The sequence below is a fragment of the Lycorma delicatula genome, chromosome 3 (assembly GCF_047948215.1).
Source record: "Lycorma delicatula isolate Av1 chromosome 3, ASM4794821v1, whole genome shotgun sequence".
NCBI lineage: Eukaryota > Metazoa > Arthropoda > Insecta > Hemiptera > Fulgoridae > Lycorma > Lycorma delicatula.
This window is the reverse complement of record NC_134457.1, coordinates 174,629,823-174,774,001: the sequence shown is the minus strand read 5'-3', so window position 1 is coordinate 174,774,001 and position 144,179 is coordinate 174,629,823. Positions and strand designations below refer to the sequence as shown.

Here is a 144,179-nt window from a genome sequence, read left to right as displayed (position 1 = left end):
CGATCAGCGGGACATGGCTCGCTTCGCCCTCCCTTCCCGTTTTCCCCGTTACCTTTCCTTCTCCCGTTTCTCTTTCCCTTACTTCCCTTTCCCCTTCCTCTTCTCCCATTTCACTTTTCCCCTTCCTCTTTCCTCTTTTTCTTTTTTCTATTTTTCTTTTCCATTTCATTTTTCTTTTTTCCCCCTTTTTTCCATTTTGCCTTTTTACCCTCTTCCCTTTTCCTTTTTCGATTTTTCCCTACTCCCTTTTCCGATTTTTCCCTTTCTCCCTCTTCCCCAGTTGTTTTTCGATGAATTTCGGTATAGGTTCACTTTGCTGCTAAGCAGAAATCGGTAAACTTCTTTGTTATTCGTAATTTAAAAACAAAGCCTTTTCCGGGCACGTTTATTATGAACTTTTTTCATTATTTTAACAAAGAAATACAACTGTAAAATTTAACGGCATTCTTCTTGAGCACTCACACACTCATTCTATCGCTCTGCGCGCGCACACGATGTATTAATATTACTTATTTGACAGATGTTATGAATTACTTAATTTTTATGCTTTACCTACGCTTTTAATCAAAAACCAATTTTTTTGCATCTGAAATCTTCAATTGTTTCCTTTACATATTTTAATTTTTTAATTCCATTTTAATTATTTATTTATTTTAAATTTAATTTAATGTTATTTTCTTTAATTTTAATTAAATTTATTTAATCCCTTTCCTCTTCCCCCATTTCCCTTTCCCCTTCCTCTTTCCATTTTAAATTTCCCCGTTTTCCCCTTTTTTATTTTTTCCATTTTCCCACCTCTTCCCTTTTACCGTTTTCGATTTTTCCCTTTCTCCCTTTTTCCCCGCGCGTAAATTGGTACAGTAGTTTTTAAGTCTACAGCGGAGACACACATATCGGAAACACTGCAATGACATCGTAAAATAATTAGTAGAGAGTATGTTGCTTTTACGTCCAACAGATAGCGCTGTTAACACGAAATTTAGTTTTTATCGATTTGAACCCCTTAAAATCAAATTTTCACAAAATCCTTTCTTAGTGCACGCCTACTTAAAGATACGAAGGTACCCTGAACATTTAAATTCTCTATCTATAATAGTTTTGGTTGTACGTTGATTATGAGTCACTGAATCAATCAGGACATTCTCTTTTATATAAGAGATTATCTAGGTACAATTAATATTAATGTAAAATATTTCATTGTAAATTCAATCTCCATTTTGATTCGAGTAGTACTTTTATTAGTTCAATTTTCTCAAAGTTAAGCAATGTTTTCCATAATTATCTCCTCTCTTTCATAAACACTTCATTGAAAGGGATATTCATAGTACAATATTATTTGGTGTAAAGGGAAGATAATGTATGATCTGGGTTTTTAAATAAAAATAATTAAAATGCACTTTTAACAAAGTGTAAATATATATATATATATATATATATATATGTGTGTGTGTGTGTGTGTGTGTGTGTGTGTGTGTGTGTGTGTGTGTGTATGTGTGTAATAATTTTCTGAAAATTCAAATATTTCATTAACATACAACCGCGCTAGTTAATCTCCAAATAATAATAAGGCAAAAACAAACACCAAACATAGTAATAGAAAAGTCTTAAAAACTACCAAAAGTCGACTTAGGCGGGATCCCGCATTACCGCACTGTACATAATTATCTAATTAGATGAAAAACAATATCTTAAAAGAAAATTAAAAAATTAGCAATCATAAAACTTCAACAACACAATATCACTACCAGCTGGAATGATATAAATTTAAAATGTCACGTAGCTACGTTTGTAAATATTGTTGCCAACTGTTACAACTCACTGTGTCTTTAATTAAGGTGTAATTTTCAAAAATGGCAGTAAACAAATTTTTTTTTTGTCTTCAGTCATTTGACTGGTTTGATGCAGCTCTCCAAGATTCCCTATCTAGTGCTAGTCGTTTCATTTCAGTATACCCTCTACATCCTACATCCCTAACAATTTGTTTTACATATTCCAAACGTGGCCTGCCTACACAATTTTTCCCTTCTACCTGTCCTTCCAAAATTAAAGCGACTATTCCAGGATGCCTTAGTATGTGGCCTATAAGTCTGTCTCTTCTTTTAACTATATTTTTCCAAATGCTTCTTTCTTCATCTATTTGCCGCAATACCTCCTCATTTGTCACTTTATCCACCCATCTGATTTTTAACATTCTCCTATAGCACCACATTTCAAAAGCTTCTAACCTTTTCTTCTCAGATACTCCGATTGTCCAAGTTTCACTTCCATATAAAGCGACACTCCAAACATACACTTTCAAAAATCTTTTCCTGACATTTAAATTAATTTTTGATGTAAACAACTTATATTTCTTACTGAAGGCTCGTTTAGCTTGTGCTATTCGGCATTTTATATCGCTCCTGCTTCGTCCATCTTTAGTAATTCTACTTCCCAAATAACAAAATTCTTCTACCTCCATAATCTTTTCTCCTCCTATTTTCACATTCAGTGGTCCATCTTTGTTATTTCTGCTACATTTCATTACTTTTGTTTTGTTCTTGTTTATTTTCATGCGATAGTTCTTGCGTAGGACTTCATCTATGCCGTTCATTGTTTCTTCTAAATCCTTTTTATTCTCGGCTAGAATTACTATATCATCAGCAAATCGTAGCATCTTTATCTTTTCACCTTGTACTGTTACTCCGAATCTAAATTGTTCTTTAACATCATTAACTGCTAGTTCCATGTAAAGATTAAAAAGTAACGGAGATAGAGAACATCCTTGTCGGACTCCCTTTCTTATTATGGCTTCTTTCTTATGTTCTTCAATTGCTACTGTTGCTGTTTGGTTCCTGTACATGTTAGCAATTGTTCTTCTATCTCTGTATTTGAACCCTAATTTTTTTTAAAATGCTGAACATTTTATTCCAGTCTACGTTATCGAATGCCTTTTCTAGGTCTATAAACGCCAAGTAGGTTGGTTTGTTTTTCTTTAATCTTCCTTCTACTATTAATCTGAGGCCTAAAATTGCTTCCCTTGTCCCTATACTTTTCCTGAAACCAAATTGGTCTTCTCCTAACACTTCCTCCACTCTCCTCTCAATTCTTCTGTATAGAATTCTAGTTAAGATTTTTGATGCATGACTAGTTAAACTAATTGTTCTGTATTCTTCACATTTATCTGCCCCTGATTTCTTTGGTATCATTACTATAACACTTTTTTTGAAGTCTGACGGAAATTCCCCTTTTTCATAAATATTACACACCAGTTTGTATAATCTATCAATCGCCTCCGTCCCTGCACTGCGCAGTAATTCTACAGGTATTCCGTCTATTCCAGGAGCCTTTCTGCCATTTAAATCTTTTAATGCTCTCTTAAATTCAGATCTCAGTATTGTTTCTCCCATTTCATCCTCCTCAACTTCCTCTTCTTCCTCTATAAAACCATTTTCTAATTCATTTCCTCCGTATAACTCTTCAATATATTCCACCCATCTATCGACTTTACCTTTCGTATTATATATAGGTGTACCATCTTTGTTTAACACATTATTAGATTTTAATTTATGTACCCCAAAATTTTCCTTAACTTTCCTGTATGCTCCGTCTATTTTACCAATGTTCATTTCTCTTTCCACTTCTGAACACTTTTCTTTAATCCACTCTTCTTTCGCCAGTTTGCACTTCCTGTTTATAGCATTTCTTAATTGCCGATAGTTCCTTTTACTTTCTTCATTACTAGCATTCTTATATTTTCTACGTTCATCCATCAGCTGCAATATATCGTCTGAAACCCAAGGTTTTCTACCAGTTCTCTTTATTCCGCCTAAGTTCGCTTCTGCTGATTTAAGAATTTCCTTTTTAACATTCTCCCATTCTTCTTCTACATTTTCTATCTTATCTTTTTTACTCAGACCTCTAGCGATGTCCTCCTCAAAAATCTTCTTTACCTCCTCTTCCTCAAGCTTCTCTAAATTCCACCGATTCATCTGACACCTTTTCTTCAGGTTTTTAAACCCCAATCTACATTTCATTATCACCAAATTATGGTCGCTATCAATGTCTGCTCCAGGGTAAGTTTTGCAGTCCACGAGTTGATTTCTAAATCTTTGCTTAACCATGATATAATCTATCTGATACCTTGCAGTATCGCCTGGTTTTTTCCAAGTGTATATTCTTCTATTATGATTTTTAAATTGGGTGTTGGCAATTACTAAATTATACTTCGTGCAAAACTCTATAAGTCGGTCTCCTCTTTCATTCCTTTTGCCCAGCCCGTATTCACCCACTATATTTCCTTCCTTGCCTTTTCCAATGCTTGCATTCCAATCTCCAACTATTATTAAATTTTCATCTCCTTTTACGTGTTTAATTGCTTCATCAATCTCTTCGTATACACATTCTACCTCATCATCATCATGGGCGCTTGTAGGCATATAGACGTTAACAATCGTTGTCGGTTTAGGTTTTGAATTTATCCTTATTACAATGACTCTATCGCTATGCGTCTTGAAATACTCCACTCTCCTCCCTATTTTCTTGTTCATCACGAAACCTACTCCTGCCTGCCCATTATTTGACGCTGAGTTAAATACTCTAAAGTCACCCGACCAAAAGTCGTCTTCCTCTTCCCACCGAACCTCACTAATTCCTACTATATCCACGTTTAAACAAATAGCAGTATTTAATGGTTTTGATGTTGGAGTTAAATATTTTTAACAAGAAAATAACAAAGAGTTTATTAAATATAAAAAATTAAGCGTAATGAACGTAATAAAATTTATACTGGTTAAACTAACATCTTTAAAAAAAGATTAATGGAACATTATAACGCCTACAGTAACAAGAAAAGAATTACATCTAACACGGCCGATCATCTACTGCAGTACGAGTATTAACATAGTATCTGATTATAAAAATAATTAGAAATTTGTAACAAAAAAAATAATGAATTACTCCAAAAATATTACATATATAAATTAAAACAAAAACATGAATGATTAATCAACAGATTGTTTTTTAAAATGACACTAATTAAAGATACTGTAAGTTTTAGCGGTTGGCAACAATAATTACAAACGTAGTTGCGTGATATTTTAAATTTACATCATTCCAGCTGGTAATATTGTGTTGTTCAACTTGTTTGGTTGCTAGGTTTTACATTTTCTTTTAAGCTTTCTTTCTTTCATTTATTTATAGAATTATGGTACTTTTGGTACTTCTTTAAACTTTTTTATTAATGAATTTGATGTTTGTCTTTACCGTTATTATTTTTAGATATATATATATTAAATTAAAAAAGTAAGGAAAACAAAAACATTTTTCCAGTTCTGTTATCTCGACTTTAATACTAAATTAATAATTTGGTATTTGTTTTAATTTGATGCTGACATAAAAGTTGAAGTTTAATAAAGCATTTTAAAATTATTTTACATTTTAGAAGTTTTTATGTTAATTTATTTTAATAAAGTTTATTCTATTTACCAAAGTTTTATAATTAATTTCTTGAATTTTAACTCAAAAATGAACTGAATATCAGCATGACATTAATATTAGCATTACTTTCTTAAAGTAATCTAATGATTGCTACATAATTCATTTCTTTTATAAATAAAGTATTTTTTCCTACTACGTTTTCAATTTAGTTATCTTAATAGAAGTTGTCTGGAAAACGTAAAACGGTACCATCAAGACTAGTTATGCGTGAAAAGCTTTGATGTGATCAAAAATGTTTTTTTATCAATAACTTTCTCTCCACTGAAAGATTAATTTCGTGTTTAAAAATAGAAATTTATGGGAATGTTACTGTTATAAGCTATACTTTTTATTCTCATCTCACAAAATACGTTTGCCTAAAAAAAAAACTTTGGTGAATCTTTAATAATTTTGGATTAATAATTCCTGTTGCCATTAATCTATACGATCTAACAACCAGGCAGAACGTTCCAGTTTATGTATAAATATTTTATTGTACGGATTTTTTTTCCTTTTAAAGGCTTAAATCAGTTTTATTTTAATTTATCTATATTAATATTTAGAAAGCTTAACTAGAAAGCATATCAAATAGATTTCAGATCATACAGTAAAAAAAATTTTCATCAGCAGAAAAATGTTGGATGTCAGTGTAAAATATTTTATTTAAATTATAGGTATAAATACATTTTTTTATAACCCAATGCAATCTAAAGCCTAGTTAGAACTTAAAAAGTTTTATTTAAACATGAAATAACACGTTTATTGTCCAACTTCTTCGTCGTAAAAATGTTAAGTTACTGTATAGTAGTTACTGTATAGATAACCCACCCAAAACGGATTATTGTTTTAAGTTTGATTTCTATTTTCCTGTTTTTGTGTTTTATTAGGTTTACAATAAATATTAAAATTATTTCCCTACTTTGATCTTGAAAATATTTATTACTCTTAATTTTTATTATTTTAATAAGAAAAATATTACTTTATTATTCTATTTTTATTTTTTTTTTGTTAAATAAAATAGGAATATAATAAGGTTTTCAGTGAAGGTTAATGTGGTACTAGTATAAACAACATGACCCACCGGGTTGGTCTAGTGGTGAACGCGTCTTCCCAAATCAGCTGATTTGGAAGTCGAGAGTTACAGTGTTTAAGTCCTAGTAAAGCCAGATATTTTTACATGGATTTGAATACTAGATCGTGGATACCGGTGTTCTTTGGTGGTTGGGTTTCAATTAACCACACCTCTCAGGAATGGTCGAACTGAGAATGTACAAGACTACACTTCATTTACACTCATACATATCATCCTCATTCATCCTCTGAAGAATCATCTAAACGGTAGTTACCGGAGGCTAAACAGGAAAAAGAAAGAAAAGTTACTGTATAGATGCTTCACAAAACATCACATAACAGATTAAATTTAGGTTGTGTATAAATTTCAATAACACATCACATTGAATATAAATTCAAAGATTTCCGTTTTTAACATATTATATCACATTTGGAAATATACACCGCAGATTTTATTCCTTAAACAGTAAAATAGCTTTTGGACGTAGTTGAATAGAGATGCATGGTCAGTGGTAGAGCTGTCTTATTTTTTATTATTTATAAGTTTTTATTGATTTAGGACCCAACTGAAAAAAAATTTTAATAAACAAACATACATTTGAAAACTCTAATTCAATCTTTTTAAAATTGTGATGTACACTGTAGAAGTACCGAAATTCTGGAAGTCATAAACTGAGTGTGGTTTTAAATTAAAAATTGAAGCGTGGATCCTATTTTAAATGTAGATGAAATGGATCAACTGACATTTTACGTGAAATCTCATTGGCATATAGAGATTTACAGCAATTTCCATTGAAAAGCGAAGAGTAGTTTTCACTTCTTGGCTTCAAAAAGGCTAAAGTAGTAAACCAATATCAATTGAGGATTATTCTCGTCAAAAAGTTATTTTTGAATAATGAAAAATAAAATTTTTCAGTTGGTATATTTTTAACCTAGCTAATGGAATTTTATTTCATTTGTCTTTTTTCAGTTAAAACCGGTATTGTATTATTTTAACAATTTTCCCTCTTTTTGTTTTTGAACTTAATTTGTGGAATTCAGTATAACCGTTTAGGTTCCTCTCGATGTCAGATATACACTGGAAATTTTAAAACGGTCAAACATTTTTAAAATATATTTAATTCTGTAAATAAAAGTAAATTCAAATATTTTTACAAACAATATTCCAAATTTCCGTTCATTCATCTCAGAAGACATAATGTGCCGTTCTGAATTCTTTTTTGAATTACAGGCATTCAGAACCTGCTTTACTTGTTGAATAACTATAGTTAAGTCACACTGGGTAAAATAATTTATCCACTTTCGTATCATATTATAAAATCTAAAAGAATAAGTATGATTATTATCATTATCATTATCCAAAATAAGTATTGCTCAAGGCTTTTATGTATATGAGAATTAAATAATTTCTCAAGTACTCTTACCGTTTATTGTTAATTTAAAACTTTCGTCTAATTTTACTTATTTAAAGATTAACAAGTTGTCAATGAAATGAGGTTCAACAAGTTTATTTCAGTCAAGTTCTGCTGCGTTGATTAATTATCAGGTGCTAACGATATTTTAACAAAAATGTGGGCTTACCTACCGAAGAATTATTTAAGAAGATTTCAAATTTTTCGTATATTATTTTGGATACCATAGAAATAAAAGAGGTTTTACCGTCTTAAATTAAGTAAATAAACTTAGACCATTTATTATTTTGAAATAATTATATAATAAAAGTATACAAATTCTTATCCCTAAACCTATTTAAGGTAAAAATATATTGTATTATTCTAAAAAAAAAAGATTTCAAAATATAAATCTCATTGATCTGAGTGGATATTCTAATGACTGGTAGGACTGTTACTTTTAAGAGTACGTCAGCTAATGCAGATGATATTCACATAGTGAAGTGTGTTGCTTGCTAGTCGGAACAGAACACAAGTGTTTCGCGAGGTGAGTTTCCCCCTGTGCTTTTCGGTAACTGGACGTTAATTCTTTGTTGCTGGATATTTCTTATTAAATGACGGTTACGTTATTTTATAGGAGAGTATCGATTTTGTTTAGTTTAGTATCATGGAAGAAGAAATTAAAACCTGATCCTTTGACTAGATCAAAAATCATTGATTGTACTGGAAGGTATATAGGTAAATTCAGAAGTCGGTGGGACATTTATACCGTTCATAGACCCTACAGTATCTATATCGTACGTGCAGCAGTTGTCAAACTGTTTAAAGGCTGCTACGGTTCATGTTATCGCTTATTTCTATCTCTGCAGTTATTGTTACATCTGTTATTCGTTCTCAAAGATAACCACAAACAGAAATGTACATACTTACTACAAGCAAACACATTGCATTTCAATTCTTCAAAGCTCTGTAAAAGATGATTAATCACTTTGCAAAAAAAAAGAAGTATTTTTTAAAATAAATTTATAATAAAATATAATTATGTTTTAACTATAACAAAATATAATTAAAACAGTTAATAATATTTTGCTTATAGTCCACATTACAGAGCAAACACGAAGAAAGGAAGTAGAATATAGCAGTAACAAAATTACTAAATTGTTTTTTTGACAATTGCTTGTGGTTAGATATTGTCTAATGCTTCAATTTTTATCTTGCGATGTTACGCTTGCTAAAATAACCAGTACCATTTAGCAATAGCTATGATCAATACCCGTGAAGTATTTTCTATAACTCCTTAATTTATTGAATAATACCCATAATCATTAAAATGACAGTTTTAATACCAGGGGGTAATCTCATCAAATTAACATGAAACATCCTGGAAAAAGGATCAAATTAACATGAAACTAGGAATCCTTTTAAAACGAGTTTGTAAACCATTTTTCTTCACAATGAAAATGAGAAATCATCGATGTTTCTTGGTTATGGAGCACAAATGAAGGAGACGAATGAAAATATGTCATTTTTACTGACGACGAAATATGAAATATGTTTTGGCACATATGTGAAGATCTAAAGGACTGCAGTTCAAAAAATAAACAGTAACTATTATTGTTTCTTATAAGAGCGAGACAGTAGACATAGGTAAAACCACTACATTAAAAATGACTATCTGTAAAGAGATTCATAGCTGGGGAGAAAACGTGTTATTTGGGAAGTTCTTCTAAATTCGGTGAATGTCTAACTTCCGTCATCGCACACAAAACATGAATTTTTTTAAAGAAATAGATCGTAATAGCAATAGAAATTTCCCAGGATCAGTGGGGTAGAAATCAAGAATGGAATATTTGTTGGATTACAGATACTTCAGTTAATACAGGATTCCGATTTTTGAGAGAAGTTTGAATTAATTTGAGAAAGCAGCGTCGTCGTCATTTCAAAATATTTTTAAATCTTTCCTGTGCAGTAAGAAGTCCGAGAACAATGAAGAATTTATCAGTAAGCTTTTTGGAAATTATAAAAAACCGGAATGCAATATATCTGTGAAAATAAACATGTTGCATGTTTGGTCTTCTACTTAGGCAATGAAAATGTTTAGCGGTGAACTCTTTTCCCAGTATTTATCAGTGATGACAAAACCTATGAGGGAAAATGGAGCAGGAATATGTTTGCCAATAACTGTTGAAGACTGAAAGGGGATATTTCAGTGGCTGAATATAGGAAAGATTAAAGAAAAGCAAATATTAGGTAATACAATAGTGTAGTCTATATAATTCCTTAAAAAATCAGGTCTCTTTAAGCTACCTTACTAAAAAATCCAATTCCCCATTCAACAAGTTTAGTTGGCAAATTTAAAATCAGAGAAAACAAACTACAAGTATGTTTTCTACAAGTAAAACAAAACATTTACTAAATCCATTTAATAGAAAAACCATTTTTTTTCTAGACCAGTATAATACATTTCTCAGTGAAGAGAAATGTATTATTAGAAAAACTAAATGTTTAATGGAAGCTATATCTAACTAAATGGTGAAATCCCTTTTTCTATTCTGCGAGACATATTCATAAAGTAAGGGCTGTCGGCTTATATTTAAATATTAGCGGATCTGAACATGTTTCACGCTTACAGAGCCATCTATCAGCTATTTACGAAGCCACTGCAGTTATTTGCCTGCCGATGAATGCAAATCGCTATGTCCGCGACAATCGTATCTCCCGCCAGTTGTGAAGTGGGTGCTGTGATTCGATTTTTGTGAGCAAGAGGATCTTCAGCTGCTAAAATTAATCGACAGTTCAGTTCTGCCTAGTGTATGGAACTACAGTAATCAATGAAGGAAAGATTAGACAATGGTGTCGAGACTTTAAAAATGACCGCACAAATGTGCATGACAAAGAGCGGAGTGATAGGCCCAGTATTCAGACCGAAGAAATCGTTGAACAAGTGATCCGAAAACTGCGATGTGATCGGCGATTGAATATTACTGCTCTGGCTGATGAATTTCCGCATGCTGGACGCGCCTCTACCTACACGATTGTCAGAGAAAAGCTCGGATATCACAAATTATTGCAAGGTGGGTACCGAAAATACTTACCGACCAACACAAAGAGCAAAGAATATGCAGTAGACTAGCGTTTTTCGACCGCTATCGACAAGACGGAGATGATTTGTTTTTCCATATTTTTACGGGTGTGAAAAAGTGGCTTAGTGGACAACGGTTTGAAAACCACGAGGAACTCAAGACTGCCGTTGTCAACTGGTTCAATTCCCAAACGGCGAAATTTTATGAACAGGGACTAAAGAGATGGTGCAGTGTTGCGAAAAGTGCTTAGAATTGAGTGGCGATTATGTGGTAAAGCGAAGTAGATATGTAGTAACTAAAATTGTAACAACCTTATTTCACGAGTTAAACCATTTTTATTTTATTTTGTAAAATCTGTTTACCTTTAATGCAATTAAGGAAATATTCATCTGAATATATTTTTAAAGAAATAAGGAAAATTTATAAAACTAATTATATGTAAGAGAAATGACAAAAAAAGTCTACTTTTACGATACTATTATTGTAAATGAAATGTATTCTTTTGTAATTTATAGATATTTTTAACAGGTTAAGATGTTATAAAAAAATCATCTAAAAATGGTAAATTTTTTATATTAAAAATATAGTATACATTTTAAAACAGGATTGATTCATGATGCACGAAATATATTTACTATGGCTGGTTGTAATATGGGTATGTAACTATCTCGTAAAAGTAACACTCTCAACCAACTAGTTAAGCTAAAAAACAAGTAACTTAATGGCGTTTGTATAGCTGTGTTTAGGAAGAGATTAGTGATATGAGTTATGTGTATTTAGACTTAGCGAGGGAGAAGATTTGGGGTTGTGAAAGAATGGCAACGCAAACATTTCTGTCTCCTCTCACACCAAAACATACACCCATACACATACGCCCGCGCTGCATATGTATTTATATAAACCACATACAGTAAATCTAATATTATACTTCTACATACATTATATTTTATACAAACATAGATAAAAATTGCACGCATGGATCAAGTATTGGTTAAACACAGCCGCTTCGTTTGGTCTCTCACCCAGTTGCACATGCAGCTTTGAAGCATCGCACTCGACTCCATCTTACCTACACATAAATCCTCGTGTATTTCTTTTCAACTAATAGTAAAAAAAGAAACAGTAGGTCTAAACAGACTGCAAGAAGGGTTTTTTATTGTACTTTTTGTATAAGTTACTATCATAAATATTCAACATGTATACCATCATGTATCCCAAAATTTACCTTTAAACTTGAAAAAAGCCCATCGGATTGTTCTAGAGGAGGTTACCTCATGGTCATAAATCAGTTGTTTAGCAGTAGATTTTCGAGTCGAAGGTTCTGAGGTTCAAATCCCAGTTAAAGTTCGATGTTTTTATATGTATTTAAATTCTATACAGTGGATAACGGTGTAATTTGGTGGTTGGGGTTCAATTAAATACAAGTATCAGAAATGATCGGCCTGTGTCTGTAGAAGACTACATCTCATTTACATGTTATACATATCATCATCTTATTGGAACGTATGGAAGGGTTGCTTATTGTTCACTTGTTAAACAGATTTCATATTAAGAAAAATAAAAATTAAAAAACACTTGAATAAAAACTTAGATTTCATACCCCAACACTTTGTTGAATCTTTAAATAAAAGCATATTTTATAAATAAAAACATAAACAAGTTCGAGAATTAGATTTTTTTTCTATTTTTATTAGATTATATTTAATTATTTTTTTCTAATTATTTTTATTAGCTTATCTATTTTTTTTTTAGATTTTATTTTTCAATTAAAAATCCTTTCCTCAGTAAGTGGAATAATAAAGCGCAAATTAAAATTACATATTTGTAAATACATAAAATCTGATGAAATTTAAACTTTGTTCCTTTTCAGTATATTTTTATGTGTTTTTCTTATTTATTATATTTTTAAGAAATATTTAGATTATTATTTAAGTATTTAAAACTACAGATATGAACTCTTCATGACCATCAAGGATTTTAAACTTTTATTTATTTTTTGAAAGTATGGTCTTGTCTGAAACAAATCTATCTCAAAAATATTATGCACACTTACTTTAATTTAACTTATCTCTGAGATAATTAAGTAAAAACAATATCTAGTTGTTAGGATAAATTTGAGCAGCAGAATTGATGATCCAAAATTAATTAGTGCACTTCACAATTAAGAAGGAAAATCATATAAATATTATAGAAGAAATCTTCATTCTTTAGATCAACCAAAAAGCTCCTTCTTAGCGCTTTAATTATGATATGAATTCATCCTTTGCCCATGAAATATTTACTATGTATAATGGTGAAAAAATAGCGATGTTAATCTTAGATTAGATATTTAAAAATTTTCGTAATAGTAATCTGAGTAATGAAATCCTAATTATATATATATATATACATTTTAATTTAATTCTGCGAGAAAATGAATTGTTTATTTTATAATATAGAAATAATTTGCAATAGCTTGCAATGAAAAGAGCATTGTACATTTATGTACGTTACAAAACGAAATGTACACAATTTTTTATCTTTTAAAACGAATTCTCTGAAAAAATGAAAATGTAAATGTTTTGCCTCGTTCAAATGCGTATGCCCGATTATATGGAACGAATTGTTGTGATATTCAGAACATGAAATACAATTTTTATAATTTTTCAGCTGGCTGCACAAAAAAAGGTTTTATTGACTGCTTTTTTTTATAATTTTATACGGTTTTCCAATGCATGGTCGATTATAGATTATTGTTAACGAATTCTAATCAAACGTCTTGTTAATCATTCTTACCTTTTAACTTGTCTGAAAGAAAAGTATTTAATAAATCAGAGATCTTATTTTATTGAACACTTATTGAAAAATCATATCACTGAACTGCTAACATTTTACGATTTAAAAATTAAAATTAAGAAACTTAAATTATTATATCTCGTAATTTATTGTTGAAAAGGATTTCAACTTTAGAATCCAGTCCAAATGTTTCATTCGGTAAACAATATAAAGGCACAAATTAAATTTTTGTGTAATTTATAGTATTTTAGTAGTTTAATATTTTCCATATTATTTTTTCCTTAAACTAAGTATTATTCTGAAAAAAATATTACAGTGTAAATTAAAATAAAACTTTATTTTTATTTATTTATTTATTTTTTTATCAAATATCAGATCATCGTGATGCCACTCTTAGAACCAAACTGGTAAACTCGAACATTCAACATTAACTACATGAAACAGTTTAAAATGGATTTTAAAAATGAAATAATTAAACAAGATAAATTGTTTTAACTATCCAAAAAGAAATATATTCTTAATGTTTAGGCTTACTATAACAAATGTGAAAAGTCAATCACATATATGAAGCGGCTGGAAATTTTTAAGACTGATAATGGTTTAAAAAATCTGTAGCATTTATAAATAACACCTGTAGAATAAATTAATAAGTTTAACGTTTTTATTCATCTCAAACAGGATTCTTTAGTTGATAGATTTTACAGGATATTTTTAAAAATTTCGAAAATGATATTTAATCTTATTAACTAAGCAATAAATATCTATGCGAATTATTCGCCTTTTCGAAAGTTAATTTTTCAAATTCAATTTCTTAAGATCAGAAAATTTGACAATTTCAAGAGCTTTAATCTTATTTTTAAACTACCCAGGTCTTTACAGTCAAAAAAATATTAGATCTGTATCAAACAAAATAAATTTCTAAAGTTTAAAAAATTCTATAGTTTCCTACTTTCTTAGGAAAGTAGGAAATTCTCATTCGTTCCTTAGTTGTGCTCAGTTATGTAATTAATACCTTTTCCTTACACATTTAATTTTTCAAACATTGGTGCATTAAATGATTTAATGAGAATCAGACAGGATTAAACGGCTAGAACAATATTTAAATTTGTTACAGCATTCCATACCTTTTGATCATCTTGGTTTATGTTGTGTTAACAAATTCTGAATTTATAGGTGATAAAATCATGTTTAGGCGTACGATGGAAAATTATTTGGTCAATCCTGTCTAAAGAAAATCTTTATTAATTAATAATTAAAAAACCCACTTACCAACAATTCTTTTATGTATGCGTTCAAACGCTTTATCACAACGGTGGAGACATTCATAATGACAGGACGTTAAGTCGACACAATTTTAAACTATAACGAACACTGTTATATTATATTACGTTACATAAACAAATTTACATGACAAAGGAGTTTTAGTTTTAATAAGATCATAACATAAATTTTTTTTTTTCAATTTTTAGTTCCTGATGATGGAATTTTATTTTGAAAGCGCTTGAATCCACATATAAAAGAACTGTTGGTAAGTGGGTTTTTTTTTTTTAATTGTTAATTATATAATCATACCAACGGGCCATGTTTGATAAAATCATTAAAAATCTTTATTTATATGTATACGTTCAGGAACTTCTTTTCAATTTGCGAAAAAAATAGAACTTCTTTATTTATTTTTTTCCTCGTAACTGTTATCCCACTGCATGCATAATTTAAATTTATTTCATTTTCTCATTAAAATATTTTTCAGATTTTTCTATTACTACGAGAATCGTATTCTCTTATATCGATACATACATACAAAAAAAAGCTAAGCTAATGTTACCGTTAATTAATATAATTTAGCCTCCTTAAGGTGAGAGAAGCAAAATTTAATGACATACAATACAAATTCAGTCATCAATTCAAATTGTAAAATAGTGAAATGCATGTTCTAAACTAAAGTGAAATCTGTTTCCAATGTTGTTGCTGTTGTTTCCATTAATCTAGAGATTGAAAATTATAGAAAGCTTAGCAGCTTCAGTGGTGTCAGAATAGAAATGCGAATTGTGACTTGCATACCGAATACAACTTGAATCGCTTCCTCTATTAAATTATAATTTCATCAACAGTAACTGGACGAATAATTGACCTGCCAAATCGAACACGTCGCGTCGTAAGGAGTTGCCAGTTTTGGCTTTTGTTAGAATTGCTATTAAATTATACATAATTCAGAGTTTGAGCTCACTTACGCGTATTTTAACTTTGACATTTAATCATCATCGAGAAATATGAACTATTTATATATAAATCTGTACCTATAAAACAACATGTCCTGACTGATTTATAAACAATGTCCTGCAAAGATTACTGAAGATAAATTGATGAAAATTTGTGTACACTTTCTTCTTACGGTATAAGTGCACATAATGAAAGGATTTTTGAAAATCCGTGTTTAGAGGATTAAAATGAAGTAACATTGAATTTTTCTATGTTTTTAGTTTCTCGGTAACAAATGATGATATCAACTTAGTCTTTAGTATGTGTTATCTTCATATGAATATTTAAAAATTAATTTCTAGATTTTATTTAAAAATTGACCTTGAAATAGTTTAACAAAAGGTAGAAGAAAATTTTGAACAATGATTGCAAATGTTCCCCATTTTCGGGTATAGTAAACGAGGTATTCACTCGATCTGAACTTGCAAATAGTCTTCAGGAAAACATATAAAACATATTTGCGGGTTTTTTTTAATTTAGATTTTGTGAGAGTTGTGACGGTGTATTGTGCTGCAGCCCAACCAACTCAGTTACTGTTATTGGATGTGCGACCCGGATGGCCGCACCTGCCTCCGGTTACTTGGCCAAAAATCATAACATAAAAAAAAAAATTAAAAAATGAGAAACGAAGTACGGTCACCTTCTAGTGGTTATCGGGTAATACAAGTACCGGGCAAAATACATTTCTATCCGTATGAAGGATAAAATAAAATAGTAGTTATAACTATTATTTTTAAGATGGACTGTTTTGAAACCCACATTCCTAGATCACACAGTGCTAAGGCGTGTACCCAAACTATTGCCGTGAAGAAATTACAATACACTGATAATTTTTATAAATTGAAGAGGCTTTAATCTTCATAATTATTATTTTCACAAGCATGAGTTTAATGATCACAGGGGGAAGTCCCCTGGCTCTCACTCACTCATTCTCTCTTTCTCTCTCTCTCACTCTGTATAGATATATATATTGTGTGTGTGTGTGTGTATCGTTTTGGAAAAAGATGTACTGTAAAATAATAAATATTTATAGTTCGTAAAATGTAATAATTTTTGTTCGTTAACAGTTAAGGTGTTTTGTAATCTTTAATGCACACAGAAATATTTTAGATCTGGAGTCTTATTAGAACGGAAAATCAAGATTCAAATGCAGTTTTTTATATAGATGAAGAATTTGCAAACATAAAAATTGTCTTATATTTATATTTTTCATCTTTTTCTTTGTAAATTTTTTTACAGTAATAAAAATTGAACACAGATTAAAGAAAATTATTAATGTTTAAAACTGTTCGGGGCATTTATTTCAGATAACGGTATTTTTCCAAACATTTGGAAAAAACATCTTTGATATACTTTTACAATCTTCTAATTCTAATATTGAATAATATTTAACAAATGTTATATATATTTTACCTACTTTTCGAAGAAAAGTATGGTATTACTTTCGGTCCATGCTTGAAGTGGGGGATGAAATGAATTTTCTTTACGTTTTGAGCTATAAAGTGTACGAAAATAAATTCACTTAAATTATAGATTCACTATATGTATATATAATTCATTTATACGCCTTATAAACTATAAATTATGAATTAACTAATTTATTTATAGGACAAAGTATAAAGTTTGTGGTTCAAAAATTTCCAAAACTACTTGATCAGTTTCAATGAAATTTAGATATATTGAAGTATCGTATTTGATATTATGCATGTGAAAATTTTATATAAATTGGTTGAGTCGTTCTTGAGTTACGCTTGATTTAAAGTTAAAAAAATTAGAGCGGAACAAGTTAGAAGGGAGGTTCGTTATAATGTTGCAAGTTGGAACGTGGAAACAAAATAAAATAACGAAAAGTTGGTTTTGTTGTGCCGAACTGAATAAGATCTTTTTCTCGTTGTTAAGAATAAATTGGAATTTTATAACATATGTTAAAATTTCATTAAATTAATTCAATTTTATCTATCAATATAAATTGTTTCTCTAAAAACCATAATATTAATATAATTTTAGAATCAGAGATTTTTTTTTTTTTTTGTAATGGGAAGAAGCAATCTCATCTAACGTACCAATTACTCTAGGGAACAAAAAAAATTTTTTTGTCTCAGGAAGAAAAATATGTGATTCTGTTAGTATTTTTTCTCCTGAATTCAAATATGATATTGTTTTTTTCTAATCACGCAAGGTTTCCGAGAGACAGACATTTATAATTTCAAACATTTTAATACGTTCTGCATTCTTAACTACACGATATTCAAATATTTGATTCACCTAGAAAGTAAGAAATGACGATTTTCTGCTATATTTCGCCTGTGGAGCATCCCTCTTGATGGTCCAACAATAGTCGGCCAGCACATTAGGATTCCATTTGCCTTGATATCTCTTTATCATAACTGAAATATCCTGATGAAAGTCTTCCCAGTTCTCATCGCTAACTGTGCCAAGATTTTCAAGGAAGAAATATAGGTGTGCACGATTGCAGGAAGTATACTTTTAAGAACATAATACAACCTAAATTTTTATAAGATGTTATGAGATCTTGACAATATCACGGTAATTTTCCGCTTTTAGATTTCCCAAAAACTCTGAGTAAAGTTTTTGAATGTTTGCCAAGCAGCTTTCTCCAGTGGATTAAATAGTTCCTCAAACTTTTCATGCATTAGTGATCGTGTTTTTGGACCCACAAATATTCCTTCCATAATTTTTGCATCACTAATTTTAGGAAACATCTGCTTGAAGTACTTGAAACTAGGATTGTTGTCCATGGCCTTGAGGAAATTCTACATTAATCCCTGTCTAATACGTAACGGAAGTAGATACACACTTTTGGGATTACACAATGGGAAAGGTTTACATTTTTCTGTTCAGGAGTGAGTGATTCGCGTTTAGATCATTCTTTTCTAACGAAATGGTTTTTTTCTGTCCCTACTATCCCATTCACACAAAAAATAACAGTTATTTGTGTAACCAAGCTGCAGACCAAGAATAAGTGCAATACCTTCAAATCATCGCAAATTTTCCATGCATATTGAAGCTTTTCCACTATAAATTTAAATTTTTCAAATGTTTCTTTCATACTAGCAGAGTAAGTCACATGTACTGATGGGAATTTATTACCACTATGCAGAAGCACAGATTTTAAACTAACTTTAAAGGAATCAATTAACAAGCGCCATTCTATTGGGTTATGTTCATTACAAACTGTCTACGTAGGAGAAGAAATGTCATTACAAAACACTAAGCCATTTTCTTTAGAAAAATAGTCTTTAAATTCAGAATGACGATTACAATAAATACATATTTTTGTATCCTTTTGAAGAAATTCCATCCTTTTAGCCGGGAAGGAATCATTTCAGACTGTTTTTTGTTTTTTTTTGATAACTTTAAATATCGAATGAGATCGTTAAGATTTTCTTAAGTCAGTAAATGAGGCTCAGATAAACTGCTTTGTTCAAAAGTTGTATCATCAGAATCTGTTTCTTTTACTTTCTTACTTCCATCAGACTCTGAGTCCGGTCTTTGTAGTGCGAGTGGTAGCGTCTCGGCCTTTCATCCGGAGGTCCCGGTTCGAATCCTGGTCAGGCACGGCATTTTCACACACCCGCTACAAATCATTCATCTCAACCTCTGAAGCAATACATAACGATGGTCCCGGAGGTTAAACAAAAAGAAAATCAGATTGAACTCTCTTCATCTGATGTCACATGTTCTGGAGGCTTTGGTATGGGAAATTCTTCGCAGTGTGGAACTGGTCTCATTGCAGATTTCAAGTTAGGGTACACCATTGTATGTTTTGATTTTTACGTAATCCCTTTAATGTTTGTTAAAAAAGAAGAATGATCTTTCAGTTCTCTCCAAATCATTGATATAGCAAATGGCATGTGGCTTGCGCCATTTTTCCACACAGTGAGAAGCCTGGAAAGCGATAAAAAAAAATATGTAGGACTCTTGTTTGGTCCCCGACTTTACACCCAAAATAAAGTTCATAACACGTTTTTACTAATGAAGTAAGGGTTCGCCTTTGGGACTTGAGCGTCATTTCACCACATACATAACACCAAAAATGTTATGATTATTTAAACATACTGTAGGCATTTTAACGACTAATTAAAAGAAATAAATTTGTAAATATGTAATACACAATAATTCAGGTGTATAAAGCACTCACAAAGACGTTTTTACTGGTTCACTACTTTCTCACAACTGGCATCGTTCTGATGAATGTATGCTATACTAGATCACGTTTGTACATGTCTATACACGTCTGAACCTTCACAATAATGGCAACGTTACCCTTTCAGTTAACTCATTTGGTTTCATCACATTTACAATGCTCTAGGAGCTTTTACTTGACAATGGATAAATGGAGGAAAAAACGATTTAAAATATTAAAAAAAATTAAAATAACATAAAAACTGTGGGTGATGGAGAAATTCCGAATAAATATTTGAATACAGGATAAAAAACTATTGGTGTTGGTGAGACAAAATTCATGTTGACCAGTGTTATTTAGAAGACTTGTCCTTTTAAATTCTCATTACTTTAGAAAATCACATTATTAAAAGAGAAGTGAGAGGTGAAAAAATTACGAAGTATGATATAAATAAAACGCCATTTTTATTCTCTGGACATTTTGCCAATCACTTCAAAAGGAATACCATCTATAAAGCTGCTAAATGTAAAATGCATTGTAATGTTTTCTTCCTGGTTAACGTGCTAGAAATAACTATTAAAATAGGTAACCTGTTAAAGCGGAATACCTAAAATACGCTTCACATTTATGCAAAGGACTTCATATTTATTAAAAACTTTGGAAATATTAATATATTATGTCCTCTCTGAAGAACAAACGATAAGAAGTAAATTTTAAGGTCAAATTAACTTATTCAGAATTATATGAAGACAAAAATATTTAAATTGGAAATGTTAAAGTAAATGATACGAATTATGTAATTGCATGAGTATTTACGTAACCTCTAGTTATACAAATAGATTGAGTATTCACTTGCACTATATCATGAGGTGATAAATTTACAAAATTAGACAAGTAAATCTGCGTAATAGTAACTTCTACTGACTGACATATATCAGAAGCATCCTAGCCTCCAGATACAACTAATAAATTGATGTAACGTATATTGTACATGTGTCATGTCAACAGGTTGTAAATTCATAAAATAGACATTATTTTCCTCTAGTTTATAGCCATTATTCAATTTCTGTACATTCAATAGTTTTACTTACTTCTTTAATATTAGAGTTCAATTTAACACAACATTTGTTTCCCACAAGTTCTTCCTTTCACATGCAACTTATTAACGTAATAAATTTATTTGAGCTTCTTGAATAAAAAAATATTGACAAAAAAATTAAATTAATTAATCTAAAATTAAAATATTCAAGAAAAAATGGAATTCATTGTTGAGTTAAATGAACAATTTCGAATAAGATATTTTAATTGAATTTTCAACAAACAGTTCAATTATTTTTAGTGTCTGACTGGTATCTGATTGTTAACTTGATGACAGTTGTGTTTTCTCAAGCGATTTTATATTTATTGACGTACTTTAGTTATTATTTCATTATAAAAAAATATACACACCCATACACACACGCGAGCGCGCGTGTGAAAGAATTTATGAACTTTCCAAACTTCACTTTAGTTTAAATAGCTATAAATTTGATAAATGCAGCATACACTTTAGTTCTTTTTGCTGTCAACCTTCCACTGAATGCACTTTCCAAACTTGAAATCAATTTAGGCAAAAAGAAAGATAGATATTCAAAACAAGGAATCGTATGATGCAACCTCGTACGATTGGGAAAAAACATTTTTTCCTGATTGTAGGGTATAATATTAAAGAGAATAAATAACCACTGGCATTAAATTAAAGAAAAATAAATATTTATTTCGGTTTCATTTATTGAGTAATCATTTAAAACAAGTCAGTATTACCCTGATACATGAATAACATTCCTCAATCAAACATTCAAAAATCTATCAAACTCTATGCACATTATATAGAAAACTATCACAAAGAGATTTATGATATTCAACCACGGGTGGTCATAAAAAAATTAATATTTTAAAAATGTTTAGTGTAATTTGTTGACATATATTTATGACTGCATAAGGGAGAAATAGACATCTTAAAGAATAATATGAGGGCCAGTAGGATCTACCGGAGACTGCCACTGATGGGGCTCAGGCGTACCGTACTGTCTCGCTAGAGGCAGTGTTGTTTATTTCTGGGATGCCACCGGTGGATCTCTTGGCAGAGGAAAAATTTGAAAGGTACCAGGGTACAGACAGGTCTGTGGCTAGGGTCTCCCTAATGAGCCGTTGGCAGAAGAGATGGTATAGTGCCCTAACGAGCAGATGACGACCCTATATTGAGAAATGGATCTTTAGGAAGTATGCAAAATAGATTTTTTTACAGTCCAGTGGCTATCTGGTCACGAATCGTTCAACCCATCCTTATACAAAAGAGGGAGATGGGCATCACCGAGATGCCTGTATTGTGACCTTGAAGAAGAAGCAGAGCATATCATCCTACGGTGCACAAGAGGGGCTCCGAATAGACCATTTGCGGGAGAGATCTCCTCGGAGGAAATTAAGAGCATTATGCTTAGCTCCAACGACGGTTGGAATCGTTGTTCTCGCTGGTTCCATGAAGTACTATCCGAGAAAATGGAAGAAGAAGAACCAAGGTAGGGTGGTGTTTAGTCTGAGAGTAGTGTTGAAGGGCCAGCCCTCGGGGGTGGGTAGCGGGAGTCCTACAGGATCGTCGCTGCAAGGTGCCCTCGGGGGACACTTGAAGCAGCTGCTTGAGGACGACACAAGTAGAACCCGAGACTTTCGTGAAGATGATGTGTGCCTGCTTAGGCGATCCCATCCCCATGCTGTGTGAGGGGCAGGGTTTTAAGTCGGTCCCTGCTTCGGCGAGAAACTCCACACACCCAGTAGTACGACTGCTGGGAGTCTGGTTGCAGATTTTCTCTCCTTCGACTTAAAAAAAAAAGGCAGAAATAAAAACTAATAACTGAAATATGGAATCGTTTTTAGATAAAAATACAAAACGACGAGAATGGAGTTCCATTTTATTTACAAATTTAACTTGATTTAATATACCAAATGAACAACCTGTAACAGAATGCAACTTGTATCTAAATTAACTCAAAGCTCTTTTAGAGTATTTGTTGTAGCCGCGGTTAAGATGAAAATTTTTATCTAATGCTTGGTAGCAATTGTGTTTCTAATATATTTTTTACAAAAGTAATATGTATATGAGAAACGTATGTTTACTGATTCTACTACATCCTCTGTTTGCTACGTGTTTGTTAAATTCCAATTTAATTTTCGACTGATAGTGCCTATCCAATCTACACTTTCGTACAAAAGATTGTTTTTTTTCACGAATAAAATATTTCTAAATTTTATTTATTAATTTTTAATTTATTTAAAACTATATTTCCTTAATTATTTCTTCAAATTACTGTTACATAATTATTTCAAAAACAAATATTCTCAAAAACGCTGAGTAGATTTTGTTCAAAATTGAAATATTTTGAAAAATGCCTTCTTCGTTATTTTCACTGGGTAATTAATATTTAACATTTACATTTATCTATCCCAATCAAACTTATTTTGTTTTGTTTATGATATTAATAAATATGTTTACTTCGTAGTACAATGTGGTAATTTCCAGATTTTTCCTTGAGACAGGTATTCTCCTCTTGGTCGTAAGAGATCAAATTAGTTAATAAAACTAATATAGAATAATAATTTAATCTAGTTGATAAGATTAAATAATTTACAATAATAAATTTTTTTTTTGTCATCAATTAAAACTGAATATTAATTTAATTTAATAAGTAAAGATTAGTAAACGGAAAAGTAGATTCTGAATTTATTTAGATAAAAAATAATGTACATTTAGTCCCACACAAAGAAAATATGTAAAATAAAAGTTAACTAATAAAGCTTAAAAGCTTTATAAATACGTATTCTAAAAATTATTAATAACTGTGCTCTAATTAAAAAAAAAAAAAAAAAAAAATAGAGAACACTTTTATTAACAAACAGGAGATTTCGATTTAGAGAATATGTAGTCTCTAATTAATAAGATTTAACGTTAAATTAATATATTTTTTCCTTCAGTTGTTAAAAGTCTGGCTGTTTTGGCAGAGTATGCGTATTAATTGAATCACCTTCTCTTTTATTTTTTCATGGATTCTCCTGTTGTGCACAATTTTATAGTAATTCTCTCTTTCTCTTTCTCACTCTCTCTTATATATATATTTGTACAAGTAGTCATTCCTACATGTGAACTGATAAAGAATCGTTAACGAGCCACAGATATTCTAATTATCAACAGAGTTGTGTACTTTTTGATCAACCTCTAACATAATTTCAGTTTTGTATTTACTTTCTTATATTAATACAGAGTATCAAAAAACCTCTTTAAAATCCAGAATAAATAATTAAATTTCTTAAGTATATGCATAAAACCGACTAAAATAGCTTTGATTTTAGTTATTTATTATTGTTGTTTTTATTTAAAAAATTTAATGTTTTTTGTGTATATTAAACCTTATATACAAAAAAAAAAATATTGAGATAAATTTTTATCTTGATTTCAAATAATAACCGAGTGTATTGCTTTAGTATCTACTCTATTTTTCCCCTAGGCCTTCTTCTTTTTCCTGTTTAGCCTCCGGGAGTAACCGTTCATGTATTACTTCACAGAATGAATGAGGGTGATATGTATGAGTGTAAATGAACTGTAGTCTTGCACAGTCTCAGTTCGACCTTTCCTGAGATGTGTGGTTGATTATAACCCAACCACCAAAGAACACCGGTATCCACGGTCTAGTATTCAAATCCGTATAAAAGTATCTGCCTTTACTTGGACTTGAACGCTGGAACTCTCGGCTTCCAAATCAGTTGATTTGGGAAGATGCGTTCACCACTAGACCAATCTTGTGGGTTTTCCCCCTAGGCCGGGACCCACGTTTCTGTATAACTCAGCCTTGTGGTACCATTTACTTCAACCCAGACAGGTGGTCACGCCAGGCCCGGCTATGCCATTCCCAGCGCACCACCCGAATAGCCGGTACTAGGTCTTACGTCGCCCGGCCTCTAGTGGTAAGGGGACTCCCAAAGAGGTCCGCTCACCGGTACTGTGGTCTTTCTTTTGCCATGCCACTAGTTCGGGGATCCCCAACAGGGAGCCTCCTCACTGGCACTATGGTTTTTTCATGCCTGTTCTCTAGCAAGGGACCCAAAGGGGATCCCCCAACGGGACTGCGGTCTTTATCGACACCCACCCTATCTCCCCAGGAGTTCCAGTTGAATCATCAAAGGTGAAACACCGGAGCATTCCATCTCTCCTGAACGGGGCTCTCTGCCCGTCGCTACTCTTCAGGCGCAGATTTCTCTCAAACGATGTTTGCTCCTATCGGACGTCCTCATCCTCTACCTCGCCTTCGTCTTCATGATGTTCACAATCATGGTAGTAAGCATTGACCAGTTCCGGACTCCTACGAGCGTCCCCCCTACAACGTTCTCAGGCGTAATCCGGTCAAGTATGGCAGTTACCTCCCTCCTTTCATTAATTCAACTGATACAGCGGAAAACGGTATGTTCCACTGTGGCACATTCCCCACAATAGAGAACTCATTCGATCTCTTCCTCCTTCTTCTCCTCATCCTGTCATGCTAGTACTTGTAGCAGTCATGGCCTGATAAGAATTGGGTCAATTCAAACGGTGGTTCCCCACGTCGTCTTGTCAGCCATGGCTTCAGCACCGGAATCAACCCTCATCCACCGCCCAACCTGTGACCTTTCTCATCGAAACTGTCATTACCTATCCTAATTTAACATTAAACAATTTAACATTAGATACATTTCAAAACGTTTGACTCTTTTACAATTTTGCTCTTACCTAGATAGTTTATTTTCATGATATTTTACTTAATATTATTAAGTATATTTTGTATTGGTAGTTATGTTATTATTATCGTGATCTATTTTTTTGTAGAAATGTTTAATATTAAGAGGTTAATTATTTATGTTATTTATGCTAAGTATTATTAAGAGGTTAATTCATATTTGCTACAATTTTAAAGCTAGATTAACTGAAGCAATTAGTTAATTCTTTTAAAACAGTATTCTAATTTAGAATTATTGTCTAAATAATAAAAGTTATTCACTATTTAACAAGAATTTAAGAAAATTAAAAATAAACTTGAGTTGTTAAATCAAGATAATGATTACATTTAAATCGAATATATTTAATAATCAAAAACAACGATCTTGATGAAATTTTTTACAAATTCTTCACTTTATAATTGTTGGAATTAAACTCTTATCAATTAATAACTATTTCGAGTTTTTACGAGGGATAACACATGGTCTACGTAGAACTTAATATATATATTCCTGAATTACTAATTGACTTGTAATTTTACTTAAAGGGAATACATTACATCGTAATAATAATATTAAAGAAGTTTATTATGAACGAATTGAATATTGGAATAAAAAAAAAACTGTCAACACAGTTGTAGGACTTTCCCGTCACGCGGACGGAAAGCCGCCCTGATGCCCGGCTTACACATGCGCGCGCGCACACACACAAACACACAAATTCATTTAAGATATTTATTATTTTATTTAAATATAATATTTTTTGTTTATTTAATTCAATGATTCTAACTAAAGCGCGCGCGCATACCAAATTTCATTCGCGCTGGTATCGCGGTACTAGCGGTCATTTTAAATACTTTTTTACACTTTAAATATTATTCATTTATTTAATTGTATCGCTCACCTGTGATGTCACAACATAGCAGACGACTGTAACAGTGTACGTCAATTCACTAGCGCTCATTGTGGTGAGACGGGGTACTATTGACAACAGCTGATTAGCTAGTTTATTTCGATCATTTTTTGCGGAAAATTGAATGTCGAGATACTGAGTGTGACCCTGCTCTACAGCCTCATTCCCTTGATCTTTTAAGTTTAAAATTTAATGGCATCAATGCCCCATATATAGAACTAATCTGACCAAGTTTGGACATAATCGCTTCCGTAGTTATGTAGATATAAGGAGTGCAAGACTGAATGTGCACACGTAAATTTCCATCCGGTTTTTTGAGTTCCTTAGGTATCCTCATAACGTCAAGATCCTGTAAAAACCGCATATGCCCAACCTGGACCAATTATAATACCACTGGTCAACTATATGATTTTATTACATGGTCAATATTTGCTGAATGGCATGAAGTTTTAGGTGGTGATTCCGAATATGAAGTCATAACTTCCCTATCAGCCTCAGAATATTTGAAATTGGCCAAAGTACACGTGTGTAACAATCAAGACAATATATTATTTATTATTTTTTTATTGCAGCATTTAAGTTGATAAATAAACGGTAATTTATTTGGTTTGATAAGTAGCCACGAAAAATATGTATTATTATTTTTGTCATGGTTAATCCTTACACAGTAATTAAAACAATTACAAACAATGTACATATAATTCAAGTCATATTTCTTTTTAAATGTAACTATGTCATCGTTGCACAGCATATATGATTTTGTTTTGGTGATTCACTGCTGGAGGTAAAACTTTAAATAATAAAACAATATATCACACTAACTAAGAAAAATCTCAACAACAGTCAAGTGCAAAGCCTCATATGTATGATTGCATGAAGGTATAAGAGTTAAGACCAGACACATTGTTAAATATCCTGATATTCTCTCTGCTGTAAGACTAACCCTCACAATCCACAGTTTCCAATTCCAAGACCACCAACAATGTGGGAATTAGACGAAGATGAAGTTGTTTATATTGATGATTGCGCAGATTTATCAGATGACCAACAAAGGAAAGACCCATAGTTTTTAGAAAGTACAAGTAATGGACTGCAGTTAAATAATCAGTTGGAATTAAGTGATCTCATTCGTAATATAAACTTATCCAAGAGCAAGTAGAATTCTCATATCATGACTGAAAAGATGGAATCTTTTACAACATTATATTAAAATAAATGCTTTCTTTGCAGGCAGTGTGAATTTGAATATTTCTTCTTCCAGTGCCAAGTTCTTAGTTAACTGTAATGATGTGGAATCTTTACTAGAAGCTTTTGATATGTGCACCATGCTGATACCTTTTACTAGACACCTCAAAGTCTAATTTGAAATCAGTCCATCATGTTGGAAATAATATGCAATCAATATTATCTTATCAGTAATAATAATAATAATAATATCCCATCATAATTCCTTTAGCTCATGCAGCTCAAGTGAAGGAATCGTATAAAAATATGAAACTTGTGTTGGATGTGATTCAGTATGAGAAACATTTTTGGCATATTTGTAGAGACCGGAAACTGATAGCACTGTTAATGGATCTATAATATGTGTATACTAAATTTTCTTAATTCTTGTGTAAGCGGAACAGAAGAGATAGGAAGAATCATTATGTTACAAAAGAGTGGCCAAAAATAGAAACACTGAATGTAGGAAAGAAGAAGATTTTGAATCCACTGTGAATTTACCTTCCACCAGTACACATTAAGCTAGGTTTAAAGTAATGGATCATGATGGGATTGGATTTCATTTATTAAAGAATAAATTCCCTGAGTGATGCTAAGATTAAGGAAGGTATATTTTTTTGACCCCAAATAAGATAACTAATGAATGATATTGAATCTGAATGACTGTGAGGTTGCTGCATGGAAATCCTTTAAAAAGGTTGTAAACAACTTCCTTGGAAATCAGAGGCAAATTAAATGCAAAGATCTTATTACTGAGCTTCTTAAAATCTATAAAGCATTTACTTCTTTAGAATATCATCTTGATTTTTTCCTACCAATCTTGGAGTTGTGAGAGAATGCTTTCATCAGGAAATATCCACCATGGAACAAGCTACTAGGGAAAATGGAACTCATGAATGCTGACTAACTAGTGTTGGAATCTCAAGACTGATATAACTACAGCAAACTGCACCATAAAATTCAAAAGAAACAGACTTTAAGCATGTAGAAATTGCATATATAATATTGTTATAATACTGTCATAATGTTTTTTTCTTATATCAAAAAATGTTAATTACAAAAAACCTATACCTGATGGAAAGAAACCAATTACATATTTGAAATCAGCTCAAATATACTATAAGATTCAGCTGTTAACATTCTTGTAACAAACAAAAAAACACATTTTATTGTCCAGTGTACTTTCCCTTCTAAAGCTATAGCTTTGCTAAATCATTAGATGGGAAAGTAATATGCAAATTGTATACATTTATAAATATAATTTTTTATAAGACTAAAATAATCAATTACAATTCAAAGTCAAATAACGAACTAATGCACTAACCTTGCTTATTATTAATTACTACTGTTGCTTACATACCAGGAAATGTCATTTTTCCTGTAATATTTGATATCTACTAATAGTAGTGCCATGATCAAGGGAGGTTTCCAAGTTGTTACATGAAAAAAGAGTCTTCTACAAACATCTGGGGCGTATCCAATAAGTTTTACTTTTTCCATCAATTTTTTTGTCTCCCTGAGCAATTGTATCTTGTACACTGTTTATTTACCAATTAGAAAACTGTTGAAAGGTTTATTGTTTAGCAGATCCCACCCACCATTTTTATTGTACCCAATTACTATTCACCTATATCGTAAAGTCTTATTTGAAAAATACATATTTCCAAACAATTAAAAAAAAAAAAAAAAACAGAAAAGTAAAGTTTAGATTTACTATTCAAATTCATTGGTATGTATTTTATGTGTGAAATTTATCTATTTCTGTTATGTCATCGGTAATGTCATAGCTGAAAGAAACAGGGTGTAGAATAAAACAAAACATTAATATTGTAAAAAAGTAGCAACTACAGTAATATTTCTGCGGATTTTTTATAACTGCTGACTGAATATTTAACTGCTCAAATTTATTTAAATTTGTAAGTTGATTTCAAATAAATATTTACCTGTGTATAACAACAATATGCTAATAAATTGTAAAATGTTTCATAGTGCCGACACTAAATTATTGAATAAACAATTTATTGCTTGTGTATTTTACATCAGCAACTATTAAAATTATGTTATTCGATGTGAAGTGAAACAGAGAAGAAATTCTATACCATGTTTTCACTAGTACATTTATAAGCAGTTATTGCAATTTTTTAAATTTTTGTTGTGATATCTATCAAAAAAGATAGCTGTATAAAATATGTCTCACTGTAAATTTTCTTTCCATATTCTACATGAAAATCATAACTACTTACATAATCTTGGTAAGTTTTCTTTATATTCGGATTTATTATTGTATTTTTAAGGTAATTTCATTCTTTAAATTTTCTTATTATTTTAATTACAACTTCAATTACCCTTCAAAAATAGTTTCTTTATGAAGTACAGGCTGTCTGTAAAAAGGATTAAGGTCAAAAACCGTTATTCTCGATAACCATAATAAGAAATATAGAGAAACGAATATTTTAATGATTTTGAGCTCTAGTATTCACCGTTATACATGTTTTTAAGTTTTCAATTAATTATCTTGAACTTTTGAGTGAGTTTAATTTGAATGATACATGATTTATTCAATTATGTTATAATAATCTAATAATAAAAAAAGATACCTAAAAGAAAATGAAAAACATATTCTAATCGTCTATGTATGAAAAGCATTTATTTTAAAGTATTATTAAAGATCATTACAAATCGATATTAAATTGTAACACAAGAAAATGCTCAGAAAAGAAGACTTAAAATTTAATCTTCTAATTCTAAAATATAAATTTTAAATATTTTTTTTGAAAATCCTTTTTTTCTTCTTATTAGGATTTGGTTAATATAATAATTGGATTCTTTCATGTTTTGTTCAGCTGGCATGGGCCATTTATTAACCTTCCTCTCACTTAGTCGTTTCCAGTGTTAGTTCATTTCCCCTTACCCTATTTTGCTCCTGTCCTATATAACCTGAACGTTTTCTCCTTTGTATCTCCTTGATGTATCAGGGTACCATCTTTTTCTCTTAGTATATATAGTGAAGTAATTCTGGAGGGGAAGGCGTGCCCAACTACTTATTTTATTTCTTTTGTTCTGCACATTTTTTATCTTTTTTCTTTTGTATAGTCCAAATTTCCATATTTTAATTTAACACAGTGACATCTATTGTTTTTTTTCTTGTTCCTTGCATTTAAAAAAAAAAAAATTCTTTTTTAAAACTTTCCCTCGACTCCATAAAGGGATATATTTTGAAGGTAATTTTTGGGCTTCCTGCCTTAATCAAATGATTAATTTTGACATCTTTATCGTATAGTTGCATTTTAGGAAAGTTTAAACTTCTTTTAAATAGGGGTATCCGTATATTGAAATGTCAATTATCATGGCTCCTTAATTCTTTCTCCTTCTTAACTTTCTTTACTATCAGGTTTTCATTCATTTTTCTGATAATTTTTGAGTGTCTCCTGTTAGCTTTTGTGTATTAACTCTCTTTGGGATGAAAATCTGTATTTCTGTTTAATAATTATGCTCGTTCCTTTTTATTACTGTTTTGTTAAACTATTAGGTATTTTTCAAAAGCCACTTGTTAAGTATTACAATAGATTGCAAAAACAAGAATATTGTTATCCATTAATGCCTTTTTTATCATTTTTGGTTAATTATAATTTTACCTTTTCTAAATTGTATTGAGTGCCTTTATTCTTTACTGCATATTTCTCAAAATATATATATTTTTTTAATTTCTTTTGTATTTCTGTTTATTTTACTATTTTTTTTTAATTAGTATTGTTCTGTTATGAAGTATAATACTAATTATTTATTGCTTTACTCTGATTTTTTTCAAATGATTACTTGTTAAGGTTTAGTTACAAATAAGAATTTTTCATTATTCATTTATCAAAAATACTAATATATCACAGCTGAAAACTTATTTGTCTGAGGCCCCGGAATCAGAAAAAGAAGATCGGCCTGATTCTCCTTTATTAATGTAAATTTCCTTTGAATCGCTCTTGTTGAGCTTCACAGAAACTGATCTTCTGTTGAGAAAAGAAACAGTTGATTCTTTTCACACTGCATTGATTTTGACATAGTCCTTATAGCTATGTATACACAAGGAGTGTCCTTGAGAATTTTACATCTCATTCTGTAGGCTTAGATATAAGAAAAGTTTTCTGAGGTTCCATATTTGATGGGAAGAACTTATAGCAATTTTCTATTTAGATGAACCATGAGCTTTAGAATTTTATTTCATCCCACCATCTTTTACTTTCCACCAATCCAAGTGGTAAAATTTGTTTTCACTCTGCTTAAAAGAGGCTTGTTTTGATTATTTTTTTATATTTTTTTACTTCCTTGTATGAAGTTGAATTTGGAGTTTTTGTTAACTGCAGTAATAAACCCTCATTGGGAGCTTTTCAATGATATCTCATAAGTGGTACTTATTTTCATTGGTTCCAGAGTTATAGCCAAATAAAATTTTAATTTTTTTTAATATTAATTAATGAAATCTAAATTATTAGATCTTAGAAGGGAAACACCCATCAGTTCAAATCAGACTTCCATCTCCTTTTTTTTACTTTTCTTTTTTTTAATTTAAATATAGTGATTTATTAATAATTAACGTCTCAATGTAAAAAGTTTTAATGATAAATAATAATTCAATAAAAAATATATATATAAAAAAATTTCAGAAGTTATTAGTGAAATAAATTTTTTTGTATTTTTTATTTAAAAAAATGTATGTATGTAATTTAATATGTGTACAAGGAAGTCATCTGGTGCAGACATCAGATTTTTTAATTTTATTTCATTATGCGTTACTTTTTTTTTCTCCACAGTACGCCTTCAATAACCTTGTAAATATCATTTCATAAAGTTTCTTTTTTCTCCTCTTGAAATTCTTTCTTTTGGACTGTTTAACTCTTCCTTCTCATTCCATTTTACTCTGTTGAGTTCTTTTCACCCAGGAATCTATAAATCAAAAAATTTTTTTCTGTATTCATTTCAATCTAGGCACTTTTTCTGTAATGTTGAACTTTTTTCGGTTTTCTTTCATCTGTTTAATATAGATACCTTACAGTTTATAATTCCAGAATTTATTGAAAATCTGGATGTCTTTATTGAAGAAGGATATCTTTTGGCCTTGTGTTGTACTATTTTAATATCATTTTTAGGCTGAGGATTTGTTCTGTACAAGAACACTTCTTTTCTTCAATATCCACCTTGATATTCGCTAAACTTTGAGTTAATCTGTGGTTCAACTCTGTAAAGAAGTAGTTTAGAAAATATTTTACACATTACAGGTAATAGTGAGATTCCTCAAAGTTATTGACATCATTTTTTGAGCCTTTTTTATTAGGTGGTTGAATTAATGCGATAAGCCAATCATCTGAAATTTTTTGGAAGATTTTGGATATTTCTGTTATGAATTTCTCATCTGCAAGCATCCATAATTCTGCGATTATACCATTCTCATCTGATGCTTTATGTTTTTTGAGCAAACTGATTACATTTTTAATTTCTTCCTTCTCTGGTGGATTAGGGTCATGATTTTGTGTTGTGAACTTAAAAAAGTTTATGTATTACTTATTAAAAATAAAACTATTTTTGAACTATATAACTATGAAAGTGATAAATAAATTAAAACAGAATAAATAAGAAAATATATGTATAAAACTTATTAAATTTGATCGATATGCGTCGTAAACTTCGTAACTCGAAAAGTGATTAATTTAAAAAATCCTCCTAATTATTAGAGACCGGATTATATGCATTTACATATTAAGCCCATTCTCACTGGTTATTGCATATTTTCCTTTAGTAATGAAACATATTTTCGCTATATTTAATAGTTTTCGGTTGGGTACCTTGTTAATAAATGAAATATTACGTTGTAGTCTGCCAAACCTATTAGCAACACAGCTCTTAGAGCGCACTTATTAGCCGTGGAACAGTACTCACTCAAATAAAATATACTTACAGCTGCACAGAGCTTTGAAGAACACAGGAATCAGGTAGAGGAAAGAGGATATGAGTTAGTGTACAAGATATATTCTAATACATTTTAATTTTTTTTAATTTATTATATCTGAAACTTAAACTCCCACAAAATCTTTATCAGCTTAGGTCTCATACCCAAGTAGGACAAAACATATAATTGCAAATATTCAGTACTAAGAAAGTTATTCAGTTTTACTAATAAACTTATTGTTTATTATGAATATTTAAATAAAATATATACGTATTTGAAAAACATTTGTTTTCTTTTATGTAAAGAAGTTATCTCTAAACAAACAGCTCACGTTCACGAGTATATAGAAATTAATTAATACTTTTAATATAGGGTTCCAAAAGAAACGCAGGATTTAAATTTACAAAATGAACCTTTATTTATGCATAAATTGGTATAGATGTGACACCTTGAACGTGTAAATACTTAAATAAAATGTGGAAAATAATATCTGGCAAATTTCCTCCACGTCTCATATGACAGTAGCGCAATCTTTTGACAATGTTTTCAATCGAATTTACTTGGGGCATAATTGTTACGGTAATACGTGGAATTTCTTCTTTAAGTTTAGGATAGGTTGGTACGCGTTTACTGCAAACCTTGGACTTTACAAAGCCCCAGAAATAAAAGTCCCACGGTGTAAGATCGCATGACATTGGTGGCTAATTGTGATCACTGCTGTGCGAAATCAGCCGTGTATGAAATTTCTGCTGTAATAACTCAATAGTTCCGAGCACCGCATGACACGCGGTGCCATCCTGCGAGAAGAACATCTCATTAACATCAAAACTAAAGTCCATGGCTTCCAACTGAGGGCTCAAAATTGTTATTATCATCTCCCGATAACGCACACCATTGACAACCAGGTAGAAAATGGTCCTTTCTTTTGTTATCCATCACCTAATCTGTTTATTCAAACTTTTGAACCACTCATTTATAGTCATCTAATTTGGCACTTTTTCCGCCCAAACATACCACGTAATTTGTTCACAGTTAAAGTACAAAACTCGCCGTATTTATAATAATGCGTTCGTGCATCGTGTATTTCTTCATATCGACTAACTCACTACTAATCGGATTTATTACATGTGATTCAGAGGGCGTTGTCAAACAATTGAAAAAAAATAGCACGGAATTCAAAACTTGCGTTAATTTTGAGATAGTCTTTGTATATGATATACATTAATATCATTTAATAACTAAAAATAAAATTTGAAAACTACTCTATAATTAAGTAGTTCAATAACGCTCTAATCATTAGACTTATTAAAGTTCAGAGCTCTTTGCTTTATAAAAACTCTAATTTGGATTTTTATAATACATGTACGTGTTTGTGTGTTTTTTTAATAACAATACTATCATTATCTAAAAAGATCAGACTTAGGTGCACAAAAATTTAAATGATAAAGTACAAACCTTTTCAAGGCGATCGATAATTAATATTAATTTTAAAATTTGATTTCATTTTTTTAAATCTATTTTGTTTTAATGGGAAAATAATTTAATTTTTATTTAATGTTAAATGTATGAGAATTTCTGAAAAAAACAATATTTCAACAAAATTATCCCAATTCTTTTGTTGTAGTATATTTTCGTGTTTCGCTCTTTAGAGATTGAAGTAAACGAAAAAGGATTTCGTGTCACGTGGCTCAAGAGATTTATATGGGATACACCCACAAGAGGGGGAATATACAAAAAAAGGGGGAAATTGGAATGGGATTCTGTTGATGCACTTAAAGACTCTGATCCATGTAAAAGGAATTCTTTTTTTCTTTCTTTTTAACAATTTAGGAAGTTCTTCTGTTTGTCGATCAAAGACCTTTTATCCTTGTAGTAGGCGATTGATTGGAAAGCAAAAACACTTTGTCGGCAATGTTAAATCCGCAACAACTGTTTAGCCGCAAGACAAAAAACATGATTTTTCTGTGACTTTCCTTTGCGACTACATCAAAAGGGAATATAATTCTCGGTATATTGACTGCTTATCTTTGTAACTTTGTTTTTTATCTTTACATAAATATTTTTATTATGATGTTTATCGATACAGAAATAGGCTTAAAGTTTTTGTTAACAAATTTAGAAATATTAGCCTTTCAAACTCTTACCCAAACATCAGTATGGATTCATCAAATTTACATGCGACCGTTGGTAATGTATATATACACTGTTATATTTTAACACTCACACATTATTTGGACTGAACTTACTTTTTTTTACACAGGTATGAAAGCTAAAAAAATATAAGTTATAATTAATACTGGTTAACCAACCAGAAAGTTATTTACGAATAATATTAATATTTAAAACATTTGATTTTTTATATATCTTTCTCATTCTTTAAAACTTATACTATATTGTAAATAAATGAAATTTTAAGTAACTATTTCAATTTATCAAATCACAAAAAATGAATCGGCTATATTATAACTAACCACAAATACTTTTAAATAAATATTATTTGAATAATCTTAAGAAGAAAAAAAATGAAAATAATTTTATAAATCGGTTTTTACAGCATGTTCCAAGAAATTCTTGCTATATTTCACCCCTAGCTGGTATCAACTGTAGCATCTTGTTACATCTTACAACAATTAATAACAAGTTGTATATACTCGTATTTTCCTTAAAAGGAAAAATTTTAATAAATCTCGTGCCTTAATATGAAATCTTTGTTATTTGAAGAAACGTAATAAATATGGAATCAGGTATCACTTCATTTTCTTATCTGTATGGGTGTAGACTAGAAATTATGTAGCCGACAATTGTATGCCTGTTTTTATTCACATATTTTGTCCCTGTTTAGCCTCCGGGAAGCAGCGTTAGGAATTACTTCAGAGGATGAATGAGGATTAATATGCATGAGTGTAAATGAAATGAAGTTATAGTCTCAGATCGACCATTTCTGAGATGTATAGTTAATTGAAACCCAACCACCAATGAACACCAGTATACATGATCTAGTATTCAAATTCGTATAAAAGCCTTTACTATGATTTGAACGTTGAAACTCTGGACTTCGAAATCACCTGATTTGCGAAAACGCATTCACCATTAGACCAATCCTGTGGGTTTATTCATATATTTGTGTTACAATTTCACAACATCAATCAAATCGCAGATGTTAGTTAATCGATTACAAAAATTTATGTATAAATTTCTTCAAAAAAAAGGCATAACAATTTATTTAATAAAAGAATATTCGATAAAAACTAATTTTTATAGAGCTATTAATAAGAATTTAAAGAGTAACCATTTTGAAAATAATATTTTCAAAAATATTTATTTTGTAAATGTTGTTCATCCATAATGTATCATATGATTTACTTAAGGTTTCAATTGGGAAAACCGATAGTAAATAGTTACAATAAAAGAGAAAATTATTTTTCTTTTTGTTACAAAAAGTAAATAATTTTTTTTCTTTTGTTAATAGAACTACATTATTATTATTATTATTATTATTTATTTTTGTACTTATTTTTAATATATTTTCTTTTGTTACTTTGATGTTATAGTTTGTATGTTTTAGTGTTAAGAGTGAATGCTAACAACACGTATTGTTTCGTTATTAATTACATTAACAACGCATGCCGGGCTTCGAGGTGCGAGTTATAGCGTCTCGGTCTTTCATCCGGAGATCCTGGGTTCGAATTCCGGTCAGGTATGGCATTTTCACACGCTAAAAAAAATTGTCTTTCATCTCATCCTAACGGTGGTCCCGAATGTTAAAAAAAAAAATAAATAAAATAAACTTTATTTCTACCTTTTTTTACTTTTTTATGCATATATTTTTTTTATAATTGCATTTTAACAATTTAAAATACACGTTATTTGTTTTCTTTGATCATTTCTTCGTGTAATTTTATTTTTATTTTATGTTAATTAAACTGAATGATTTATCATTTATATTTTAATGACTTTGTAAATTTATTAACTTTCAACCTTATACATTTACATAAAGCTTTCCTTACAGTCATTAAAATTTTCAGTTATTCATTGAAAAGTCATTAAAAATCGTTAGCTTACTATAATAATTGTTTTATGACCTACATTTCTCTAATTTAACGCTATTTTTGTTACGTATAATTATAATAATTTCTTCTTTAAAATTGTAAATTTATTTAACTATTGTTAATTTGATTTTAATTGCTTTATTATTATGATTTATTCCATGTTTCCCGATGAATTTTGAAAACTTTATTTACAAACATTTTATATGTGGAGTGTGTATTTCAAGAAAGTTATTTATTACCCGAAATACACATTGTAGTAGATTTTTATTTAAAATAACTTAAAGCTTCGTTATTTTACCATATTTCCTTTTTAATTTTTTATATACTGAATCAGTAATTGGTTTAGTAAAAAAATTATTCAATTATTGAATCAATAACTGGAGATCCCAATTTTCCGTTCAGTTTATTGCAGAACTAACTTTGCTGCCAAGATTTTATCTCATCATGTTTCTAAAATAAGTTCCCTGTAGTTGTTTAGTGTACAAATAATATGAAAATGTATGCTTAATGTGAAAATGTTCTTACTAACATTTTTACAATGAAAAGTTCTAGTTGTTGTAAGACATGATGCAGTTGTTCACGTATTGTCCTAGTTCACCGATCACTATACAATTACTTTATTCTGATATCAGAGGTCTTTGATACCGTAGGAAAAAAGTAGGTACTTGTTTTTTCCCCCTTATTTCTGTTTGTATATCAACAGATGCTACACTACACTATCAATTAGGTATATGCATTTTGCGACTTTGTCTCTTAGAAAAAACAATATGGGTTGTTTGTGATTGGGGGTTTGATCAATTCACAGTTTCCGGTTCAATTAAACCTTCCATTGTTTGTTGTCATGTACAGCTTGTGGTTAGTATGTGACGTTGTTATTTAGACCTATTTGTTTGCACATCTGCTGATTGATCACATAGTATCAACAACGACATTGTCTGCTGACAATGCCAGTTGTTGTCAGCTGTGAATATTGTGGTGTCGTTGGAGGTACTCGGTAGGGACTAACATTGAGCAACCGCTGATGATGGGTTCAGTGTTTTCAGTATCATGCTTTGGCCTTCTTTCCATAATCTGTAGACGTCTGTGTACACATCCGGGTTTTTGAGGATGTATCTTTTATAGCTTTTGGTACCAACTACCTGAACTTGAATTTTTTTTTTGAATCCATCTTTCTCATAAAAGTGTTTCTGACTTACAGCTTATTACTCAGGCATTAAAGTCAATACCCACACTTTCCACATTCGAAAAATATCTTCCATGAAGTGCTTTACTGTTCCACCAATCAGCTTTTTCATTCGAGTATCGATGTTTTCTGTCTGATCAAATTTTTTCCCTGGGTTCATCGAGGTAATGTTGTTTGCATTATTAATGAAAATAAACTGCAGAGCAGTGGTGTCAGAAAGTTATAAGAAATATTTCCTTGATGCAATAATTTATTCGTGGGGGAGATTAGCAACGTCCATCATTCGTCTGCCTTCTTTCTACCTTAGCAAGTGGAAACTCTCCACAGAACTCCGATGTTGATATACTCTGTACCTCGTAAATATCATAAGAAGGTCACGATTAAAATCGGCGAGTACCTTGACCGTCCACTTGAGAGTTTCAAAAAAGTAGGTTAGTACCGGGGTGTCATCGGTGTTAATCGCATTAACCATATTTTTCGCATCCTTTAAAGATGTTACGGATTAGTTCTTAGGAGAATTTGTAGTTAATTGTATGGGTCTGTTGGTATCCCAGATATTTATGTGCTTCATCACTGTCCATGGCTTCAATTCGTCTCTCTCCATCTTTGACTGGGTGTTTCTGCCATCGTCAGTGTCAGTCTCCCATCGTCCTTTTTCATGACATTTGCTCTTCATTTGTACAATCCAAATTTCATACGGATGTACAAGTTTATCACCATCATCACTACCCATACCACCAATCATCATCACCACCATCATCATTATATAAAATATAATTAAAATATAATAGATTTCGTAGCAGGTGTATTATCCATGGTCAGCTGTCCGGCTGCAGGATTTGTGCTCAAAAAATGAACATACATCTACTTTTAATGAAAAAAATTCTTTAAGATAAGTGAAAAAATTATAAAAATGAAATTAAAAACAGACATGTATAAATATATACATATAAAAAGGAATAAACTCCTTTTTCGTTAAGATAACACAGTACTTTGAAGCATCTTACAATAATCAAAAATTTACCCATAAAACTTTTCCCATATACAACTATTATTCATATTAAATAGAACACATTAATACCTTACGCTTTGAATAATATACAACACTTATAAATAAATTATGAATTGAATTATGGATTCAGCACTTATAAATTATGACTTATGGATTTAAATTAATAAATCAAATAAAAATTATCAACAATTAAAATAAAATAAAAGAACAAAATAACACTTAAAATAAATAAAAGGAAAAAAATACAAAACAGAAAAAAATTATGTTCAGTATTATTAACGAACAAATGTATTTTTTTTGTTTTTCAGACTAGAACGTTACATATAAACTACTTAAAATAGTCCTTCATTTACACATACTACTTTAATAAAATAGAAAATAGAATTCATTCTTTATATGTTGAATGATATGCATCACACATTTGATTATAAAAACTTGATTTAAAGCAGAGGGAAAACTAAGGAAAAAAGAAAAAACCGTGCATAAAGAATGTGTTTCCTCTTTAGTAATTGAGTTGCAATCAGACTGTAACGGTACTTCCATGCATATTTACAACAGAAAGTTAAAGTCTTTCTTTGTTCTCTTTTTAAATACTACCTTAATTCATCTAGCGTCAAAATTTCTTTACGGAAATATCACCACTTCAGTTCTACTAGCACTGTGCATAACTATAGGGTGTGCATACCTATAAAAAGTGCACAATATTTTCTTCCTTTTTGGTGTTACAGAAGGAAAAAAGTTTTATATTACAGTAAAAACATATTTATTTAAATGAATTAATTTTTTTCTTGGTTTAAAAAAATTATTTTACTAAGCTGAAATTTTGATTATTCTATAAGTATTTCCTACCTTCTTTCATATTCGGCACCAATATTTGATTGTTTTTTAATTTCACTTTATAATCCGCCTTTAATTTATTTTCTATTATATCTAATAAATTATTGACTTCTACATTTCCAGTCATGAAACTCGTGAAGGTACGAGTATATCATATAGCCTTTCAACATCTTTCCACTTTTGGTTAAAACATCATTTTCTCTCAACTAATTCATTTAGAAGAAAATTCGAATAATTGTAAGCTGGTTGGCTCAGACATTTTTGAATAAATTTGAAGTGAAGTTTTAAAGTATGTATAAAATAAATCCCTTTCGACACGCCGGAAGGCGGCGATAGATTTCACCGGAGCTAAGTAGAGAATAAAAAAGACTTCCTCCTTAAAGTTAAGAAAAACTTCAAATATACTCAATACGAGAATGGTTGCATGTGAAAGAAGTTGCACGTTTACCATACGATAAGCCCCATCTTATAATTCCGGATAGTATTGGTCATTCCTTGCCGTAAGGGTTGGTCATATTAAATTTTTTTTCAGACAAAAGTTTTAGGTAATGTTCAGAGGATTAACGAACACTTTAAACCGATTCATACCTATTAAGGGAGGTATGAATTTTTTTGTCTTCAAAAGCCCATTTTTTCCACCCCGTGGGTCAATAGTTGGTGATACAAAAAAACTTTACTAAGATAATTTTTAGGCCCTTATCCAAAGAATAGTAGGAACTTTCAATGAATTCGATATTTTACTTAATAAGAAAATTATAGCGACATTTTGTTTTTTCGAAAAAGCCCCTCCCATTTCCACCCCAATGGTTTGATTTTGCTCATTAATGAAATCGACTAAGACTTTAGGTCGTTATATTTTATATATCAATTGAAAGTGATTGGCGCAATATTACGGCAGTTATCGTATCCACAAAAAAGTTAAATATATATATATATATATGTACGTATATATATTTCCATATAAACGTACATACAAACTTTTGAAATGACGGTGGTTTTTAGGGATCTGGAGGATATGAAACGCAAAGATATGTCGAAATTTTCCGGATGTCGAATCATGGTACCTGTTACAATAGGTAGCTTTCTTATAAAATCTACCTAAATAGGGGAAACACCAGTTACACGATACAAAATATAATGAGAAACATTCACTGGCAAATCAGAAATTTTTTAAGGAAAACCATTGGATTTTCTTTACCATTTCATTTATTCTAGCTCTCCATACTTGATATATATATATATAGTTACCTCTTAACGATGAATATATTTTTAAAGACCAATCTTTATTTTATAATACTTATGAAATTTGCACATATCAGAATTTTTCAATAATATTAAGTTGGATATACCTTCTAAATACAAGATTAATAAACAATGTTATACGTACATGCTAACAGAGTGAGTTCAAAACTTAAACTGAATAAAAACATTTGATAAAATTGCTGTATCTCCAGGAATACATTCCAGTAATACTGTCTACATATGCTAAATACTATATTCTAACTTATATGTACAAAAGGGCATTAAAAAATTCCACTTGCTTCTAAAGTACTGTTTACAATGCCAGGTTTGAAGTGTAACCAAATTTGAGATAAAAATAGATTATATTGAAAGTTGGACAGTTCAGTTGGTAAGAAGCAATTTTGATATTTAGTAAAGGTTGAGATACTAAGAATTAAATTGAAGCTTGTGATCTGACTTTGAGTGAAAAAGAAAGAATTATAAAAAAGATGAAGAAAATAATATACCTCTAGAACGCCTGTCGGGAGGGGGAGTGAAATGAAATAAACTTATTGAGATACTCAAATTCAAAGATGTATACTGAAAGGAAGGAAGACTCATAAAGAAACACTTACCTACCCACAAAAACTAAGAGTACAAATTGGGTTGAGTACAAATGATTGTTAAATGTGAATAGGTGGATAAGTACAGTAAGTATGCTTCTTGTACCTACGCTGTTCAATTAATCTTGCTAAAAAAATTGTCTCTGAATCTTGGATAAAGTAGAAAATCTTGATTGGCTGTGGTAGAAAAGGAATCCTGTTCCGTTTGATCAATGTCGTAGGCTACAAATAAACAATGAAGAGGAAGGAAATGAAATACTAAAAAATGGATAAGTAGTGTAAGGAATTTGGAATGAATATAAACTGAAAGCATAAACCATTAGAAAATAATAATTCAAGAACAAGAAGTTATTATGAGGTAAAACAGATAAAACCAGGGGTTTATTTCAAATATGTGGGCAGAAAGATTTATGAATATTTATTTTACATACCGAAAATTAAAATAAGAATCAAAATGGTAAAATAAGCTTTTAATATAATTGGAAGTTTTATAACAGAAAATTCTGTTTTAAACAGAATACATCTCCATGTAATTTCAGCGGTGGAACCAACATATTGGCCAACAGATCTTACAAAAGTTCCAGACTGTTGTACTTTTTTTATCAGTTGAGTTTATTCTTTTTACACTGAGTCAAAAACAACTATGATTCTACATCTGATAATTGAGCAGTTCTTACGGTTAGCACAATGATGATAAAAAAAATCTCCAGTTCTTCATAATAGTAGAACTGATTGGGAGTTATAGCAAAGCTGGATAGAAGACTAATTAAATTTAGTTGTGGGAATTTAGTTCTTAAATTCCCTAATGGTATCGATGATGCAACCCGCTGTTTAACATCCTTCTTGCAGGAAACATCCGAGCAAAGAAAAATATTAAGGAAAACACGGAGTACCCAAAGGAAGTTGTGGATCTAATAGTTACTAAAAGACAAATTAAAAGTATTTGACACTGTTACAGAAATCCTGCAGATAAAAGAATATGGAACAGGACTGCTCGTAGGTTGAAGAGACTATTGCAGACAATTAAAAATGAAAACGTTTAGAAATCATCCGGAAATTCTTTCTCTTTCAAGTAAGAATGATTATTCACTGTGAAAAGCTACAATAACGTTTAACGATCATCGCTATTAATTCCAACTATAAAGGCTCCATCTAAAAATTCAACGACCAAAAGTCACACTTATTTGCTGAAAATCCAAGTAACGTCTTTCAGCAACACTGCATAAAAGCTATCCAAATTTATCTTTCTCTTGCTAAAAAACCTTTTTCATAACTAGAAATTTCAGATGAAAATCAATAAAAACTTAAATTTTATAAAAAGCACCAGGTTCTGATATGGTTACACCTAAAATCTTAACTATGTACTATTTTAAGCCAATACCTGGTGCCTTAAATGGTAATTACCACTCCATTAAATAGGTTATGAATTCTTCGTCGTCAAAGATGTGTGTACTTTAGTTACCATAGTTAACTACTACTATTCTGTTTGCAATTTAGTTTCTTTTTCAGGTTTCTATAAAGCCTGAATACTTTATCAGTATTATTCTCACAACTATGAATGTAACGAACATGCGGGGGATCAGGGGGCGGTGCTCCTAATTTCCCGCTAATTACTCCTAATTTACCTAATACTCGTATGATTACAAAATAAACCTTTTTATATGCCTCAGACTTTAAATATAAAGACAATTTACATAAATCTATTAATAATAATATGCTTTAACTCAAGAAAGTATAAAAATTATAGAACTTGTATTGATCACAAAACATACTGACCAAGAAAATAACATTTTTTGAGTTAAATTATTAATAAACTTAACAAACAATTCCCATGTCCTTTCGAACATTTGGGGAGGACAATTTAAAAAAAAGAAATTAAAATTACGCACGTGAAATTCATTAACGTACATAATTATAGAGTACGAAAAAAATGAAACAAAAATTAAAATAATTTATTTCTTGATTATACTCTTTTCTTACTTTATTTACGCACTATTAAAATGACTCTTAAAGCGATAAATTTTGAGTCTTTATCTCATACTCATTAGAAACCACGTAAGAAAAGATTACATTACTGGGTGTAGAACTCAACTAATTATAATATTTATCAACTCGGTAATAAAATTACCAGAAAAAAAAAAATCAAATTAACCTATTAAAATAATTATAAAATAATAACTAAAATTAGTTTAAAAATGAAGCTATCTAAGATAGATATAATACAAATCTTATATATAAACCGAAATTTTGTTTGTGTTTCTGTCTGTATTTCATTGATTGTGTGTGTTGGTTTGTTTGCTAAAAAATTGCTTTCAAATTTGCAGGATACAGTTGTGTTATCCCAAGAAAGATTTTAAGCCATAGTTCGAGGCCCTAGCCCATTTGGAGGTAATGTTGTGAATTAAGGACATTCATTAAAGAAAATATTTATTAATCTTTTCACTTCATTGTTGTATTCTATCACCATGGCAACATAAATAAGTTATGAATTTTTCGTCGTCAAAGGTGTGTGTACATTAATTACCGTAGTTAACTATTACTATTCTGTCTGCAATTTAGTTTCTTTTCAAGTTTCTATAAAGCCTGAATACTTTATCAGTATTACTCATACAATCACAAGTGTAACGAACATGCGGGGGACCAGGGGGCCGATTCCTGTGGCTAGACGGGAATGGCGACTAAATGAGCTCGAGCTAAGTAGCGACCTAAAAGCGAAGCTCGTAATTTCCCGCAGAGCTCACTTCTTTTTATTCTTTCTTTGTTAAACTACAAAGCGAGTACACCACTTCTCCGGTGAAGTAAAGGAATATTTAATTAAATATTTTAACTCAATTCTCGCGTTGAGAAACTAGTTTAAAAATGAAGCCTTCTTCTTACTATATACTGGTATAAACTATAAGTTTAAATATTCGTACAAATTGAGAATTGGGCTTATAGAACGGTTCACTTAATTTATTCTCTTCATTCTGGGTAATGGAATATGATAAATAGAAAGCCTTTTAACAAAATCAGAAGTAATTCACCTAAAAACAAACTTTTACAATTATTTTTAAAATATCCATCCATACTAAAGAACAATTAATTTTTAGGTAGTTTTCAATTATTTTTTACGATAATTTAATTATTAAATTACACTTGTACAAGGAAGTATCTCAAAATAACTCAAAAGTATCTCATAACTCAAAAACGATTAGACGTAGGATATTGAAATTTTGGATTTAGGACTGTTATAACATCTAGTTAGCTACAACCTCCTCTTTTGATTGCAATCGACTTGACCAAAAATGTCCAAAAAAAGCCCAAAATCCAAAAAAATTTGAATTTTGTACTTTTTCTTAACTGCAGTAATAAGCCCTCATTGAGACATTTTCAATGATGTATCATCGTTAAAAATAAAGCCATGAACAATGAAAATAAGTGGTACTTATTTTCATTGGTTCTAGAGTTATAGCCAAATAGAATTTTAATTAATGAAATATTTGGATCTTACAAGGGGAAGGCACATGGGTTCGAATCGGACTTCGTTCTTTTTTTAACTTTTTTTTTTTAATTTAAATATATTGATTTATTAAAAATTATAACCTCTAAATGTAAAAAAAAAATTACAATAAATAATAATTGAATAATAGAAAAAAAAACAGAAGTTATTAGTGAAATAAATTTTTTTTGTAGTTTTCATTTAGTTAAAAAAAAATGTGTATATGTAATTTAATAGGCGTACAAGGAAGTCATGTAGTGTCCACATCAGATTTATAAATATATTTCACACTAATATATATATATAAAAGCTTGTTTAACAGAGAAAGTACTAAGTTATTTTTTATGTTTGTTTCGTGTTATCCATCCCAATTCTTTTATATAAAATATCTTTCTTATACCTTTAATATAAAGGGATGAAGTACAAGATGTACCAGTCGAATATGGTTTCTTGAAAAATAATGATGTTTACTGTTTATTACAATCAGTTTGTATGGATAAAATGGCACTTGAATTAAAACCACTAGCTCTCAAAGCTGTATCTTCATTATTAGCTTACAACTTTTTAAATTCAATAAAGAGCTCACAAAATAAGTTCCTTTTTGTACTTAGATTAACTTGAGCTTATTAAATGTCCAAAACGCCTAAAAACGTTTTTATAAAATAAGTGTATATTGTTGGAAAGATATGATTAAGTACCATTAAATATTTAATAATTTAAAAAAAAATCAATAAAATAATTATAAAAATAATTAAACTTTGTTGATATTTATAATATATATTTTACATACCTATAATTACTCTATATATAATAATTTAAAGTTGCGAATAATTTATTATAATTAATATTAATCAACAGTTTGTAGTACATTTAAATCAAGTTCAAATCAAAGGAAACTTTTTAACAATTAATTTCATTTCATTATACAGAAACTTATTAATAATTATTCATAACTAATAAGTCAGTTAATGCTATCGCGTTTTGTTCTACATAATTTCAATATTCAATTCCAATTTTAAAACAAAGAATATAAATATACAATTTTTTCCCCCATTTTTTGAAATGGAATTCCCAAAACAAAATAATTTTAGAGTAATTCTATACGAAGTGTTTATCTTCACTTAGACCAATTAAATGCACAAACTTCAAACATGTTTCTGTATATACTACAATGAGATATAATCCATAAATTAATAGATAAAAGAATGTCAGATCGTCAGATCTACACCAGAAATCAAATCAATATTAGCTGATCTAGAATTTGCACGCTAACAGCTATCCCAACTGGGGAACTACTTGATATTCCTGATGTATGTCATTTTCTCATGACATACTCTGCATAAAAATTCATTGTATAAGTTCTTTCTCTCTATATATATATATGACCTAGATAAACTATTGAGGATGTTAACTTTGGTAAAGAAAAACATATTAACTTTCAAAGAACATTTTGACAGGGTCAAAAACCAATCTTAAAATTAAAAAAGAAATATTCTTACTATCTGATGAAATGTTTCTGTACATCACTGAGCAGGGAAGGATTTAAAGGAACATAAAAAACGTCACTCCCGGAAGTCAATATGATTCAGAACAGTGATTTCCAAACTCTTAACCGGGGTGCAGCGAAATATAAAGCTTCAGTTCTGAAGCTTTTACAATATGTCTTTGAACCATGACATTTATAATTATTAATTTAACGTTAATAAAGTAAAAAAATAATGAAGATACACGAGTTTTATTTATTTCAAATAAACTTACGAGTAGTCATACTTTTGCTTAGGGTGGGGCGCCATTGAAAAAAAGCGCCGGAACTCGGAAAAGGTGCCTTGACTCGGAAAAGTTTAGGAACCACTGATTCAGAGGAAGATTCAATGCATGTTATGAAAGATTTAATCCCAGATCTGCCTCAAAGAAAACATCATTGCAATTTTCAATAACGACACAAAGCCGGGATTTCGGTCTCAGAAAATTCATATACAATCATTGAGCATTATTTATTTTCTTGAAAGAAAATTTGTTGTTTGTTCTTAGGTAAAACCAGTATCGATTATCGGGTAACCAACCATATTTTATAGTGAAATCTACCAATTGTTATGTGGTAATTATTATTGACCTCTTCTAAATGCAAACTGTATTTCTGATTTCCTCAATGGAAAAATTTTGAACGTTGTATTTGGAATATGTAGGTGGCTTCAATAAATAACCTCCCGAAAAGATTCTTACTTAGGTGATTTTGTGACATAAAATTTACGCTTTATTGATATCTACCACTTATAGCAGTTAATCAAGAACATAACTGTAACTTCCTACCTCATGTTTATTTTTTCAACAAGTATGGAAGAAGTTGGTTTACCCCCCAATAAGTTGCTTTATTCCAATCTGCAGAATTTTATTACTATTCGTTCCGATCATCCGGTCATCTTCAGAGAGATTTCCGTGCAAATTGTAGTTACTCTCTCTTTCTCTCTCTCACACTCTCTCTCTCTCTCTCTCTCTCTCTGTGTGTGTGTGTGTGTGTGTGCGCGCGCGTCTCTGTGTGTGTGTGTGTGTGTGATTTTTCTCAAATTCTAATTTTTCCACATTCATTTACGTAGAATTAATTTTTCAGTGAATAATTTATTTGTATTATAGCTATAGTGATAATGTATACAAGGATAAAGTTCTAAAAACATTTCATAGAACAACTTGCCTTCAATTATCCTTTACTGATCCAAATTAGCTACACACCCTTTTTAACACAATTATTTCTATTGATTATTTTTGGTTAGATACTGGTGTCTTAAAAAAAATCTTTTTTAATCTGAAAAATATATATAAACGTGATCTCTGGTACACAACAAGTCATATTTTACACAAACCTAAATTTATTAAATTGATTCATAAACTTTCCTTATTTAAATATCCTTCACATATATTAAAAGACTAAGGACATTCAAAACAGTTTTACAGTGAAACAGCTACATTCTTGTAACACCTGTTCAACCTGTTGACTTGTTGAAACGTTAAACGATACAACTATAATTGTTAAATTTCTCTCCTTTTGAAAATAAATCATCTATTAATACCGTCTTTCATTTTTCTTTTAAAACCAATGTAGTGGTAAATTTACATTAATATATAACTGACTATATATGGTGATTATTCATTTTTCAATATATGATCATTCCAAAACTCAACATATCGTAATAAAAACTTATATATCGCTGAAACTAGTTAAGACTAGCAAGTAGATAGGTTTTTATACCGAAAATGTTGTATTAATTTATGTAAATAAAAAAGTGCAATAATAATAAAATGAAGTGAAAGCAGGCTTATCCGATTTTATTATCTACAGGCTACCCATGATTCTAATTTACATAAAATATTACAAAAACGTGTTTATTACTTTGCACAATTTACTATAAAATTACATAAAAATTTTACTCACGTCATTTTACATAACAATATATATGCTTTAAGAATGTTACAGTATTTTCATTTACGACGTTTCTTTTTAATAATTAAATGTTCTGAAACTTTAAATTCCTTAAAATAAAATTTAAAAATCAAATGGTGATTACTGTTCTAAAGTCCTATTATTTAAATGTATTTGAAAAACTAGGAAAAGCCATGCTTTACCTGAACGTAATTATTACGAATGAAATCTAATGTAATAAAAATTAGATTGGGCCAAATAACTTAATGTCTGCTTCGTACTGCTCAGTACATATTATAAATATATAATTTTTTTTATACATTCACTGTAATGATATTTTCACGTCGTGCTATTAATTCTAAATCGAATTAATAATTTTTTTTTTTATTTAATCGGTTGAGATAAAGAAAAATATTAGATTTAATCGATAATGTAATAAACTGATTGTTATTGAAATAAACAGTATTTTAAATATAAAATTATTAAAATAGGATTAGATAAATCTTTAAAAAAATACCGATAGGTTTAACACAAAATGCTTTCAAATTAATAGGACAGTAGTATGGAGGGCAGACCACTTCTGTCCTACGAGAAGTCCATTTCGGTTTTATAAATGCATAGAAAAATGGTAATTCCTCATGTTAATTTTAGAAGGCAGAGTGAAAAAACGGCATTTGTAGATTTTGAAAAATAATTTTTGAATGTAAAACAAAAATGTAATGTTTAAAAATATTAAGCTTTAAGTTGATATTACAGAACAATCTTTCACTTTCTTATCTTTCAGGCATTATTTACTTTAAAAATCCTATGAATATAGTTTTATTAGCAGCATTTAATTATTACCTCAACGACGATTAGATGGGTGGACATAATCTATATACATATATATATATATATATATATATATATATGAAAATGTTAAGTTCGTTTGTGTACGGCTTCAAAAACTCAAAATTTTCTGCACCGATTGAGCTCAAATTTTAGCACGATATATAACCCGGATCAAAGATTGTTTTCATCTTTTTTTTTTGTCTTCAGTCATTTGACTGGTTTGATGCAGCTCTCCAAGATTCCCTATCTAGTGCTAGTCGTTTCATTTCAGTATACCCTCTACATCTTACATCCCTAACAATTTGTTATATTCCAAATACATATTCCAAACGTGGCCTGCCTACACAATTTTTTCCTTCTACCTGTCCTTCCAATATTAAAGCGACTATTCCAGGATGACGTTGTATGTGGCCTATAAGTCTGTCTCTTCTTTTAACTATATTTTTCCAAATGCTTCTTTCTTCATCTATTTGCCGCAATACCTCTTCATTTGTCACTTTATCCACCCATCTGAGTTTTAACATTCTCCTATAGCACCACATTTCAAAAGCTTCTAATCTTTTCTTCTCAGATACTCCGATTGTCCAAGTTTCACTTCCATATAAAGCGACACTCCAAACATATACTTTCAAAAATCTTTTCCTAACATTTAAATTCATTTTTGATGTAAACAAATTATATTTCTTACTGAAGGCTCGTTTCGCTTGTGCTATTCGGCATTTTATATCGCTCCTGCTTCGTCCATCTTTAGTAATTCTACTTCCCAAATAACAAAATTCTTCTACCTCCATAATCTTTTCTCCTCCTATTTTTACATTCAGTGGTCCATCTTTGTTATTTCTACTACATTTCATTACTTTTGTTTTGTTCTTGTTTATTTTCATGCGATAGTTATTGCGTAGGACTTCATCTGTGCAGTTCATGGTTACTTCTAAATCCTTTTTACTCTCGGCTAGAATTACTATATCATCAGCAAATCGTAGCATCTTTATCTTTTCACCTTGTACTGTTACTCAGAATCTAAATTGTTCTTTAACATCATTAACTGCTAGTTCCATGTAAAGATTAAAAAGTAACGGAGATAGGGAACATCCTTGTCGGACTCCCTTTCTTATTACGGCTTCTTTCTTATGTTCTTCGATTATTACTGTTGCTGTTTGGATCCTGTACATGTTAGCAATTGTTCTTCTATCTCTGTATTTGAACCCTAATTTTTTTTAAAATACTGAACATTTTATTCCAGTCTACGTTATCGAATGCCTTTTCTAGGTCTATAAACGCCAATTATGTTGGTTTATTTTTCTTTAATCTTCCTTCTACTATTAATCTGAGGCCTAAAATTGCTTCCCTTGTCCCTATACTTTTTCTGAAACCAAATTGGTCTTCTCCTAACTCTTTTTCCACTCTCCTCTGAATTCTTCTGTATAGAATTCTAGTTAAGATTTTCATCCATTTTTAATAAATCTATCTATCTATTTTTAATTTGGAAATGTAAACAAAGGAAAACCAATCAGATCAATGCTGTCAAACACAACGACCAATCACAAAGAGCCCGTATGGCCGTTGCCAATGTAAACAAAATCACAACTGATTATGTAACAAATTTCTTTGAATTATATTTAACAGCTAAAACATCTGTATTTTATTTTTAAAAAAACACCAAAACAAAAAGAAAAGCCACCAAGAAGGATGACTTACAGTAAATGAATTAAAACATCCAACTTTCTTATAGCCCAGATAGACTTAAGACTATGCAAACAAAAAAAGTCGAAATAACCAAACACACAGAAAATAATATCCCTACATAATGACCAAAAAATTCTTTGTTAGGTTATTTTTTTACATATATATGACCAAACAATCGTTTTTTTGGTCATTTAGCGTTCTTTGCTATGTAAAAGCAAAGAACAAAATTCACAAATAGTAACACTGAAACGACACAACTAAGTATTCGTTTTTTTTTTTGTTTTTTCTAGCCTCTGAAACCACCGGTATGCATTGCTTCAGATGATGATATAAATGATTTATAGCGTATGAAAATGCCATGCCTGACCAAGATTCCAACTTGGAACCATCGGATTAAAGTCCGAGACGTTACCACTTGCGCCACGGAGGCCGGCAAACATATTCGTTAGGAGCCGAATATAAACACGACTTACCAATATGGCGTTGTGTGTCAAACCAATTTTATACGGACTATAATTACTTTTAATACGCGAAACCCTTTGCAATGATTGAACATTAACTTAAACCTCTTCAAAAATTATTTCTTTTGAACTAAGCCACATTTTGATATCATTGTTTTTCTATAACACGGCTGGAATTCTTTTCGTTTAATGATAAGAAGCGTTGTCGAAGACAATAACCGAATTCTCTTCCAAAGAACATAATACACCGGTAAACTACTTCTAAATAATTCAAATTCCTGTAATTTTTTTTACGAATCGCGTTTTTATCAAAATCTCACTTTTTTCTCAATTGACCTGCGGGGTTTTGTTTTCTTTGGAGACCGTAATTCATTAGTAGATTCATACTCGAGAATCACGTTGTACACTGAAGCAGCATAACTTCTACTTACGTTAGCAGTTTATTAACATCTGAAATCAACGCCGTTTGATTATTCTGTAATTTGTAAGCATTACTCTGCTTTTGTAAGCATTTAAAATGATGTGTTTTTTCGCTCGACTTAAGGGCTTTTTTTCGCAGCCCACAATTCTTTATATATAAAAATGTTAAGTTCGTTTGTGTACGCTTCAAAAACTCAAAATAATCTGCACCGATTGAGCCAAATTTTAGGACGATATTTAACCCGCATCAAAGATTGTTTTTATCTAATTTTCGCATCAGTCACATACCCGCGACCGCGAGAAAACAGTTTTTTTAACGGTCAGCTGTGTACCAGTGACCAGTGACCGGCAGTGATCTGCCGGAAGCGAGGGGAACACTCGCCATACTAGCTAACGACAACCGCAGTCACATGTGAAACAATACCTGTTCCCAATTACATTGTTTATTAACAAAAAAAAAAACGTATCCACTTGCATCTGAATCAGATTATTATACAATCTGAATTAAATATTCACTTTAATCGAGGTACTTTTGTGTGATCGTGTCGTGATTGAGCTGCGCCTTTCACCAAGCGACCAACAGTGGAATATATGTATTAATGACGCATGCAACACTGCACATCCAAACCAAATTCGCGCAGATGGATTGGATGCGCCAGGAGGAACTGGGAAAGCATTCCTCATTAGATTGATTCTAGCAACGGTTCGATCAAAAAATTACAATTATCCTATTGCGGAATATTAATCAGCCAAAACTCTGCAACGGCACGCGACTTGCAGTTAAGAAATTGATGAATAACGTAGTGGAAGCAACGATTTTAACGGGGCCTTTCAAAGGTGAAGATGTCCTCATTCCTCGAATACCCATAATCCCGACCGATACACCATTTTAATTTAAAATATTGCAATTCCCAATTCGATTGGCATTTGCAATCACAATCAATAAAGCTCAAGGTCAACCTTTAGAATTATGTGGTTTAGATTTAGATGCGGATTGCTTCTCACATGGGCAACTGTATGTTGCGTGTTCCCGAGTCGGCAAACCAGATAGCCTTTATATCTACGCAGACAGTGGAAAAACAAAAAATATTGTATATCCACAAGTATTGCAAAATTAAACTTCTATGAAACGTATGCTTTGTTTTGTTTCTCATTTCTCATCCATGCAACCACAATGTGCTACAGCAAAGCGTGGTGGGTAGAGGTAGTTAATAAATAAATAAAAAAAAACGGTTTTAAAACTGATCTTCGTATTTTTTTATTTTTATTTTCTCTTCCTTAAAAACCACCCTGTTGAAAAAAAGGTAATTGATTTCTGCGTAATTATCTTCAAAAATTAACATTAATATTTAATATTCCTTAAAATATTAAAGTAACAAAATTTTACATTAGGCTTATTATTATTACATGGATATTATAGATATTTTTACATGGATTTGAATACTAGATCGTGGATACCGGTGTTCTTTGGTGGTTGGGTTTCAATTAACCACACTTCTCAGGAATGGTCGAACTGAGAATGTACAAGACTAAACACTTCATTTACACTCATACATATCATCCTCATTCATCCTCTGAAGAATTATCTAAACGGTAGTTACCGGAGGCTAAACAGGAAAAAGAAGAAGAAGGCTTATTATTATGCTATATCAGTTTATGTTAATCCATCAGATTATTCCTAATTCTTAAAAGAATAACTTTTAATGGTGTATTAAAAATTTTATTTAACTTTCCTTATAAGATAACAAGTGCGATGGTCGCCTATTGTATGTATATATATATATATATATATATATATATATATATATATATATATATGTAAGAATGTGTCTTTTTTTTAAAATTGTACATTCATTAGGTCAGTTTTTTTACTTAAAAAAAGTAAATATAGAAAATATTAAATTTAAAAAACATCTAATAGGAAGTTTGTCTGTTTATTTGCAACAGCATCACGCAAGAACAACTGACCAATTGTTTTAAAATTTTCAGGATACATTCGTGTTATCCCAGGAAAGATTTTAAGCCACATATCGCGGCCATAACCCCCTTGGGGGTGAAGTTGTGAATTAAAGAAATTCAATGAAGAAACAAAAATTAATCCTTTTTTTCATTGTATGTGGCACCACGGCAATAGAAATTTAATTAAGTAGAACGATTAATTGATTTTTGTTCATTAAATATCTGTAAAATATTTAATATTTACCCTGCTTTAGTTACTACCATTCGATATTTTGTAATTTAGTTTTTTTCAAGTACTTGTAAAGTATGTATACTTCCTTCATCATTTCTTCTTTTCTTTCCTTTTTTTGTACATAACGTCCGCTTACATTATTCATTTTTCTTCTTCTTCTTCTTTTCGTGTAGTTTTTCAGCCTTTTTACATTGCGCCCTTTAAACAGAGATCGAACGATAATCAAGCCGTGTTTCACGAGAACAAAAAACCAAAGAGAAAAGAGATCAGCGCCTGGAGATTGAACGTGCATATTAAAGTATGCAATAACAAATATTAAATTATCTACAGAAACTCAATCTTGACTGTTGACTTCCAACATAAATAAATTATTAATAAAAATTTTAAACAATACTGGACCAAACACAGAAGCTGTAGTATTTAATAATTAATCAAGCCGTAATTTCTTGCATAATTTTTTTCTTTATTGGTAAAAGAAGGAAGTTCATTCCTGCCTATCGTTCTAAAGTAGGAGTCCAATTCCATCTTCGAGGAGACCCGACCCTTTTACACTTGAATGTGGTTGGACCAGAACACCCTAGGTGTAGTTCTTTCTTATCTCCAGGTTTCCACATACATAACTCCTGATTTTATTTATTTCCTGCCCCTTAGATCGTGTGCAGATTCCTCGATGTTATTTCCGATACATTAGAAAGCAAGTTTTATTACCGTTTTATAAATTTTAAACTTTTGCGGAGTCGCTCTATTTTTGCTGTTCATATTTCTACCTGGTTCTATCGTCAGGTCACATAGAATTGTAACTTGAAGTTATATACAGCCAATCATAGTACTCTGTGTATTTAAATCTATTAGTTGAAATAAATTTATGCCAAAGTTTTTTCCTCCTAGTAAATTTATAAAACCGTTTGTTGAAGTTAACAACTGGTTAAACTACCAGCACTGTCGCCAAATACAAAATCACCATAGATTGTTCTTCTTATTCACTGAGAATCATAACACTAAGGAAATGTTAAGTAACATCTGTTAAATATGGCTGATTAGTTCCAAAATAAGATATATTTATTTACAATAATTATAACGGTCCATCATCGTTCACCGAGAACGATGATGCTCTTTGATCAAGATCAAAGAGCCGTTGCAAAATTTATAATGGTTAAAAGCTCAACAAATTTTTGTGAAAAATGTATCGGAAATAACATTGAGGAATCTGCACACGATCTAAGGGGCAGGAAATAAATAAAATCAGGAGTTATGTATGTGGAAACCTGGAGATAAGAAAGAACTACACCTAGGGTGTTCTGGTCCAACCACATTCAAGTGTAAAAGGGTCGGGTCTCCTCGAAGATGGAATTGGAGACCCTAGAAGTGTGTGAGAGCCGCGTGTAGTGAGGGGCATGTGAAACGCATGCGTGGAGCTGATAGGTTATGGCTGGGAAGGGTATAGCCTCCTAGTGGAAGGGAGTGCCAGCTACCCAGAAGAGGAAGTCGCCAATCCTTAATGGATCCCGATGGTAAGACCTCAATATGAGGCTAATCAGGAAGGGCAGTCTGCTGCCACGACACTCCGAGGTGACCGAGTTTTGCTTAACTGCGAGGACCGGGTCCTCGCAACGGGCTGTGAGGACCGGGGGTTACGAGGACTGCACCTCCCTTGTTGGAGGGTATATATTTATACCTCACGGCTTAAATATATATATGGCGGTTTAAAAACAGCCCAACTATATTACTTGTGTTTGATTTACACTTTCTTTAATGTTCGTTCCCCGTTTTTACCTTATATTGGTTGTAATCGATAGGAAGTTGTAAAAAATATCTTAAAGACAACTTATTAATGTCGCCAAGAAATATTTTACTACATCATTTATTCAAATGAATAAAGATCGAAAGTCATAAAAATATTAAAGGTTTCAATAACAAGAAGGACAAAAAATGTTCAGATTTTACCGTTTTAAATAATCAAATTTAAAAATAAATGTTTACTTTACGAGTAAATTAAATTTTTATGCGGTTCAATTAATTATAATTTAATGAGTTATATAATTATAATCTTTTACTTTGAAATAAATTTAATATTATTAATCTCTACGTGAAATATGCTAATGAAGTGGTTATTGAGTTATTTTTAGGTATTAATATTATTTTATGTATAGATTGTATTATAAATTAAATTTATATCGTATGTATTGAAATAGATCAATTAGCTGCTACCCAAGACGGTCATAAGCTTTTTTATGAGACACTTTTTCTTTCTTTTGGCTGGAGTATATTTTTTTCTAAGGTATGCTCTGTAAGTGTTGTGTTTTCTATTTATTGAATGGAAAAGCGGTAAGTTTGGCTGTAAGTTTGTCGTTAAAAGATTTTCATTAAAAATCTACCTTTCGTAAATCTACCTTTTCTTATTTTTGCATGATTGCGATAAAACGTGAGAAGTGACCTCTCTAATGTTTGACAGAATGTAAGTGGCACTTTTTGGGATCCAAAACTTTACGGATAAAACAGACTAAAATGATGCGATCATTTTATTTCATGATTATTTCATTTTATTTGGAATCATTTGATTTTATGATGGAATTGCTGATCTTCTTGGCAGAGCGGTAGTGTCTCGGCCTTTCATATGGAGACCCCTGGTTCAAATCATGGCCAGAGATGGCGTTTTCATACACTATAAATTTCCATTTCCATACCCCACACACAAGCTTCAAGGTAATGTGGCGATATCACCAAGAAAAAAATAAAACAAATTCGAATTCCAACATATATTACCAATATTATCAATAAAAAAATAAAAAATGAAAATAAAAAAAGAGATATTTTGCACTTTTACGAAATGAGAATATATTAATTAAAAGAATATGCTATTTTTAATATGAGTATTATTAGATAAGAAATTCTCTATAACTGTTACAAATTCTTCGTAAATTTACTTAATATTATTTTCGTCGCTTAAACCTAATCTGGTATCCATTAGTAACTTGCATCATTAACACCGGTTTGTTGTTTAAATCTTTGGAATTTTAAATCTGTTGACAGTTTAAATTTACGTAATACATATACAAGCATTATTTTTGTTTGTGTAGTTCCGTACCTTAACCGTGAAAGAAAAAACAAAAGGTTAAGAGTTGTAACAGGAAAAATAATTGTGAAATCATTTATAGTGACGAGCAACATCTTATTTAGCTGATGTATATAGTTTTACATACTCTCATTTTCTGTTTAGCCTCCGGAACCACCGTAAGGTATAACAATTCAGAGGATGAATAAAGATGATTTGTATGAATGTAAATGAACTGTAGTCTTGTACAGTCCCAGGTTGACCATTCCTGAGATATGTGCTTAATTGAAGGCCAACTACCAAATAACACCGGTACTCACGAGCTAATGTTCAAATCTGTATATTCGTAACTGCCTTTACTAGGATTTGAACCTTAGAACTCTCTAATTCGAAAGCAGCTGATTTGCGATGACGAGCTAACTACTGGATTAGCCCGGCGGACTTAGTTTTATACTCAAAACCGTATAAAAGCAACCGCCTTTACTAGGTCGTTGTATATACTTTTCTTCTTTCTTTTCCTGTCTAGCCTCCGGAAATTACCATTCAAGTATTACTTCAGAGAATGAATGAAGATATGTATGAGTGTAAATGAAGTGTAATCTTGTACAGTCTCCATTCAACCATCTTGAGATGACTCAATCACAAAAAAATACCGGTATCCACGATCTAGTATTAAAATCCGTATAAAAGTATCTGTCTTTACGCTGGAACTCTCGACTTCAAAATCAGCTAATTTGGGAAGACGCGTTCACCATCATACCGGTGGGGGTAGTTTTATAAACATTTTTTCTTTTTTTAGTTTTATATACTTTCTTTCTTTTCTTTATTTTTCCTGTTTAGCCTCCGGTAACTACCGTTTAGGTAATTCTTCAGAGGATGAATGAGCATGAGATGTATGAGTGTAAATAAAATGTAGTCTTGTACATTCTCAGTTCGACCGTTCCTGAGATGTGTGGTTAATTGAAACCCAACCACCAAAGAACACCGGTATCCACGATCTAGTATTCAAATTCGTGTAAAAATAACTGGCTTTACTAGGACTTGAACGCTGTAACTCTCGACTTTCCAAATCAGCTGATTTGGGAAGACGCGTTAACCACTAGACCAACCCGATGGGTTTAGTTTTATATACTAGAAATGTGTAACCACACGTAGAATGTGTGACCACATATGGAGAAAAAACGAAATAAATTCAAGACTGAAATTTGTAATTTAAACTTTAAATTTCGACAATACTAAAAAAGATAAAGTAGAAAAGGTGATGTACGGTTTTATATAACTATCCTTATTACAAATAATCTATCTGTGTTAGTATTAGTTTTTTTCAAACAGAATTAAAATATTCTGATACCCGCCTTACCTACTGTTAACCAACAGAAAGGTTATTCACTACTTAGCAGTCTTGAGTATTACAAAAAAGGAACGCGAGATATGAGACTAAAGAGATTGTCTTCTACAAAAGTAAATGAATTTGATTTTAATTCCACATTCATTTTTAAAAATACCGATTGTTGTTTATTTAAATAATTAGAACAAAAGAAAATTTCTTCATCAGTTAATTTAGTTCACAGCATATTAAAAATAGCCAATTTATGATGAAATAAGTGCGCAAAAACAAACTTTATTTTCAATGGTACGCATGAGATGACATGAAACAAAATTGATGCAAGTACAGAAAATGAATACTAAACTCAATATGAAGAGAGTAATAGTAAATATCCTATAAGCAACAGATATTATACTGGTATACACTAATATATGTAATACATACTTCCTTCAGAACGAAAAATACATTTCAACGAAAAGAGATAACACTTTAAAATTATTAAATATAAATTACTTGGCTCAAAATTAATGGAAATTTTTATTTTTAATAGTTAATGTTCAGTTCATTCTGCAGCAGAATGACGGTGAAATTATAATTATGAGGTATACTTTAAGTGCCCAGGAAATCTATTATTTAAACTATCTAATAATATATTCGACCCATGTTATATTTTTTCATTTAATATATAGACCAGAAATACTTATTTAAAATATGTGTAAAACCCTCACCCATGCCCACAGCATACTTAACCACCCATACAGTAAAGCATACAGCTTTTTAAAATATCTTATTTACTCAATAAATAAATATATCTTTGTCAACTGGCAATTAAACTTAACCACTCAATACGTTCTGGATTTGATTATTCCCACACTTTTTGTTAAGTTCCTACATAAAATATAGGAAAAAACACAAACTGACAAATTAAACATGACAGTAACATTAATCGATTAAATGTATTAAAGACTGCCAAAACTTTAAGAAAAGAACTTTATTATTAGCTTTTCAAATAATAATCAAGTAAATTAACAATAACAACAACTAAAAACAAAGCAACTCAGAAGTACATAGATTAATCTGAAGCGATTGTACTGTATATTACATAGGACAGTCTGGATACACATTCATTCACAAATAATCACCTCATGAAACCGGACACATTTACTACCAAACTAACCACAGAATTTCTCGTTTATTTAACCGCAAATATTACAATCTAAAACCTCAACAATCTTGAACAATTCAAAATTAATAAACATACTAAAATATTTGACAACAAAGATCGAACGTATTCTTTCAAAAGTAGATTTAATAAATTTATTAGCCACAAATAAAATAAGCGAGAGCCATTTATAACAGTACTTTAGCATACCGCATGTAAAAATCACTTAACAGAAATTTTTTTCATATAAAAAGGGTTTATTTAAATTTGAAAGACTTTTGTATTTAATAATTTTTTTTTAAATCTTATTTTTTCGATTTTACAGAGAACAAATGTCTGCATAAAAACAACTCCCAACGTCGCCAAATTATGTATGGCACTTTAACCATTAATATGTTAGAGAAATTTATAATCTTCTTTCATGACGTTATAACTGGATTAGCACGAAATACTTAGCTGACAGAAATCAGGAATAAAATTAATATTCCGTATTGTTTTTGTCGAAAAAATTTGAAGCAACCTGAATAGGAATACTATTTTTTTTGCTTAGAAATTCTAATTCACTTAGTAGAACTATGTTAATCTTCTTAAATTATAATTAAAGATCTCTAATGTTAATTAATATATGTGGCATATTTTTGTCTTTAGCCTATGGTGAAATACAGAAGATTTTAAAGTGGAGTTATTTTATTGGTACATTTTTAGGTAGATTTCATAAGAAAGCTACCTATTGTAACAGATACCATGATTCAACTTTCGAAAAATTTCGACATATTTTCGCGTTTCACCTCCTCCAGACCCCAAAACCACCATCAGTTCAAAAGTTTATATGTATATTTCACTTTCTTTGGACACGATAACTGCAATAATTTTGGACCAATCACTTTGAAATTGATACATAAAATATAACCCAAAATCTCGTTAGAGCTTGTTAATGGGAAAAATCGGCCATGGGAATGGAAATGGGGGGGGGGGGCTTTTACGAAAAAATAAAATTTCGCTATAAATTTTTTATTAAATAAAATATCGAATTCGTTTAGAGTTCCAGCTATTTTTTGAATAAGAGCATAAAACAAAGCATGGAATAAACAAAGTAAAGTTTTTTGTTATCACCAACCATCCGCCTAGGGGGTGAAAAATTGGGTTTCGAATACAAAAATCTACCTCTCTTAATAGGCACACTATCGAATCGGTTTAAAGTATCCTTTAATTCTTTAAACATTACCTAAAACTTTTGTTTGAAACAATTTTTGATATGACCAACCCTTACGGCAAGAGATGACCAAAGTTTGGCTGGAATTGTAAGAAAATAGGGCTTGTCGTACGCTAAACATGTGAAACTTTTTTCACATGCAACCATTGTCGTATTGAGTAAATTTGAGTTTTTCTTAACTTTAATGTGGAAATCTTTTTTATCCTCTACTTAGCACCGGTGAAATCTACCTCCGCCTTCCGGCGTGCCTTAAATATCTTATTAACCTTAATTTCTATAATTAATCTTAAAAAGTACATTATACGAAATATTTATTTGTGCTCAAAATTTAATTGACCCTCAAGTTCTGTTTTTTCAAGTCCTGAAATAATTAGACGTTTTACTAGCTCCTTCAAACGATTGGCTAATAATTCAACAATTTCGTTTACTGATGTATTATCTGATTTGACAATGAAAGCGTTGTTATTATCAGTTTTTTATGTTGTTATATATGCCGGATACCTTATTTATATTTATGCCGGATACATTTATATTTATAATGTAAATGTTTATTGTTTTTAATATTATCAATAACGTTGACGTATTCAATTCATAATTTTTTTATTTTCTCTATTATTAATTTTGAAAATACGATTTTCAACATCCATGATGGTTTGTTTGCTTATTTTTTTCAAGTCAAAGATTATCGAAAAGAATTTTCTCATTACTTACCAGGGCAATTTCTTGGTCCATAAATAAAAGGCATGTAAGAACATCTGGGTTTTTTTCTTTGTTTTCTGGTAAAAAATGTTCCGGATGAAATTCATCGGGGTGACTCCAGTATCGTAAATCATGATGCATGTTAAAAATTGGAATGTATACTAAACATCCAGGTGGTATTGTATATTTATCTGAAAAAATAGATAAGATAGATATTCAAGTGTAGAACTCCTCTTTTGCCTCAAAAAAAAAAAATAATTGAGTTCACTCAATGGTTTGGCTCAAGTCAAAGTTTCATTAAATATAATAAAACATGAACAATTATTGAAAGCTTATTTAAGGTTGAAAACATGATCAATTGATACACGAGTGTCGGTAGAAAACAGGAATATAAATACGCATTACTGAATGCAGACACGAACACCATGACTTCTTGTGTCAGGAAATTACGGTATAAAACTGAGTCTTTTGTGAGAAAACCTTAATTCAACAACTGTATAGGAATATGAGCAGTCGCATAAGATGAAAAGAGCAGTAGGAGGGACTCATGAAATAGTAACAAACTGCTCATAAATAAAAAATTATTTTCTTAATTTGGATGCAAATCGATTGAGCGTAAGCTGATTTTTCATGCGAGATGTTTCTAGTGCTAAACCTTTTCGTTTGAGTGAAATTTAAAAAATATCAATTTAAATTGCTGATAACTTTATTGATTTTAATATATTTACTCTTTATTCTTTAACAACTGTCGAAGAACTTGTAGAAATGTAGTATTAGAAATGTGGAGAATTGATATTTTTCAAATGCGACACTAAGCCGTTCCCAAATATTAATAGTTTTATGGAACGTAATAGTATCCATTGATAAGGTGGAAATGAAGCAACATTAAAAAGTTAATTTCTGAGAAAATATTAGTTAAATCAAACAATATTTGGTGGTTGGAGATGTCAGAAAGCTAACAAAAAATTAAGCCCAAAGTCAAATGACAATTCATTAGTTACTAAAATTAAAGTGCAGAGACTAAATGAAACAATTTTTCAATTTTACTGCTGATAAAATTACACTAGTTGATTATTGTCTGACAAATGTCAGACAATATTTTGTCTGACATTTGAAAAAAAGGATTTAATTTTTCGAAATGAAAGATTTAATTTCGACAAATGGCTGTAAAATTGTTACTTCAGTGAAAAAAGCACTATGAAAAAGTTTTAAATTCCGTGAAAAGATTTTTAAAAGAAAATCAAAGTTCAAGTATTTTTTTGTTTCTTAAGCAGAAATTTTCGAAGTTATTTGCAAACTCCATAACGTCTTAAAGGTTAGTAATTGTCATACGAATAGAATTCAATATCCACAGAAAAAAATATAAACTGTCAAATGTAGGGTAATTACTTACAACAGTAGGTCTGTTCTTGAGGATAAATTCTGAAGAGCATTTTGGAATTACGTTTTGTATAATAAATAACCATTCCTAAATCATCGTTCTTTTATACCAAAACAACTCAAATTATTGATGTAGCTCATTATTTTATGACATATGTAGGTGACTTAACTTCTAGTATGATACATACCTTACCTTATATTACTAAAATCAGTAAATAACATCTTCATTTAACTAACCAGATAACTCTGGAAAATTTTCCAGCAAAATCCATCTCTCATCCTTGTTCTTACCTCAGTCAGGATGCCACCGATGCGAATACATCCTGGCCTCCGTAGGGGAAGGCACCTTCCACCCCCCTCTCCTTACGAGTCCTTATGGACTTTACCGGAGGTCATCTTCGAAACCTCGGCTTTTGACATATTCCAGTCCACCTCGGCCAGAAGGCCATCGATGCGAATGCCACGAGTGACATTCCCTTCGGTGTATTACTATTTAATGAACTCAAAAACAGACACATCTCACTGATTCTTAAGCAAGACTATCTTTTTTCTGTTTAGCCTCCGAAACCACCGTAAGGTATTATTTCAGGGGATGAATTAGGATTGTATGTATGAATGTAAATGAAGTGCAGTTTTATACAGTTTCAGGTCGACGATTCCTGAGATGTTTAGTTAACTGAAACACAACCTCTAAAGAATACCGGCATCCACGATCTAGTATTCAAATTTTAAAAAATACTGACTACACAAAATATACTAAACACTAATAAATTTTCTGCTTTTTAAAAACCGGTGACATAATTTATAAAGAACTTAAAAATGATTACTATTGTTAAATTCTTTTTTTTTTTTGTTTAGCCTTCGGAACCACCGTAAGGTATTTATTATACCTTATAGATGTTGCAACAGTCCTAAATCCAAAATTTCAGCATTATACGCCTAGTCGTTTTTGAGTTATGCGAGATACATACACACATACGTATGTACAGAAGTCACGCCGAAAATAGTCAAAATGGTTTCAAGGATAGTCAAATTGAAATTTTCGTTGAAATCTGAAAACCGACATTTTTCGCACTCACAATACCTCCTTTACTTCGTACAAGGATGCAAAAACCGAGACTTATAAATAACAGTTAATTATTTTAATTGGTCCCAAATTATTTTTATTGGTAACTGGTCCCTGGTTACTGAATTCACTGCTGTAACAATTCAATTTCGCAAATCTGGAAAAGTAGCAGGCTTAATTAGTAAACCGACCGATTTATCTAGTGGTTAACTCGTCATCGCAAATCGAATTCGTAGTCGAGAGTTCTAAAGTTCAAATCCTAGCAAAGGCAAAAATTACTTTTTTTACAGATATGAATAGTAGATAGTGGATACCAGTGTTCTTTGGTGGTTGGGATTCAATTAACCACACTTCTTAGGAATGGTGGACCTGAGACTGTACACGACTACACTTCATTTACATTCATACATATCATCCTCATTTATCTTCTGATGTAATACCTTACGGTAGTTCCGGCAGCTAAACAGAAAAAAAAAATAATAACCCTGAAGTAAAAGGTTACATATATATATATATATTTTTATATTGTAATATCGACATATTACAAAATAGAATTATAAACGAGTGTTCGGGTATAAAGTAATAAAAAGATTATTACATTTGCTATTTAAAAATTAAATTATCTATTTAAAAATTAATGAGATAAAACATTTCATTTAGTAGAACGTAATAATATTAAAAATGCCTATCTTATAAAAACAAAATTTATAAAAATGTACGAATAATACACACACTTAATGACAAGCTTATAATAAATTATAATATGAAAAAACAAGTTTAAATTTAATATTATATTATAATACAATACGAATAGGTTAGGGCAGCTTACAATTTAATATGAACGCATCACTTTATTTTTAAATGACTTGAAAATAATGACGTGAAATTTAATAATTAAAGGTCGGATGTCTAATATTAACGAGATCATGGTTTTAAATGGATTTCATTCAAAAATCAGTAAAAATCTTTAATAATTAAAAGAAAATTATTTTTTTTATTTTTACGTAAAATACCTATTTTTCAAAGCGAATGAATTATCCAATTTTTTGGGGTTGTAAATGGGTAAAACCCCCAAATTATAAAATAGTTTATTTCATTATATTTTTGGACAATCTAATGTTTTAGTTTTCAAGAAACTATCATAAGATAAGCTATCATTGTATGGGTATCATGATTCGACTTCCAGAAAATTTGGACATATCTTTGCGTTTCACAAACCCAGATCCCAAAATCACCATCAGTTCAAAAGTTTATATATATATATAACTTTCTTGTGGACACGATAACTGCCGTAATTTTGCGCCAATTACTTTCAAATTGATACGTAAAACATAACGACCCAATATCTCGGTCGAATTCGTTAATGGGCAAATTCGGAACATGGGAGTGAAAATAGGGGGGCTTTTTTGAAAAAACAAAATACGCTGTAACTTTCTTGTTAAGTAGAATATCGAATTCGTTTAATGTTCCTACTATTCTTTGGATAAGGGCCTAAAACGTATTTTTGTAAAGTTTTTTCATATTATTGATTTCTCCAAGGGGTGAAAAAATGGGGTTTCGAAGACAAAAAAATCATACCTCCCTTAATAAGTAAAGTATCAAATCGGTTTAAAGTGGTCGTTAGTCCTCTAAACATTACTTAAAACTTTTGTCTGAAACAATTTTGAATATTACCAATCCTTACGGCAAGGTACGACCAAATTTTTGCTGGAATTGTAAGAATACGGGCTTCTCGAATGCTAAACATGTGAAACGTCTTTCACATATAACCATTGTATTGAACAAATTTTATGTTTTTCTTAACTTTAAGGTGGAAATCTTTTTTATCCTCTACTTGGCACCAGTGAAATCTACCTCCGCCTTCCGGCATGCTGAAAGGGATTTTTTTTTTAATTATAACGCATTTCTGAATTTTTCTTAGGGAAATAAAATTTGGGACACTATAAAAGTTATTTTTTTATACATTATTTTATAGTTTATATTAAATTTGTATTAAAAAGTGTTTAAATAAAAAGAGACGCCTGTATCGATGTTGAATTTCTTAAATTTTTCAACTTCGATAACGTTGAGCAAGTTCAAATATCATATTTAACTTTACTTCACTTTTCTTATTGATATTTTTATGCAAAAATAACTTACCAACTTTAGTAAATTCATCAATCTGGCGAAGAGTATGAGGTACTCCACATAATCTCAATGTTTCTTTAAAAATAAGACTTATAGTTTTCAAGTTAGCAACATCATTCGCAGTTAGATCACAGTCACTATTTCCAAAATGTTCATGAATTTCTTTGTAAACTCTTTCCTGCCAATCCTGATGAATAGCCAACATCAACAAAGCAAAAGACATAGCAAACGCTGAGGTATCCGCGCCCTAAAATATAGCGAAAAAAATGTAATTATTTATTTTATTTTAAGACAACAAACTTGTAAAGTTTTCAATTATATTTTCCAACAAATAAATTAAAATTATTAAAGTGTTAGTATTTAAATTTATAACTAACATCTATACAAGTTTATACTATTAAATAGGCACAGAAACCGTTTGTTTATTATTCTGTATAATATAAAATGAATGAAAAATCTTTTTGTAAATCGTTTTGTAGCAACGTACTTCTACGTAGACATTCGGTCGAATACTTTAATTCACAGTATACGTTTAAACTAAGGATCCCTTCCATATCGCCTTTTTATTTTGATACGATCCCCGACTTAATTTCCTTTTCACCAATCGAGTAGTTAGAATTTTTTTCATTTCTTCATCAGATCGCAAAATTAAAATATTATTTTCTGAAATCTCGTTTTTTTTTTTGAATTCCTTTCTTCATGGATTGAATGTTTTTTTAAATAAATATATTCATAGAAAATAATAAATCGATTAGGGATTAATAAACTAATTTTTCTTTTTTGTTATGAAAATGCTGATATTAACAGCTATAGTCATTAGCGCGGTAGAAATTGGTAACGTATGAAAAGATGCCATACTTGACCGGGAATCGTTCTCTGAACGCCGCACAAAATGCAGGGACACTACCTACTCAGCTATGGAGGGCGGAGAACTAATTTTATTGAGTTATTTTGTTTAAAAAATATAGCTATCTCGTAATAATTTATTTACCTGGTGAAATGATTTATAATTATTAATTTCTCTTTCTTTCCTATTTTTGCCTCCTATCTTGGAAATCGTCTTAAAATTATTTACAAAAAATTGTAAACCAATGGCGGATAACTTTTTTAAATTTTTTTTCGATTTCTGTGTATGTACGTATGTATGACTTTACGTAAATTCTTCTTAGGAAACTTTTTTACGTAGCTTATCATTTTGTTAAACAATGATAATTTAAAATTGTTTTTTACTATTGCTTATTTTAATAAGACCTTAGTCCTTTGGTATCTTTCCTTTAAACTGAGAATGAGCAGACAAATTTCATACATGAATTTGCATTTTATAATTGGTAATATTAAAACATAGTTTAATAACATAATTATAGCAAAATATTTATTTCAATATTCAAAATATTATTTTGTACAATATTTTTGTACTTAATCTAACAAGATTTACTGTAACACATGTGACAACTTCATGTTATTAACTACAGGGATTGAACAAAAAATTTACGTAAATTATATTCAGAGTTATCAGCTGTTATAAATAGCTCTTGAAAAAAGGTGCTATTTCTGTGCCATAATCATTATCAGCTACGTGATGCCGGCTTCCGTGGCGCGAGTGGTAGCGTCTCGGCTTTTATCCGGAGGTCCCGGATTCGAATCCCGATCAGGCACAGCTTTTTCACATACGTTACAAATCAATCATTCATCCTCTGAAGCAATACCTAACTGAGGTTCCGGAGGATAAACAAACAAAAAGAAAGAAAAGAAAATCATTATCAGCTGGACCGGTTCATGTAAATCTGTTTGTTAAACTGTAAAATTACTTTGTTACTAGAAAATTCAGATTCAAAATTTAAAAAACACTCTAAAATATAACAAATAACATTTCACCCGACATCAAATTTTTAAAAAATTATTGCTTAACTTACACCTATTACGATATCACTCAGTTCTCGTAGAAGCTGTTCGTCGTCTGTATTGATTTCTTTTGCATGATCAAGCTTCATATCCAAATAGGTATAAATTTGTTCTTTTCCTGTAATAAGAAATATTAACTTTAACAGATATTTTTTATAAATGTTGTTCATTTCATATGAGGTGATTGTAAAAATTTCCTCCTTATTAACATTCTTTAGTATTGATTTTATTATTTTAAGGACGTTTTGCTTTGTATCTTTTATATACATTCTTGGTACCTTAATTTAATCTTCCGTAGCTATTTTAAGACGAAAATATTTAATTTCATCCGTAACTTAGAAATTGTATAGGAAGAAAACAAAAATATCTTCGAAAGCTTAAGTGTCTGACAATAAATTTTCTTTTAAAAAGTATTTTCAAAGTAAAATTGGAAAAAATATAAATAATACAAACAAAGAATAACTCGATTGACTGATTTTTAAGTAAGAAATCTAAAAGACCTTATTATTATTTTAAAAAGTATGTAATTGGTAAATAGGATGATTTGATTTGGCTATGTTTATTAATTAAATTTTCTTATACAACACAGTTTTAGATAAAATCATGAAAATATCTGGAAAAATAATGACAAAAAACACCTGTCTTGCTTTAGCAGATAATATAGCACTTCTCGTAAAATCCTAAGAAAACACAGTTTCCCAAATTAATGATCTAAAGAAACAGCAGAAAAATCTGGCTGGCAAATTTCCTTCTTAGAAACAGAAATCATGATTAATCTCAAAGATTATCTCAAAATACTTAATAGATGCATGTTTTTATATTGGTATGTAAAAATAAATGCCACAATCCAATTTAAAGAGAAATAAACAGTAAAAAGAAAAAATATAAAAATAATCAGGATAGAAAAGGTAGCTGAGGAAATCGGAAAATCGAAATTAAAGAATTTAATTTCATAGATAAAGAAATTTACAATAAAATATTTTTAAAAACAAAATTCAGTCTTTATAACACTACAGCCAGACCAGTGATTTATGTGGATTTGAAACAGCAAATTTGATTGGCCGAAAAAATTTCCTCTAAACGAAAAGATATTTTCTAATAAGAATCTACTGTCCTAGAAGAAGCAGAAGAAATATACAGACTAAAATCAAATAAAGAAATTTATAAAACCCAAGAGGATTTGGAAACAACAATTTATAAAAGAAAATTAAAATCTCGAATGACCAACCAAATGTATCAAAAAGACTAAATAAACAACTTTTCGAAAAGCTTTGAAATCTAAAAAGCCAAACAGAATATATAAAGTAGGTGAAAGAGGTACTTCAAAACCTAACAATGTAAGAGGAAAACTGTTTGGATATAATAAAGTTTAAAAAAATAATTTAAAATAAAAGGATTCTTGTGGAAAAGAAAGAAAGAACCAGAGTTAAATGAAGTGAGAGACAAAAAGGAAAAAACGAGCACTCCAAGAAACTGAAGAAACCAAGGAAAACAAGAAAAGAAATGTTGTTGGTGTGGTCCCTAGTAGACTGCTTCGAATTAAAAAAATAAATTAAAATTATTACATTTACAACATTTTTCAATGTTTGTATATTTATATAGTTTTAAGTATATATTAACAAAATTATATTAATTAAATTCTTTTATTTAATTTTTACGTATTTAAAATATGAGAGCTGCCTTGAATAGTATGCTGTGTTGATGAAAAAATCGTTCAAATGAAATCCAATGAAAAGAAACATGCGTCATGGTAAAAATAAAGAAAGAAATGCAGGTAATTATTGTAAAGAAACTACTAAAAGCCAGACGTTTTCCCCCTTCTACCTTTTCTATATTCGCATGAAAATCCTTATTAAATGTCATAACGATATCTTAATGTATTTCAACATGCAATAAAAATATTCTAACGGTTATCTTGATATACTGTTAATCAACATGCTAAGGCTAACCGAAATCCAGGATTTAAGTAGCTCTGTAAACAACGGCTTTGTTTTGTTCACCACAGGAATTCGCTAACATCACTACTCTATTTTACATTTTAAAATTCAAGTTAGATTGTTTTATATTATTGCTTAAAACTTCTTAGTCTACCTTCTTTAATAATATTTTATGGTTTTACAACTATCAAATTTCCTTTTTCATATGAAAATTCCAAAAAACCTAAGTTCTGGTAAATTTATTTTGTAACCGGTTTTCTAGTAAAATTTAAACACGACTAATTCACCGCGTCAGAGAAAAAAAGTTTTAGTTTCAGTTTTGAAGTTTTTTAAGTTCGTTAAGTCATCCTTATCACCTTGTTTCGAAACCGTTGGATGATTTCAACTTTATCTTTACAAGTAGTCCTCCATCCCAGTACATTCGTGCAATGTTAATAATAAATTTGTCTCCTCTTCTCTTTGACGTGATTCTTCAAGGTCAATCAAAGATATAAATATAACTGTAGGTACCGTACCACGGTATCAACTGGACGATACTCTCCTCCAGTTGAACCGGAGGGCAATTATTTCTCATTACGGTAACTCGATTTTGCGGAATTGACTTTCACTCTACACCTACCCAATCATTCGTTGATAAGGTCAAGTGCAGCTTGCGTTTTGCCCGAGGCAAAGTCGGGATCTCCATCTACCGCCAAAATCGCTGTGTAGTCTGCGAAGGACAAAACTGTGATATCTTCAACACAGAAAGTATATATCAAATTTAGAATCGGACCTAAAATAGAACCCCGCGAAATCCTGAAGATTGTGTATACAGATAATTCCTGGTTATATGTGACTTGAGAAAACCACCCATCTAGATACCTACGTAACAAGATTGAAAAGAAAACTGGGAAGTCAAATTTTATGAAATGCTTGTTGAACGTCTGGGAAGGCTGCCAAACACCCAAACAGTAATCCTTTCTTTCTAGGCACCCATTGATCACACTTACAATTCTTTGAGTCTACTTGATGGACAAATAGCCGACTCTGAAGCTAAACTGTTGATTAAAATGTAGTTTAATCATTTACAATGTGAAAATTTTGATGGTAGATTCTGTTAATAGCGTTGGCTAAAGTAGTACTAGATTAATTAAGACAAGGTTTATGAACTTATAAATTTATAATAATTCGTCTATAAGAGTTAATGTACTTAAGGTAATTTTGAGCTCTTTACTTTAATCACACATGCCCCAAAATTGGCCCTAATCACGACTATCTCCAGTAGCTCATACAGTTTCATTATATCCGTAATACTATACAAAACTAAGGAAGATGGCTTTACACCCTCTCTCTGTTCAGATTGCTCCAGCGGTCTTATTCACGGGAAGATGTTCAAACTGGATAGGAAGTGGCAACCCGTTATAAGAAAACTGAGAAAAAGCATGTCACGCTCTAGGTGTTCGCAACCGTTTGCCATGGTATGTTGTGTAGTTGAGAGTTCATCACTTCGCATTCCCCTTCACTGCCCGAGATGTCGTTAAAATCATTAACAGATTCGTTCTCATTAACTTGCGACACTAAGGCGACTAAGCCTTCCGGAGGTCCCTGATCAAATTATTCATCGGGCCTTGCTTCCTGTGGTTTTGAGAGACGTTGTTTACAAGCGCGTTACCATCGTCGTCATGAATAGCAATCAGCTGGTTCTATAACAACTTTAGAAAATAAGTTATCACTGCTCTCTTTGCCAATCAGTAAAAACTCACTATATTGAAAAATGTAAAAAAAAGCTATCCGTACCATAACAATGAAGATTGCTCCACATTCTTACTTTTGTTTGATATACCATTCCAAATTATTTATTAAAAAAATATGGCATCAATAAATAAATTGCAATTTATTCTCTCACAAACAATTATTTTATAACTGAACAGATACAACTGAGTAAACCCACCGGGTTGGTCTAGTGGTTAACGCGTCTTCCCAAATCAGCTGATTTGGAAGTCGAGAGTTACAGCGTTCAAGTCCTAGTAAAGACAGTTATTTTTACACGGATTTGAATACTAGATCGTGGATACCGGTATTCTCTGGTGGTTGGGTTTCAATTAACCACACATCTCAGGAGTGGTTAAACTGAGAATGTACAAGACTACACTTCATTTACATTCATACATATCATCCTCATTCATCCTCTGAAGAATTATCTAAACGGTAGTTACCGGAGGCTAAACAGGAAAAAGAAGAAGATACAACTGAGTAACAAATTATGCATAAAGTTAAATATACAATTTAATAGGAACCATTTATTATCCCACCTTCTTTATTATTTGCAGTTTCTTCGTTTTCTTTTAATCTGATTCGTCTTCTTTCATTTACTATCTGTAGACAAAAAAAAACAGCATTTTAGTCAAAAATGGAATTGAGTATAAAAAAAAGTTTTGAGGCTCATACTCATAGTTTCGTGATAAGAACAAAATTATGCTTAAGTGGAGGTAAATGACATAATTTTAATCTTAAGTGTAGTTTCTGTAACGAAATAGAAATAATTTTTGCTGTAATTGCAAACATTTATTCAATTTCTTAAAAGGATTTTTTTGTGTAAAACTTGCATTTGTAATATAAAGAAGAATTTATACATTGTGCAAATTTTAATGGTAGATTTTAATGACGGCGGCTGTAACTGTAAGAAATAAATTAAAGCAAGGTTTATGAACATATAAAACACTGTTAATATAATTGAATGACAATTAAATGATGATTTTCATAACAATTTTTAATTATATATATTTACGTATATATAATATCTATTTATTTATAGTTTATTATATTTTTGTTTAAGTTATTTTAGTGTTGTATACTAATAAAAATGTTTTGTTTATATTACAACTAAACACATGAGTAATAATATCAGACAAGAAGGATGTCAGAATGTAATAACGAAAATAAAAAAAAAATTACGTTACGCAAATAAAAAGAAAAATCACCACTTAGCAATGCAATAAATAGCAAAACCAATCGGAAATATCAAAAGAATGGTTAACAACTGTATGTACAATCTAATATTTAAATATTCAAACATTTTTATTTCCCACCAAATATTTTTTCCATGCACGAGTCCAATAATAAGTATCATATGAGACTTTTTCTTTCCTCCAAATAAACTTATGAATATACTAAATTTAATTCTTACACTGCTGACCTGCAGAACATACAACTCTGTAAACAGAATCTTAACACATTCAGTAGTGAGCACTTGCAGGCGCGTGGTCTATGCATACAGGAAACCTGCTGGCCACGCACATACGCGCGATAGTACAGCGGTTTTTTTATCCCTACTGGTAGGGTCAGCGTGTTAATGTTGACTTAGTATCGTATGTTAGCACATCAAAAATATTACATTTTGTTACCGCGTAGTTTGTTCGTAGTTAAAATAAACCAGTTTTCTTTTTGCGCGAACTTACTGCACTTATGAAAGAGAATAGATTTATTTTATAAATTATTTGTATTTCAGTTATTGCGGATTATAAAAATTATGTTTTACTTTTATTTTATAACTATATACTGCTAGTATTATTTTTTCATTGCAAATTAATGCTTGCTTTTTGGTGATTATTCATATCCTTTAAAATAAAATGTGGGTTACATAAATATTTTTAATTTTATTATTATTATTCTTTTAAAATAAAAGCATTAAAATATATAATATATAATTTGATTATGTGTTTAAAACATAAATAATATAGTTATTTGTTTGTCAGATCTCTCTAAAACGTTCAAAGTTATTTAAGTAAAAACTAATTTTCAGGTCGTAAATAAGTCAGATGATAGATGAAATCAGATAAAGATAATCTGTAAATTAATTTAACTAACGCAAAAGTAAACTAAAAACTTTAAAATCAGTTACTGACATATGGAATGAATTGTAGATTTGTTGCACGTAAATTTAACACCGATTTTTTATAAGTAAAATCCACAACTAAGGTCTTTATTTTTTTCATAAAGGAAGAAATAAATTATTTCTATTTAATTAAAAAACTAGAAGATTAGTTAACATAAATTACCAGCATGAATAAGTAATAAATTTACGAATACGCTCAACCACGCTCGAGTGAGTAGTATATCACGCACGGATGATGTAAATCCAAAGCTTTTTCGTCTCTCGTGCGCACCACCCACTAGCGCGGTGTCGTATTTTTCGAGTTTTTAAAACGTTTTATTTTCCAAGACATATATAAATGTTGATAACCATATACTTAAGTCAATTAAAAACAAAAATCTAATTCAGCACAGAAGGTTATTACATCGATGAAAAGCAAGCAGTGAGTGTGTTTTAAGCATGGACTTAAATGTGCTCCACAGAATATATCAGGGATCCTACTTTCCAAAGTCGATTATACACCCTCAACTGCTTGGTAAAATGCAAAGCATAATTGGTTTTCCTGGGCTTTAACTATGAATGTTTTTAAAGGGATTAAAAAAGAGCGACTTTGTATATCGCTTTGTATTGATACAAAACTCTTTGTATAAGATTTGTTTAGGAATATTGCTGTCGAATACCGGTCTTTTACTAATTATGCCAATACATAAAAACGGGAATCTCTTTTAGCCTGAAGGAAAAAACTCGATAACTGAATTTAGTGCTCATCGAAACAATATATATGTAAGCTTTACAATAAGAATTTTTTTCAAAAAAACTTACGTGAGTATTTTCAAGATACTAAACAAAAATATTACAAAACGGAATCCGGTTTACGAATCCTTAATTCACTTTTGAACTCTCAGTGAAAAATAAACTAATTTAACATAGTTGGTATTTATAAAATAATCTGAACTTCTTGTTGTTACCCAGAAAGTTGGTATTCCGTAAATCCCCAATTTCATTTACGTTTATTTGGAATTTGGTTGTCAAATACTATAAGTAAAGTTAATAATGTTTACAAATGTGAAACTAAAACTTTTATATACTTAGAAGAAGAACTTCTTAGTTTCAGACATTGATTTTACAACGACACAACATCACTATTGTTTGTAAATCTTCGGCTCAAATTCGAAATTAGGTTATCTCCTACTTTTCAAACAATAGATTCTGTTGAATAATCCCCATAAATAGACCCCTCATCAACTGAAATAAAAAACAAAAAATCTGAAGCGTTTAGAAAATTTTTATTTATTTTTTTTTAAATTTATTTGATTAGTTCATGATCATTCATATGAAAAGCTTTAGCGAAGACGATGTTAACAGTATCAATCTTCTGTTTCTGCAAGATCAAAACGAATCCTCTAAAGGAAATTCAGGGTATTTGAACGAGAGTCTGAAAGGAGTATTTCAGAAAAGAATTTATGTCGTTAAACTGTCCCTCTGAGTTTATATTCATGAAATTCCGATCTTTCAACATAAATAAGGTTCTTAAATGTTTTCACAAAGTTCAATATTACCGTTAGACGTAATTAAGTTTACTCATTTTAACAGCTTTTTAAAATATATATTTATCTTTAAATATTCTTCAGCCTAAGGAAAAAATTAGACTTCAAGCATAAACTTAAAATATAGTTAAGAGTTTAATGGAATATTGAGAGCAGAACTTTGCATTGCAGCATGAAATTAAATTTTTGTTAAAATATCTACGAAAACGTAAATTATTTTTTGTAAAACTAAAAACCTGAATTTATTTTTCAGTAAAAGATTGGATATGAAAAATATGTGTACGTACTTTACTGTTGAATTTTGTCAAAAACAAAAACTTGACCGCATCTTCGATATCGTTACTAAAGTAATCACGGAACGTACAAAAAATAATAATGTAATCGTACGAAAAAGGCCACTATTCTTTCTAATAGCAAAGCCCAACGATCGAACTCTTTTTGTTTTTAAAAATGAAAATTCTGTTTTGTCTTTTTTTAATAGATACCTCTAATTTTACACTGCTTTTTAACTTTTTTGTATTATTACCTTTTCAACTAAAAAAAAAGAAATTCTTGTTACCATCTGATAAGATAGAGAAGATTTAGTAGTTAGTAGTGTAAATCTGTAAATTAACGTCACTCACTATCTACTAACAGGAGAATCAACAAAAACAACATTATCACTACCCGTATTAAAATCATTAGCTACGAAATAATTCTTTCATAATACAAACTGTAATGTTCTGCAGAAGTGGTCATATATAAATCCTGTAATACTCCACATAAAATAACAATAATTTTAATAATAGTAATAATTTTAATTTTTTTTTTCATAATAATTTTTTAATTGTATATTTTTTTAATTGTAATATGTAGTTATAATAATAAATTATATACAATATTATTCTATAATAGTGTAGAATAACATTTTATATTCTATAATATAACATAATTTATTAATAAATTGTTTTATTCTGTTTTTACCCTTTTTTTTTTTTTTTTGATTGAATATTTTATAAATTTCGTTTCATCTAATATCTATTTAAAATCTATCACATTATGGTATTTTTTTTTTATTTTAGTAAACTAACTTCAAAACTCTTATTTGTAATTAGTTTCTGTAAACGTTATTCATACCAGTTTATTCCGAATCAAATTCTCTATAAAGCTGTTTTTTAAACTTTTATATGTTTATTACCCATTTAACAAAGTTATTTTATTCCAAATATAAAATAGTTCGTCTTTTGATCTCCTTCTTTTATATTTTACCCAGATTTCTCAAAAGTAACGTTGTAGGATTATTTTTCACTCTCTAACGAAACGTTTCCGAACCTATATTTGTATGAACTTTCTTCTTTATTTTCACGAGTACAACATGTCCTGAAACTTTATTACATTCTTCATAATCACAAGGTGATTATTGAGAATGTAACAAAGTTTGTGTGTGACACGTGGGCACACGCACACCTCAATTACTGTAATAATAAAAGTAATGTTGTATTAAGAAAACTTTGGAGTATAGAAATTACTATCTATATATATATATTGTTATTCTTCATATTTTAAAGATAAAGATGACAGACATCTATGTTCCACGTCCAGGGCGGCAACAGCTGTACCTTTGTACATCACGTATAGCTGGCTAACGGGGTTCCGAGTAAATTCCTCGGTTATGCTTTGCTAAGTTTGACCTGGTTCCAACTTCAGGTCACTAAACTGACTGGATTTTTGGCTACCTGCAGGAAATGGAATAACAAACGATTTTGGAAATGGATTTATACCACTCTTAGAGCTGGCGATGTGGCGGCCAGGGTCAATGTTATTGCAGGTGTAACGGAGACCCTTCCGTTATCCACATGCCCCCTGCGATGGCAAGCATGTAGCAATGGTGCCCATGTATGTCGGTGCATGGGAGGTCTGAAAGCTTCGGTGAGTAGGAGCCTGGAGTCAGTGCAGAGACTGCGCATCCGCTCTCTGCCAGGACATATGCCGGTTCCACCGGAGTACCGGATCGGACCTCCAAGGTTAGTAGCCCTGGAGTGGGGGTATACCCCGGCGGCTAGCCTTGCTACAGAAGGGATCAATGTTCATGAATTTTCCTGAACAAACCAACGTGGCAGAGGGTGCACGTAAACACCCTCGTTTAGAACCAGCCGTTTCGCCTGAGGCAAAACGGAGAAAAAGTGCGGAAAATAGAAGGATAGAGATTGAGGCTAGAAAAAGCTTACAAAAAGCTTTTTTCAAGAGCAGTAATACACCGAAACCTAAATATTTGGTCATTACAAAGGAGGATGGAAATTTTTCGAGGGTGAGTCCTTTTCTCATCGCTCGGGAGATAACCAAATGCGCTGGTGGACCTGTAAAAGAAATAAGGAAGACCTTCATGGGACTACATGTTGAGACTGTAAATGAAGTACAGTCTCAAAAGATTTTGGGGCTTTAAAAGATTGGAGAACTGGCTGTACATGTCGATCCCCACAGTACGCTCAACACCTCAAGAGGTGTGGTCGTCTGTCGGGATATTCTAAATTGCACGGAGCAAGAAATTGTTGAGGAGTTGTCATCACAGGGAGTAATTGAGTGTCGCCGATTGAACATGAGGAGGAATGGCGAAGTCCTACCTTCAGCCTCTCATGTTCTCACATTTAACCGGCCTACCTTGCCGGAGAAGATTAGAGCGGGGATACATCGATTGGATGTGCGGGCATTTATCCCGCAACCAATGCGATGCTTCAAGTGCCAACGTTTTGGCCACACCGCTATCAAATGTGAGAGAACGCAAATATGCGTGTGCGGCGAAGAGGTGCATGAGGGAGAGCCGTGTAAAGAGCCCCCTGCATGCATCAATTGCAAGGGACAGCATTCATGTAGATCCAGGAATTGTCCTGTCTACAAAGAAGAAGTAGCTGTGCAGGAAGTTAAAACCCTGCAGAAAGTCAGCTACATCGAAGCCAAAAAGATTGTTAACGCCCGCAAACCTAGAGCAACAACATCTTATGCTCAGGCTGCGGCTACTGTTCCTGCTCCTGCTCCGATTGCTGTAGATGAGGCTCAAATTATAAATAAACTTGCGCCTACTTTGGCTAACATGATTGAGAGGATCATCGAAAACAAGATGAAACCTTTTGGCAATAAAGAATTTGTTAAGCCAAAGATAGTGGTACAGCCTGCTGAAGATAAGTCGATAAAAGTGAAAGTTGCTCCTCCAGAAAAGAAAACGGACACCAAACCAGACTGTCAAGTCCGTCTCAGCGAGATTCTTGATGAAAAGAAAAAGGTGATACCTACAGAGTCTGTTATGGAGGCTCCCAAGCCTCCTGTAACTGAAGTGGCCTCTAAGCCTCAGAGGCCACAAAAAATCACACAGGGGGGGGGGGGGCGAGTGTCCCCCCCTCCCACAGGCGGTGACCGGTGCGACCCCCGTGTTGGGGAGCGGCCAGGTTGCCGCCTCTCAATCGGCGCCTGAAACCGGAGCCGATCCATGCCCGTCGTCGTCGGCGGCTTCGGTGGTCTCCGATACGGAGACCGGAAGCCTTACAGGCGACGACCTTCTCCGCGAACACGATGCTGTTCGTAGGATGGAGAAGAAAAGGAAAAAGGGATGGCCGAAAGGAAAACCCAGACAATAATTTAATTAAAAATTAGCGAGTCGATTGTACAATGGAACATCAATGGATGTTTTTCAAACATCCATGAGCTCCAACGCTTGGTACATGACGTAGACCCGATTTGTATATGTCTGCAAGAAACGCATTTCCGCCGAAATGAAAATTTTAAATTAAAAGGATTCGATATATTTCGGCGAGATCAACCGCCAAATGTAAGAGTTAGAGGTGGAGTAGCTATATTAACATCGACTAGAGCTACCACCGAAGCGGTTGTTCTAAACACAAACCTACAAGCGGTCGCCGTTAGAATGAAGCGTCCGCTCCAGGTCACTGTCTGCAGCATATACTTGCCGTATTTTGATTGGAATAAGGATGACATAGCAAGACTAATTTCCGAGCTTCCCCCACCTGTTTTACTGGTGGGTGACTTTAATGCTCATAATTCTCTTTGGGGATCAGATCGAGTAGATCCCCGTGGAAGAGAACTGGAAGGGTTCCTGATGAATTCAGAACTTATTATTTTAAACGACGGATCAGAAACCTTTTTCAATGCCAGAGATGGATCGACGTCCTGTATAGATCTTGCACTTATAAGCGGATCGATAGCACCAAGGTACAGCTTCCATGTTATAGATGATCTGCATGGAAGCGATCATTTTCCGGTACAAATTGTAACTGATGTTACAAGAACAATATATCCCATCCCTAAAAGATGGTTATTTGAGAAGGCAGACTGGACGAGCTTCACAACTAGAACGATACTCCCAGAAACAACTGGAGTTATCGGAGACGATGTCGACGCCATAACAAATGCAATAATTGAGTCGGCATCGAGATATATTCCCAAAACATCTGGGAAACTTACGAAAAAACCCGTTCCATGGTGGAACGATGAAATAAGTGAAGCTATAAAAAGAAAGAAAAGGGCGTATAACGCCTTTAAGAAGCGTCCTAGTATAGAAAATCTTGTTGCCTTTAAGAAATACAGGGCGTATGCAAAACGTCTTATGATAGACTCGAAAGAACGATCCTGGCAGCAATACGTGTCATCCATCGACAAAACTACTACTGCATCAGATGTTTGGAGGAAAGTGAAGGCGATTTGTGGGCGTAATGATTTTGCTCCCATAACTAGCCTTCAAGATGAAGATGAAATAAAAGACACTCCATATGAAATTGCAGAGCTGTTATCCAATCACTTCGAAAAGGCCAGCAGAACGGCCAACTACGAGGAAGGTTTTCGAACCAAAAAAGAAGAACTCGAAGGTCTACTAAATTTTAGAACTGAGTATAATTACTCATATAATGTACCATTTAAAATGGAAGAACTCGCGAAAGCGTTGGAAAAAGTAGGTAACACAGCTGCTGGTCCGGATGAAATCCATTATAATATGATCAGGCAGCTGAATACCACTGCAAAACGCAGATTATTAGAACTTTATAATAAAATTTGGCGGGATGGAACGTACCCGCAGCAGTGGAAAAAAGCTCATGTTGTTCCAGTACCAAAGAAAAATAAAAATTTAACAGACCCCCAATAGCTATCGTCCTATTTCTTTGACGTGTGCTATGGGAAAAATACTGGAAAAAATGATTAATAATCGACTCGTCTGGGTTTTGGAAAAAGAAAACCTGATATCACCGTATCAAGCAGGTTTTCGGCAATACCATTCTACCACTGATCAAATGATCAGCTTAGAGGACATTATATATAACAGCTTTATTAAAAGGAAACATTGTGTCGGAGTCTTCTTTGATCTTCAGAAGGCTTTCGATATGACCTGGCGTCATGGTATAATGCTCCAGATACATGAATGGGGCATTCGTGGCAATCTGCCTATACTGCTCAGCAACTACATGAATGACCGTACCTTCCAAGTACGCGTCAACAATGAATATTCATGTGAAAGAATCTTGGAAAATGGCATACCGCAGGGTTCGCCGTTGAGCGATACCTTGTTTACCATTGCCATTAATAAATTGATACTAGCCATTCCAGTAGAAATCAGCAAAAGCTGGAATAACGGATTCCAATTCTCACCAGAGAAAACGTGCTGTGTACACTTTTGTAGGAAGAGAATTCCTCATCAAAGTCCTGCGTTGACAATTGACGATAATCCAATACAATATAAAGATAGCGTAAGATATTTAGGACTAGTATTGGATAAATCCCTTACATGGGGATTACACATACAGGACTTGAGTGATAGATGCAAAAGAGCCCTAAACATTATAAAATGTTTATCGAATTTAAATTGGGGCTCAGACAAAGAGACATTATTGAGATTGTATAAAGCATTGGTTCAATCTAAACTAGACTACGGATGTATCGTATATTCATCCGCTAGAAAGTCGCACTTAAGAAAGTTAGACGTAGTTCATAATAGCGGAATAAGATATGCAACAGGCGCTTTCCGCACAAGTCCGGCGGTTAGTCTAATGTCTGAAGCCGGAATAATGCCACTACATTATAGAAGAGAGATCCTTTTGTTAAGATATGCAGCAAATGTATGGGCTTTCCCTGCTCATATAAATAATAAATTGTTCACGAATCATCCTATGGCTGCAGTATATGAACATCGTGCTACCTATTCCAGACCAACCGGAATTAGGTATCACGAATTAAGAAGAAAATATGAAATTGCCATACCAGAGACACTAACAATTTCTACGAGAGAAATACCGCCATGGCTCTTGCCAGCGGTAAATACAAATTTGGATCTCTCTCAAGGAGAAATAAAAAAGAAACCAGCAGTGATCATCCAGCAGGAATTTTTAGCAACCGTCAGTAGTTACGAAGAACATATTAGAATTTATACTGACGGTTCTAAAACCGAACATGGTGTTGGATGCTCGATATATGTAAATGAAGAAGCCCACTCTTGGAGACTGCCAGATGTGGCCAGTGTCTACACGGCAGAACTCACTGCAATTCAGCAAGCTCTTCGCTACACTGAACACTATTGCGAAGAGAGAGTGCTAATATGTTCCGATTCATTAAGTGCACTCGTCGCAATTCGGAACAAGAACATTAAGGATGTCCTAATTGCAAACATCCTGTCCATTTTATACGTACTAAAACAACGAGGACAGCGATGCGTATTTGTATGGACTCCAGGGCATGCTGGTATTACAGGTAATGAAATCGCAGATGAAGCTGCCAGAAAGGCAACAGTCTGCGATGACTTGGATGCATTTCCTGTAAGAGTGGCAGATGTTAAAAACCGTCTAACCAACATAGTAAGAAACAAGTGGAACGCTGAATGGAGGAGTTTAAATACAAAATTAAACTCGGTTAAAACTTCTCCTTATAAATGGAAAAGCGACTTTAAGTTGACTCGCCGTGAACAAGTAGCGGTGACCAGACTTAGAATCGGTCACACGCGATTAACAAATTTATATTTGTTAACCGGCGAAGTGAGACCAATGTGCGGTGTTTGTAATAAAACACTGACAATCAAGCATCTAATAGAAGAGTGTACCATATATGAGGACCTCAGAAAGAGGTTCCGTCTTACAAATAATATTAGTGCTGATCTGGATAATGGAAATGAAGAAAATATAGTTGCATTTTTACACGCCAGTGGACTTCTTAAAAGTCTATAAAATGGAAGTTTAAAGCTGTGGTAAGAGATACTCTAAGCGGTAGTTTTATATATACATATAAGGGAGTCTCGAAGCGTGGCACGTATAGTGACGGGAGGTAGCCCTCTTGCCTAGGCCATTTTGGCTCACCTGCATTCAAGAGCAGTGAGTCGGGGTGTGTCCGATGATGGCATGGGGGACCCTCAAGGGTGGATTGAGGGCGGGAGGCTATGGGTGTGCGCTGTGCATGCCTATGGCCTGATATAAGAAGGATTCAACTGCCACGGCACCCTGGCACGACTGATATACTGCTCAACGGCGGTTCTGGTCGCCCCGAGGGTGCTTAAGCAAACTATAAATGAGACTTCGTAGAAGAAAGAAAGATATGGTATTGATTAGTTTAATTTTAATTTTAAGTTCATGGTCTTTTGAGAACCTATCTCAAATTTTAATATTGGGGCCCTTTACACCCCGTAAGTGTTTGTGATTGTCCTTGTCTTTCATGTTTTAATGTTTATTGTGAAGTTTGTGTTTTTAAATAAAATGTAAGGGCCCTTTACACCCTTACATATGACGATCCTGATGGAGATAATAATTTCTTTTAAAGAATGTGACGAGGGCTAATGACCTTAGCAGTCGATGCCCGTAAAAATTCAGTTAAAAAAAAAAAAAAAAATAGATGACAGATTTTGTACCGATATATTACTGCAGAATGCTAACGTAAAAAGCTGTTTAGATAATTTTAAGATATTTTGTAATTAAGCTACAATAGAATAAAAATTTATTTTAAAATAAAAAAAGTTTATAAAAATGGAACATCTCAGTACAACATTGTTATTTCATCTAATCATAAAAAATCAATTATTTTATACTTATTTGTTATTTTAAACAATTGAGAATTATTTCACTTTTACCTAACGAGGAGGTACTGCAGTTAAAATTATCTAGACACAATAGTGTAAAATAGTATTTATAATGATAATAATTCTTCAATGGAGTAATCTCCTCAAATATTTCTACTTTAAATAGGAATATAATCGTTTTATAATTGTAGTTGCCTGAAAGTAGAAATCTGTTGTCATTTCATTTTCATACATTTTTTTAACAATAAATTAAAGAGGGATACTCTTTTACAGTTTTTCGCCATTATACTAATATTAAAAAAATATTTATCTTATATCCACGGTAAACGGATATCACAAATGTGTATTTTCCTTATTATCGAAAAATATATAATACTGTATAATACTTCTACCCGTTTTCAACGTTTTTAAAAATAATATTTCTTCAAAATTAAATTAACCACATTAACTTTATCCATTTACTTTTTTTCTATAAAACGTATATTTAAAAAAAAAATTTATTACAAATAGCTATAAAAATAACTTTATGCCTTCAAATTTTGTTTGAATTTCACCGCATATGTAAATAATAATTTATGTTTAATAAAAATTTCATTAATGTGTCTGATTCTTTTTTATACATTTCTTAATTGCCTGAAATTACGTTAATTAAAAAATAAATTATCCTAAAGCATAGAACCCAACACTGGCAAGATTCCCCAACTTTTGCAGCTTTATATAGAGTAAAATTCATATGTTTTTATATATATTTTTAATACTTTTCTATTAATCATTGTCTCTCAATATAAACTATAATTTATCAAGGAAATAAGACAGAAAATATATACTGAAATTAAAGAATACTAACAGCAATCCAAAAGCTAAGATTAAAACTATTATTCATTCCTATAGACTAGATTATTCAACGTGACAAAAGGAGATAGGATTCCACATGAAGAAACGCTTTCATTCCAGGATTGGTACGAAATGTTTTTTAATTATATTATTATAGTTTTCAGTTAACGATTGTAATTATTTTGAACGGGTTTAAAAATAAGTTCTTGCAATATTGCACTTGCTACAAAACATTTCCAAAACAAATAACTTTAAAAAAAATTAAAGCTGTATATTTATACATTCAATCATTTTTTTTATCAAACTATTAACAAAACCAGAGTTTTATAATTGTTATCTATTTTAAATTAAAATAATATTAACATTTTCAACAGACCACATGTTTAACTTTCATAGTTAGGAAGTCCTTATTAATTTAAAAAAAATTCTTAATATTGTAATAATGATATTTGAAAAAAAATTGTCGTCATTACCGAATTCAGAAAACTCTGGAAGTGTATGACTACGTAATCTCTTTCCCTTCTTTGTCTTAAAATAAATAAAATTTGTCCACAACCATGGTTGGTACAGTCTTTTGATTAAAGAATCTAATGAGCTGTAAAAAAAAAACACATAAAAAATGGATATTATTTTTTTAATTCAATTACATCTAATTTATCTTTTATGCAGAGTTTATGTAAATATCAGTAATACATAATAAAATTATTTTTGAACTCATTATGTCTGTTATTAACTTACACTCTTTATAATTTTAATAATTACTATATCATTGTGAAACTAAAATACTCCAATTCACTGTTGCAAACTGATGAAATATTACGATATGAAAAAGATTTTCCTTTTTTTTAAAATTATTTCCTCTTTCTGTTCTAGTTAGTAACATCACTCAATAACAGACATATTTTGCATAATAATTGCATTATCCAGTGGAATAATAAGTTACATTCTTATTGCAGATGAACAAGCAATTGTAGCAATCAGAGGCAACAAATATTAAAGAAGTTTTATTAAATTTAGAAAAAACATTTTTTCTATCACCTTATTAAAAATTTACAAGAATTATTAATAATTTTTACCGGTAATAAAAATGTTTAAACTAGCTTATTTAAATATTTATTTTATTAATAATTAATTTTTACTCACAAGGAGAGATTCTCATGATGAATAAATTCTCTTTTATTTAAAGTATCTACATCAACGCCCATTGCTGTACCTAAATATATAAATGATATTGAAATTATTATGATGTTTTAAAATAATTTTAGTTGAAATTTTATTACATAATCTATTTATTTATTATTTATATAAAATCCAATGTGTATTATACCGGAGTTGCAAATTAAAATTCACTGCTAAATGTTTTTATTAAAATAAAGTTAAAGGTTCTTTAACAAATATTATTATAGAGTCAAAGCCATATAGACAGATAATAACTTTAAAATGACGGAATTCATTTCTATTCCATATAATTGTAAAATATGACTTAAAGGGTGCAATAATTATAATTTTACTTAGGTATATTTCAGTTCCACTAATATATAAACGACCAACAAATATTTTTTTTGTAGGTCTTTTAATTATGTACTGTAAAACTCATTAAAATGTTGCATATTTATTGTCTCACAGCATATCGTGTCCAATGTGAAGCTCATTAGGTATGGTTGTACATCACTAGCGTGATCTGAACATACTTCTTCAAATATTTTAACAGTTAAACGTGATTTATCGTTAAATATCTTCACGTAATACTGAAATAATTGAGGAACGAACATCCTTGTAGCAAATTTTCTTTCTGTTTTCCATCTGGGTCCTGTTAAAATAAAAACAATATTTAAAGCGATTTTATTAAGATCAACTACATTAAGTGCCCTTCTATTTCTTTTAAAAATTTATTTTTATGTCGTTAATTATTCAATAATATGCATAATTTTACAATATATTGAGGGTTGGTGATATACTATTTCACAGAAGAAATAATAAATTCTGCTTCACAATTTACATGGGAAGATAAATTCTGAGAAAAACTTCTTCAAACCTGACACAAAACACAAATTGCCGATAAAGAACGATTTTGTCGTAGAAATCGACAAATATAAATTAATGAAGTAGATAAATAACGGCCGCGTACGTGCAAAACAGTGGATGTTCGATGGAATTTCGAAAAAAAATAGTGGTTTCTACAAGCTGTTCCCGTCAGGTACTTGTGTATCAGAAGTATCAAATAATAATGCAACCGAAACAAACATTAAGTATTGATCTGTATTATGTTTATCCAGCTATATTTGAAATACTTGGGTATTAACAATTCAAAGACAACCACAAGTATTAATTTGTCAGGTACACTTAGCAAAATATCGGTAGGTCTTAAGGGTAAAGTAGTGGAACATGTTACAAAGAAGCAGAAGTTCTGGCTACTATATAACTAAAAAATTAACAGAAGTAAATTTTAGTCAAGGAGACCTTTCAAGACCATTTATTGGGTGAGAATTATGTAAATTAATTATATTCTAATATTTTATATACGTAGAAGAAATTAAAAAAAAAAAAAATGTTGTAAAGAACTTGTGAAATATTTAATTTTTTTAATAGGAAAAGTTTGGATACATATTTTTGTGACCAAAAGGACTTAACAACAACAACAAAGAAAATTTCTAACTAAATAAAATGTTAAGTTTATTAAAACAGACATAAAAAATAATTCATTCAGAGTAACAGTAGTTTTTGAAAGTGTCCTGCTGTTTGAGTGTATTAAAAAAAAATTATTTTAGTTGTAGTTGCGAAGAAGATACGGTGGATGAAAACACAATGATTTGAGATTAAAATTAAGACCTTATATTATAATTTCAGACATTATTAAAAAGTGAATCCTTTTTTAACAGGTAGATGTGTCCAATAGAAAGACAAATGGTACATCAGAGAATTAAGTTCAATGCCAGTTGGGACCAGCCATAAACGTTAGAACTACTTAAAACCTACTTGTAATATGTTATTCTTTCATAGCAGAAAATTTAAAATTTTAAGAGTATTACAGTTACTGGCTTGTTATTAGAAGGGTTTAGTAAGAAACTCGTACAAATTTTTATCGTGTAAACTAAATTATTATTTTTAATTTTATAATCGCTTGCCAACAACTACTTAATTTGTTCAAAATTAGTTGGAATTTCTAAATTTTAAGTTTCAGTTCAATATTTAAAATAACGAATTGTTTTAATTGTGTAAATCTCTAATTAAATTATTGTACAGTTTTTATTCTAAATTTAGTTAAATTTCTTTATTAAATTTTACTTAATACTAAAGTTACTGGTAAATCATTAAGCCAATAGATAAACAAAAATGTTCATTTTATACAATATTCATGATACAATTTCTATCTAAGAAAAACTATTGTATTTGGAGCATCTTTAATACTTTTTAGAGTTATCTAACAGATAATAAAATTTAGTATATTGTTTTACAATCTGTTTATACTTTTAAATTTTACTATCCTAATTATATTGCATAATTTTTTTTTTATTCTGAAGTAGACTAACCCACAAAAAGCCTCTTACAATTTGTTAAATTATAGAAAAATTATAATAACAGTTAACAATGGAATGTTTTTTATCTCAAGGTTTACATATAGTGGAATAAAAACTATTTGAATTAAAAAAAAATGCTGCACCAAAAAAGTCTACAAAATTATGTTCTGTGGGTTTAGACCACTCTTCCATTCAGTGCCTCAATTATATTGCAGAGTTTTCATTTTTAATTAAGAAGAATCATAAGACATTCCTAGGATATACGAGACTCGGCTGATAAATGTTGCACACTAGCGTGCTGCACGGAGACAAGAGGTACTGTCGAGTTGGGCGTGGCAGTACATGATAGCTACAATGCCCTCTACAAATCTACAATAATACGTTGAAATCCATTTACCGGTTTGTTTTCAGTAGCAGTTAAAAATGGAATCGAGTACGGCCAACATGTCAGTACGATTAAAACACCGTGCAGTGATCGAATTTTTAACAGCAGAAAATGTGAAACCTACGAATAATTTTTAATCATTTAAAAGCAGTTTACGGTAGGGAAACTGTTGACAGGAGTACTGTGAATAGGTGGGCGTTGAAATTTCGCGAATGTGAACCTGGTAAAATGGCAATTGAAGACGCACCTGGCAGCGAACGACTAGTTTTTGTAACTGACAAGAAACATCGAAAGGAGGTGGACGATTTCCTTCAAAGTGACCGGCAAATCACCCAGCAACGCATCGCTATTCGGTTAGGCGTATCTAAAGAACGAGTAGGCCATATTATCGAGCAATTGTGTTACAGTAAAATCTATGCACAATGGGTACCGCGCAAATTCTGATGGCTCTCCGCAAGCTGAAGTTTGAGCCTATTCCGCATCTGCCATACTCGCCGGATTTGGCTACGTGTAACTTTCACTTATTCCCTCACCTTAAGAGGGATCTCTCAAAAGTAATCATTTCACCACCGACGATGAGGTGAAACAAGCTGTGGCCACTTGGATCTGAGAAAGACCGCCAGAAGTTTTCACTGACGGAATGCACGTTGGGAAAAGTGTATCAGTGTAAACAGGGGTTATATTGAAAAATAAATACTGCATTTTGTAGCTAAGGTATTGTACTTTTATTCATTTTTTATTTCATTCCAATATCTCATTTCATTCCTATGCTACGCATATATGTGCAAAGTTTATCAGCCGAACTTCGTAGATATAGATCCCAGGGAAGATATACCTAGATCTGATTTAGTTCAGTTAATATCTGAGATACCAATTGTAATATCAGACAATCTGTAAAAAACTGCCACCATGAAACGACTCAAACGTTTTGGTTGATGATAAAACATTTATGTTCCTCAGGATATCGACTTAAATGAACGGTCAGTAACTGGTTTGTGCAAGATGCCAGATTAAAAAATTGATTTAAGAAGAAAAAAATTGCATTAATATCTAGAGTATCTTAGAGTAATATCTCTGATTTCCATTTGTTTGTTAATTGATACTAGGTTAAATAAGTGAAACTAATAATTTGACGGTTTAAATATTTTCAACAATAACCAGCTTATCACAGCAGTTTTGAAGGATCATTATATAGAAATTTAATCAGTGCAATTTAATCTCAAAATAACCAAAACTTACGCCTCTGAGGTATTGAAATATATTATGCAAAACTATTAGAAATATTTTAACATTTACTCACCAGATACGAATGTAATTCCATTTGCAAGCACATTTGTGATATTACAAATTTCACTCTTATGACAGTAAAACCTATAAAAAAATATATATTAATAACAGACTGGTTTTATACTCGTAATAGTGTAACATTAAAGAAAATTAAGATAAGTCAATATAACGATTTAGAATTTTATTTTAAATAAATATTTCTTTTTACAAAAGAGTAGAAAAATATCTATCATTGTGTTCGTGCATGCGAAGTTTAACTAATATTAAAATGCTAATGGTTTATATAAAGAGTTGGATACAATTATTCATTGTTTAATAAATATAATGGTTGAAAAAATATTTAATTATTCAGCTATGCACAAGAATAACATAATCAACTTTTCCTATGAATTAAAATTTAAACATGTGGTATACATACGTTACATACAAGTTGATATAGTACATATACAAGTTGAATAACATAATCATAACATTTATTTGGATATTCGTTTCAATAGTTATAAGAGTTTATTTCATTCATGTTTCAAAATTAATTATCAAGAAAATTAAATCAAATTTATTCAAATACAAAATATAAAATTATTATACATAAAATATGCACTTACGTGTACAAAAAAATTAAAATAAATTTGTAAAATGTAAAATATCTAAAATGATAAAAGCCTCAACATACCTTAACAAATTTAGCTTGTTGAAAATTCTATATTGTTCTATAACTTAAGTCTACATTGTAGATCATGTTATCTCTAACGTGAGTCACATAAAATATGAGTAATCTAGCAAGCCAGTTTCAGAGTTCTTATCAAAGAACTCTACAACTGGCCCACTCGTTTTCTTTTTCTAAAAAAATCTAATGTGGACACCATAGTACTTCCTTGTACGCCTATTAAATTACACATACAAATTTTTAAAAGTACATAAAACTTTATTTCACTAATAACTTCTGATTTTTTTTTGATTTTTTTTTTTTATTGTTACTGAATTATTATTTACTGTAAAAATCTTTTTACAATCAGAGGTTAATAATTACTTATAAATCAATATATTTAAAATAAAAAAGAAAAAGTTAAAAAAAACGAAATGAAGTTGAATTCCAACCGATGTGCCTTCCCCTTGTAAAATAAAATATTTCATTAATTAAAATTTTATTTGGATAACTTTGGAACTAATGAAAATAAGTACCATTTATGATATATCATTGAAAAGCTTCCAGCGAGAGCTTATTACTGCAGTTAAGAAAAAGTCCAAAATCAATTCTTTTTGGATTTTGGAGTTTTTTGGACATTTTTTGGTCAAATCGATTGCAATCAAAAGGGGAGGTGCTCAATTAGATGTTACAACAGTCCTAAATCCAAAATTTCAACGTTTTACGGTTAATCCTTTTTTTTTATTCAAGGTACAAATGTCACGCGAAAACTGTCAAAATGGATGGATTCAGGGATGGTCAAAATGGATATTTCCGTTGAAATCTCAAAAATTTTTTGTGATTTCAATACTTCCTTGTACGTCAAGGAAATAAAAATGCAAATTAGGCAATTTTTCGTTAGAATAATTAATTTTGTGCTATAACATTTTTTATAGTTAAACAGAATATACCCGTAATTTGGTCTAACTTATTTTTTATAAAACGAAATACTTTTGTTTCAAATGTTATTTTGCAGTGAGTTTATGATTTTTAAACGACTATCCAGAAAGTAGTGTAATGTATTTAGCGTGTATGGTATGTGCGTACGTTGTTCCACCGTAGCAGTTCAACGGCTGAACCGATTTAGATATATGACACCGCGTTGGAATCCTGACATTACCGGGAGCGTCGTTGGCTCCCGTTACATGTTAAAAAAATTTAAAATATTTGAAAAATCTGTCAGATGAATGAGTCTTTGAATTTCTCTCATCTCGACGCTTCATTCCAAACGATTCGGAAACCTCGAATCCCACATGTGTGAAGCTGTCTTTACTAGTGTTTTTACACGTCTGGCCGAAAAGTAGTGGGTAATGGCATTACATACATACATCTAAATATTAGATTTATGAACCCACGTTGGAATCCTTGTGTTACCGGGAGTGTCATAGGCTGTATAAAGATATGTTAAAATAAATTTCAGAGTTGAAAAAACTATACTATGTACAAAATTGTCATCGGTCTATTTAATTATCCTTATTAATTATTAGGCTAAAGAGCAATGTTTTTTGGCAGTCTTTTTCTTTAATTTTTAATATTTTTTTATTAAAATGAAATAATTTTATTCCGTCGAATTTTATATTTCTTTAATGGAAACAATTAAATTTATAGTTATTGTCTACATATTTAAAATTCGTCTTAATCCTCCATTCACAACAAATCAACTTAAAACAATACCATAAAAAGTTAATATTTCTGCAAAATTGATAATCTTTTTTTATTATTATAATACAGCTATATTTTTTTACCAAGCATTCAAAACATTTAATTTCAAAAATAAATGTTACATAAATCACTAATCTGAACCGATTCATTTTTTTATCCTCCGGGATAGCCGTTAGGTACTGCTTCAGATGATGAGATGAAATGCCGATTGTGCAGCGTGTGAAAATATCATGCCCGATCGGGACCTCCGGATGAAAGGACAAGATGCTACCACTGAACTGACTGATATTACAATTAAAGTCAATAATATTCCACCACCACTACAAACACAATTGTTTTTTTTCAAAGCGTAATGACTAAGCTAAAATGAAAGGGGTAAACAACTGGAACTTTTATTTACACCGGTTACTTACATCCCACTTATTTAAGGATTACTATATCTAAAATCAATCTAAATCAAAGCAGTCTAATTACAGAAAATAATTTTCCCATACAAAATAAATAACAGTAAATAATTATATCTGACCTCAGTTATATTCGGTTCGATAGGTACAATAACTAAGAATATTCCAAAGCGTAATTTAAATAATAATCCGTTTTTGAATTTCTTATATAAACTCTCCTGTATCAAAAGAAACCTATTTAACAGAAAAATATTCATCAAAAACAATATTATAACCTTAATTAAATCAATTTGTTATAGCGTTTAAGTTAGTAATATTAAATAACTTACAAAAATATGATGTTTTATTATACAAAACCCAACTTTTATTATGGGAAAACTATAAATACAAATTAAAACGTAAGAACTTAAAATTACAAGTAAATGTTTTTTTTTTCTTTTTAGGTTAATAAATTATAATTTATTACCTAAAAATTACTATTACTTTTATGCTAATTTGTTTAAAATACCTATTCTCTTATCACGTGTGAACATTAACTAGCACTTCCAGCTGTCTCACTGTATTTCTCTCTCATCCGCCCTCCCCCTCACTCACTATTTTATTCATTGCAACTGTATGTCTACGAATGCGTTTGTTTTACTTATAAATTATACTTGATGCATACATTTATTTTTAGTATATCTAAAGTATAAATTACTTACATTTCTGGTTAGCATTGTCTATCCTATCGGTAAACATAACATTTTTTGTCCACAGCTGTAGACAGTTCTTGATAATTTTTACAAATATTGACTTAACACAGTCAAATATGCAGTCCTATCCATATTTTAGTGTTGGAGATAAGACGTTTTCGTCTTAAAGATGCGGAAATAAATGTGGTGATGGACAGTGTGTCTTTTAAAGTATCTAATGTGAACACTAATATCATTTCATCATGTTCACATTCTAATTCTATAATTTACTAGACATAGAAACAATGAAAGGCCTAAGTATTCAGACGCATTGTGTTTAATTTGTCTTGTATCATATATTTTAAGAATATCTTACTTTCCGGTCCAGATATTGTCTGAATCGGCAGGTAATTTTGAATACCTTTGTTCTTTATCCTATTATATATATAAATATATATATATATATATATATTTGAATGATCTTTCATTTTAAAGAAAATTCTAGTAATGTGTTTTTCGTATCAATTGTGACCGAAAATTATGACTTATTTATTAAACAAGTTCATGGCATCCCACTATATTCTGTTTTTTTAGAAGCATTTCACTACTGCATATATTTTAACGATAAACGCCTTATATATAAATGCTAGCAATAATTAATTTCTTTTATTCCTAAACTTGATTCAATATTTTCTGATATTACTCCCGTTGCCACAGCGGGTACAGTTATGATAGGTTATATACGAGTATTCTACGTTCCTATTAAATCTTCAGCCATCTCGTACTTTAATATTTATTTCACTTCATAATATTTCTATGTTATGCTGAATTAAATAACTATTTTGATGAAGAACTTGCTTTATTTTCCCTGTCATTCAAGGTGATATGACTGAATGATTTTAGAGTATTTAATAATAACAGATTTCAAAAATAAATCTATTACTGTTCATTTATAAGGAAATTTAACTACCTAAACTTATTAAAAAAACTGGAACTTAAGTCAAAGAAGTTTTTTCATTCCGTATATTTAGTTGCGTAACCCTTTTAAAAAACACATCCACTTACTTAGGGAATGATTATAAATTTGCGAATAAATTCACTTAGAAAGCATTTTCTTCATTATTATGATAATGTGTGCTTTTAGGTAGATTTCATAAGAGAGCTACCTAATATATATTGTATACCTAATATTGTAATGGGCACCATAATTCGACTTCCAGAAAAATTCCACGTATCTTCGCGTTTCACATTCCCCAGACTCCAAAACCACCATCGGTTCAAAAGTTTATATATACATTTCATTTTCTTGTGGACACGATACCTGCTGTAATTTTGCGCCAATCACTTTCAAATTGATACATAAAATATATTGACCCAAAATCTTGGTCGAGTTCGTTAATGGTTAAAATCGGACCATGAGCGTAGATATGGGGAGCTTTTTTGAAAAAACAAAAGTCGCTAAAACTTTCTTATTAAGTAAAATATTGAATTCGTTTAAAGTTCCTATTATTCTTTGGATAAGGGCCTAAGTACGTAAAATTTTCTGAAAGCATCAACCATTGGCCCAGGGGGTGGAAGAAATGGTATTTCGAAGACAAAAAAAAAATCATACCTCCCACAGTATCGAATAGTTTTAAAGTGCTCATTAGTCCTCTAAACATTACCTATAACTTTTGTCTTTAACAATTTTTTATATGACCAACCCTTACGGCAAGGGATGACCAAAATTTTTCTGGAATTGTAAGAAGATGGGCTTGTCATATGCTAAACATGTGAAACTTTTTTTCACATGAAACCATTCTCGTATTGAGTATATTTGAAGTTTTTCTTAACTTTAAAGTGGAAATCTTTTTTTTTCCCTACTTAGCACCGGTAAAATCTATCTCTGCCTTCCGGCGTGCGGAAAGGATTTTTTTTATTATAGAATTTATTAATAATTTATTTCCTGATTGTTGTTTAATTTTTTCTCATATATTCGTATATTTTTAAATTTACGAATGCATATATATGTACTTATTTGTGTAATAATTTAATATTTGAGAAGATAAGAGAAATTTATTGGTTGTGATTAAATATTTTTGATTATAAATGTTAATTTCATTGTTTTTTATTTTTTTTTTTAATTGCAATTGTTAATGAGAGAGAATAATTCCAAAAGATTACATAAAAGTAGCTTTTACTATATTATATTTTCACAAAATATCCGGATTGTCTATTTTTATGTTTATTAAACTAAATAATTTTTAAACTTGCCTGATCCTTTATATCCGATTACGGTAAACAAATTTCCAAAAAATGGTAACCCAGTTAATCCTGGTATTTGGGATCCAAATTCCTCCGCGTCCGTTATTTTCCATTTTTTGCCACACGTATAACGATATTACTATTAAAATTATTACTAACAAAAGTAACATATTAGAATCCTGCTGAGAAAATTCACGCACCTGAAATCAATAAAAACTGCATGATCACTAATCTTCGGCAAAATTAGAATAAAAAAGAAGGTTTAGTTTGTATTGCGTTTCATTTCAATTTATTAATTGTTATTGTAGCTAAAGTAAACACAGGATAAAAAACGATGTAAGTTAAAAATCTCCGCTTATCAAAGGTAGTGTGACATGTACCGCCACATTAATCGTTAGTTTTAGTATCAGAAATTTTTCATTGTCATACAGCTGTTATTTGCTTATTCTAGTCTAAATCAGTCTCCTTTTTACAGTGCTCCCTACATTATACATGTTACTGTATATTCATTCTCAGTACAAAGCTAATTTATGCAAATTATTATGGGTATTGTTCAGATTAAAATTATTCCTTTTTTCAAATCTTCTTTTACCAGTATAATTATTTCAGTCACTTTTACCGGAGGTTGCTATGACGTTCTTGGATATGTTCAGTTATTTCTGCTATTCTTACTTGTTCTTTGCCTACACACACGTGTGTTGTACTATATATATATATATATATATATATATATATATACACATATATTGGTGTGAGAAAATTTAATTTTTGGCAATATTTGTAACGTTCATTATTAAACGAAAGGCATTTTTTAAAATATATATTATGCATTTCTTTGTATTTCTTACTTTTCATTTTATTTCATTAAATTTATTTAATGAAATAAAATTTATTTATTTATTCATTTTTATTTCATTAAACTAATGAATCTCCAATAATATTTTCATATTTGTAACAAAAAAAGCAAATTTCATACTTCTGTTGGTTTTAATACTATTTATTTTATATTTAAGATTTTCAATATTTTTTTATGTTTCTACAGTTACTTTGTGTAATAAATCCGATTTGATGCATCTTTTTTTTTTTTTACTTTAATGACTGTATTCTTCAAAGGTGCTTCCAGTTTATTTAAGTAGGTTTTATTGTTTCTGGCGAAATTTTTCATTTCACTTGTGTTTGGTATTTCTAAGTAGAGTTTAGAGGATATCACGGAGTTCATTAGAACTTCGTCGATAAGAGGCGACGAAGTCAATGAACTACGTTTACAGTTTTACACATGACCTAACCTAACAGTAAAATGAAAATGGGGAAAAAAGCAGGAAAACATTATATTTCAGTTCAATTAGATTTGTAATAAAGAATATTTTCAAAAAACACCTCGAAATTTGTTAGACGTTTTATTTTCCCATTTGATGAACCGCGGGACTCGAATATGTCATTTGATTAATTTTTTAATGTACCTATACGAATCGCGCCGCTAGGTAGCAGTACTTTATAGTATAGATAGCGTACACAAACTTAATAATGTACCTGAAATAGTAAAATTTCAATGAAAATATACCACAGCTTCTTTTAATAGTAAATCTGTTATGTAAATGAAAGTACTAAACATGAAACAATTTTTTTTAATTCAGTGATATCCAAAAAAATTGCAATGAAATTGTAAACCGTAGGTTAGAGTCTCACAGATGTCATTTCTTCTGCTCAAAAAACAAAAATTTCTGAAATACAAATAAAACTATTTTTAAGAAAACGATACTGATATCAAAAAAAAAGGTGAGAAAACATTTCTATTATCAAAATATGTTATTAATTTAGAATTTTCTTTAAAAAAAAATACATGTTAAATACATGTAACAGACAATAGATATACAACAACAAATAATAAACAACGTTTAAGTGTTCCTTATAATAAGCAAAAAAAGAAAAAATTGTTATAAAACTCTCACCAGCCCGATTTCATTTATTAAACAACGAATAATCATAAGAATCGTATTATTTCTGAAAATGTGACATGTACTACATATAAATAAGACTATTTACTGTAATTTGGCTTACATAATTTTATTTTTCTGCAGCATCTGTCACGTGGATGTTAATTCTTTTCAGACAGAAAGACATTTTACCCCTCAAAAGAAATCATTTACTTTACAGTACTTGTCTAGTTCGAGTAATCAGTGATGTCTAGACTTTTATATCATTAACTTAGATATTTATAGTAGCCCTAGTGAGAATGCAGTCGATATGTTAAATATAAATTCATTATAAAAAATATAGAAAATATTTCACCGAAGAAATTTATTATGTAAGTTTATTATACTGAAACCTGGTGACTCATCGTTAAAGTAAGCAGCATATGTATTATCAGCTGGTTCTGGTTTCGACTCCCAGTTAGGATCTAGAATTTTTCTTTATAACATTAAAAAGTTGTTATAATTATAGGTATAGGTGTGATAAATTATTTATACGTAAGTATTAAATTATCCTAAATTTCTTACTAGTAGTATAATTATTCTTCAAAACTAAGATTAAAAATTAATTATAAAATTTAGGTCTAAAAGTTTCTAACCTTTGTTTAGATATTTAAGCATGAGCAAAATTATCCTAAAAAAAACTAGTTTCAATTTAGTTAAAATATATGAAACAAATAATATTGTATATCTACCGTTTTTGAAATGTAAAATGATGTTTAATAAATTATGTCTTATGATAAACGTAGAAAAGCAGTGAATTTTCTTGTAAAGATTTCTAACACATTTTGTTTTAATATCCAAGATATCACTGTAAATAAGTTATTGGAACTAAAACTAAAAACAGAAACTAACGTTATTTGAATGACGTTAACCTTGAGATTTATTGAGTTGTTCTACTAGCTAATTTCAGTTGATTTTCTGGTTAATTAAAAAAAACAGGAGAAGTCACAATAATGTATTATCGTATATATATAATATATAATATATGTTATCGTGTATTATCGTATGTATTAACGTATTATTTTATATCATTGTTATCATTAATAAAGCATTTTTATAAATAATGCATTATTACGACTAATGTGAAAAAAGGTTGAATATTTTTTCTATTCAATAGTTATTTATCAGAAAAAAATGGCTCTAATATCATTTTCTTTTACGAGAACAATAATATTTTTACTTGTTACGGTATTTTTATCGATCTTTCCTTTGTCTAAAACTACATACACACGAAAATGCTATTAACTCCCAGAATTATAAAGTTGTATTATCGCATGTAATATCTATGTGATAAAATTTTCATATCAAATATTAATTTTATTAATTCGATTTTTTTAAAAGGATACCTAAGACTGATTCCTGCGTGCAAGACGTCTCTGCACATGAATAAATTAATTATCTTGGAGCTGTCAATATACGTTGAATTCTTGATCAAAGCTTTGGTTTGGTATTTTTTTACGTAGTATAAATTCATTAAAAATTATGATAACTATAATTATTCGACGTCAACCTGTAATTACGAGAGTAATAGAAAAATAGATTGCAATCTCCCTCTACTTCATCTGGAATCTGGAACCTTTAAATTATTATTACGGATTTTTTTTCTTAACATAAAATTTTTCTGCGTGTCATGGTCAGTTATGTAAATCATTTAAATGTGTTTAGAATAGAATTTTTAATTTACTTATCTGATTAAAACCAATCGTATTGGTGGTAATGCAATAGTTTATGACAAAATTTAAGAGATTTTGTAATTTATATAACTTTAATTTGTTTAGTATATTTTGGGTTGATGTGACTTATAAGTTCAGTTATAAAATTTTAGTAATTTATAGGCCATCATACGAGTATTTATATTTATTTTAATTCCTTGTAGAATCTCGTTTTCTTCTGGAAAGCAGTCCGGACATTGGTACTGATCTTTGTAATGAATAAAGTTTGATAAATTTAACCCAATTATAGTTCTATTTACGACTTTTCAACAATATTTATTCAATTTTGACCTTCTTAAAAATATTTAAAAAAAGTAATTCTAAATCGGTTAAGGCCGGTGTTTCAAATTGTTAATCTTTGAATTTTTATTTTTTATAAGTATTACAGATATTGGAAATTTTGTAAAATATAATAGCTGGTTTTGGTTTGTTAATATTACACTGTTAATAATTTGTATTATAATTATAATAAAATATTACAGTAATTTTTATTACGTGCTCACTATTAAAAATTAACCTGAGAAAGGCATTCTTCATGTCCGACTTCCCTAGTTTAAAATTATAAATTAAATCTTTTAGTTTTTACATAACAAATAACACCGGTATCCACGATTTAATATTCAAATTTAAAAAAATATTTCTACACAAAATTTACTAAACACTAATAAATTCGCTGCTTTATAAAAACCGGTGACATAATTTATAAAAAACAGAAAAATTATTAGTATTGTTTTACTTCTTTTTTTTTTTTGTTTAGCTTCCGGAACCACCGTAAGGTATTACTTCAGAGGATAAATGAGGATTATATGTATGAGTGTAAGTGAAGTGTAGTCTTGTACAGTCTCCGATCGACTATTTCCGAGATTTGAGGTTAATTGAAACCCAGCCACCAAAGAAGAACGGTATCCAGAATCTAGCATTCAAATCCATATAAAATAAGTAACTGCTTTTACTAGGATTTGAACATTAGAACTCTCGACTTCGAAATCAGCTGATTTTTTTACTGTATTCAGTTTGTGTCGATTTTATTTATTAAATTATTTTCATTGTAATTTTCATTTTAAATATTGATATATCTACAGAAACACTCCCTTATGCAAAAATTCGACTTCAACAGATTCCACCTAAAGAAACCTGTTTCGTGATAGAAAAAAAAGGGCTACTGACAACGATGTCATTCTCTCTAAAATGTAGAAATGCGCATATAAATAAATAAATGATTGCTGGTAACAAATAGATATATATTTAATAAATAATCCATCAAATAACATTCTTCCAGAATGATATAATTATTTACAAAAAAATATTTTTTTCATTTACTCGTGCAGTTTTTTCTCAAAAATTTAGTAATTTTAAGGAAATTCTGCATGACCAGATCGATTAAATACAATCAAATAAATTTTGTGTGTTTTCCACCTTAATCAGTGAGATTTTTCTCTTTTATTTATCTATTGGCAAGAGTGCAATAGTATATTTTTAGTTAGTGCAATAGAAACAGAATGTGAATTTTGCCAACTATTGTTTTCTATGATAATTAATATTTTAATAGTATCTTGATGTTTATTACAATTTATGAAATGTTGAAATATTTAAATAATTTATTTGCAAATTATACTTTTTATATTTACTCGTTTTGATAGCAGGGGCTTTATAGTATATGTGTATAAATTTACTATATATGTTTTTTTTAAGTAGGACTCTATTTTAATAAAAATAAAATAATTTTTAATTGAAAACAATGTATTTATATTATTTTTCTGATGTAAAGATTATCATTATTTTCACAAGAATAATCCCTAACATCAAACGCGATAAAATAAAAATTGATTATCCTAAAAAAGCGTTTCGTTTCAGATATAATTTTTTTTTTTAAATATAATTATTTACAGTATCACGTCCAGTAGATATAAATGGAAAAATAATTTCAAGAAGTAAGCAGTTGAAATTGTTGGTAATTAGAATATAACCCCACCAAGGATTATCGTACGCCAGTGATACACCGGATCTCATTGATTCCACTCAATTATTTGCGGCAGATATTACTAGTAGTACTGTTATTATTGTTATTAGCAGTAGCAGTAGTATTGTTATTAGTATTAGAAGGTACTAAATGGGCTTGTTTTGTTTCCCCAACGAACGAGATAATGGTGTTTGTTGAGCCGAGTTTCTCTGCCTTTAATTCCATTCCTCGTATCCGACCGGCCACCTCATCCCTTGTCATCCTACCACTCTTCGCCCTCGATTACAACACGTTACACCCAATTATAAAACAAACCTATCCTTTCCCCTACCCTTTCATATACTCATCCCTACCGATCTCATTTCTTTTAACGTTCTACTTTAGTGCAGGATAGGTATACATTTCTAGAGAACTACACCTTCGTACTCTATTTTACTGATCTGCTCTTTGTTAGTTGAACATATCTTTTAATATAAACTATTATCACGATTTCTATCTAACAACTTTATTCAACTTTTTTATTGTAATTACACGTTTTATATATTTTTTTATGATGATTTTGCAGATCACCTTATTTTCGTCTGATTAATCTTCCTAAAATCAATATAAAAGACAACAAAAGTTATTAACAATTTCTGTTCATTTATGCAATATATGCCAACAAAAAAAGTTAAAACAAAAAATTATTCTAAATAGTTTACATTTTTAAAATAATTTTTATTAGAATATCTGTCACATATTTTTAAAAATTCTCCTAAGTTCTCCTAACAAGTAGAAGCTGTTGTATACACAATAAACTGCAAATGCTGGCACAACATTTTTTAGTTGTAAAAAATATAATTTAAATTAAAAGAATAATTATAAAATCCTTAACAGTGAAAATAAATAAAAATCATTAAGAATAAATTCTCTAAGAAAAATTAGAAAACTAAAAATTAATAAAAACTAAAAAAACTGTATGCTTCTGAAAACGGACAACGGTCTTTAACATGAAAAGTACAATATTTATTATAGTAAAATTCCTAAAAATAGTCTAATTTCCGAAATTCGCGCACCAGATTTTATTTAGATCTTGAAAAATGAGGCTGATAATATCTACTGGGATATTATTCGTTTAAATCTCAAATATAATAAAAATCACAATTGAATCAATTTGACTGAAGTGCAAAGTGATCATCGGTCTGTCGAATTTACAAATACTACTATGTTTAGGGCATATCCCATCGTAAAATTTGATTTTCTAATGCATGGAAGAAAAATCTGGTAGGTAAATGAAAAGTTGATAATCCCACTAATGATCGAAAATACATTTTTGGTAGTAATTTTAATACAGTCGAAATTTTTATTTTGACCATATCTAGGCAATCCCCGACTAATATTTTTTAAATATTAGTTTATGTAATTGAATAGAATATTTACGTGAATCTATTTATTTATTTTTTGTTGATATTGCCGCATAAGCTTGAAGCTTGTGCGTGGCATATGGAAATGGAATTTTGTAACCTATGAATAATGCTATTCCTGACCGGGATTCGAACCCAGGATCTACAGATGAAAGACCGAGACGCTACCACTCCTCTACGGAGATCGATTAATCAAATATTTCAATTAAAATAAATTGTATTAATTTAGGCCTGTTGACTTTTATATATAATTAAAGAAAGGATAAATTAATTTTTTCATCCATACAACACAGTGAATTCTGGGCATAATTGTGACTGTGTTTCACTCTGATTTTGATAAATATGTTTCCCACACCATCAAGTTATATGTTAATCTCATTTAATGATAATATTTTGAATAATTTTAGGTACGAAATAAAAAAATATAAAATCTATACCTGGTACTAAAAAATAGAAATATATCAGATCAAAAGTAGGCTGATAAGAGAAATCTACGAGAGATTATATCCTAAATAAAAATTCAATAAAAAATTTTCACCTGACACCTTTTTATATCACTAATACTGTATTAGAGAGCTAAGTTTGTTTAAATTTTTCAACTTATCAACCGTTCTGGCAAGCACACGTATGCTCTTATATAATAGGACTTCATTTAATAATAGAGCTTCCTAAACTTAATCTACGGGATAATAATAAACAATAGGTTGATATTTTTAATTTTCTACTTTCCAAAATAAAAATAAAACTTTTTTAAATATATAAACTGCAATATTAATTTTTTAAGGATTATTAAAATAAATGGTTGGTTGTATATGGTATTATTAGCAGAAACAAAAGAACGAGCATAGCGGTATTTTTACCGAAATTATTACTATGCATGCATCACATTACCTAACGCACCATCAAACCCCAAATTTCATTATTATAAAACTTCAGTATTAAATATTATATTGCAATACTGAAAAACTAAAATATTACATAAGTGTCCATAATAGTATAAATATTATGAAATTACTATATTCGCAAAATTATATTATTTATATTCTATAAAATCATCTTTTCTGGCAAAATTATTTAAAAAAACTAGTACTTAAGTTGTTTAACTGAGAAACGAGTTATTTTTTTATGTAAGTTAAAAACTTTTTTCTAGGACAGTGCCCAGAAAGTTATTTTTCTGAGTTATATTTCACGTTACATTTATGTAAAATACATTATTAATAAAACTAGGGTCTCTGTTGCATCAGTAAATTACATAACAATAAGACAGTAATAAAAATAGAATAAATGCTACTTTCGATAATTTTATTTTATTTTAATAGACATAAAATTAAAATAATTTAGTTTTAATAACAATAACAAACACTATTGCGGTGTTATTTTAGTTTTATTAATAGATAGATACATTTGATTTGATAATTTCTTGATACGTGGTGAATTGAAGACGCAATAAATTTGTTCCTTGTTTTTGACCACTTCCTGATTAATCGCATTTATAAGTGTGAGTGTACTTTCAGAAACAGAGGTTGTGAACTTTATCGTAGAATAAGAATAATAAGAAAGAGAACAATGGGCTTAGAGGATACGCTTTGGCTAAAAGATTTATGAACACGTCCTGCCTAAAGCTACTTTCCTCCTTTTGAGACGCCCAACTCTTCTTGAGTGCTTGTCTGAAACGCCTGTATTGTTCTATCGCGCATTTAGGTTCATCCAATTCTGCTCTGCTTTATGGTTTCTCTCCTCTGTTGTCTTGCTTAGCTTTACCCTCAAGTTGCTCTTTCAAAACGGAACTGGAAAATTAGTATAAATCTTCCACTAAAAACTTTATCCTTCAAATTATTGTCACTTATGTTTTCAGTCCACTAAACTTCAACCACTGTACACACTAATCACAGACATTATTTTCTCATAATTTTCATAATGTTTTCTTCAACTGAAAATCAATAAATTTAAACGAAACGTTAAGTTTAAACCACCCAACCTTTGTAACAGCTAAAAAGCTAACAGCAATCTTACGATTGTTTATGAGTATATATATATATATATATATATACACATTTATATGTATCATTTTGTGTTTTTTTTTCTATTTAAAGTACTCAAATTACATGTAGCAATTTGATGAATTTTGTTAAGATACATATCCATATATGTGCGAGTAATTCTAGCACTTCCGTCGTGGCTTAGCCCGCGCTATATGGTTACTTGAATTTCTCGTTGCGGTCAGGGAATATTTAACCAGTCATACTTCGCTTCGCACGCTCTTCGTCTAGCCAAAGTTCTCTGCCCCTTGGACCCCGCTGTGATCATTAAACACATGCTTCTGAGAATAATATTGATAAATAAAAATTAAGCCTGTTCAATTAACAAAAAATAACAGTGTATTGTAATTTCTTCAGCGCAACAATTTGGTCAGTACAGGACCCGAAACTTTACGTGATCTAAGAATGTCCATTTCAAAATAATCGATCTCCATTTTAAAAATATTAATTATAACTGGTTTACCCGTACTTTGTTCGGGTAAAAATATATTTTGTCCTGTTCTTAGCGTTACCAGACAATCATCACTAGGAGGTGACTGTATTTTGCTTCTCACATTTTTATTTTTATAATTTTTAGTCAAGCAACCGGAATGAGGAGCTGCCGGAAGAAACATACAGAAACAAAGGCTATCTGGTTGAGCCGCTGTGCCGTACACCGTCGCTCCCCTTAAAAAAACAAAATTCAAAAAACCCGAAAACTGTTTTTAGATATTTATTTGAAGAGTATTTGTAAGCCTCAATCTAGTGAATTTCTCGATTCGTATAGTCGGACATTCTATAATAATGGTTCAAATTTGTTTTGACCTTTCTTCACCACTTTCGAAGTCGAATTTCAAAATATTTGAAATTAGATTTTATATACAGTATTTCCATGAATATTACCCCACCAAAAATCAAGATTATGTCTTCCTTTGTTTTCAATAAATTAAAAAAGTAGCCGGGTTTAAAAAAAAATTCATAATCCATTTTGATATTTTAAACTCAGAATTACGAAAAATCTAGACAGTAATTTTTAGATATTTACCTGAAGATTACACACACCAGAAATTTTGTTGATAACTTCAATTTTTACCGAAAAATTAAAAAAATACTAAATTTGATTGTTACTCCATTTTAATGTTTTAAACTCGACTAAAAAACCCTTTCTTAGTATGCACTTACATCGTAAAAAGAACCGGTATACAATTGGGTGGGCGTTTGTTCTAATTTAGAAGGTTTATTCTTATCAAACATTTTGTCCATAATACAATTATAATTCAATTATTTAATTAATAAACTTACAAATTACGTTGTAATCTTGTGTTTATTTCCCAAACAAAATTATAACCCTATTTCAATAATTTGTGCCCAGTTTGAGGATAATATTTTTAGTAATTTGTACTTTATTAATGCCTGAAATATATGAAATAAAATTCTAATACTTGTTTTATATGCAAATATAATTTTTATTCAAAATATAATTGAATCATTTAACATAAAGTATTTTATATACACCCGACACCTTATCCTTATATATATATATATATACATATATATAAGGTGTCGGGTGGCGCGGCGTGCCTCCGACGAGCTCTGCTTTAGATGCTGGGGTCCAGGTAACAGAGCAAAATTCTGTAATGGCGCAGATAAAAGTGGCCATTGTTTTAGGTGTGGTAAAGCAGACCATATACGTAAAGACGGTAAGCAGGAGTCTCGATATACATCCTGCAAGTTGTACGGTCATGCGCCTGGAGGTCGAAGATGCAAGACGGATCTATCTGGGTCAGGTGTTGTGTCTTCACAGTAACGTCATGGTATCTTTGTGGGACTGTTCCACACGGGAGGGGTGGAAGGCTTCGGTCTTCCACCTTCAATGATCGGGTGGGGACTCCTTTGAGATGCCATTGGAGGGGAATGTAAGACTGCAGTCATTGTGGGGGATCCCTTTTGAGGTTCCGCACTAGAGACGAGGCGTCAAAACAGGAGTCCCGGTGTGGAGTTCCATTTTGGGAACTACTCATTTGAGGCATGGCATGCAAAAGACCGAGTCCCGGCTGGGTAGGTGGGGTCTTACGTCCTTCCGAGGTTGTTTGAGTTGAATACCCCCCACCCCCTGGAGCTGAGTTTATGCTTAATTGCGTGTCCGGCTCCGGGGAGTGGGGAAACTACAGGTGTATAAAAAAAAGGTTTTTGTCGCTATGCAATGTTTTATTGTACATTAAATATTAAGATTTTCTAGATATTAAAATATTACAACTATTCAAACAGAAATGGATAAGCAAAGATTTATAAATAAAAATAAAATAATTAAATTTATTCTACATATAAAATTCAAGTATTATTTTAAGTCTTCAACAATAAAACAGAAAAAAATAATTTTTTAATCATTATTCATGTTAAAAGTATTATCTATGTTCAAAAACACAATAACGTTTTAATTTGTTAATAGAAACAACTTTCAAAATGTTCCTCTCAAAAATTTGAAACTAAACCTTTGCACTGAATATGCGTCATTCATTTTTAGTAAAAATAATTTTCAAATATTGTGATGTTAGTCGTTAGTAATTTCTTAAAAATTACAGTAAAATAATTTAGGCGGAAAGGTTATGTCTATTTTGAAAAGTTTTAATTAATTTTAAAAATATTGGCTCATGACGAAGTTTCATGTACTCGCTAGACAAATCTTTCAAACAAAATAAATAAGAAATTTTAAAAGCTTACGTAAAAAATTATTAAACTATCCAATTTATGCTCAATACTCCAGCAAACACAATTTTTACACCTTCTCGACCAAGTAAGTTATGGATAACAGTCGATGTAACATATCCTGGGATGAAAAAATAACTAAATGATCATGGTGTAAAAGAATATAATACTTACTAACACTAATTTGCGTCAAACAGCCTTGTTTTTGGATATAAGGCTTTTATTTTTTGAATCCAAGTTAAAAATTACTAAATCTTACAATTTAAAGCAATTACTGCTCTCATTTTGTATGACTAAAGTAAATCTTTTACTGACAACTTAATATTCAATCAAGGCTAAATCCATACTTTATCTTCTTGAAGTAACGACAGTTGCAAACTTTGTATTCCCTGATAGAACTTCTTTTGGATATATTATACTGACATCTTTTTATACAAGATGGCAAAAGATTTAAGGCACTGCATGCTGTATAACTTATTTCTTTAGAAAGAGAAAATTGTTCCTTTCATTCTTTAAAGTATGAGACTGAATTTCATAGTTTACTTACATTTACTGGTTTTATGATTCTATCGACTTTGAATAGTAGTTCATGATTTCCATCCGAATATGGATCTACACCTATGTCCGGTTTTCCACCTAAACAAGTTAAAATTGAGGTATATTTCATTAAATATTATATTTTAAATGTTCATGATAAGGTATTAAAAAATCCTTTACTACCTGTTATGACTTTTATTATAGTTAAAAAATTAAGCCTAGTACTCGTATATGTCTATTGATATATATATTACAGTACATTGGCAATAAAGTGAATCTTTAACGGAATTTAAATATTATCAAAATACGTACTCGATTAATTACACACAATCATATCGTATTCCATTGAGGAGAACACCGTTTTCTTTAAGGTTAAAGATAGACAGGGAAGGAAGAGAAAGAGACGGAATGGGATGTTTTGCTTTTGTAGCCACGGTTAGTTTTTGAGTTGTGAATTGTGAAGGAGACGGCAGTGGCGCGCAGTAAAGTCATCCCATGGGACCGATATTATTGTAAATGTTATGTTCTTGTACGTGTTGAGCGGTCGGTCAAAAAGCACAACTGTTTTCAACAAGTTTCGGGCTGGTAGCAATTAATTGTGTTACGTAGTCACTGACTACGAGCAAGCGCTAGCACACAATGTGAATTTGAAACAAGACAGTTTACAAATCGCTTTCTAACTGCTAGTAGTTAACAAATTACATTGTACAAATCGAAACAGGAAGCTTACTTTACCATCCGTTCATTCATTAATTTTAATCCTTACTAACATTAGTTTTTATCACAATTTCCTATAAATTGTTAAAAGGGCTTAGAAATTCCTATTTTTTTAAGAATTGGTCTTATTTTTCCATGATAAATATCATTATATCAATTCTTCTTTAGTAAGTATATGCATGTAGTTAAAATTTTAGTTACGTACTGAAGAAATAAAAAAAAAAAACAATATTCTTTATTTCTTTATAGATTATATTTAAATCTAACCTTTAAACTGCAGTCAAGAAACTTATCTTTAAATCAAAAAGCTAAATGTAAACTGAAACAAAATTTATGATGGTACATCATAAATTTATCATGAAGACATCAAAGAGATAAGGAATATGTAAATCTCTTAAAACATATACTGTATATATATAGAGTGATATTTAAGTATGGAAGCTTTATACTGCATATCTGAGAAGTACATCGTGGCAGAAAGAAATGGGGTTTTACGTAGTTAAAAAAAAAATCTGTTTGATTCAGTATGGCGGATACGAGATGGCAGATAAAATTAAAAACCCACCATAATATAGATTATTTTTAACTACGTAGAACCCCATTCTTTCCACCTCTAAATAAATACCTCGTAGATATGTAGTATTAAACTGTTTTCAAATTTAAATGTTACCGGTATACATACTGTGCAACTATAGTTTTCTAAACATTTCGATAATTAATTTTTTTCCATTCTACAATTTCAATATTATCTGTGAAAGATCTTTCAAAAACAAAAATTGTATTAATAATTTAAATTAAATGTAGCCGAAATTTTATTAGGGTTTCGTTGATGAATTTGTCACTAACATTATTAAACATAACGGTATTAATGAGCGCAATGTCAATTAAAGGTTTTTCACATCCAATAACATATAAGATCTGTTTTTGGATTAACCTTCCTTTTCTTCTGAGAAATTTTAGAGACCATTTATATATTAATTTGTTTATTTGCATACTGAAAAAGTTCAGTGTTTGTCCAAGAAACCGAATTTACAAATTTTGTTTCTCTGTTCATAAATTTTCAGGAATTAGATTCCGCAAACTGTTTAGTAAAAGATCTTTGCACTCATGTATACATTTTTGATCCTGGGTATCAAGGTTAAGGCAAAAGTATATTTCAATGTCTTCACATGTTAACTAACTAAATATTATATCCCTGCAGGAAATTTAGGACTTAACAAAAAGTTAAAAACTAACAGAATTTACTTGACAACACCCAAAGAAAATTTTCATACACACCGGAATCGAATTAATAGTTAATTTTCAATTATAATTATTATGCCTAAAAAAAAACGTCGTAATTCACTCCTATCTTGATAATTTTTAATAAAAATGAAGCTGAAGTGATCATTCAACAGGAATTTTTGGCAACCGTCAGTAGTTACGAAGAACATATTAGAATTTATACTGACGGTTCTAAAACCGAACATGGTGTTGGATGCTCCATATATGTAAATGGAGAAGCCCATTGTTGGAAACTGCCAGATATGGCCAGTGTTTATACGGCAGAACTTACTGCCATTCAGCAAGCTCTTTGCTACACAGAACACTATTGCGAAGAGAGAGTGCTAATATGTTCCGATTCTCTAAGTGCATTTGTTGCAATTCGGAACAAAAACATTAAGGATGTCCTAATTTCAAACGTCCTGTCTATTTTATACGTTTCAAATCAACGAGGACAGCGATGCGTATTTGTATGACTCCAGGGCATGCTGGTATTACAGGTAATGAAAGCGCAGACGAAGCTGCCAGAAAGGCAACAGTCTGCGATGATTTGGATGCATTTCCTGTAAGAGTGGCAGATGTTAAAAACTGTCTAACTAACGTAGTTAAAAACAAGTGGAATACTGAATGGAGGAGTTTAAATACAAAATTAAACTCAGTTAAAACTTCTCCATATAAATGGAAAAGCGACGTGAAGTTGACTCGCCGAGAACAAGTAGCGGTGACCAGAATTAGAATCGGTCACTCGCGATTAACAAATTTATATTTGTTAACCGGCGAAGAGAGACCAATGCGCGGTGTTTGTAATAAAACAGTGACAGTCAAGCATCTAATAGAAGACTGTACCATATATGAGGACCTCAGAAAGAGGTTCCGTCTTAGAAATGATATTACTGCTGATCTGGATAATGGAAATGAAGAAAAGATAGTTGCATTTTTACACGCCAGTGGACTTCTTAGAAGTCTATAAAAGTGAAAAATTTTAAAGATGTGTTAAAGAATATCTAAAAGGTAGTTTCATTTAAATATGGAATTCTCGAAGCGTGGCACGTGTAGTGACGGGAGGTAGCCCTCTTGCCTAGGCCACCCTGGCTCGTCTGCATTCAAGAGTAGTGAGTCGGGGTGTTCCGATGATGGCATGGGGGAACCTCAAGGGTGGATTGAGGGCGCGAGGCTATGGGTGTGCGGGGTGCATGCCTGTAGCCTATTTATTTATAAGGAGGAGTCAACTGCCACGGCGCCCTGGCGCGACTGATATACTGATCAACGGCGGTTCTGGTCGCCCCGAGGGTGCTTAAACAAATTATAAACGAGACATGTAGAAGAAGGAAATGGCATTGATATCTTGTATTTTTAATTTCATAGTCTTTTGAGAAACTTATCTCAAATTTAATCACGGAGCCCTTTACACCCCATAAGTGTTATTTTGTCTTGTTGTTGTTATTAATGTTTCTGTGTATATTGTACTTTTAAATAGAATGTAAGGGCCTTTTACACCCTTACATATGACGATCCTGATGGTGATATAATTTCTTTCTAAGAACGTGACGAGGTCTAACTACCTTAGTAGTCGATGCCCGTAAAAATTCAAGAAAAAAAAAATAAACAATAATAATATTAAATGTCAATTACAAAAAAATAATCATAAATTTCAATAATAATAATCATAATAAAGAGAGATTACATACAAAACAGCATTCAAAGAAATCTTCAGGATTTATTCACAGGTAAATAAATAATGAAAACCAGATTTCAATCTAATCGGTGAAATACATTAGCACGACCATGTACAACAATAGTACAGAGTGATTTTTTAGTCCTGTTACCCAATTGTTAATGTCTGAAAATTTTTTTCTAAGAAAGGGAAATTTTGTTTTGTGGCACGAAGTTGGTAGCGCTACTCAACCGGTATAGATACGGCAGTGTAAGATGATTCTTCTTGAGCTGTGTAAACTTCTGTGCCGTTTCCGGTCGTGTTACGAACAGAATGTCTTTTACCATAGAACAACGAGTTTTCATTCTTGAACAATATTTTGTTACAAAATCGTACGCGAGTGTAGAAGAATCATTTGAAATTAAATTTGTTAGTGTTTCTCCGCCCGAAAAAATGTCAATTTCTTGGCTAGCAAACCGATTTCGAGAGACAGGTAGTGTTTGCGACAGAAAACGACTCGCTTGACAGATGACTTTTAGAGAATGTGAAAACAAGATCGCTTAATTCTCCACGGAAAAGTTTACGAAAACTTTCCACGCAAGTCGGTTTGTCATATTCGAGTGTTCAGAATGCCGCTAAAAAAATTGAAATTATATCCTTATCGCGTACGATTAGTCCAAGAGCTTCAGCCTCCAGATTTAAACAAGCGATTGCAATATTGCCGTCGGTTTAGGTCTCTCATAAATGATAACGGAATTGAATTTTTAAACACGTTGTTCTTTAGTGATGAAGCTTGGATCCATCTCGATGGTTATGTGAACAGTCAAAACTGTCGATTTTGGGCGCTTGAAAATCCTAACGCTTTACAAGACAAATCTTTGCTTCCTGAAAAAATCGGTGTGTGGTGTGCGATATCTCGTCATCGTATAGTCGGAGCCGTACTCTTCGAACAGACAGCAAACGGTGAAGTATACAGGAATATTGTGCGCCAATTTGTGTCTCTCCTGGAACCTCAAGAACGGTATTGCTGGTTTCAGCAAGACGGCGCTACATGCCACACGTCTCGAGAAACCGTTGATTTTCTGCAAGAGTTCTTTGATGATCGAATAATAAGCAAGGGCTTATGGCCTCCCAGGTCCCCAGACCTCACATCCTGACTACCTTTTGTGAGGCTATATTAAGTCCGAGGCCTTCAAAAACAATCCTCACACAATTGATGAACTTAAAGTCAATATTACAGACTTAATCACGAATATTTCCAATGCAACTCTTAAAAAGGTTTCTGCTAATATGCTGAAGAGAGTCCGTGCGTGTATAACTGCAAGGGGTGGGCATTTTGAACATATTCTTCAATAATTATGTAAGTAATAGATTTTTATTAAGTCTCTTTTTTGTAGGTAACAAATACATTTTATTCCACCTAAATTTCCCTTTCTTAAATTACATTTAAAATTGGGTAATAGGACTAAAAAATCACTCTGTACAATAGATAAGATAAGCATAAAGCTTTTTTCACTTCAAATACCTTTGCTGCTCACAAATAAAACTACAGTATAGGAATGAAATTTAGTTAATTATCTCTTTCACTTAGTCTTAACAGTAAATCACCAAACTATTCCTTGTTTTCGTGTAGTGGAATTACTTGTAACGTCACCGTAATTGTGTCCAAGCTAAACTAAAAATTTGCTCCTTCACTGATCTTCTCGCAGAATGCTCTTTCTGACTGACATCTCGCAGACTCGCATAGAAAGATTTCGCAGAACTCCATCGCAGAACTTCATTTCTCTCGTTCTATTCGCGGATCCGATTTCAATTGCTTTTCCTCGGAGTATTTATACTCCTATCTTTTTATCTGCGGGACCAGACCCAAGTTGAGCGTGAGAACGATCGACCCTCCCTTTTATTCCTAGCTTGGGTCCGGTAACTCTTCTCACGGAGAAACATTTGTTTAGGTGTGTCTCAGTGGGCAGTATTACAAAAGACGATTGTTAAACGGTCCTGTTAGCATTACTACAAGGGTTCCTTTTAGCTCCTTTCTGGATGCCTCCCATTACTATATTTTATACTACTTTCTTCTTAATTGGTAGGAATTCGTTACTCAGATCCGTTATGCCGGTCTTGTTACAATACAATTAATTCATAATACATCTTTTTATTCTTGCTCACAATCTCCCCTCTGAAACTTCCATATTTTCATTTCTGCTATATAAATTCATAATTTATCAAAGAATTGTAACGTAAATAGTACGAAACTACCAAATACATGTTGGCCATAACCAAATTCCCATTTTAGAACTAACAGCAATATTTGGCAGAAAAATTGGATATATATACAATTTTTTTTTAGTGCAAGTACTTACTCAGAGAAAACATGCTGGGTTTAGTTTTTTTAAGAGTGTACGTTTGTTTTTCAAAATAACGTTTTATAAACTTATTAGCATTAAAAGTTATGTAATTATAAAATTACCTATTGGCTAAAGCTTTTCAGTTCTTAAAATATCATACATTTATAATTTGATCTATTCAATAATTAAACACTGCTCAAATTCAGTAATTTTGCTTCTCAAAAATACTATTTTGAATTTTTTCCCACTTATTATTATTTTAAAATGATTTATTAATAAATTACTTATAAATGACAAATATGACAAGTTAAGATAAATATAAAGGAACAGTAATGATGAGCAGGTACCGATTATTTAGTGTGCAGAGGGTAGTTAAAAAGAGAGGAGGAGATATTTAGTAGTTACGGTATTGTAAACGGTTGAGGTATTGAGGCACCTGGTTAAGCCATTAGAGATAGAGGTACCTCAGCGAGACGGTGAAAGGGTGATGCTGAAGGAACTGGGGGAAAGGTTTGCTTCTTAAGCCAACTCTGCCTCTAATGATGATATATCGCCTTCATTATTAAACTCAGTTCTACCGACCCCTTTACCCTGGTCCCTATCATACTTCTCTCAGCCCCTGATAAATACACCGCATCGCATCGCGCGTGGGAATCCCCACAGCTGATTCTTTAATCACGAATCCGTCTTCAACTCATTTCATCGTTCTTTATCATATTTACCCTCAACGGTTTTAGTTAAACTCACCGCTTATTTGCCCCATTATCTTTTTATTTCAATTCCAAGTCAAATGCATTCATGCCATAACGATGATAATTACTGAAATACATATTCTATTTCATTAAAATAGAGTTGCATGTTTTATTGAAATGCACAACGCTAACACGTATCATTATCTTTAATTAAAATTTCGTTTAAAAAAATGTAATAAAATCGTAAAATTAAACCTAAATAAGCTATTTTATCGAGTCACCTTCTAGATTAACCATCGTTAAATAAAATTAATAATCATTATTTTTATGAAATATAAATCCATTTTACACAATTGTCTATATATATTTTTTTTTGTATATAATTATTTAGATGTGTTAATTTATTGTTTAATGGAGAAGAAATTTATATTTTATGTAATTTGTGTGATTTTATTATATTTTATATCAAAATTTAATGTATAATATTCACCATTTTTTTATTTACTTAATTAATTTTATCTTTACAATGATTCCATAAGAGTATAACCTAAATTCAGCACTAAATAATGTGTCTTTTTTCACTTTATGCCACAATTGAAGATTACAAGTAATCTCAATATGATGAACCAGTTGGTGATCTTTTTCAAACTTCTCCGATTTGTAGCTCACATCTAACCGCATTTGAGAACAAAACCTTATTCGATATTCTAGTCATATTTTCAGTTAATCAATAAAGATATCCAAAACTTTGATTTATCTTTGAAAATTTTGCATACTAATTTGTTTGTGATAAAAGAATAAAGTAAAAAAAATATTAATTTGTTATATCATGATTTTTTTTTCTTAAAAAAAATTTGAATTGATTGAATTCAAAAATTGAACTGATTTTTTTTAAGAAAAAAAAATTCAGTTCCTTACCGCTAAAAAAATAAAAAACTAAAGATCGGTTTCTCAAAATGACTTCTTTGTTAATTGATAATTCGGATATGAAAGAGGACAATACACCACTTGACCCAAACCTCTGCTGATTTTCACATCTAATAAAAAACTATTTTTTGATCACAATACCAGTACATTCTATTCGTGTAAATAAATGGGATTGTACAACGAATAATTAAAATAAAAATGGAATTAATTAAAACTGAACGCATCTTTCAGAAAGTAAAACAAATTTTAATCAGATAAGTGAAACAAACCTGTGTTACAAAATCTAACTTTCACCCTCAAAGCAAAAAAATATATAATCATTTATCATTAAAAATTTATTTTTGGAATGCTATATCTGGACATAACTCAGCTAAGAACTAAATATATGTATTTTTTATTCACAAAATTTTCTTGTTTCCGAATAACTTTTTAATATAAAATAGTCATCCGTTGTCCAAGTAATTTAATCAACACTAAACGTCCTGGCGGAATAACTCATGATGGTATTTTGGTAATCATAAATCAACATTTAAACATATGAACTTAATAAATTTCAAAAAAATTATTTAAAACAACCAAACATGGCCCCTTAAGAGTTTTTCGGGATATTTTCTTCAGTCTTCCAGCATTTGGGAAAACTTTCGGTGAGTTTGAAAATCCTTAACAAGAAAAATAAAATTCCAAATCGATGAAACATTGTCTTTTTTCTAGACGATTTTGGAAATACTTTTTTGTCGAAAGTGTTCCCCTTGAGTTTACTAGTAATCCGAGATATTTTGGTAATATTTTTTTTTTTTAAATAATTAGTATTGGATAAGTTGAATAATTTGAATTGCGTTGAAAGCTGGAATGATACTTATGAACGATTTCTAACCGAGATAGCGCCCCATCGATAAGGGTTGTCATCTTTATTTCCAGCCTTGGTCCTATGTAGATAAAATACTTTATCAAAATTTATTCAAACACTCTAGACCTTACTCAGTTTTTCTGATTTCTTAGAAATGGAATTGAAAATTTAGTGAGTTGAAGGGATTTTTTAAATTTCTACAATGAAAAATCTAAATGCAGTAAAGCGGAAAGATGTTTAAACTTGTCTTTATGCTATTAATTTTCAGTTCTATAATATCCTGTTTTAATCTCGTAGGAGCTCAGTTTAACTTTATCTAGTCAGTAGGATACCAAGGAGACAGACAGCCATACAGTCTCAGTGTTTCCTGTATTTGTTCTCCAACAAAGAACAGAAAGTTTTTTTGTTTTAGATGAAATTGGGGGTTGAAGTTCATATCGCTACTTAAAAAAATTTGTTAAAACTTCCATTTTCCATATTTAATTTACAGTTTTTATAGGTAAGTTTAACCTTATCCAATATATTAATCTAATTTTTCACTTGCCAAAATGTTTTCCACTCATTTTTTTTCTCAGTAGAGAAGGTTTATTCGTAATGTTATACATTAGGTTTAAGTAGCCATTTCTGGCAAGTGAATTTGGTCTTATCAGATGATTCTTATTATGTTCCAAATTTAAAACAAGTGTATTCCACTTTCCGGACCACATTTCTCAAAAATCTGAGGTGGACCACATGATTTCCTTGTACGCCTATTAAATTACAAATAAGAATTTTTCAAAGTACATAAAATTTTATTTCAGTAATACTGATTTTTTTCCAGATTTTTTTTGTTATTATTGTTATTGTTATTTTTTTTACATCAGAAGTTAATAATTATTAATAAATCAATACATTTAAATGAAAAAAGAGGAAATGAAGTCGGATTCCTGCCGATGTGCCGTCCCTTTGTAAAATCCAAATATTTCATTAATTAGATTCTTACTTGGCTGTAACTCTGGAACCAGTGAAAATAAGTACCACTTGTGATATACCATTGAAAATCTCTCAATGAGGGCTTATTATTGCAGTTAAGAAAAAGTCCAAAATCCAATTTCTTTAGATTTTGGGCTTTTCTCGATACTTTTGGTTCGGTTGATTCCAATCAAAAGGAAAGATACACAACTAGATGTTACAACAGTTCTAAATCCAAAATTTCAACATTTTACGTCTAACAGTTTTTGAGTTATGCGAGATACATACGTACGTACAGACGTCACGCCGAAACTAGTCAAAATGCATTCGGGGATGGTCAAAATGATACTTCGGTTGAAATCTGAAAACCTAAATTTTTCGCGATTGCAATATTCTTGTAAGTAGGATGTAAGAATGAATAAATATAGTGATTACTTCTTTTCACCTTGTACTAATTTCAGAGCTCAATTAATTCGAACAAATATATAAACTATATAGTTTTAATGCTGTAAAATATAGATTTTCAAATATCTTGCTTCATAAAATTTCTACAACTTTTCGGTATATATTTTGGGAAACAGATTCTTTGAATTCGGCAGAAATTCAAGAATGTCACTATTTTAAATCAGGATTGGTAAATTGAAAGAAAAATTGAAAATAATGAATAACGATTAACGGTACTGTTCACGTGTAAAAATATTTTTTTTTAATAATTAAAATATTTATTTACTGGAAAACATATTACTATATTATCAAAAGGGGTTTCTTAATTTTGCGAAACTAAATGATAAAATTTATTTTAGATCAATCATGGTAATAATAAAGTTGACACACAAAAAAAGAATACTAAAAAAGAAAAAGTGGAAAAGGTAACAAAAATAAAATAATAATAATTAGTCGTAAATAAAATGTATACTGCTGATGGAAAAATAATAATTTTAAAGCGTTACTTTTCAAATCAGGTCAGGCTGACAGGTTGGGTCTGCTAAAAGTAACATCACTCACATGGGGAACTGACTGTTAATTGATTCACCCAGTTGTGAAAATACAGCCAACATGTTGACAGCGATTTCCCATGGCACTTTATACATAAACATTCAACACATCTTTTTTCATCCCCTTTCAACAGTCATTCCCATTCTTTTTGTACTACTTACACATGCAAAAATAAATAAGCTTTCTCTTTATACCTTTTCACATCACGTATACAAAACACATTCAGGTAAGAGAAGAATAATAATTTTTGTATTATTTTAAACCACAAAAAGCTTGTTGAATTTGTGTACTTATTAATATTTCAAAATTTATATATAAAATCGATTTCCTCGTTCATTCACGGCTTAAAAAATGATTTTATTTGCTAAAAGCTTTATATAGAATTTAAAGCTCTCGTATTATAATTAAACAAAGCTATTGTTTTTTATTTACATTATATTTCGTGGGGAAATTTCTATATACAATAGGAATTTAACGCACCTGTAAGCAATATATGATATTCACCATTTCTAACTTTTAGATGAGCGGATTGAATAAAATTCTAACGTTTAACTAATTTATTTTATTATACCATACAATTAAATACTCAATTCATATGAAAACGTGATAATATGATCATAATCGGATTCTAATAATTAATTTTAAGACGATGAATTAGTAAAATTATTGGTATTAACTCCGTTTCATCAAAAAATTTATTCAAAATTTCATCAAAATTTATTCTGTTACTAAGGAACATTTTTTGATTGAGTTTCATGCGAGTGGTAACCGAATCCAAATAATGATATTCATCTGGTGATGATTATTTAACTAAATGGATTCGACTGTGCTGTCGAGTTGGATTTAAGGTACGCAGAAACATTTTTTTTTCATAACGCTGCAATGTAATTAATATATGTCTTATATGTATAATCAAAGGAAGGATCTGAAGTTGTTGTATGTAGATGGAACATACTCTAGAGCATTTATTCTCCAACTTTTTCGCACACCGCCCAAACTGAGAATCAAAAATTTTCTAGCGCTCCCAAAATTTTTAAACTTACCATTTGTTAAAAATAATAATTGTATCTATATAGTTATATAACAATAATAGCAATAGCATAATCAATATAACAATACAATAATTAAAACAAAGGTTTCAATTAATTAATCCATTGATTAATTAATTAATCTTTGTTTTTATGCTTATTTCGATTAAATTAGCTAAATAAATTAATATTACTTAGCAAAGAAAAGCACAAGAGAACGTATAGTGCACACATACAACATATTTATATGTAAATACATACACACATAATATGGGTTTGCTTGCATTCGGTAGCTGTAGTTCATTTAGAGATAAAGTCTAAGAACTTAGGATTGATACTGTGGGTGTCGTTTAATAACATTGAGTCAATCTTAGGGTTATACGATCTTACGTTAGGTCAAGTTTGAAATGTTGCATGGTAATTTGAAATTATAAGAGAGTATGTGTACTGACAATAAAATAGAGGCGGTTCAAAAGTAGCTTTTTACAATTTACAAAAGGGGTTTTGGCACTCATAATACTAGTTGCCAGGATCACAATACGAATTGGGCTTACCCTCACTGAAAAACAGAAGAATTGCAGGATGCCTTATTTGTCTATAAGGTCCTTAATAACAAGATAGATATTGATATTTCGAATGTTGGGCTTAGAATTCCGAGATTAAGTGTAAGAAATCAACTCCTATGCCTGATCAGAGAACGCGTCTTTCGCCGTTAGGTAAAAGTATTGTTCAAAGACTCAGCAGGAACACTGATATTTTTGAAGTGAACTTGGTCAAGTTAAAAAGGTCAAAGATCAGCTATTTGCAATGGAATTTAAAAACCATTAATGATTACCATAATGGATGTTCAAAAACCATTATTATTAATATGATTGAAATTAATATTAAATTAATATCACCTGCCTTTATTATGCGATATACCACGGATTTGTTGTTCTACTGTACAAAATAAAATAATAACAAATAAGTAAATAATTATTATTATTGATAATTATAATTAATTCTGTTAATTTTTATTTGATGAAAGGGAATTTACTGCGAAAGTAAGTGGTGTATTAGTAGGTGACTTAGATCAAATTTCTTGGATCTAATACAAAATTTCGACTGTCAAACCTCTAACGAGTCACTGCTGGTTGAAGAAGATCAGTCAAATGCCATATGCGAAAATGTTTTTCATCTTGTTTGTTGTCGATTTTCGGAAAATACATATATATGTATGTCTAATACTAAAAAAAGTACTTAATAGTGAAATTAGGGAATTAGCTAAATCACGTGAGGAGATAAAGGTTCGGGTAGTTAATAATACTAAAAAATTGGCTAATAATTAAACAAAAATTAACAATTTAATAGTGGAATTTGCTGACAAGGAATGATTTAGAAATTAAATTGAGCACACTGGATCACTATATAGGCGTTTTTAATTTATAAATTCGCTGTATGAAGAAAAGACTAACTGGTGATTGTTCTGAAAATTTAATGAACATATTAAAAATGATGGCAAAGAAATGGGCATTAATTTTTTGTTTCCAGTATAATTGTTGTCCATAGACTTCCGTCTAGGAAAAATATTTTTTTAAGGCTGTTATCGTTCAGTTTCGTTAAAAAGTGACTAGATATTTGTAGTTACGAATAGAAAGAAAATTGAGGAAAATATTGACATTGGTGGGACTGGTGATGGCATAATATTTTTAAATGAAAATTTTACAACATATAATAAGTAAATTGTTTTTCCAAAATAATAAATACCTAGTAAAACGCAAAGTACCTTTTTATTTGCAATACAAGAAAACGTACACAACACCAAATTATTTTAATTTATATGAAGAAGACTTTAAAAACCCAAATTTCAGTCATTTTTAATAAATTGTCTTCACATATTTTCGAAATGGATAAATTAAAAATCTTTAAGAAAGACATTTTTGATTATTTATTAGAGGGAATTTCTTAAAGTTATTTTCCTTTTATTATAAAATTTATTATGTACTACGTATTAGGTGTTAAAAAATAAAATAAAAAATAAAAAAATTAATAAATTAATTAAAGTAATTAATAAATAAAAAAGTAAAAATCTGTATTTTGTATATTAACAGATATTTTCCTTTAGATTGTAATATGTATGATCTGGGTATTATTTACCTTTTGTATATTATAATATGTAATCGGCAAGAACAGCCTAATTTATGCTCGTTAAAAATTATCTTTATTTAAACTTACTCTAATTTTTACTGAAATTTGTTTAATTTTTTTAATTAATTTTTATATACTTTAATTAATTTTTTTTTTACTTTTGTCTTACTTTCTGACGCCACTTTAATTAGGTATTTGATCAAATTTTAACTATTAACTAGAAAAAAGTACATTTTTTATTGTATTTTTTGTGTTGTACTGTGTGATTGACTTGTATTCAAATTATGCATATTACTATGCGAATCTGCTGATAAGACTTACGTATTAGCGGTACTCGATATTGTACAAATTATGAAAACAATTAAAAACAAATCTTTATTTTCATTTTTACTTTGATAATAATAATATTTTGCAATATTTTAATATTGAGTTTCAGCAAGAGTATAATTATTAATGTATTTTTTTTTTGGAATGCTTCAAAACCACCCGTATTTCAATATTTTCCACGCGAAAATTATTTGTGAGTGTTTTCGCTAATATTTAAAAGGTGATTGTTAGTTTATTTGAAGAAGTTAATTATTGCAAATACTATAAATTTCTTAGCGTAAATCTATATTTTTAAAGTAGAAATTAATATTATTAAATTTGTTTTGTTTTGTTCATATTTAAAACCGGTGAAAAATGTAAAACACTTCACCAGAAAACTTTGTAGTATTTCTATTTAGATTATGTGACCGTCCTCCAAAGTTGTATTCCACACTTCCAGATCGGGTTTAATATTACTTCATTTAAACTCTTTGGATTTCCTGAGGAAAACAGAGTTTATTGTTAATTAGCTTAAACACATAATGAGTGTTTACAATGACTGTTTTGTTTCGGAGATTTAACGTTTTCGTTTCATCCCTGTATTTTTATTTTATGAGGTATCTACAGTAAAACAAGCTGGGGAATACTTTGCTTCCTCTATTTGTTGAATTGTTTCATTATTTCTTAATGACTTTTATTCTTTCTAAAATAAATATTAAAAGTGTAAATCTATTTCATTTATGTTAATTTTATTTTTTTGACTTCTAATGCTTTAATGCTATTTAGATAAAATTTCAGGTTTTTAAACTCTTTAAGTATAGACTCATTTGTTGTAAATATCAGGTATTGTGTACATCCTCAAAAGGCGCCGAAATCAATATCATTTTGAGAAGAAAATTAAAAATTATATCTTTTATTATAATTATAAAACAGAACTTTGAAAGTTTGTAGTAATTTTTACAGCAGAAATTTTAATGGTTAATTCCAAATGTGCTGGATAAAATCTGTTATAAATAAAAATACAAGAAAGTTTAATCTCACAAAATGTTATTAGAGGAATATTTTCAATCTTTTTACTATGACGACAGAGAATATTTCAAAGATTACTAGTTGACTTGTTAAAGCTTTCAAATTAAGCTTTCAAATTTTGCTATATCTATATAAGTTAGTAATTTGTATTAATAAGTCTTTATATATATATATATATATATATATATATATGTATATACATATATGTAATAAAAATTACAATCAAATACAAATAAAAATTTAATCACGATTACTTCTCTGAAGTAAAAGATTTTGCTAACATATGCAACGTACAATATTTTAAAATCAACCTTTTTTGAAATTATTTAAGAATTTCTAAGTATAATACATAACACTTCACCAAATTTATAACAAACTAGAATAAAAAATAGCGTTTCTCTCCAGTGAAATAAAACTATTTTAAGATATTTAAATTTGTATACATCGTATATTATATTGTTATTTCTATTCAATTTTTTCACTTATTCTTCCTGAAAAAACGCATTACACCATATCTCACTGAATATATTTGCTATTCATTTCTACTACGTTCTATCCGGTGGTGGGGGGGGGGCATCTTTAGCAGTGTAACCTCTCTACAAATTCATCTCATTTCCTTTTCCTTACCTATCCACAACCACCTCTTGCCCACTTTCCTAATTACGGCTGCACCATTCTTTTATCCTCCTGGTCTACCTATAGTCTCCCCTCAATACTGCTCCGTCTATTTCCGTTTTCTCTTTATTATTCTTGGAATTTCATTAGTGATTTCCATTTTCTCTGGATCAGTAATCCAGCTACCCCGTCTATTTCCTAATCCATGTGCTTCTTCTTTTCTACCTCGTAGTTCCTAACATATATCTCTCAATGTTATTAACTATTGTTTGTACAGTCTTGTGATCCAAAATTCATTTTTTTCAGGAAATGATTGCAGGTAGAACTAATTTTCACCATAACATAGTTTTCAGATCTATGTCCATGTTTGATCTGAAAAATTGTTTACTTTTGGCAAGTTTCCTTCGACCTAGAGTATATATATCTTTATAAATTCTTGGTGCTCAACTTCCGAAAGAATGTTAGGCTCAAGATTTGATTTTCTCCAACCATTTTGCTTGAGAAGCTATCATTTCCAAATCTTCTAATTTGCAGTTTATTGAAATTTAGGTCTGGCTAGATTTGCTCTAAGAAAGAATTCATTAAAATTTGATTAAGCCGTTAAAAAAAAATTATTTTTATAAACATTTTATAGGTTGTTGAAATTAAACTGATCAGTCTACAATTTGCAAGAACTTTCTTCTCTTTCTTTTTATGTCTACATGTTAGAGCCATCACCGTAGTTAGGTGTTCATTAAAGAATAATGCTAATGCTGCTGCATGTCCTCTCCCCTTAACCAGTTCGATTGATAATCCAGTTGCATTCATTTCCTTCATTGACTTAATTGAGTATAATAATCCTCTGTTACTATTTCCTGCACATCTTTCTTGCTTTACCAACAGGGGTACTGAAATCAACCTGTTCATTCCTATAAAGTTTTTTCAAAATGGTCTATTTTCCCCTTCTTTCTTACTTCAACATCATTATTATCATAAAAGCGCACTATATGTTCCTTGTTACACTCATGATTAATTTTTATAAGTTTCTTGCACTACTTTTATCATATAAATTATTTTGTTGCCAACCAATCATGCAGATGACATGCTCCATATATATTTACAAAGTTCTCTATACTCTATAATCAGTTATGCCTAGAATACTTCATCCTACGCTTTTCTAACAACATTATTTTATATGGCAATCTTCTTCATTTTTTCATTATAGAATCCATATATCTAATTGTCTTCATAACCGATCTGTCCGTATTATTAAAGTTTCCTAGTTTGTTTTCTAAGATAGATGAGGATTCCATTTTAATGAGTCAGATAACTACTTATTAATTTTTCTTAGAACCTGAAGCATGCTTATTGATTAATTTCTTTATTCTCGATCTCATTTAGATATGCACTGAACATATAGATCTATTATCACTACCAAAATTCAGTTCTATAAGACATTTCTTGTTATGACTCTTTTATTTTTAATAATGAAGTCTGGTTCATTCCTTATTTCTACATTTAGGTTTCTCCAGGAGTTGGTTTAGGTTTCATGTAAGGAGTTGGTGCAGTATGATTCATGGATCAATTGTTTATAGTCTTATGCAATTCCTGGCTGGGCATTGTGGTTACAGATCGTATCTGTTTAGGTTCGCTCTTGACCATTCAGACCGATATAGAGGAAACTCTGTACCATTTCTTTTTCTGTTGTACGAGGTTCCAAGATGCACGGAGGTGCATGCTGGATGCACTGGATCGGGTGGACATGTTCAGACCTGAGGATTTTCAGCAGATAATGCTTCAGGGTGTGAAGTAGTGGACTATTATTGCAAATTATAATAGAAAAGTTTTATAAGAACTTTGTAATCCAGAGAAAAACTAATAGGAGATAGAGAGCACTGGCGCGGCTTGCAAGGGAATGAAGCATCGGAGGGTGCTGGGTTGGACAGGTCTGCGGCTGAGTGTCCTGGGGACCCTCTCGAGCATGATAGGGGTCGCTTTGGTGCGATGAGGCTGTGGACACTCCACACCCGGTGCCTGAGGTTGATACTCACGTTTTTAATGATTATAGCTGACGGTCGCATTTTCATGTGACCGTCAGCCATAATCATTAAGTGATAAGTGGTAAGTAGTTGAGTTGTGTGTGTGTTTTTTGTACTCTGGGTAAGATTGTGGAAATTTAATTAACTTTTGTGTGTAATTTGGTGGATAAGTTATGTCTTGTGGCCATGTCTTCTTGATTGTGGTATGCTTGTCTTGTGTTGGCTTGATGGTATGAATGTATAAATGTGTGTGGTACATCTTAATACCTGTTAGGTGTTCTATTTTCTCTGAATGTTTTTCTCTTTAGGTATTTCTGGTGTTCAGTGTGTGCCGTGTAGTGGTCTGCTATGAATGAAGTTTGCTAATGGAGACCGAATGTGTGTGTGGGCGCTTACCCCCCTCTTGAAATAATGCTTTATTAGCGGTTTCCCAGGAAGTGTGGTCACCAGGTGTGGAGGTTTAGTTGGTAGTGAGCAGGAATACAAATGTATATTCTGTAACAGCTTGCAGAACCTGTTAGTGAGTGCAACACTGCTTTGGCGCCTATAAATGGGGTTCCTCCACCTCACAAAAAGGTCCACTTCTTCTCTAAACACTTCTTTAAAAAAAAATGAATTCATTGCACATATTTATTGTTATCTAAAAATTCTACTGAACTTTCTCCTCTTCCGTTCCTTTCTGCTATTCCATGACATTTCACTACTACTTCTTCCTTTCCTTGACTAATTTGTTAGTTAAAGTCATCTATAATAAGTATTTCATATCATAGATATCAATAACATCTTGTAAGTTGTTATACAACTCCTCTTCATTCCCTAAAGAACTAGTTGAAGCATACACTTGTACAACATTCTTTCTTTCAATACACTGAACGTGGTTCCTTTTGATCAGCCAACTCAAAACCATACAAAAATTATATTTCTATGTTTTCTGTCCATTTAATTACCAAGTCTGTCCCTCTAAAACAACCTTCACTATCATTAAAGCATATGATAGGGTCATATGCCATTATTGTACCATTAATATACCATTCCTCAGGTCTTATTTAAGTTAGCTCTCATCAAGCTGTTTCACTTTTGCTAATCTTTTAATAACTAATCATTATTTTTTAATTACTTCACTACTATGATAATCTACCTTCTGAACTTAGAGTTTTACACTTATATGTCACCATATTCTACCTCTTAGCTTTTCCTCATGCCACCTTTTTAAACCCCTTTCCCAATAATTGCAATTTATTATTCAGAAACATAACCTAGCAAATTTTCAATTTTTCTTCCCATATTTTGATTTGAATTATTATTTACAGTCTGATTCACTGACTTTTCTTCTTAATATCAATATCTCCTACAAATTTCTCTGCTAACAACTATCCAAACTGCACTTCTTTTCTGTTAATTATGTACATATTTACATTATTTTTTGGAAATTTTTTCTTTTGCAATGGGGGTATACCTTTAAATTTCAGAGATGATCTTTCCTCGCTTCAACTTCTCTTACTGGATGAAGGATATTGTACATTGAGCTCTTCTGTGACACTTGACCACTTATGATTAGTGTTACATCTCATTATAGCTTCACATCGTGTTTTTTTATTAGCCATCAAACGAGTAAGTTAAGTAGCAATTGAACTTCATCAACACCTGATTTTTTTGCTAAAATTGGTTTTCTAGAAATAATTAGTATTTTTTAAAAAGGATCTCAATGTCATAGACTTGAGAATTATCTTTTTTCACTAAAAAAAAAGCTGACGATTGTTTTTTACAGGTCTTAAAATAGTAAATTATAAATTTACTTAATTTATTTTCACTAACACTTCTTTACTTTAATGTTTAATTTTATTTAACACATGTTTTTTTTAAATCCCCATTATTGTTGTTATGTTTTATTTCCAATAATTTATACAAAAAGATTATTATACAAATTATACACAATTTGTGAAAATTCTTTACGAATTTATAAAATTTTTTTATTAATTTCAGTTATAAAAAAAGATTATTTTATAGTAATTTTAATTTTTTGTACAATTGAAATAATTTTTTGTATAACTGAATGGATTATTCTACTCAACTATTTAATTGTAATTTATACAAGAATACAAAGTTTATAATACTTGTGATTTTGATTTTCAAAAAAAATCTCCAAATAAATTACTAAAAACAAAAATTATAACATTGTGAAAGCTATTAAGTAATCCTTCTTTTCAGACTCCATTATAATATATGTTTTTATCTGCATATCTTAATTTTTAATCAACATAATTTTGTATAAGTATATTTTTTATTTCAACATTTCACGGTCTGTCGCAAATTTAACTATTAAAAAATTAATATTATTTTCTCACCATATAAGCTTGTCCATGGGATATAGAAATGGTATTTTGTAGCGTATGAAAAATGCCATACCTGACCGGAATTCGAACCAGGACCACCGTATGAAAGCCTGAGACGCTACTACTCCACGGAGTAGAATAATAGATTTCTTTATGAAAATTTAACAGCTTTACAAAAGTCAAGGAAAAAATCGACGACTATTTCTATTACTCTTTGTTTACTTTATAATTATTTTTAATTTGTTCCACTAGAAAATCTTTCAGTCAGAAAAATTTTTTTTTTTAAATATATCTCAAAAAACAGATTTTCCTTTGTCATACCATTTCCCTTAATTTATTTTTTTTAAATAGGGGTTTTTGATCAAATAACAATAAATTTAGAAAAACCTGTTTAACAAATCTTTTGAAATAATTAAAAATTGATTTTCAAAGACTTATCTGTATCTAAAACAGTCACAATAACTTAATAGGAATTATCGCAGATAAATGTTAACTACTGTCAATAGATCGATCGGGAAAGCTGATAATAACATAGCGTGATATTGTGGTACAGTGTCTAATGATAACAGATATCGTTAGTTTAGGTCAAGGAAGATTGGTTTCAGTTAATTCAGTTTAACATTCACCGTACTACTGATAACATACTTCTCACCCGCTCTGCGGTTACTGTAAATAGATAACATGACGGTGTAGCGGGCTTGGTATATGTTTGTTAAATATACCTGCTGTACAGATCTACCAACGGGAATACGGATCAGTACATTAAATCTATGTATGACTTATCTATAATGAGACCGACTTAGTGATTCAATGTTAGGTATCGTTAAGTGTGAGTTAAATCATTCGTTATTTCCTTCAGTTCAGTAGAATGGTATCTGATGTATTTTCTATATTACTATTCAACGACATTATATTTTGTATTCTTTTTGCAGATGCAGTTAAAATTAAATGAATTTGATTATTTACTGATTAATAAATTCACACTCAAGCTAATTCAACAAAAAAATGAAACTGAAAAAGATATCGCACTCCAGTAGTTCTTGATTTATTTAATTTTTCAAATTAAAATCAAAAAAATATTAAAATCAAAGTAACAAATTGTAGAAAAGAAAACTTTTACAAATATTTTGCCACAGGGATATGGCAGAGTATAAAACGGTAAAAAAAGACAAACATTATGTATTGTTAGGATTATAATATATATATATATATATATATAGAACAGATAATACATAATGTAAGATGCAGCGAGTTCATTTAGGTTACAAAGTTAACATAGGGTAGAAAGGAATGAATAGGTAACTAACTGCATTAAATAAGAAAATTAACTGATATTAACCATAAAATATCCTTAGAAAATACTGCCAAGTAAAACTCTTGCGTAAATAATTTCATTATATACAATGATAATATTACATTATATATAGTTATATATTATAATAATGAGATACTGCAAATAAGGAAAAAAGAATTCTAAAAATCGTAGTGTTTTGCTAGTTTCTGTGGCAATTTTATATAACAGAACTTAATTGAATTTTAATGATAGAATTGGTATATTTTAAATTGTAAATTCATTCATATGCTGAACTTTCACCTGATCTTCTGTTTGTATAATTGATTTTATTTTATGTGCACTGATTATCTGTTATTATTTATACATTATTTCTTTGGAGATGGATTTATTATTACTATTATTATTATTTCTTTTAATTAGTTTTGTTTCTTTAATTGTTTTTTTTTTAATAATTCCAAAATAGAAATTTGTGTATTATTTTATTTTTTTTAGTTTATTTCTGTTTCATTGTAAGGTTTAATTCTGAAATCGGGGAATAAGTTTAATTTACTGTTTAGAATTTATTTGTTTATTATATACACATCATTGTTGTGTTTCTTTGACGATTGTTTTTAAATCATGTATTATTAAAATTGATAAAAAAAATTACGAGTAATAAATTTAAAATTAGTCATAAAAAATATCTGGAAAACTGATGAAAAACTAAAGAAGTACTCGTAAAAAACCATGGATATAAGTAGGTATAACCTATATTATTTATGTGTACTCATTTTAACTGAGATTTAAAAAAAAAAATTGTAGTAAAGTTAGATTACAATAGATTTTTACTAAAAAACTATAACATACATACTGAAAAATACAAGCTTGCATCCTTTTATGTTAGAAAAATTTCAGTTGAAATTTCAATAAATATAATCACAAAAAAATTAAATTAAAGAAATAGAATAATAAACAACACAAAAAATTCAAAAAATGCTATTGCTAAGTTAAAAGATAATTATTTCACTTTTAAGTAAATATTAGTTACAAAACTTGGGCTCCAGATGGCATCACCTCTATTATAATACTGTACCTCAGTTTAGGAATATTGTCAAAATCTATATACAGAATTTTGAATAAAACATAAATCTATATATAATAAATAAAAAAGATCCTGAAGCAATGTGATAACATCACGACGTACTTAATAATAAAAAGTAATAAACATACAGAAATTACCTTTGTAATCCGCCTAAAACAACAAATAAATAATACTGTTTATCTACAAATAAATAATATAAACGATATTTAGGGTAAATTTTCACCATAACGATTATTTACAGTAAAGAAGTTCACCGTAAAAAATTAACAAATATTTATCTTGGATTTGAAATTAATAAAAATATTAAACACACAATTAACTGGAAACTAACAAGAATTGACGTGAGCCAAATAATTCAAACATCAATACAAACAAAATAACATCATACATATATCTTACCGACAGAATATTAAAAGTTCCGGTAAAAATAATAGTCAAAAGAAAAGTGTTCTAAGAGACAGGATAAAATTAGTGGCCAAAAATATTACCATGAGTAAAGTACTTATTAATTCATTATTATATCTGAAACCTTATTCAAAAGGCTCCGGAACCTCTGATACCGCGTGCATTGGTTCGGTGCGAGACTGGATCTTTTCCCTTTCGGGGAAAATCCTAACAAGTGACCAGTTCGCGGTGTTTTCCTTCCCGCAATTCGCAGAATTGGTCGAACCCAAATTAACATCGCTTGCCCAACATATTAAATAGCCTACTATGACTGAGTTTGATTTTTCTTGCCTGTACCAAAATTTGATAGGACATGAAGATATGAACAACTGGTTCGGCGGAACCGCTATTGGTAGAAGCATTAATTAATTATTCAAATATTCCGCGTTCGTTTGGAAATCAGATACCCTTGCAGCAGTATTATGATCAACATTATTATAATGAAACAGGCGAAGATACGTTACAAGAAATAATGAAAGATTCTCAAATATTTCCGTTGACCTAATAATGCAGCATCACAGCCAGTGGTTTATGAATAAATAGACCGCACTTATCTAGACCATCAGTGGTATGTGCACTTAAACCTTTAAAACCGTATCCACCGTTATTAGTTGAATAAATGACTGAAATACAAGTGCTATTGTTTCTTCTATGACCTTTGACTTTATCGATAAACAAAATGATAAATATAAACTTAACTATATATTGAAAATTTCATTTCATTTATGAACTAAAAAAACGGTCACATAAAAATAACTTTAAAAAAATGATAAAGAGAAATTTGACACATTTTTAAAGTCAACAAAAAATTTAAACGATATGAAATCTAATTTAGCTTCTTATCTTTCAGTTTCGCAAAAAAAGTATGTAGAACAAGGCAGTTGTTATTTTATGAAATAATACAAACACATTTTAATATATTTTTTTAATCTGTTCTTGATATTTTCTTTTCTCTTTCCGTAGGGGGAGGAAAAAGTGCGGGCCTTCAGGCCCGCACTGATGGCAGTGCGGGGCTCTCACCCTATAAAAAACCTCCCCACCTATCATACAGAGACCGGATCTAAGCCATATGGTATGTTCAGTCCCTGCATGATCACCCAGGCACTACTATCCGAATCCGTATTACTGGAAGGCGTCCCCAGGGAGTGATCGACGAGCGACGAGTCCGAGGAGCCCCCGCCGCCCGCCGCCAGAAGTTGGCCTCCCTTGATCACCCGTCATCGAACTCCACGTCTCTATAGATCCGCATCTGTTCAGCCTGTCGTCGCCTCTCTTAATTGGCCTTCCCTCCTATCATTGATGTGATCGTAGTCAAGATACATATCCATTTGTTCCTGTTGCCGAGTATCATTCCGATTATATTGTTTGCCCCCTCCACATCCTGATCCTCGAGCACTACTCTTAATTTGCGCCATCTAGGGCAAAAAAAGCTAATTATATTTAACAACATAAAAAGTGTTTACATAAATATAATTATTAGATCGTATTTATACCCTGAATATGATGTTAAATGATATGATGTTATACATTACTAAAATTCTACTTTGCATATTATAGAAATAAAATTTATGAATAATAAAATATTTTATACAATTATTTACAATTTTTGAATCTACAGCAAAAATTTCAAAATGGCGGCCATCTTAATTTTTTAATCTTTAATATTTTTGTAATTATTTGTTTCATCAAATTTTTAGTTATTACAAAATTGATTAAACATTTTATTTTGAACAAAATGACACCTTATTTGTAAAATTCTGTTGATAAACAATCGAGTTATTGTAGACAATTAACCCGGCAGTACCGTTGGCACCGCAATGCAAGCTGATAATTTTTATTAATTTACGATTATTATTTATTGTTAATAATTTTTATTACATTTATTGAAGAAAATAAAAACAGCCAAAAAATTATCAGTTTGCATTACAAAGCACAAGCGTACTGCCGGGTTAATTGTATGCAATAACTCGATTTTTTATTAACGGGTTTTACAAATCAGGTGTTATTTTGTTAAAAATAAAGTGTTTGATAAATTTTGTAATAACTAAAAATTTGATCAAACAAATAATTACAAAGATTATTGAAGATTAAAAATTAAGATGACTTTTAAATTTTTATACCTGATGTCAGGTGAATACATCCCGCAACACTACGAAGAAAATGTTTTTCCTTAACTAGGTGGTCCGTGAAGAAAGTGTTACATTTGTTTGGGCTGTTATTACTCTCCATATAACACATTTAAGAAACATTTTACTTTAGTACCGTCACAGCCATACTGAAACAGAAGAAGGCCGACTTTGATAACACATCGACGTACAGTGGAAGTGTATCAGCTTTTCAGAAGTGATACACTTGCAAAAGAATCAAAATGATACAGTGATTGAATTTGTACCCAAACCGACGTTTTAGGTTGTGTTATAAAATATGTGATAGATATTAAACAAATTAATTGCTGTATGAAGATAAAGAATCCACTGATATATTTTTACTTAACGCAGAGCAAAAATAATTCTTAGCGATGGATTTTTTTTCGAAATGGGTTCCCCCACACATCGCTTACTTCCATCTCGTAAAAAGTTGAACTTAACCGAAATATATTTGTTTTGTCACTATATAAACAATTAATTAATGACAATGTAAAATTGCAGGTAAAGTTAATATTAATTATATATATTATTGACTTACTTTAAAATTATCGTGTTAGATGCTATCATGTTACGTGTAAATGAACAGGTGGTAAATGAATGTTACGTGGTAACAAACCTGTATATTTTGTATAATTCTTTTTACGATTTTGACCAGGTATAGGGACATCGCTTCAACTTTTATTTAGCTTTTTTTTTATCTTGCAGTATAACATTATTGTATCCTAAGCCCGAGCAATTACAGAGCTTACTATCGTATGCTGATAGTAAGCATATTATCAGTTATTATCACTTATAATCTTATTATCACTAATAAGATGATTCGTTCATCTTTATGAATGTTTTTTTTCGTCCATTTTTATTTTTTTTATTTAGCTTTTTCTCATATTAATATTTTTCTAATTTTTTTTTCATTCTTTTTAAGTCAATTTCTCTTATTTCTTGTGCCCATTTCGTTCCTTTTTTATTGGGAGGCGAATTCTTTCATTTTTTTCATTTTTTCTACATTCTTCTCTATTTAATATCTATTCTCTATTCTATATTCTTCTCTATTTAATAAGCATTCGGAGGCATATAGACCTTCTGGTTTTAACATTACAATGTCTAATTTTGCGTTTCCGAACAAGGATTTTTTTAAATGTCTAATTAATGCTTAGGTTTTATTTAGTTTTATTATTCTTTCTCCAAGAGCTTTCTTTTTTGTCCATTTTGTTCTATTATTTCACCAAGGTAAATTTCTTGAATGACTTTATCTATTCCTCTTATTCCTATTTTTAAAAGTGCAGTTGTAAAGTTAATTATATTCTTTAGTTATAAATTTTCTTTTCATAATTTTTATAAACTTTTATCAGATTATTCCTTTAAAATTTGATTTATTAACCAAGACTTTAATTCAAATTCTTTCTCTTCATTCCTTTTGACAAAACAGAGTTCACTGCGAAAACGCTCAACTCAGAAAAAATAATAATTAGTAGCAGTCTAAGTAAATGAGAATTAATTTTTATAACGTTCTGCCAGTAGGACGCCTCGTTCAATTCTGATTTTTATCTTTAGATTCAAATAAAAGACTCGGTTAAATATAAAAATGTAAAGCAACAAGTTCTATTGAGAAATAATATATTGCATATATTATATGCAATATAATATAAATGGAATTACTTTTATTTAATTATTCATTTCAGCAACAAGTCCAGTTAGAGTTTAAATTGTTTTTTATGATGATGGAATGAATTTTTTTTTTTTAATTCCTATTCTGATTCGGATTTGAACCAAGAACATTCCGAAAGTAAGATATAATTAATCATTTTCTTAGGTCGGCCAAGATTACAATGAGATAAATATTTGAATATATATATACGCAAAACAAATGTAAATAAAAAAAACATTACTTAATTAATATTTATTATTGATATTATGTAATATCAAAATATATATGCAGACCACTTTATGAATAAGCAGCAAGTTACGGAACTGAATTAGATTTGCTTACATAAATGTATGTATGAGTGCTTTGTGTAAATTGAGAATGTTTGTATTTGTCCAGGGATTTGTTCTGAATAGCAACCACTTTGTTACCTGAATCCGTTCAACTGCCACAGGCGGTCAGTCAAACTAAGACCCATGACCTGCCATCCCAGTTCCTCGGTGATTTATAGTACTTACTGTAGCAATAATAATAGCAATAACTGGCTTAGTTAACTGTTTTATGTTTAAAAATCAACCAAAGTAAATATCCTACTAATAATTATAGTTTTAAGTAAATTAATTTTTTATAAGCATTTAATTTAGTAACTCAACATAGATATTTTCTTTCCTTCTCATTATTACTTCAAATAAAATTAAAAATGTTTAATTTCTTTAAATAAAACAAAAAATTTAATCATTGTCTAAGAATTTCAATGTCCTTCTTTATTATTGTTTTTATTGTGGTACTTAATTAATATCAAAGAATAAAAGTGTATTTATTTTCATTTAGAACGACTTACTTTAACTTTAGAACTAAATTTATAATTTTTATTTAACCCTTTGAAATTTTCCTTAGCTCTACTGTCTGTTTCATATTCCTCCGAAAAACTAACTATCATAATTAACGTATAAGTAATGTATATGTGTATATATTGTAACAAGACCGGTATAACAGACCTGAGTAACGGATTCCTACCAATTAAGAAGAAAGTGGTAGAAAATATAATAATAGGAGGAATCCAGAAAGGGGCCCTTTGTATTAAAAGAAACTCTCTTTGTAAAGGTAACTGATCCGTTTAACAATCGTACTTTATAATACTGCCCGGTGACACACTTAAACAGATGTTGTTCCGTGAGAAGAGTTACGGGACCAGGATAGGAATTTCATGGGAATATGTGATGGCGGACGATCATTCTCACGCTTCCAGTTGGGCCCGGTCCTAGTAAAGCCAGTTATTTTTACACGGATTTGAATACTAGATCGTGGATACCGGTGTTCTTTGGTATTTGGGTTTCAATTAACCACACATATCAGGAATGGTCGAATTGAGACTGTACAAGACTACATTTTATTTACACTCATACATATGAAGTATTATCTGAAAGGTAACTACCGGAGGCAAAACAGGAAAAAGAAAAAAACCGTTGGGTCCGGTCCGCCAGGTAAAGAAGTGAGGATAGGAGTATAATTACTCCGGAGGAAACCAGTTGAAATCAGTCTAAGCGAGACGTTATGATGTGAGTTCTGCGAGATGAAGTCTACAAGGAGAGTCTGCGAAAGAGTGCTACGATAGAGTTCTAAGCGCGAGGAGTTATAATGCGAGTTTGAAGCGAGAGTGTTCTGCGAGGAGGTCAATGAAGGAACAAATTTCTAGTGAATTAAGTTCGACACGTTTAAGATTACGTCACAAATAATTCCAGTAAACAAAAACAAAAAGTGATTCAGTGATTTGCTATTAAACTATACGTGAGAGAGATAATGTACTAAATTTCATTCATAAACTGTTAGAGTAGTTTTATTTATTTTTTTTTTTACCTCTGGGACCACTTTTAGGTATTGTCTCAGAGGATGAGATGAATAGCAATTTTTTTAGCGTATGAAAATGCCATCCATGCCTGACCGGGATTCGAACCCGGAACCCCCGGATGAAAGGCCGAGACGCTATCAGTCGCACCACGTAGGCCGGCAGTATAATTTTATTTGCAGTTAATTGCAGTTATAACAGGAAAGGTATTTGCAGTTAAAGAACTTTATACTTGTCTTATCAGTTATACTATTGTTGTTATACAAGACTAGTGGTTAAAAGTACTAATACTAGCGATCATGCTAACGTCTTTTTTCAATGTGACTGAATTATATTTAACTAGCTGTATCCTGACGATTACTTTAAGTTCTGTTATATATGTAATCACTGTCTGTTATTATTATTGTTGTGATTGTTATTACTATGATTATTATTTTTTCATCATTGTCGTTTATTATTGTTATTATTATCATCATTGATTATCATAAATGTAAGTATAATTATCTACCATGATAAATTTAAGAATTTGTAAGCAAATTCTTACCGATGTAAGCAACTTCCCCCGATTTCTATTTTGGTTGATTTGAATTTTTTTTATGCTTCTTCTATTCGATGTATGTTTAAAAAAATTACTGGTTTCACAAATTAACCTTTAGAAGTTTACTTAGAAGGGCTAAATGTTTTACAGCTTATTCGGTGTAAGTCTTTGGATCATCTAGTTCTAGTATTAGTTAATGAAAATATAAAATTTTACGTAGCCAATAATTATGATTTAAAACAAAATATTTTTTTATTGTATTTTAAAAATAGTTATGGAGGAATACTGCTTTTAGTTAAGAGTTTTGAAGCACAAATTCATTACTCAGATCTTAGGAAAATATTTAATTCAATAACTGTATAATTCACTGTACGTTTATCCTTTGAGTTGAAAAAAATATTCTGTAACTGACATCAATTATACATATTACAAATTTAAAAACATGTTAAGTTTTTAAAGAAGTATAACGTTTTATATATTATTAGAAGCAGATGACTAGCTGGAGGTTTCTATTTCTTGAATTATGATGGCTTTTCAGTGTTAGGTGATGTAATAATTCTTCCAAAAATAAATTACAACATTCTTTTTTAATAAGCTAAACATACAACTTTATAATTCATGATAGGGCTAATACTAGCCCTTTTCTCCCTTATGCGCATTTTAATTCGATTCATCATAACTCTCAGGTACTTTTTTATTCACTTATTAATATTAATCACAGACTGACGTCAAATTATTTTGCATAATCGGAGCTTAGCATTAGACTCTTAGCATTAAACTCTTATTCCTTTTATTAAGCAATATTCACACATTTAAATAATTAATTATAATTACTTGAAATTATTCTGTATCAATGACTATTAAACAAATCTCAGCAATAATATTTTAATTATTACAAATGTAATTTATATACTGATGACTATTCTACACGTACTGTATTGCACAATAGAAATATGTCCGTTTGCAAATAGTAATGCTGGGTTGGTAATTCAGATTTTGCAGAAAGTGCTGTTGAATTCAGGTCGTTATGGCATTATATGTGAACTAACGCTAGAGATATAATTCTATTTAAGCTTCCATTGTGTTGCGGACAACAAGGTAGTTTGTTCTGACCCAACTAGGCTAACATCAGCAGCTATTTCTGCTGTTCTGCTTCCCAACATTGTGTAGTATATTTGTTTACTCTTATCTCGATATGGATTACTAAATCCGCATAATAATTTTAATAAGATACAGATTCAGGTTCATTATATTAAAGTATTACAGTTATTCACACTTAATTATACTGAAACAATAAATTATATGTATTATATTATTTATCAATAATGGAACCTATACTTTTTTCTTCTGTTTACTTCTTTGTAAGTTAGATTGTTGTGTGTGTGTGTGTGTATATATATATATATATATATATGTGTGTGTATGTGTGTGTGTGTGTGTGTGTGTGTGTGAGAGAGAGAGTTCACGTACGCAATTATGCTTGCTGATTCAAGTGGAATCATACTACAGACTGATCAGTTAATGTTAATTTATTTTGGAAGTACATTAATTTTTTCGTATCCAATTTTGTCCCGAACGTACTTCTTTAATTACCTGAAGTGTATACAATTCAAATGACTACAAACGAAAAAAGGCTCTCGCCTACAATGTAGCTTTGTACAGTATTCAAGAGAGTTTGATAGCATGAGGTCTTCTCCCTGATAGCTTTTATTTTTTATATAAATCTGTTAACATAACTCAAATATAATGAAATGTATGATAGCAAATAAACATTAATTAACTCAAAAATTTAATTTTTACTTTCTTGTACGAAGTAAATGAAGTATTGTGATCGCGAAAAATCTGGATTGGTTTTCAGATTTCAACGGAAATATTAATTCTGATCATCCCCGAATCCATTTTGACTAGTTTCAGCGTGACGTCTGTACATACGTATGTATGTATGTACGTATGTATCTCGCATAACTCAAAAACGATTAGCCGTGGGATGTTTAAAATATAAATAAAAAACACAGTAACGGTTACAAATCACGAGACATAGTAAGACCCAACCGTACGCATTGAGATCTCAAAACCAAACAAGCAATATCTTCTGTGGTATCCACCACAAAAGATGATCACCGAGTACGACATGTGAGGTGGGTGCCTCGGCTGATGTTGACTGCAACTAAAATCAGGGGGTTCGAACAATAGATATCAAACTGGTTTGCCGAGGAGAAGAATGTCACTCTAGAAGATCTGTCAACAGTAGTGCAGGAAGCATTACTTGGAAGCTTATTTGGATATGTTTGGCATTGATCAATCGGGCCAACGGAGAAGTACAGTCTAATGGTGGACACTCGACATTATCAGATTGAGGAGAATATGTTGTATGTATACTGTGAGGAGGAACGCCTTGCGGAAGACACATTTGGAAACCAAGGATGACTTAAAGCGGGCTATAAAGGCGTCCAAGCGCCGTAAATGAAAGGAATTATGTAATGAGGTCGAGGAAGACGTATGGGAAGGTGCCTACAAAATAATCTCCAAAAGGTTTGGAAGGAAGCTGCCGGTGTTGATCCCAGAGCTGTTATGAAGGATGGTGGGGACACTCTTTTTGGAAGTACCACCTGTGGATCTGAAGGAAATTGCAGCCTTTTTTAGTTTGGAGTCGGTAGTTGCGTCCAAGAAATGCACGGCTAGAAAGAGCCCGGAACCGGACAAGGTGCCGTAGGAAATTAGAAAGTTAACATCGGAGGTGGTCCCTGAGGCGGTTTTGGCTTTAGAAGATCTTTTGTAGGCCACATCTAGCAGACAGCCCAGAAGGCAGAAAGGGTAGTTAACGCTATTTCTATAATACTTGTGAACACTTATGGACCGATATTTATGCGAAGAGACGGTTGTATGCGCATGTTGTCCACGCCGTAATATTTTACGTGGTCCCCGTTTGGATAAGGGGGATGATGGTAAAACGTGCGTGTTCCAAGTTGGAAGAAATTCAACGGCGTCTCATTTAGGATTTTCCGTGCGATATCCACGGTGGGTAGTTTTGCTGGTAACGGCCATACCCCCCGATTGACCTTCTGGCATGGTAACTGGTATAGAAGAGGGGGGATGTAACGTGATCACAAGATTTGCTGATGTGTAGGTGACAGGTCAGATGGGAGGGTTCAAGGGTGCTTTGACTTAACGGCTACTTCATATGATAAAGCAATGGGTGGAGAGGGACTACAGGGAGGTGGAGTACGAGCTGACTAAGTTCCTGACGGGACATGGATGTTTTGGCTCGTAATTGTAGAGGTTTATGCAGACGGAATCTAACCTGTGCGTCTATTGTGGACAGGTCGATTCCGTCGACCATTAAATATTCGAATTCCTATATTGGGAGCAGCCGAGGTCGGACTGTTATCGGCATTTTGATGAACCGAATGCAGATAACATTGTGAAGTGAATGCTCTTGTCTAAGAGGAAGTGGACCTAGATTGAATGCATGATCACGGCGATCATCAGGGGTAAGCAGGCGGATTAGTAGTAAGGTAGAGGTGAACGGCCGGTCTCCGGGGGTGAGCAGCAGGGACCCTTCCGGACCGTTGGCTGCCGATGACCTCCGGTTAACGCCAGATCCTGGTGCTTGAAAGCCAGTAGTTCGTGTACCCGCACTCCCGTTACATAGCAACCATGTTCAAGCCTTGCAGCCAGGTTCAGTTCCTATGGGAAGAAGGGAGAGGTTTTGTAGTCGGCGAGAATCCGACAATACCGTCTGTTACGAGCGGACGGTAGCTGGCAGAGCTTTTTCCTCCTCCAACGAAAAAACAAAAAAAAGGAAAAAAATAAAAAAATAACAATAATAATAAAAGAAAAATAATAACAATAATAACGTTAAAACTCTTGTTGACGTATGTAAATCGAAGTGATAACCTATTTTAGGATGAAGTATTCAAAACCTGAATAATTAAAGACAGTCAAATTGTATTAGTCGAGTTGTGGATGACACTGCGTGTAGACGTGTTTTCTAAGCTCCGCGATCTTGTGCTTTTTCGGTTGGTTTTTTTGGTTATTTAATTGGAACAGGACATTGTATACTTTCGAGGTAAGGATAACGGACAAGTGTATAAGTTTTTATGAGTTTTGGATGTGGATTACTAAAGTTAATAGAGTTTTTTAAAAAAACAAATATTTGAGTGAAGTGAAGTGTTTTACTGTTCTTTTTGACTTTTTGGAGAACAGTTAAGGTCCTTATAGTGGTGTAATAATCATTGTGAGTCATTACGTGTCAATTTAAATACAGTGAGTTAAAAACTATTTTGAATTAGTTTTTTTAGAACTTTAAGGTTATACTTATTAACTAATATAGAGTAAAATTTTCTAAGTGTAACGGCAAGCTTTGTCTTGTCTGTTATGTCGCTAGTAAAAGAAGTAAACAAGGACTTGTAAAATGTTTCGTAAAATTTATACTACGAGAATTTTTCTAAGTGTCGAGACATACTTTATACGGTTAAATCCTCAGCCTCCATATTTCCTGTAATTTTAACAATAGAACCAAACTTCCTTGAGATCTATTCGATCCAAAAACTTCCCTACCATTTTACCCCCTCACCCCCAAAACTTTTTGATCATATTTTCGGATAGATACATTTACCTCCCCCCACGCCATCGCCAACCCGACCGTGTGTTTTTTTGGGGGCACCCGACCGTGTAGGGTATCGTTGGATGCAGAATCGCACCCTGATACCAAATCCAAGGTATGAGACGACGTGGCTCGCTGCCCGTTGAAGACACAGCCTCGCAAGAGGCTGGATCCTCGCGAAGGAACACTGGAAAGAAGGCAAACACTACAGAAGAAACCGGAGGTATGGACATCAGTGTAGCTAGTCAAGATAAGATAAAATGGAAAACCGTTGAGGGGAGAGCGGCTAAAAGAGCAAGAGCCGGCTGTTCAGAGGAGGAGGAGGCCCCTCTTACCTTAAAAGAAGTCACTTATAAGTTAGGGAATGCATTGGTTCAACTAAGACAAATGACTGGTAAGGTGAGTGCAACCGCAATTAAAGCACACAAAAGAGAATTGACAGACATTTATAAGGAACTACTGAGATTCAACGAAGAGTCACCGGAGGTGACAAACCAGAGCACACAGACCGAGGGTCACTATAAAAGTGAAATGTCCGACATACTTGACGTCGACTTATCAGATGAACAACTCATCGACCGATTACCAACTAGGTGGTCCACATGGGTGATGAACCGGCTGACTCAGGTAAGTGTTATAAAACCTGGAGACGATAGTTGCCACTTCGTGGACTTAAATGGTTTGAGGCCCAACAGTAAGTATGCAGAGGCGAGACCGGGTGCAACGATTTTGCAAGATTCCACAATTCTGGATGACAACAAAATAACCACGGGAGGAACAAACTATACAGTCATTCACGATTCTGGTAGTGGAGACAAGGCTATGGCGATCCATGTAATAAAGGCACTCAGAAGGGTGGTTGGAAAATCAGAGTCCTCCGTTTTCGTAATGCCCACCGGCCCGGCTGGAATATTAATTAAGAAAATTGTAATATATTTAATGAGGAAGGGCAAAACCCTTCCTAGAATTGTGCTTCCTAACCTGGGTGATCAGGGGAGAGCAAGGTCTAGATCAGCATCGGCGAGACGAGGAACGCCACCGGTTGTTGAGAGCAAAGTTAAAGCGTTAAAGCGCAAGGAAAGTCATACGCAGACCTCCTTAAGACCATGAAAGAAAAAGTCAAAGCAGAAGAAGCCGGGGAGATACTGTTTATAAGGAAAGGCAGAGATCAACAATTAGAGGTTAGAATAAGCGGGTCGCAAAAAGCAGGAGGGATCGTAAAACGGTGGTACATGTGAAAGACATGCTCTGTGATACCACGGAACAAGAGGTCAAAGAGGCGGTGGAAAAGGTACTTGGCGTAGAAGAAAGTTTTCAGGTAACATCTCTAAGAGAAGCATATGGGAATACCAAAAATGCCACTGTCATTACCACCCATAGGGGAGCGACAAAACTCATTGCATCTAGACTGAGAGTCGGATGGGTGAGCTGTAGAGCGTACATTAGAACGGAAATTGAGAAATGCTACCGCTGCTGGGGGACCGGGCATGGTAGGAGAGACTGCAGAGGACCGGATCGTTCTGACTTATGCTTCAACTGCGGGAAATCGGGCCACGTGATTAAAGACTGCAGAGAAGCAACAAAATGTCTAGACTGCAGAAGCACAGCACATAGAACTGGCAGTTTAGATTGCAAAGGAATCATGAGTAAGATACTCTTAATAAATAACAATAGAAGTTTACTATCATGCGACCTGTCTACAGAGATTGCCGCAAGGGGCAACTACAACTTCCTGGTAGCCACTGAACCTAATGTAAATTTAGTGGCTAGAAGTCAATGGGTACCAGATAGAAACGGGGATGTGGCTATCAGGGGGATTGTAGGTAATATAGACTATAGCCTATACTACAGAGATGAGGGTATTGTGGCTATAGAGCTGCGTGACATAGGAATCATTGGAGTATATATCAGCCCAAACTGCGCTCTGGAGTTTTTTCAACACAGAATATTTAATCTACAAGTCGTGATGCGGTCCCGTAAGAGAGTAATAGTGGTAG

General features: G+C 30.9%; 1 pseudogene; it reads right to left on the bottom strand.

Annotated features, from left to right (window-relative positions):
- Positions 1-58,401: 58,401 nt before the first annotated feature.
- On the bottom strand, positions 58,402-127,261 carry LOC142321252 (cytochrome P450 4C1-like; annotated as a pseudogene).
- Positions 127,262-144,179: the final 16,918 nt, after the last annotated feature.